At 44.2% G+C, this 144,179-nt stretch overlaps 1 protein-coding gene across 1 annotated transcript; it reads left to right on the plus strand.

Annotated features, from left to right (window-relative positions):
- The first annotated feature begins 2,140 nt into the window (after nt 1-2,140).
- On the plus strand, nt 2,141-89,819 carry LOC144772004 (uncharacterized). The gene is made up of 3 exons (XM_078656223.1): nt 2,141-2,292; nt 28,329-28,474; nt 87,459-89,819. The coding sequence occupies exons 1-3, from the start codon at nt 2,247-2,249 to the stop codon at nt 88,995-88,997; spliced, it is 1,731 nt and encodes a 576-aa protein (XP_078512349.1). The 5' UTR covers nt 2,141-2,246; the 3' UTR covers nt 88,998-89,819.
- The last annotated feature ends 54,360 nt before the right edge of the window (nt 89,820-144,179 follow it).

Consider the following 144,179-nt stretch of genomic DNA (forward strand, 5'->3'; position numbering starts at 1 on the left):
AAAAAGTGCATGCTTCTCTAATTGCTCTTTCCTTATTCAAGATGGCTGCCTCTCGCAAGAGATGCAAATAGTGCTCCATGTACTAGGTGATTGTTTACAACACCACCTGTCTCACTGGGAATTTATTTCAAATCAACCTGCTCATTCTATTTTTGTTGTTAAGATAACATTTTCTCTCTGTAAATACAGCAACTTTTACCTCTACATCTTTTTTAAATGCCACTGCTACCATCTTGTCAGTTCCCACTCCTTTCCTCTGACTCCAGACAGAGCCACTGGAAACCTAGTTTTCAGATACATCCTTCATCGTTGCATATGTTACCAGTGGCAGACCTTCTATTCAATAGATCTTATATTTGTAACATAATTTCTTGTGTGAGATCTTTTCCCTAGTTACCACAATATGTAATAACACACTATACCTGGTTTGAACTTTCTGATGTTGAGCTATCTATGGTCATGGGAAAATGATTTGATTGGCACCTCTGCAGGATTGAGTGAGTTTATTTAGGTTTTCACTAATCACAATTGTCTTCAAAGAGGAAACTAAACAAAAGTGTTGTACCTTTTCTTCAGCCTAATGTGGGTTGGATGATAATGATGTCTAATGATACATCACAGAGCATCTTCTTTCTTGCTTTGCTCTGGTTATTAGGGATACAACTAGGTACTTAGTTCTTTTCATCTGCTTACACTGTCGCTCCACTTATTATCACCAAGTGTAGTGCCGATATTCTTTCTTGTTAGAGCCTTTCAAGCTGGAAGCAGGCCATGATAGTGCCCTTATTAACCATTCCCACTGCACATCCACATAGCCTCTGCAATTTTAGACCTATTTCTCTGGGACCAGTGCCTACCCTTAAAAAATATATTTAGGGCCAGTCAGAAAGGGGTTTAACAACCTTCTTTGAAGGGTGGTAAACTGTGACTGTTTTGCGACTGCAAATGCGGTTGCAAAACAGTCATACATGACATTTGGGGTCGCTATTAGGAAGGGGCGTTCCCTTCCTAATAGTGAGTCGCAAAACACCTATTTGCGAGTCGCAAAATAGGGTTTGTACATGGCCAAAGGGCTTTTTGCATGCGCAAACGGGTCTAAGACCCATTTGCGCATGCAAATATCTGTCGTACATATGGCCCGTAGTGCACCATTTGTTTTGTTCTCCGGTATGCCTGAGTTACCCATATCAGCTTTCCACACCATTGGAACCGAGAGGAGACTGACAAACTTGTGTTTAGCATTAACTGACGTTTAATAGTTTATACACCATTTCACGGTATGCCCTGATGCCCTTTGGGTATAAGCTTTATATGTTCATATACATCTGTCCTACACATGTATCCTTTCTGTGGTTTCTGTGGTTTTCTACTTGTTTATGGACACTTCATCCCACGAGTACAGACATATCTGCACTCCATGCAGGGCCTAAACCCCTGGCCTATTATTCATGCAACAGCCGCCTTATGCCTAGGACTAAGCATACAGGCCCTCTGCTAATCTCTCATATCTTTTGGGGGGAAAGTGTCGACTTTTAATAATAATATTACTTACCCAAGAAATAGATACACCAGATTATCTTTTGCAACTGACTGAACAAATCACGGTTCGAAAGAAAGGGTTGGGGTGTCTTTCTACAGCCCCTTCGATCTTCCTGTGGTGCATTCATTTTTGGCCCATGACTTTTAACATGTGGAAATAACCCATCCATGCCCATTGCATCACTGACATGGTCAGTACATGACTGGAACGGACTGGAAATTAAATTGTCTACGAGTTCTCCTCGCTGTACTGCTGCCATGCCTAGACTCTGCTTCTGTCCCATGAACCCCTTATGTGTGCTGGCCCTGTCTTTGTCCTCAGGTCTGTCACCGAGTGCCCTGTCCCCTGTCCTTGGTTCCATGTCACTGCCTAGATACATTCCAGACCTTATGACCCATGCTGGTGAACCAAGCATCTGGGCACAGGCCTGTGTTTACATCCTACAGGCGATAGATGGCAGCAACGTGTCCGTTCAATCTCTTGCAGAAACATGTACCATTGGAGGTTCGTGCTTGGCGCTTATCACCTTTCAACACTGGGCACGGAGGTTTCGGTGCGCATGCCAGCGCAAATCATCATACACGAGGATTATGACAAGAACGCCGACACAAACGACATCGCACTCGTCAGGTTGAAGTTACCTGTGAAAGTCAGCCGCTTCGTCCAGCCCGCCTGCATTCCAAAGGGCGACGTGGACGTGTACGCCATGACGCACTGCATTGTCAGCGGATGGGGCGTCATGAAGTCATCTGGTGAGACCACACACCTCTTTTGTAAACTTTATTACACTGGTATTTATTTACTAATGAACTGTAAACGTCTCAAAAGAGTTGCATTTCAAACCTTTGTGTATGTATAGATCAGAAGGCCTGTCTAATCCAGATTCCCCCCACAAGAACCTGCGAGGAAGTATTTGACAAGAGGTGGCAGATATGTCAATCCCAAAATATCCTGCTTTTGCTTGTTGCAAACATGTGATATGCTTATCCTTCCTTTCTTTCCCTTCCTCCCCTTAGACTCAATGTTCAGAATGTTTATTTTCGTATTTGCAGGGAAGTCGTTTAAATATGTTTACAGCCTGTCTTGTGGTCTGCTATGACACGCTTGCTCGAGATTTTCTGTTTTACATAGGCCTGTGAAGTTTTTGCACATTGTTCTATTTTGCTTCACTTGTAGTTGTACTTGTAGTTCTAAGATATCCTGAAACGCAGCACAGGGCTAGATACTCTTAAATTGTACGAGTCTTTGGGGTAACAAATGTGTTTAATTGTACAAATGAGTTGTAGTCACAATAGTTGCAAACAGAATAAGTGCATGATAACAAATTGACTCAAAATAATAGGTATATCGAAGGTCTACGTTAGTGGTAGAAAGCTAGAGCATGCAATTTCAAATATTACATTTATAGATACAATGAATGCCTGGGTGGAAGGAACCCCTTCGTTGCCCTCATTTGGCATGTGTCCTTGAGAACAGGGTTCTTGATTGGTGCATAAAAATATGCAAAGGTTGTTTTTCTACCTCCATTAGAGAGGAGCTTATTAAGGAAAATGCACCAAAACCTCTTTTGTTGCGTGACTGTGAGGGTGCATGACTGAAAGGCCAACTTGGACAGCCCCCCTTCATACTATGAGTTAGTATCCCACCCTGTTTAGAGACGTACTATCCCACCCTGTTTAGAGACGTATTTTGTTGGAATGCGTAATGCATTGAATCTACACATTCGGGAATTCTAGTCTACGGGATTGACATAAACTGATTCCACTCCACTCTCTGTTTCTGTCAAGCTGGATTTGCCCCATCAGAATGGCACTGGATGTCGAAGGAGCTCTCTAGCTCTCCTAAACGAGGGTGCTAGTGCAGAAGAGGGATCAGGCAGTCTGATGGCCGCCCCTCTACCAGTCCAGCAGAGGGGCCAAGCAGTCTGATGGCCGCCCTTCTACCTGTCCAGCAGAGGGTACAGGCAGTCTGATGGCTTCCATTCTACCGGTCCCGCATAGTGGTCAGGCAGTATGATGGCCACACTTCCACCAGTCCAGCAGAAGGGTCAGTAATCTGAAGGCCGCCTTTCTACCTGTCCAGCAGAGGGGTCAGGCAGTCTGATGGCCGCTAATTCTACCAGTCCAGTAGAGGTGTCAGGCAGTCTGATGGCTGCCCTTCTACCAGTCCAGCAGAGGGGTCAGCAATCTGATGGCCGCCCTTCTACCTGTCCAGCAGATTGGGTAGGCAGTCTGATGCCCACCCTGCTACCAGTCCCGCAGAGGAGTCAGGCAGTTTGATGGTTGCCATTCTACCAGTCCAGCAGAGGGGTCAGGCAGACTGATGGCCGCTAATTCTACCAGTACAGTAGAGGGGTCAGGCAGTCTGATTCCACCCTTTTACCAGTCCAGCAGAGGGATCAGCAATCTGATGGCCGCCCTTCTACCTGTCCAGCAGATTGGTCAGGCAGTCTGACAGCCGCCCTTCTACCAGTCCAGCAGAGGGGTCAGCAATCTGATGGCCGCCCTTCTACCTGTCCAGCAGATTGGGTAGGCAATCTTATGCCCACCCTGCTACCAGTCCCGCAGAGGAGTCAGGCAGTCTGATGGTTGCCATTCTACCAGTCCAGCAGAGGGGTCAGGCAGACTGATGGCCGCTAATTCTACCAGTACAGTAGAGGGGTCAGGCAGTCTGATGCCACCCTTCTACCAGTCCAGCAGAGGGATCAGCAATCTGATGGCCGCCCTTGGTCAGGCAGTCTGACAGCCGCCCTTCTACCAAACCAGCAGAGAGGTAAAGCAGTCTGATGGCCGCCCTTCTACCAATCATGGCCTAAATAAAAAATGTGCTAGCATTTGCACAAATATTTTTCTATTCTATTAAGGATATGGAAGCGAGGATTATTGCTTCTCTTTATTTTACTGGAAAAAACACAGCAGCCAATGAAACACGTTTTGACATTACACAAACTACATTGCCCATGATACTCTGCTACTCTGCTCACAACCATCAATCACGGTCAAGCAGTCCTTATAGGAGTAGCCATCGACATATTAATAGCCTCTTTCTTTGCTCCGAACAGTCCATCAAATCAAACTCGATAATAACCAATATTGCCTGTGGGGCATCTTTTCTTGCCAACCGCTCTCAAACCATCTGGTCGCCCCCTTTTACGGTGGAAATCCCCCTCTTGATTGTTGGGGTGCCTCAGGGCTCTATTTTGAGCCCTAGTAGGGCATTAGGCAGAAGGCGCCATGCAAATGGTTGTATGTAAGGCTTGGTTATCATAAGAGTCAATGAAACAGGGGAGCGGTCCGATAGGATATGGGCATGATGGGCAGCCCCCGTCACCCAGGAGTGCATATCTTGGGATGTGAGCCAGTACTCAATTCTGGACCAAGCATGGTGTTGCTGCATGATACACGTGCCTTCCCGGATGTTGGGGTGGAGTGTCTGCCATGTGTCAATTAGTCTGTAGTTGACAATTAACCCTTTTATGACTGCGGCGGCTTGCGGGTGGTGCGTCCGTGAGGTGCCAACCCTGTCTTGTGCTAGGGACAAAACGGTGTTGAAATTGCCCCCCCCCTCAGAGTAACGCAGCATCCCCCATGGACTGTATTTAATGCCATACCTGTTGAAAGAAAGTGGGATCGTCCACATAGGGCCATACACGTTTGCAAGAATAATCCATTGATTAAATAATGTCCCCAGTTGTAGTAGATATCGCCCCTCTGGGTCGCTGACCACTTTCATTGTTTGCCAGGGAACTCCCCGTCTTATTAGTGTCACCACCCCTCTGAAGTAGTTAGAATAACAGGATGTATGCACTTCACTTCATCTATTGGATTTTAATCTGGAACAGACAGTGCTCGAAGATGAGTATCCTGTAGGAGGCACACATCCGCTGTATGTCTAATGAGGTAAGACTGCACCAGTCGCGATTTATGAGGATTGTTTAAGCCACGTACATTCCAAATGACCCATCTTGAGTGTGATGGCAGAACCTGAATCCTATGTCATACCCCACATGTGGATATTAAGCAGCAAAGGACATGATATGCACTGCAATGAACAATACAAAACAAGAACGTTCCCAACCCACCCCCAACCCACACCAACCCCCCAAACAGGTTGTGTTACCAAAGTAGATCACTCCTGACTAACCAGAAGCCCACATAGTATGGGGCCAAAGGGAATCATCCCAGCGGGGGCGTGAGGTTTCTGGCAAACTGCCCTGTCGCGGTGGAAAGTGTAATTTATACCTAGACTGAGGGCATAGTAGTTAGTCATTGTCACTTAGCTGACTAAGTGATAAAGAGTCCTTCTTGCAGCCCTTGTCATACTGTTTCCTTGTGTGTTGTTTGGCGAACTTCAGAGCGGCACTTGCTTCCGTAAAAACTAGGGGTTTTCCTCCAGCCTGCACACAAAGTTTGGTGGGATAAAGCATCGCATAGGTAGTTCCGTTTTTTGCAACAATTTCTTGGCAGTGATAAACTGATGATGCGCTGCTTGAACCGCCTCGGTAAAATCTGGATAGAGAGCTATGGCGTTATTCTAATATTGCAATTCTCCGCGCTCTCGGGCCAGGCGTAAAACCGTATCTCTATCTCTGTAATTTAATTACCGAGCCAAGATCGGTCGCGGCGAGGTGCCTGGAGGGGGCTTGGGCGCAAGAGTGCGATGGGCACGCTCCACCAAGAACATGGCTGACAGGTCGGGTCCAAATACATATTGAAGGAGGCCTTCAACGTATTACTGCATATTAGGTATATTTGTTGACTTTGGAACGCCTGTGATATGAACATTGTTCCTTCTAGAACGAGCGAGATCTTTATTGCGTGCCTTTATTACATCAAGCACTTTGTCCACTCGTAGACTGTGTTCACGAGTTTCCGCCTGCCGGTCATCATTGTCCGATACCCTGGCCTCCAGCGTGTCAAGCCTGCTCTCGTGTTTCTCTACTTTGTGTGCTACTTGATCTATTTGCACAGCAAGTAAATCCAACTTAGAGTCAATCTCCTTCAGGCTAACCTTCACTTCCCTCATCATGGTCTTTATGTCGTCTTCTTGCTCTGATTCTAGCTGTGTCTCCGGTACATTCGTCTGTATCGACATTTCGCTGTCCAGTTGTCTGAGGGTGCGTTTTTCAAAAGTTGTTTTTGCCTGTTTATTGTCTGTTTTCCCCATTGCAACCACTAGCGGTGCAGCTGGAACTCTGAGTGTGCAGCAATCAAAGGAGTGATGGCTGAGGAAGGAGTAGGCGCTGCGCTCCAGATCAGTTCCCAATCGTGTAGCTCTTCAGCGTACTGCAGTAGTCATGGCAGGCAGGTGCGCAATATCGGGAGATGGGGAAAGCGCAGCTTCAATACCCCGGACAGGTCGCCTTCCGGCAGCGCTACTGATGACCCGATTCACCTCCGGCAGCACGCTCGACAGGCGCGGTCCATGCAGAGCAGAAGCACAGGTCCAACTTAGTGCCACAGGGCTGGGGAATGCGTGCTGGCTTGTTGCTAGTCCCACACTGGCTTCGATTACTAAATGCGCCAATGGGCCTCAATCTCGCAACAAAAATATCAAGGGGGGGGCCTCCGTTATATTGTTAGGGTGTTCCGCTCATTCGTTACTAATCGACGTGCACGCTGCCCCATGCTCTCGGCCTCTCTTCGCATTCCTGATCAGCCTTCTCTTTTCAAGTCCCCTATTGTAAATAGATTTCTTAAGGGCAATACTCACCTTTTTCCTCCCATTCCTTTCGTAATGCCCCAGTGGGACTGACATCTGGCCATGTGTGCTTCTTTCGAGCCACTACATAATTGTCCTCTTAAGACTTTTGACCTTAAAGACTGCTTTTTTGGTTTCCATCACATCTGCTCGCAGGGTGAGTGAGCTTCAGGCTCTTTTTTCTAAGCCTTGCTGTTCATCCGGACAAGACCTTCTTTTCTTCCCAAAGTGGCTACCTCTTTCCACATAGGACAGACCATCACTTTGCCCACCTTCTTCCCGCCCCGTATCCTTCCAAGGAGTAAGAGAGACTCCACTATCTGGATCCAAAACGTGCGTTATCATTTTATCTGGATCGTACAAAACAATTCTGGGTGGATGATCAACTCTTTGTTGGCTATGTGGGCGCCAAAAAAGGTTGGGCCGTGCAAAAACTGATCTTTTCTCAATGGCTCATCCTTAGCATTAAAATCTGTTATTTCTTGGCGAAAAAGGAGCCTCCGATAGGGCTGCATGCCCATTACACCAGGTGAACAGGAGCTACTACTGCTTTGGGACGTTGGGTTCCCCTCATGACATCTGCCAGGCAGCCACGTAGGCATCTCTGCACACGTTCACAAAACACTACTGCCTGGATAGCCATGTCCGGAGAGATGGCTTCTTTGGCTGTTCAGTTCTCCAGGACTTTCTGGTGTGAACTTGGTTCGCAGACCCACCTCCGGGGTTGGTATTGCTGGGGTATCTATTCTGAGGTAAGGAATATATAACTAATAGTCTCTTTCAGATGAACACGTTACTTACCTTCGGTAACGATATATCTGTAAGAGATATGTATTAGGTATAGATTCCTTACCGCCCCACCGATCCTCCCCGTTCTGTGAACTGATTTCAAGAGTAAGGGTTTCCCTTTCAGGTTCAGGGCCCTAGTTTTGTGCACCAGTGGTAAGTGTCTTGCATGGCTCTGCGCTTCTGGAGTGGAATGTTGTGTAAAGAACTGACATCAGTGCGCAGGCGTGGCATCTAAATAGACACTGCAATGCCATTTGGGCGAACACGACGCCAACGACTTATGCGGAGACGACTAACGCCACCTACTGATGATCAGGGGTACTGCTAAAGAAAAAATCTCCAGATACAGTCTGACGCCTGGGGGTAATTCTAAGGTAAGGAATCTATAACTAATATATGTCTCTTACAGATAGACCATTACCGAAGGTAAATAACTTGTTCGTTTTGGTAGTTATAGTTTTCTTTGTTTCTGCATATTACCAATATCCATATCTTAGTTCAAGTTTCCCTCTACCAGTGTGTACCATGAATATCGAAACCAGAATATCAAGGCATGCAAATATCGAGGATAAAATATTGAATCCAAAATTTTGAAAGGTAAGTAAATATACATTTTCTATACCTAACTCCACATATATGTACCATTGTGATATGTATATTTTCAAGGCACATCAATGCACAGTTAGGAATAGTAAATCCATACTTTCCTGTGTGCACTTACCTTTTGATATTTTGTCCCCCTGATATTCTGTCCATAATGTTCTTCTATGACGATTTTCTTGAGCTTAATATTTAGTAGTACGCCCCCCTCGACATAAACACACCTATGTTCATCAATATTTTCTGTCTATGCTTTTGGTCATCGGTAGCACCAGATCATTTTGCCCACTTTCAATCAATACCATCAAAATGTTATTTAGAGACCAATGTCTAACTTGTATAACATAAGTGCCAGCACCCATGATATTTCTCGGGAGGATACTGCAGCATGCACCATCCATATGCTCTGCCTTCAAACTGCATGAAACCAAAAAAGAAGCACACTAAAACCAGCGCTGCCAAATTCCGGAATTGAGCTACTTCCAGACCATTACACTCCTACAGATGTGACAATTTTTACTGTGCCAGGTTGCTCAAAGCTATAAGAATGCCTCAGGCACCCCTGTATGATTATTTTTAATTTTATATTCTATTGTAAAACACTCTGCTCATACCCTCCTTTAAAAATAGACTGACATCCCTAATATCTCCTAAATATGTGCAGTGTTAATACATAAGTATTGGTGAAAAGCATCGTCAACCACTGGCACACTTCAGCACTGTTAGCGACTAGCTCTGATAACTCTTTTAGGATTCCTCTCTGCACATCATCCTTGTCACGCCCTGCTATGGCTACTGATGTATTCTGGTGTCTCTTTGGGTTCCTGGTTTTCATTCAAATCTTCCCAGTTTGAATTTGATGGTTTCCCACTCTTTCATTTTGATTCTCTATTTTCAATCACCCTTCTTAACTGCTGAGCCTGAAATCTGCCTGAGTTCCCTTTGCAGATTCTCCTGTTGTCAATCCCGGGTTGTGACCCACTGCGTGGACAGACGCCTACCCTTTGTTGCCTTTGGGACCTGGTGCCTGCCCTGGTCCTCCTCCCGCCGCCGCAACTCACATCAATAGCGGCCCCCGAGCGGAGGGGGTTCCAGGACTACGTTTCCCGCCCTGCACAGCGGCGGGAGACGCAAGGAAGATCGCGCCAGGTGGCGCATAAAGGAAGCGTCACCCCGGTGGAGCGGGTGACGCCTTTGCAGATTCTCCTGTTGTCAATCCCGGGTTGTGACCAACTGCGTGGACAGACGCCTACCCTTTGTTGCCTTTGGAACCTGGTGCCTGCCCTGGTCCTCCTCCCGCCGCCGCAACTCACATCAATAGCGGCCGCCGAGCGGAGGGGGTTCCAGGACTACGTTTTCCGCCCTGCACAGCGGCGGGAGACGCAAGGAAGATCGCGCCAGGCGGCGCATAAAGGAAGCGTCACCCCGGTGGAGCGGGTGACGCCTTTGCAGATTCTCCTGTTGTCAATCCCGGGTTGTGACCCACTGCGTGGACAGACGCCTACCCTTTGTTGCCTTTGGAACCTGGTGCCTGCCCTGGTCCTCCTCCCGCCGCCGCAACTCACATCAATAGCGGCCGCCGAGCGGAGGGGTTCCAGGACTACGTTTCCCGCCCTGCACAGCGGCGGGAGACGCAAGGAAGATTGCACCAGGCGGCGCATAAAGGAAGCGTCACCCCGGTGGAGCGGGTGACGCCTTTGCAGATTCTCCTGTTGTCAATCCCGGGTTGTGACCCACTGCGTGGACAGACACCTACCCTTTGTTGCCTTTGGAACCTGGTGCCTGCCCTGGTCCTCCTCCCGCCGCCGCAACTTACATCAATAGCGGCCGCCGAGCGGAGGGGGTTCCAGGACTACGTTTCCCGCCCTGCACAGCGGTGGGAGACGCAAGGAAGATCGCGCCAGGCGGCGCATAAAGGAAGCGTCACCCCGGTGGAGCGGGTGACCCCTTTGCAGATTCTCCTGTTGTCAATCCTGGGTTGTGACCCACTGGGTGGACAGACGCCTACCCTTTGTTGCCTTTGGAACCTGGTGCCTGCCCTGGTCTTCCTCCCGCCGCCGCAACTCACATCAATAGCGGCCGCCGAGCGGAGGGGGTTCCAGGACTACGTTTCCCGCCCTGCACAGCAACGGGAGACGCAAGGAAGATCGCGCCAGGCGGCGCATAAAGGAAGCGTCACCCCGGTGGAGCGGGTGACGCCTTTGCAGATTCTCCTGTTGTCAATCCCGGGTTGTGACCCACTGCGTGGACAGACGCCTACCCTTTGTTGCCTTTGGAACCTGGTGCCTGCCCTGGTCCTCCTCCCGCCACCGCAACTCACATCAATAGCGGCCGCCGAGCGGAGGGGGTTCCAGGGCTACGTTTCCCGCCCTGCACAGCGGCGGGAGACGCAAGGAAGATCGCGCCAGGCGGCGCATAAAGGGAGCGTCACCCCTGCGTCGCTGGAGCGCGCGGGAGCGCCCAGGGCTAAGCCCGGGCAAAGGGCGGGCCCTCTGTGGCCCTCAGTGGCTGAAGTAGGCTGGGCTGGGCCCACATATTTATATTTTATATTTGATTTTTTCGTTTTTTTCTTGTTTAGCTTGATAATTTTTTTTTTTTTAAACTTTTATTGTGCAGTAGGAAATATACAAATACGGGCCTACAACCATTCAGGCCGGCCACGACACAATATGAGCAGCCGATGACTCCAGAAGGATGGTGACCGGAATCAGCCAACAATACAAAAGCAACTAAGTCAGACTAGAAAGGATAAATACGGCCATCGAGCAGGAGCAAAAAAGGTTAATTTTTTAAATAAGGAGTATCGCAGGATCAATTGCAGTGTATGAATATCCGAGTTCCCAGAGTGGGCCACGAAGCAACAGCAAAACATAAGGGCATCAATGCGGATAATTATCAGCAACAGTGTACACCATACAAGAAATAGATGCCACATAGCAAAGCAGCGCCCACCGTGGCCCATCGCGTATCCACTTATCACCCAGTTACACTTTTAAGACAGAACAGAGGAACCGGAATAGCGACAATGAGTATAATCACCCGCCATACTACCTAAAAGAAAAAAAAAGAGGGGAAAAGGGGAAGGAGAAAGGGAAGAAATAATGTAAACAAGAAAAAGAGAACGCCGCGCTGGAGCAAGCACCCCACAGTAATAAGCACGTAAAGAAGTAAGGATAGCACCAGCAAGGTGGGCATGCGAATCGTAATCGAAACGCGCGAAGCGCAAGAAAGAGAACAACGCGCCTCCAGTACCCACCCTCAAGCATACCAAGGGAGACAGGAACAGACGCGGCGCTCCGATAAAGGGATACAAAAGGGCCATAGGACTAAGGAAAAGAAAAAGAAGCCCCAACCCACCCAACCCACCCTGCACCCCTGCAGAAGGCTACGGCCTACCCCCCCTCGCAGCGTGCCTGTCGCCCTAAATCAGAACCCGCAATATAGAGAAGTCAGGAAGAAGAAAAGAATAAAAAGGCAAAAAAAGGGGGGGGGAAAGAAATCAAGAGGGAGAGGGAGGGGACCCTAAAACGAAACGTTTGGCCCCAGCCCCCCGCCCACCCACGGAATTACACAGCGTCTAAACGAGATCGACACAATCTCAGGTATCATAAACTCACAAGGGGATCGTCCATATTATCATGAGTGGGGGTCGACCACAGCACAATCCGTCCACCAGTAGGTCTCAGGGTTATGTTTGGCTCACCCCTGGCCCTTCTTAGACATCATTATCACATATGAGGTAGCAGTGGGTAGCAAACACTGCAAGATGGAGAGGTCATCCAATCGGAACAAAACAAAGCAAGGATACAGACCAGGGGGCCCCAGTGACCAGCAACAAAACAAGAATCGTTCTCTGCAGTCCGGGTCTCTCAACAATGACAACAAGAGCAACAAAAACCAGGAGTTCAGTCTAGCCGAATAGGAAAGCAGAGGTTCCCCCGCAGAACAACAGGACGACCACACCAGAGTAGATCGGAACAGCGGTCCACAACGCTCCTCGAACGTTCGGGCAGGAACAGGCCCCAACTTGGAACCCACGTCCCCACACTCCACACTCCAATCTGTCAGAAGAGTCGGGGCCGCAGACTTACAGACTGGTTGATGGACAGCGGCAGCACTCCTCGCAGCAAACGAGGGGGACGAAGCAGCGTCACCACGAAGCCGATCCGCGGCCATGAAGAACGGTCTATCAAAGATGGCGGCGGACCGCATATCCTTCACTGAGGCACTGGGGGCCAAGGCCGCATGCAGGGACTGCAGGGCATCAAGAACATCACCAATCGTGGGCTCATGCTCATGCGACCAGGCCCCCACGCAATCCAGCCACACAAGTCCGCCGTTTCGAGGAAAGCCGTATCCCAAGTCGTCGGCCGCCATCTTGAGGGTTCAGCAGCGTCACCACCCTCCGCAACTCCCGGAACGGGCCCCCAAGCGAGGACCCCCCTGGAGTTCACACAGGCCCCACTAATGGCAGTCTTGGTGCAGAAAGATGTGCCACTAAATCGGGGGGTCCGCCTGCACCACCACTTGCGGGCATCACAAGCCGATTCCGGGTGCAGGGCTTCAGGATGACCGGACGAGGCAGCAACGGGGGGACACCCCTTGCACAGTCGATCCCCGTCTGCGGCGCACCACACTCCACACGGGCCTCCCGGCCACCAGAACAGGCCCGGTCAGTATCCACCGGGACAATCGCACAACGGCTTCTCACCGTCGGCTCTCTCTCCCGTCAGGGGCCGCCGTCGACACCGCCACCCCGGCCGATCCAAGCAGGCGAGGTTCCGGTCTCCACACCTCGAAGGCCGGGCCGAGCAAGAGCACAGCCTCGGAACCACAGCACGCAGGAGCCCCCAGATCAGACGGTGAGTAAAAGCAACGCTTTACGTTTCCGTTTCTTCCCGAGTGTGTCGTCTCGGGGCAGGATATTTTACAGGATTTGCGTGTTGGGCAGGAAGGCTGACGGAGCCGAGCTACAGAGCGGCCATTGCGGTCGCGAGCTTGGCTCCTCCCCCCAGCTTGATAGATTTTTATTATCCACTCATGCTTACATAGACATTGACTTGTTGACTAATACAGGATCTTGACTCACATTCTCCAATTGCCTATTTTTATATATTTTAAGTTGCTCTTGGATACAAGTCCAAAGATGACTGCTAAAAAATTACGATCTGGGAGACTCTTGGGGGGAAGACCTTGTGTTAAGACAAGATCCAACCCCCTGCGAAATAAGGATTAAAAAAATCTCCAATTAAAGGGTCAATGTCAGCTATTCCAGCTATGGGAAAATACAACGGATAAGGACTGGTGAGGGAGGCTGACCCTGAAGAAATCACTATAAATAAGAACATAGGGGTAGCTCCCTCACTTGGCTTAGAACCTGCATTTGTAAAGAAGGGGCCTGTTTTGGTAGAAAAATCGACACTTGACTTACAATCCTGTGAGGGGCTTAATCTAAACCCCGTAGAAAGCTCCGGTAGTGTTAATTTGCTCGCTTCTAGAATAGAGAATGTGCATCAAAATAATGTCTACCCAAAGCTTGACATGTGTTTGACTAATGATTTAGTAGGAAGTACCCTGCCAAAGGAGATATGTAATGGTGACTCTCAAGGGTTAGATATTGACCTGGAGTTGTGTGGTCGTTACTTAGCAGATGGTTCACTGAAATTATTTGAAGCCACTAAGACCCCGATTGGCGCTATGCCCTCTGGCTTGCAGCTTTATAGTAGCACCCCCTCCCTCAAATCTCATGATTTATCTATGCAGTCTGACCTTTCAAAAAGCCCTGTGTTCAACATTTCAGGTATCGATCCTATTATACCACTAGGCATGGATAGACATGAAAAGCCTATTTCGGAGTCATTGATTGCTTTGGAACATTTGTTGTCTTCGATATTACTGTTATTGAGTAAATTTGTGGGGAGCTCTGACTGTGTTCTGGAATCTGTCACTCAGATATTATAGGCCTTATTACTTAGATTTCCAGAGAAGACATTGGAACTAGATCCTAGAGTGGGTTCGCAGGAACCGGTGTACCCTGGTGCCTCTCCTTCCAGAGATCAAACTATTCCGGGGGTCCCAGCCAGAAGCAAGCCTCTTCCAGTCCCTAAATCTTCTGCTTATAATTGTATAAGGGATTCTGATTTTAAAATTGTAGAAGAAGATGGGTTTTCCGCAGATTGTAAACTTGATAAAGTGCTCTTCACAATTTTCATGCCAGAATCCAAGGGGACAGAGAAAGAAGAAAAAGGAATAATAGGGAAGCACAAAAGGTGTAGAGGAAAAAAGAGAAAACCAATTCGCAGATATTGAAAAAAAGGGTGAGACAAATAATATTTGAGGATTCTGAAGATCAGCCAAATGATCAGCCTAGTACGGAAGAGACAGTTAATGGGCTCTCGAAGCAGGATTCAAATACTTGTATCCCCGATACCCAAGTACCTTTTGCAGATTGCAATAAAATTCTCCCTAATTGTTCTATTTTGCCTACAGGAGGACCTCCCCTTGAGGTGGGGAGATCTACGACTCTCTTTCCTAAAATAGAAGTGACAAAGTTAGTCACTTCTGCCTCAGCTGTCCTCAATCCTGCTGCTCCTATTTTTCATTCCCTGGTTGAAGGTACAGCCTGTTCACAAGAACCTCCTAGAAAAATTACGGAAGATTGTGTAGATACACTGATTCTTGATTTTCTTCCGTTGTTTGACCACGATGTGGCATTAAATAGAACATGGCTACTTAAATGTTTTAGAGATATAGAGAGCCTAAAATTAATTCAATCAAATGATATTGATTTGGTTTCTATGTCAAGAACTGATAATACATCACATACCAGGGTAACGTTCTATTCCAAGCTAATAGTGAACCTCATTTTGAATCAAGCTGAAAATTTTCAAAGGCGAGGAATTGATGTGATACCTTTTCTGGCGAATTGTGGAGATAGATTCTGTGAAAATAGACCTATTCAACGGGGCTTGGGTCAAGCAGGTCACCCTCCCTTCTTCGAGGAATTAAAAATATGTGTATTAAAAACTAAACGGCTAGTGTCTCATGTAATTCCTGCCTCGCAAAAAATGTACAGCATTTCAATAGAGGATAACCAACAATTGAATTGGCTTCCTGGGGCTTTGTTAAGTAAATCAAAAGATAACCCAAAGCTATTTCCCAATCTTTAGCAGTAGCTTAAAAATTCTCTCCTGGAATGCCGCAGGGATCAACAATAGTCCTGAAAAATTACAGTATCTTCTCTCGTTGAACCCTGGTGTGATCTGCATCCAAGAGACCTGGTGTATAGACAGAATAGGCGTGGGGAGGGACTATTTTGTTCTTGAGGTCGCAGCCTCCCCTTCGAAGAGAGGGCATGCAAAAGGAGGAATTGCGTGCCTTCTCTCTAATAGATTAAAGTGGATCTTCTCCCATTATGTGGCTCAGAGTAACCTCTTTCAGGCGGTCACCCTTAGTAGCTTTGGTAGTGGGGAAAATAAAAACCCACTGGTTATAATAAATGCTTATATCCCCCCTGATGAATGTTACAATAGTGTATTAAAGAAGGTTTTTATTTTTATTAAAAAGATAAAGGAGACAATACTTACTCCTCAGATGCTGTTAGTGGGGGATTTCAATTGCAGAGTTTCTAATTATAGCTTAGAGCTTTTTAGAAATAAATTCAAAGAGGAAGCATTTTTGATTCCTCAAGCCCTTTTCCCCGATAAAATCAAAACTAATAAAAGAGGGAAAATGCTGCTGGAAGAATTATTTCTTATGGAGGGGCTAATAGTGAATGGTAGGCTCCCTTCTGATGTCCCAGCAAAATATACCCATAAATCCAGCACAAGTGAGTCCATTTTGGACTATGTAATCACAGACCACCACTCCTTCTCTATATTGAGAGATCTGGTGGTCTCAGAGAATATATTTAGTGATCATATGTTGATAACTTTAATCCTTTCAATACACCCTCCTAAATCTGACCCTTGGTCACTTAATGGTGATGCGGTCAATTTTCATAAGAAGTCTGGAAGATGTTTTTGGGACTTTAAAGCTATAAAGGGTCTGGGACATATCCTTGAAAAAACGATGTTAGAATTGAATAATTGGAAAGGGTCTGAATTAATCCATTTTGAGGATCTTATGAAGAAGATCATTTTGGATGTTAAAAAATCAAATTTGGCGCCAAAAAAGATTCTCCTCCCAAGATCGATCATTCTCCTCAATAAGGAAATAAATAAGTTAGTGCGGGAGCAATACCTGTGCAGATCAACTGAAAGACTCCGCAAAATTGATTGTTTAAAAAGAAGGAGAAGTAGGATTAAGAAAAAGATAAAAAAAGAAAAAGAAGATTCCCTATGGATAAGTCTACGGGAGGCAGTGGTTCATGGCAAAGTTAGACAGTTCTGGTCTCTTATTGGGGAGGGTTGTGGTGCAAGAGTTGGTCCCCTCCCAATTCCTATCCCTGAATCGTTATGGGTCAATTATATCTCCACTTTATACGCTATGAATGGGCAGTTAGTGGAGCTCAGGGGCCTCAGTATTGAGCTTGATTCCCCAATAGAGTCCCCTTCAGAAAGTATTATTGAACAGGCGATTACGGACATGCGTACTTCAGGAGCCATGGGGCCTGATGAACTCCCGATATCTGTCTTGAAATAGGAACCAGTATTATGGAGAAAAATACTGTTTCCTGTTTTCAGATTTTGCTTCATTAAGAAAATTGTCCCCTCCTCTTGGAAAGGGAGCATACTGGTGCCACTGTTCAAAAAGGGCAGCAGGGATATACCAAAGAACTATTGTCAAATAGCCCTCCTTGACGCAATTGGAAAAGTTTTCACCAAATGTTTGTTATCCTTAATTAATGTTTGGGTCGATGCGAACCACATTTTACCCCTAGAACAGACTGGCTTTCGCAAAGGGCACGGCACCCTAGATAACCTTACTGCACTTCAGATCATCTCTGATAAATATGTAAGGGCTCGTGGGGGATATGTGTATGCGGCATTTATAGACTTCTCCACAGCATTCGATAAAGTGGATCGCCCCCTGCTGTGGAGAAAGCTATCTGCCATGGGCATGCCTCCTCACTTGCTAGATCTGGTGCAGGTTTTACATACTGATACATGGTGTCGTGTCCTGCAAGGTGGAGAAAGGGGGTTATCACGTGTCATTCCGTCAATTAATGGATTAAAACAGGGCTGTCTTCTTGCCCCACTGCTCTTTTCACTGTATATTGCGGATCTTCCTGCATCTATCTCCTCAAGTGATGGTATAGCCCCGGTTGTAGGGGGAACCACTATCTCCTGCTTGTTATATGCAGATGATATTATAATATTGGATCTAACACCTAAAGGGTTGGCTAATCGTCTTCGTGCATTACATCTTTTTGCCGAAGCCCATTACTTGAGGATAAATGCAACAAAAAGCAAAATTATGTGTATCGCAGGGAGAAAAAAGTTAAAGTATAAGAACTTTGTTTGGACAGTGGGTGGCCATAAATTGGAGGTGGTAAAGACTTATACCTTTTTAGGAAAAATCATTTCCAATAATTTGAGTGACAAGCCCCACACTGATAACAATTCCCGCAAAGCTTTGTCTCAGGGAAAAGGCTTGAGTGCATTATACTCAGCCACGGGGAGAAGACATTTCAATTGCTTACTGGAAGTCTTTAGGGCACAAATCCCTTCTTCCCTTTTGTATGGAATGGAATTGGTTGACATAAGGCAATGGGATTTTTTACATTCTGTAGAAGGGAAGTTGTTAAGATCAATAGCCTCTCTTAACACCGCTTGTTCAGCGGCTGCCTGCAGACTTGAATATGGCCTTCGCAGCAGTTGGGTGCAGGGCCTAGCAGCTGTGGTACGGTGGGTTGCCAGTCTGGCTAGAGGAGAAATGGGTTCATTAAGAAATCTTATGAAGGTCGAACTGTTGGGCAGCTTAAAGGAGTACTCGCAAATTGTTAAGAATTTCAGAAAGGCGGCCGCCCTCCTCCAATTGGAAGAGAGCACACTTTTTATTGTTTCCGCCGCACAGTTAAAATCACTTTTAAAAGAGGCATCCTGGGACCTTAGCTTTAAAATGGACAAGGAGGCTATTTATCTTAAGAAGGGAGCTAACCATCTTACTGATTCGTATGTTAGGAAAGCTATGCAACCTTATTTCGCCTGGAATCTACCACATGGCATTCGGCGATTTTGGTTTCTTCTAAGACAGGATTTGTTGCCATTAAACAATCTATTGGCAAAGTGGTATGGTGCTCCTGCAATTTGTAATTTTTGCAACTTGTCCACCCAGGATTGCTTGCACGTTCTCTTCATATGCCCTGTATTGCGCCCATTTCGGCGTAAGTGGTTAAGATCTGTATGTTTACAATTGGGTATTTTAAACGCTAACTCTTTCTTACTTGCATTGTATAATCCCCTAAATGAAATCTTCTGTTTTAACATTTTTAACTTTTTTAAATGTTTTTTAGCTATTTATTGATGGCTTTTGTAGTAAATGAATCTGATTACTCTGTATTTTTGTAAACATTGTAGATGTCTTTCTTGCATTGAATGGGTTTTGTATTGTGTATGGTTTTTATGTGGATCTCCTCGGAGTTCCAAAAACATAATAAAGAATTGAATTGAATTGCCTGAGTTCCTTAACTGCAGCGATAACTATTCCTTAATTCATTCATTGAAACGTCTAACGATTGTACTTGGTTTAGTGTGGCTGATTTCATTACGAGACCAGAGGCTACCATTATGCATAACTTCTTTTATTGCCACTCCTGCAGCACCTTTAAAGACTTCACAATATACCAAAATACTAGAACTGGAACACAAAAGTCTATAAATATTCCTTCCACCAAACATTCTTCCTCTTTTAATTGCTGCTCCTGTTCAGATTAGTCACACATTTTTAAATGTATGTTAGTGTTTTGAAAAGAGTGTAGAGATCATTTGTATGAGTTGTAGTGTGGAGCTGGCTTCTAATGTTTGGAAGCATGCTCAAGTTTGAGTGTTGCAAGGAGATTTGAGATGCAAGATAAGAAAAGGAAGTTTAATTGTAATTTAGATGTGAGGCATGTAATTTTATTTAAACGGAAGCGAGAAGAGAGATTTATCGTTGTATTCTAACCCTCTACTGGGAAATGAGCGAGTAAACATGGGCTTTTTAAAAAATGCGGTAATGTTTAATTTCCGGCTGCCCTGTGTGGGCAGAGCTCACGGATGCCGTTTTTTCAAATGCGTCATGTCATAGAGCGAGAGCGTCTTGTTGCAGACACCATGTCATGTCGTATTTCATGCACGCGGTATTTTAGGGAGAAGTTCGTAGAGCAAGAGCGTCTGTTCATCCTTGCAGTCACTCCGAGTGGTCGCGCAGGGCACGTATTAACGTGGCTTACAGCCAGATCATGAAAGCAAAATCGTCTCGCAAAGGGCCAGATTCTGAGAATCTGGCCCTTTGCGAGCGCTATTTATGCATTTGGGATTCATCATCCCAAATGCAAAAATCGCACTTTTAGAAATCGCGAAATTGCGAATAATTGCATTTAAGGAATCTCAATTTGAGATTCCTTAAATGCAATTCATGAAGCATTTTAAAATTGCGAATTCGCAATCTGGGGCCGTTATTTACCGCGAAGTCTAACTATGTGGTAAATAGCGAAAACTTAGAAAAATGCACTTTAGTGCATTTTTCTAAGTTGTATGTTACACATACACATGTCCTTTGGACTTGTGTGTGCGCAACACCAGTGTGCATTAGCATTTCAGGGGTGCTACAGGGTGTCCTTTGGACACCCTGGCACCCTTGAAATCGCTTCCTTATTTGCGATTCGCTAATTGCTAATCGCAAATAAGGAATGACTCCCCATTCATTCCTATGGGCCTTTAGGCCCATAGGAATGAATGGGAAAGCCATTCCTTATTTGCGATTAGCAATTAGCGAATCGCAAATAAGGAAGCAGTAGAAATCGCAAAAAATATTGCGATTTCTACATGAATCCCGTTTTGCGAGTCTTTAATAGCGATTCCTTAAAAATCGCTATTAAGGACTCGCAAAACATGAGCATGATGAATCTGGGGGTTTGTCTCGCTTGGGAGCAAGGTGGCCATTTTGGATTGCGCTTAGTATTTGAGCATCATTTTGCACGTGAGGAGGCTATTTGAGGAGAAGAGATATTTAATTGTGAAGATAGGTTTTTGGGGGAGAAAAGAGAAAAGTTTTAGAAGAGATTTGATGAGGATTTAGAGGAATCAATATATTTTTGTGTTTGAAAGAAAGATGGAGAGATATATGAATTCTGATTTAGAGATTACAGGTAGTAGGGTGAATAAAGAGATAGTTAAAAATGTTATTGATTATATTAAAAGTAGAAAAAGGTAAAAAGTTGAGTCAGGTGAGGAGTTCTTCTAATTGTCTGAAGGAGAAGGAATGAGTACTGATGTTGGGAAAAAGCAACAAAGAAAACCAGACATATTGAGGAAGTTGATATGACACATAATTTAAAGGTTGGAGGTAAGGCAACCTTGAAGAAAGATGTCCTTGGCGGCACAAAAAGATGATGTCATTGGCAGCACACTAGAGGATGAGGATTTTGAGAATGAAATCCACAATTCGATTTCTGGAAAAAGTATTGGAAGTATGGATGAGTATATTTTAAATTTACAGGAGAATGACGGATATGAGGAGTTTGAGGATATGGAAGTAGACGAGTCGAATGATAGCATTAAGGATATTCAATGTTTAGTCCAATGAATATTAAGCATCCTAGGGGCAGAGAATGGTGGCCTATGGATCACGAGGCAAAGTTTATAAAGACATGGATTAATAAGCCATTAGACAGAGAATGTGTAGACTGATGAGGGCAGAATGCTCAAGACCTAGGATTGTGGAGAAGGTTTGTGCACCACCTAATTTAGACCGGGATCGGATAAATTATTTGTTTAGATTGGGAAAGATCAGAGGAAGGGTCTAGAAAGATCCTTAAAAATATGCCAGGATAAACGTCTGGATGTATTGGGGCCACTGGGGCCACTATGAAGAATTATAGACATGGCTGAGGGTGCTTATGCAAATGAGGAGGGGTAGGTGTGAAATTGATAAGAGGATGGAGTTGCAGGAGAAGAGGAAGGGTATTTGAAGGAAAAGACATCCTAAGTTGGGGGATATGGCACAGAAGGAAGCAAGTGATGATACAAAGGGTTTGCTGTTTGGAGAAGGTTTTGTGAAAGGGATAGGAAAATATGTCAGTACTTTTACAGCTTTAGATAAGGCTCAGGGAAACATGAGGGAAGTTTTTGGAGTTTTTGGAAGGGCCAGTCGGAGTGGACCCTTGCTGGCCGTAGAAGGCAGAGGTCCCATTATGGAACACAATATAACTCACAGTATGGATGGCATACAGAGGTAGAGGATATCAAAGGGCTTTAGTCCTCTTAGGTAATGCAAATGCAGGGTTGTTGCAGGAGAGGAGGGAGCGTATTTTAATGAAAATACATCTAAAGTTGAGAGATAAGGCACAGAAGGAAGCAAGTGATGATACAAAGGGTTTGCTGTTTGGAGAAGGTTTTGTTAAAGGGATAGGAAAGTATGTCAGTACTTTTAGAGCTTTAGATAAGGCTCAGGGAAACATGAGTTGAGTGGAGTTTTGGAAGGGCCAGTTGGAGGGGACCCTTTACTGGCCGTAGAAGGCAGAGGTCCCATTATGCAACACATTATGGCTTACTGTATGGATGGCATTCAGAGGTAGAGGATATCAGCAAGGTACATAATTTTATCCCAGTAGAGGAAGGGCAGGAAGACAAAGCAGGAGATATTCGAGAGGACAGGAGTACTCAATAATGGAGGACAAGATGAGTATAGGGATTATTTTAGGTTGTTCCAGAAAGGAGTAGGAGGACAATTGAGATTTTTCAAGAAGGAATGGGAGAAAATAAAAGGGGACCCTTGGATCTTGGACATGGTACAGGATTATGTAATAGGAGTTTGTAAGTTGTCCATTTCAGGAATGGGAACAAAGAGAGACATGATTTCTTTAGGACAAGAGGCTATAGTAGACAAAGAAATTGTTTCTCTAATTGGACAAATGCAATAGTAGAAGTGGAGGAATCAGAAAGGTTTGTTGTAAACAATTTTTTTTTTGGTGGAAAAGAAGTACAAAGGGTGGCGAGCTGTTATTAATCTCAGAGAGCTAAACAAATTCTTAGTGTATCGTCACTTCAGAATGGAGGGAACCCATTGTCTAATGGATTTGTTGATAGAGAAAGATTGGATGGTAAAATTGGATCTAAAGGATGCAAATTTTGTACAATTACCAAGGCAGGAGAGAGTTAAAGATTTTTGCAGTTCAGATGGAAGACAAGATCATACCAATTCCTGTGTTCATCTTTCGGACTTTCCTCAGCACCTTGGTGTTTCACAAAGGTAATTAGAGTAGTTGTTGCTTTTTTTCATCAGAATGGGGTAAGGATGATGATTTACTTAGACAGTATTCTGATATTATCTCAATGCCAAGAAGAATTGAGGAGCTCAATGCAGGAAGTAGTGCAGAAGCTGGAGAAATTAGGTTTCTTTTTAAACAGGGAGAAATCTTGTATGGCGCCTACTCAGAGTTTGGAGTTATTAGGTATTCGAGTGGATACAATAGATTGCTAGTTAAGTCTGCCAGGAAGGAAGATGATGATGATGATGATAAAAAGGGAAATTCAGCATAGTTTGAAAAAAGACTTGGTTACATTAAGGGAGTTGGCAAGGATTATAGATCCGTTGTCATCTTCAGTCTAGGCAATTTTTTCAGGACTTCTTTATTATCATGCATTACAGAGATTGAAAGGAGAAGCATTAAGAAGGGGATTATGGTATGGAGACAGAGTAGCTTGGGATACTGAGGCAAGGAAGGAGCTTTGTTGGTGGTTAGACAACATGGAGTCATGGAATGGCAGAGCTTTATTTGGTGCAACACCGGATTTCGTGATGGAGTCAGGTGAAAGTTAACTGGCTGGGGAGCATGTTTGGAAACAGGTGGTGTGTGGACAAGAGAAGAGAAGCTAGATCATATAAATCGCCTGGAATTGACTACAGGTTTATATGCTTTGCAAAGTTTTAAGGAGAGAATAAAGGGACATACAGTTTTGATGCAGATGAACAATGTGTCTGCAGTAACATATAAACAAGTTGGGGAGACAGATTCCCGGAATTTAGAAGAACTAGTGAAGGATTTTTGTAATTTTTCCCTAGAGCACAAGGTGGGGGTGAAAGCGGAATATTTACCAGAAGAATTGAATTTGAGTGCAGATTGGAGTTCAAGGAATTGGAAGGACTTCAGTGACTGGAAGTTGGAAAAGAAATGTTTTGGCAAGATTAACAATGTTTGGGGTGCCTTAGAGGTGGCCCTCTTTGCAAGTTGTCTAACGTTTCAATTGTAAGAACACTTCAGTTGGAGAGCGGACCCCATGGCAACAGCAGTGGATGCTTTCCAACAGGTGTGGAAAGGGAGGAAGGGCTATGGCTTTTCTCCTTTTGTGACGATTCAGAGGGAATTGTTGAAATTGTGACAGGAGAAGAGCCATATAGTTCTGGTGACGCCATTTTGGGTGTCTCAGGTTTGGTTTCCATCGGTAATGGAACTAGCATGTGCAGATCCCTTGTTGATGCCTGCCAGAATGGGTCTCCTAAGAAATACAGAGGAGGAAGAGCATTCTTTGGTTTCAAGCGGGGTTTTGAACCTTCTTGCTTGGAGAAAGTCAGGAGATCTTTTAGAGTCAAAGGACTTTTGGAATGGGCTGCAGAATTACTGGAGGAGACATGGGCTCCTGGAACCAGCAATAGATACAAAGGAATTTGGAGAATTTGGTCTAGTTGGTGCATGGTAAGGAGTCTGAATCCAGTGGAGGCTCCTGTAGTGGATGCGGTTAACTTTTTCATGGAGAAATTTCATGAAGGCCCGGAATACTGTACACTCAATTGTTAAAGATCTGCGATATCAGCAGGGCATTCCCAGGTAGATGGCAGGTCCGTCGGAAGGAATGTAATGGTGTTTAGGGTTCTAAAGAGTATGAGGATAAGGAGACCGCCTAAGGCTCATTATAGTGTGTTATGGGATTTAAATTCTATGTTATCCCTGTTTTTGCAATGGCCTACAAATAGATACTTGGACTTTAAAAGACTATCTGAGAAATTAGCATGTTTGTTATGTCTATTTTTATGTAAAAGGGTATCGGATGTAAAGGCGTTGGAGATAAGTAAGAAAATAGTGGGACCAGATGGAGTATATTTTGAAATTTGTAAAAGGACGAAGACAAAGTCCACATCTGTTTTTTATCCTATCGTTCTGGGTAGAAGAAGTTATGTGTAGTGAATTGTATACAGGAGTATGAGAAGGGTATTGGAGAATAGGAGGGATGGAGATAGTCAGCTTCTGATTTCATATGTAAACCCTTTCGTGCTGTAAGCACTGCTCCAATTTCTAGATGGGTCAAGAATGTGATGAGAGTGTGTGGGGTTGACGTGGAAAGATTCAAGTCTCATTCTCTGCGTGGTGCAATGGTGAGTAAGATGTATTTATCAGTTGTCGCTTAGAAGAAATATTAATAACAGCAGATTGGGCGAATGCAGGGTCTTTTGCAATACTCATAAACAAAAAGGAATCCACTAGGTGGAGTATGGTTGTTACCACAATGGTGGGGAGCAACCAGTGTTGTTTAAATACCCCTCACACACCAACAGGCCCCTTGGTGTCATGCTTCATCATCGGGGTCTTCGCAAACCTCTGCGGGATGCGGCGTGCTACGACTCACGGTTACGTAGGAGCACTATCTGTGAACTATGTGTAGGTGTGTGTGGGTAAATAATGTGAGTGGTGAGGTGAAAGTGAAAAAAATTAAAAGATACCTGGCACGTAAGTACTGAAAAAAAATTTAATTAGTCTCCGGCTGGTATCGTTAAAAGAGTGCTAAAGTGGCTGTTATCTACTGATTAGGGTAAAACAGCCATGTTAGTGCGTCGACATGTTTCGGAGTTAAAAAACTCCTTCTTCAGGACGAGGATGTGCACTACTTATCCCCACCTTACTCACATGTATGTAGATATAAAAGTGTGCTCTACAAAAATAAGATTAGGTGAAAATGTACCTATCTGTGTTAAATGTTATAAGGTCCGTTGCGCCCAATTGGCGGTTAAAAGACACCTGTAAATAGAAAGGGTCTGGTAAACCATAGTGTAATACATTTATTAAACTAGTGCTGTGTAAATACACAGAAGGGTAACAAGGAACAAAAATGAAGGTCCCGGAACCCTAAAAAGAAAAGAAAAAACGAACAACACAAAGACTGGGACACACATTCATAGTCTCTGGTAAGGCCCTTAGAGGAGAAGATATGACACTGATATATTGCTTACTTATAGTAAAGGGTCATATGGCCTCATGAGCCACAACGTTGTGAGGGGGTCCGTTCTACCCGGTATGTCAACCTGTGAGGTGTTCAAGGAAATGAGTCAAAGCATTATAAGTCCTCGATCATAATAAAGGTTTTCACGCCATTCATTATTCCCATACATTCAAACACACTCACGGTTACTTGTAGGGCTGTCTGGCTTCCTACCCCTCCACGCGACTCCGACGAGTGGTTTGTATGGTCAGAGGTGAGCCTTTTTATAGTCTTCCTTACTCCCTAATTAGGAAGTAAGGACTTATAATGCTTTGACTCATTTCCTTGAACACCTCACAGGTTGCCATACCGGGTAGAACGGACCCCCTCACAACGTTGTGGCTCATGAGGCCATATGACCCTTTACTATAAGTAAGCAATATATCAGTGTCATATCTTCTCCTCTAAGGGCCTTACCAGAGACTATGAATGTGTGTCCCAGTCTTTGTGTTGTTCGTTTTTTCGTTTTTTCTTTTCTTTTTAGGGTTCCGGGACCTTCACCCTTCTGTGTATTTACACAGCACTAGTTTAATAAATGTATTACACTATGGTTTACCAGACCCTTTCTATTTACAGGTGTCTTTTAACCGCCAATTGGGCGCAACGGACCTTATAACATTTAACACAGATAGGTACATTTTCACCTAATCTTATTTTTGTAGAGCACACTTTTATATCTACATACATGTGAGTAAGGTGGGGATAAGTAGTGCACATCCTCGTCCTGAAGAAGGAGTTTTTTAACTCCGAAACATGTCGACGCACTAACATGGCTGTTTTACCCTAATCAGTAGATAACAGCCACTTTAGCACTCTTTTAACGATACCAGCCGGAGACTAATTAATTTTTTTTTCAGTACTTACGTGCCAGGTATCTTTTAATTTTTTTCACTTTCACCTCACCACTCACATTATTTACCCACACACACCTACACATAGTTCACAGATAGTGCTCCTACGTAACCGTGAGTCGTAGCACGCCGCATCCCGCAGAGGTTTGCGAAGACCCCGATGATGAAGCATGACACCAAGGGGCCTGTTGGTGTGTGAGGGGTATTTAAACAACACTGGTTGCTCCCCACCATTGTGGTAACAACCATACTCCACCTAGTGGATTCCTTTTTGTTTATGAGTATTGCCAGGGGAGACAGAATCCACTATTCCCTCTCCCTCCCCCTTTTGTTAATTATTATTAGGGTCTTTTGCAAGACATTATTTTAGACCCATGAGGCATGTTTCAAATGTTGTGTTAAGAGGCTTTGAACATGCATTGTGGTAACCTCTGGTCTTGTAATTAAATTGTGATTCTCCAAGTTTAGTGTAATGAGAATCAAGATTTCATTAAAGACACGGAGGCTAACATTATCACACCATCCACAGCCCAATTTGGGTAGGAGTGGGGAGATTAGTTTGTGCTTTAGTTACATATGATGATATTTTGTTTTAATGATGGTTGTTATTTGAATATTAAAAAATAGAAAAAGTTTTGATGAGCATAAAGGATCAGATTGATGTTCATTGGTTTTGTTTCTATGCAGAACGAAGGAAGGCGTTTTGTTTTGAGGATGTTTAGTAAAAGAGTATTCAAAAGAAGATCCAGTTCACTGCATTAAAAGAGGAAGAATGTTTGGTGGAAGAAATATTTATTGGAATATTTATGGACTTGTGGGTTCCAGTTCTAGTGTTTTGGTGTATTGTGAAGTCTTTAAAGGTGCTGCAGGAGTGGCAATAAAATATGTTATGCATAATGTTAGCCTCTGTTTCTTTAATGAAATCTTGATTCTCATTACTCTAAGCTTGGAGAATCACCATTTTCCACACATTTTCACCCTGGGCCTTACATTCGTTACACGCCAACCCAGTACTCCCAGGTTCGCATGGGATCTTGCTTCACCACACACCCCCAGCGCCACGAATGTAGGTGCTACATGCACCCCTTCACGAAGTCAGCTTTGCACATAATTAACACTTTTATTCGTTTCCTGATTAAACGAGGATGCCTATTATGCAGTGATAGACAGATTATAATGTTACATTAGCGCAGCACAAATTGTAATTGCTACATAAGTAAGGATTGGATCACCCTTTGCCCAGATCAATCAAACAGACAGAATCCCTTCCAATATGATCTGATGGCACCCTGCCCAGGCCAAGCCCAGAGGACGTAGTTACTTGCAATACTTATTAGCTGCCTTGCATGGTGACAAGTAGTTTACAGCCTGTCTTACTTGGGAAGTAATTTCCAGTTTGGGTTCCTTCATTTTTGGACATTAATCTTTCTTCTATGTTGATCCTTATTTCAGTGCACAATAAACCTGACGCTTTGGAGGAAGCGCTCGTAGACCTCATCCCATATGATACCTGCAACAGTGCCACCTGGTACAATGGCGCCCTTAGGAGTCATCAGCTGTGTGCTGGCAATGAAAAAGGTCACATTCCTATCTGCCAAGTAAGGTGTCTTCACTAACCTGATTAATTCATTATTTTAAAGCTTCGGGGTCCTTTGTTAAAATGAGTCGGATGTCATTGTAAGCCCTACAGGAATGAGCATAGCCAGCCATTGAATAAAACGAGGACTGCTGACAACAGAGGGTAGATAGGAGAGTAATGGAATTTTGGCTTGGCTCACAGGGGTATATTTTGCTTGCTTGCCGGTGATGCTAATTTTAATGTGTTTTCTCACTTATTGGAGGTCTAATCAGAGATCAAAATGTTGCATGCATCCAGTTTTTTCAAGGCAAACACTGATGTGACGGTTCCTGGAAAAAAATCTGAACATAATAATTTTTATTTTATTTTTTCTGATATTGTATGTGTGCGACGCTGCTCACTTGAATCAGCTCAATAAACACATTGACTTGATATCTCCTAAATAATTGGTTGCATGTCAAACTATCGATAATAATACAATGTATTTTTCTTTATTCATAAATTACTATAAAAGATATAAAACATGCTAAAAACACAGTAAAAAAAAAACAAGACTCATAATACAGAATATATAATAAGGAAGTCAAACTATCAGCAAAAATCATTTTAAAATAGAAAATGGATAAGAAATGAGTCAACCTGTTTACAAGTACCAGATAATGCTTCAATTACTTTCTGGTAATTGCATTGCTCTGAGTGCTCTACCCTCGCTTCTATTCATTACATACATGAGGCATTCCTGCCTCACCAGACACCCATACCACATGATTCACTGAATACAAATCCTTCTCCCCTCCATCCACATCTAATATCATGTAACCAGACACCACACCAATTAATGTTTGGCCTGGACTACCAGTGAGGGAGGGATGTAATGAATAGAAGCAAGGGAAGAAGACTCGGAGTAATGCAATTACCGGTAAGTAATTGAAGCATTACCTCATCGTCTCTCCTTTGCTTCCCTTCATTACATACATGAGATGTACAAAGCCAAACAGGACAACAAAATTGGTAATGCACAAAAACATGTTTATTAAATAATACAGACAAAAAGTAAAGGACCGCCATTCAGCCACCATAGCGGATAATACTTTAGGCCCAAAGACCTCAGACCGGTCCACTTCCTGCACAGTCCGGTAATGAGAGGCAAAAGTCAAAGGGGAAGCCAGGGTGGCCGCCTGGCAGATCTCAGAAATGGAAACCCCCTGGTCCTCAGCACAAGGGGTAGCCATAGACCTTGTGGACCGACCCTGAACCCCCCCCCCCCAAGGGAGAAACCTGACCAGAATCCTTGTAGGCCAGAGAAATCAGAGTCCGAACCCACCGATTCAAGGAAGAAGTGGAAGTACGCAACCCCTTATTCACTGAGCCAAAATTCACAAACAGGAAAGCGGAAAGCCGAAGGGAAGCCTCCCTATCCAAATTAATCAGGAGAGCCCTACTGACATCCAAACAATGCAGCCTTATTTCCTCCTCAGAAGGAGACTCAAAAAAGGAGAGCAAAATCAACTCCTGGTCCAGATGGAATTGGGAATCAACCTTAGGATGAAAGTAAAGGGCAGGCCTCAAAATGATTCTGTCTTCAAATACCCTACAATAAGGATGCTTAAAAGACAAAGTGCCCAGTTCACACAAAAGTCGAGCAGAGGAGATCGAGCCAATAAAAAGAAAGTCTTAAGGGACAATAAACGCAAATCCACAGAGTCCAGGGGCTTAAGTGGAGGAGCCATCAATGCCCCAAAACCAAAGAAAGATCCCACGAAGGGAAGTGCTTCAGAGGGGAAGGAAGAACATTACACAACCCCTTGAAAAGACACCCCATCAAACCGCTGGATCAGACAGATTGTTCCAAGAACTCCAAAAAGCCTTAATGGCAGTTGACTGAATTTTAAGGGAGGCAACCTTCAACCCCAAAGAAGCCCCCTCCTGCAGAAACAGCATCACATCAAACAAGATAGAAGTAGTAGGGTCCAAACCCTTACCCTGATCCACCTACTGAAAGGACGGCAGTGACGCAAGGAAGACTTATTGGTAGAGGAGCACCTAGCAGCCTGCAGAGTCGAGGCCAAACTAGCCGGATCTCTTATGCAATAGACCTAGCTATTCAACCTCCAGGCCACCAAGCACATCCTGGACAGAACATCCTGCTGGAAGACAGGGAACACCAAGGAAGAGGGAGTCAGGGGCAACAACCAATCCACCTCCCTCCTCCTCGCCACAAGAAGAGGAAACTAAGAGACCTGGGGCCAAGCCGGGACAACAAGAATTACCGGCGCTCCCAACCTCCGGACCCTGAAAAGGAACCTGAGAAGCAGCGGAAAGGGAGAAAAAGCGTAAAGAAGCCCCTGTGGCGACTGACAGGAAAGAGCGTCCACAGCCCAAGCTCGCCCCTCCAGGTTCTGAGAGCCAATCAGAGGCACCTTGGCATTGAGAAGACTCTTAAAAAGGTCTATCACCGGGACACCCACTGCTCTATAAGCTCCACAAACAGCTCCTGACGGAGGCAAAACTTCACTGACTACGGAATGGCCCTGCTGAGAGCATCCAGCAGAGTATCGGAGACCCCTTGACTATGGATCGCAGACACTGCCAACTGATGAGATTCCACCCAACTAAACAATCTCTCTGCCACCAGAGCCAGAGAAGGAGACCTGCCCCCACCTGATCACATAAGCCACCATCCTCAGGTTGTCTCTCCTGACCAGAATCACTGCACCTTTCAGAAACGAGAGCAGGCCCTCAGAACTAAGCGGACTGTCTCCAATTCCCTCCAATTCTAAGGCCTCCTGCTCTGAGACTGGAACCAAGAGCCCTTGACCTGGCACACCCCCATCCAGGCCTCCGACCTAACAGACTGGCATCCATCGTGACAATGAAGGAGGCAGGAGGGAAGAGAGACACCCCAGTCAAAACATGATCCCTGCCAGCCACCAACCCTGGTCCACCCAGATCTGAGGGAAGACAGGAATCAGAAAAGAAGGGAGAAGACAATGGGGAGACCAATGCTCGAGGATGTGAGCCATCAGTTTGTGCGAACGAAAGTGAGCCCAGGGAACCAGACACACGGCTGCAGACAGATCCCCCTGAACCAGGAGCCAACGAGCCACCACCTAGATGGGCCAGGACAAAACTGTCAGGTCCCAGATTCTTCGCAGAGGCAGAATCGATGCTAGCTCCCAGCGCCCCCTCCCCAGTGACGTTGCTTAAATAAGCAACGGCACCAGAGACGGGGAAAGGGGAATTGGACAGAAAAAGAGAGACACTCCAACGACAGCTGGCACCCACTTGTCCTGCTATGTTCGATTGGATCTTGGGACTGCACTGGGGTTCCTAATGCACAGAGGAAAGGAAGAATACATGCAACAACTCCTTGCTACTATTTCAGAATAACAATTCTAATACCAATCTATCCTACCAGCTGTCTTCAGAGTCTTGCTTCTCTCTGTATGTGATTGTGAGTAGTTACCATGAAGAGATTGGTTTTCCTGGAAGAGAGAGTATCATATTAAATAACTCTTATTTATGGAACATTCCTTATGCTACACTCTGAGAAACTTACGCTACCTTCTTCATTGGTGAGTTCTCTTGTAAGGAGTTATCACTTTTAATATTCTGTAGATACAGTCTTAGTACTCTTGATGATGCGCGCAAAAAGGAACCAGGAAGGGAAAAGAGGAAGGAAAGATAAGGAAAGCGCAAAGGGAAATTTCGGGTGCAAAGAGTACTTCGAAGCTCACACATGAGATGAATAGAAATGTCTTACTTCAGCTTCAGATGCTTCAATGTTCGTTGTTGACGTTTCCAACTACCTCACCTCAACCACTGGACTGAAGGGAGATGAGTAGCTGCGCTTCTCCTTCACAGAACCAGAATTTCCTCGACCTTTTCGTAGGGAAACTGTTCAACAAGAATTTCCTTCAGGATAAACTTTGACTGAAGAATGCGACTTCCAACTGCCTAGAAAATACCTGGAACGTTCTACTCACAACTGTTAAGTCGGTAGACTCGAACGAGTAGTTCTTTGGAATTAAGGTGTCCTTGCACTCGCTCATTAGTGCTTGATAATTCTTTGGGAACGGTGTCTTAAACTACACCCTTGAAACTCTTACTGGAATTTTACCTCAGAACGTGAGCGCACTTGGATAAACGGCCACTCACGACAAAATCTATTTTGAAGTGCGCAGAGAACTGCGCGCCCGCTCCTTAACTTCACAGAAGACTAGAGACACCCACTTCTTCAATTGCGGCAATAGCGGCGGCCATCTTGGAATTTCCGTCTAACAGAGATTGAACCAGAGATTAACCATGCGTGGCTTAACAATCACTCTGGATCTCTTCAGGACCGGTAAGGGCAGTGTTCCTTGCAAGGCACTAACAGTGTGACTCCTGACAGTACCCCCTCTCAAAGACCGAGTTATCGGTGTTGGCTTGGATGGGAATTGTGAATGAAAACGTTTAACCAACTGAGGGGCATGCACATTGTCCGCTAATTCCCAAGATCGTTCCTCAGGACCATATCCCTTCCAGTCAATCAGATAAAACAATCTGTTGGAACGAATCTTGGAGTCCAAAATTCCTTTAACCTCATACTCTGCATGTCCTTGAAGGAGGAGGTGTGGAGGAGGTTTTACGAATCTAACATGAGGGGAGGTTTTCTTCAATAGGGAGACATGAAAGACTGGGTGAATACTCATGTTAGGAGGAAGCCTTAATCTCACCGTAACAGGACCCAGGACCTTATCAATTACATATGGGCCTACAAAACGAGGCTGGAACTTCCTATTCCCTTTGAGACGCAAATGCTTTGTTGACAACCACACCGTATCTCCTGCCTGATAAGCTGGGGCTGGTTTTCGATGTCTATCTGCTCCCTGCTTGTACTTTTCTTTGGCCTTAATCAAGTTTTCTTCTGCAGACTTGTGAAGATGGGACATGTCCTTCAACAACTCCCCTACAGCTGGCACCCCCAGATCATCTTGAACTAGAAAAGGATTCGGATGCCTACCATAATTGAGATAGAAAGGGGAGTAACCGGTAGAGGCACTTTTGGCGTTATTACATGCAAATTCAGCCATCCACAACTGATCAGCCCACTCTCCTCCCTGATCCATAAGAAACATCCTCAAATATTGTTCTAATTCCTGATTTTGGCGCTCAGTTTGACCATCCGTCTCCGGATGGTAGCTAGTAGAATACCTAGCCTCCACTCCTAACCCATGGAGAAATGCCTTCCAAAAATGGGAAATAAACTGAGCCCCCGTCTCCGATATGACAATCTTGGGAACTCCATGTAACCTCACAATATATTCTCCAAACAGTCGGGCCAAATCTTTTGCAGAGGGAAGTCCAGACAGAGGGATAAAATGACACATCTTAGAGAAAGTGTCCACAAAGACTAGAATGGTGTTAAATCCTTTACTATTAGGCAACTCTACAAGATCCATGGTTACTGTATGCCAGGGACAGGTAGGAGTTGGCAAGGGTTGCAACATACCCTGTGGGGCTTGTCGTGTAGACTTACTTCGGGCACATAAATCACAAGACAAGACGTACTGTTTGACAGAGGAAGACAACCCAGGCCACCAAAAATAACGCTGAACTAAATCCAAGGTTTTCATAACTCCCTTATGACCAGCTAATGGTTGATCATGGCACATCTTAAGAGCCTTCTCCTGTAAAGACAAAGTCAGAAGATACAAAGCTTCTTGATGGTATGGTAATTGCTGATGGCATTTGCGTCCAGAGTCTTGAGCTACCCAAGCCTGAATTTCTTCTGTAGTCAAACTTTTCCTGACTTCCTCTTGGATACTATCCAAAGTGATGGTACAGATAACTTGAGTCTCCGGGATAATGGGTTGAATCTCCACAGCATGCTGCGTCTCCACTGTATCAATGCGTGACAACGCATCTGCCTTTCCATTATTGCTGCCAGGTCGATAAGTAATAACAAAATCAAAATCAGAAAAATAAAGAGACCAACGTAACTGCCGAGGAGTCAAGGTCTTTGCTGTTTTCAAAAATTGCAAGTTCTTATGATCAGTGAACACTGTGACTTTATGACGAGCCCCCAAAAGATAATGTCTCCAATCTTCAAAGGCATCTTTGACTGCCAAGAGTTCTTTTTCAGCAATTGTATAATTGATTTCAGCAGAATTCAATTTCCGTGAACGGAAGGCAACGGGATGCAATTGCCCTGTCTCTGGATGTCTCTGTGACAGAACCCCTCCAATGGCTTGGTCTGAAGCGTCTGCCTCTACAAAGAAAGGTTCAGCAGGATCCGCATGACGTAAGAGAGGTGCAGACGTGAAACTCTTTTTCAAGATAGAGAAGGCATTCTCAGCCTCAGAAGACCACTGAGATTTCACTCCTTTCTTGAGTAACCTTGTAATGGGCACAATCAACTGTGAAAAACCAGATATAAAGCGGCGGTAAAAGTTGGCGAATCCCAGAAACCTCTGAATTTCTTTCACATCCTTTGGCGATGGCCAACTCTCAACTGCTCGTACCTTTCCAGGATCCATCATTACTCCTTGTGGAGACAACACAAAGCCCAGAAATTCCACTCGATTGGTGCTGAATACACATTTCTCTAATTTCACAAATAAATGATAAGTCTGCAAACGCCCCAACACTGTCTTCACATGTTCCGGATGCTCTTGAGGATTCTTAGAAAAGATCAAAATGTCATCTAAATAGATGACAGCAATCTTGTCAATCAAGTCTCCCATGATGTCGTTGATAAAATGCTGGAACACGGCAGGTGCATTACAAAGCCCAAAAGGCATCACGCAGTATTCAAACAGACCGAACTTAGTTCGAAAGGCTGTCTTCCACTCGTGGCCCTCCTTCATCCTGACCAGATGATATGCTCCACGCAAATCCAACTTGGTGAAAATTTGTGCATCTTTAATTTGATCAAGTAAAACCGAGATCAGAGGTAAGGGATATCGGTTCTTGATTGTGGCTCTGTTCAAGGCTCGGTAATCTATGCAGGTTCTTAAAGTTCCTTCTTCTTTCTTGGGAATGAAAAACAACGGGCATGACACTGGGGACTGGGAAGGTCGAATGCATCCATTTGCCAAAAAACGGTCTAAATATTCCTTCAAATATTGATTCTCTTTTTCTGTAAGCGCGTAAATCCTACTGCAGGGAAGGACCGCCCCAGGTTCCAAGTCGTTAGCACAGTCATACGGGCGATGGGGAGGCAATATCTCCGCTTCTTGTTCGCTAAAAACTTCCTTGAACTCTTGGTAATCCTCTGGAATTTCCATTGCTGATATCACACTGATAGATTGCCCTCCATGCGAAAGCAATTGGGACTGGGTCGGAACGGAACTTGGCAGATCCTTACAATAACAGTGTTCCTGGCAAAAAACAGATTGCATTTTAACAGTTCGGTTCTCCCAATCAATAGTTGGATTGTGCAAAGTGAACCACGGCAAGCCTAAAATCAGTTGAAACTGTGGCGCATCAATTAAATTAAATTGTACCTGTTCATGATGACCATCAGCCTGAAAAAGCTCCACTGGTTCGGTGTGACTAGTGATGGGGCCTGAGGACAGATTGGTCCCATCCACTGCTCTCACTGATTCACTCTTATCCTTCCTGATAGCTTGTATGCCCATTCGTCTTGCGTACTTAATATCGCAAAAATTGCCCGTGGCTCCCGAGTCCAACATAACCGCCACTCCGAAGATTTCTCTATCTCGAACTTTCAAGGTCAACTGCAAGATGAGATGAGCTATCAAGGTTTGCAAAGTGTTTAGGATTGAATGACTTTCTGGGATCGTCTTTTCCTCTTTCGCCATCAGAGCGACCCCCTCTACTGATGGTTCATGGCGTTTCCCTTCATCTGAATCTTGGGTCTTTTTGGACATTCTTTAACAAAATGCCCCGGCATTCCACAGTACAAGCACAATCTTTTGACTCTTCTCTGCTCTTTATCTTCTTTACTCAATGGACCACGAACTGCTCCAATCTGCATAGGTTCCACGTCGGAGTGTGTACTAACACTCTTGGTTACTTCAGTCTTGATTCTATCAAAGCGGGGGAAGCTTACCCGAAAATCTTTTTTCTTTTCGCCTTTCCTCTCCACACTCCGAAAATCCAATCCCAGTACCAAATCCACCAACGCAGAGAGGTCCGTGGGTCGATTGGGAATCTGTGCTAAAGAATCCTTTAACTCATCACGAAGTCCTCGATAAAACAAGGCTGCCCTCTTCTCCTCAGGCCATTGAGTCTCAACAATCAGTTTGTTAAATTGAGCCAAATAAGTAATTAAATCTCCAGACCCCTGTCGCAGCTCTAGCAATTCATTATCAGTGGCCTGAGGTATCCTCCTTCTATCAAAAATACTGAGAAACTCTGCCTTGAAATTATCAAAATCATGTAAGAAGGGGTCATCTCGTGTAACCAAAGGCATTGCCCAATTGGCAGCATCCCCTCCCAAGTATGACAAAACAAACGCCACTCTAGACTGAGCATCGGGAAACAGGGTAGGACGACACATAAAATGTAGGGAACATTGGGTTAAAAATAACTGGGCCTTTTGAGGGTCTCCATGAAAACGCTCTGGGGCTGCTAAGGGAATTAAAGGAGACACAGAATGAATAACTTGTGCTACTGTTCTAGGATCTGACTCTGATGTCGCCTTACTAGTACTTGGGGAAGGACCCACAGGATCACTCATAGCCAACCCATCTACCTTCCGGGATAACAACATGGTTTCCTGACGAGAAACTAACAACTCCTGTTTCAAAGTCTTATTTTCTTCCCTAACGGCCCCATAATCTCTCTGAATCCCTACTAACATTTCTCCTAGAGATTTTAAATTAAATTCTTCGACCATTCTGCCTGGGCGATTGAACCACTTGGGCACTTCAAACTGTCAGGTCCCAGATTCTTCGCAGAGGCAGAATCGATGCTAGCTCCCAGCGCCCCCTCCCCAGTGACGTCGCTTAAATAAGCAACGGCACCAGAGACGGGGAAAGGGGAATTGGACAGAAAAAGAGAGACACTCCAACGGCAGCTGGCACCCACTTGTCCTGCTATGTTCGATTGGGTCTTGGGACTGCACTGGGGTTCCTAATGCACAGAGGAAAGGAAGAATACATGCAACAACTCCTTGCTACTATTTCAGAATAACAATTCTAATACCAATCTATCTTACCAGCTGTCTTCAGAGTCTTGCTTCTCTCTGTATGTGATTGTGAGTAGTTACCATGAAGAGATTGGTTTTCCTGGAAGAGAGAGTATCATATTAAGTAACTCTTATTTATGGAACATTCCTTATACTACACTCTGAGGAATTTACGCTACCTTCTTCATTGGTGAGTTCTCTTGTAAGGAGTTATCACTTTTAATATTCTGTAGATACAGTCTTAGTACTCTTGATGATGCGCGCAAAAAGGAACCAGGAAGGGAAAAGAGGAAGGAAAGATAAGGAAAGCGCAAAGGGAAATTTCGGGTGCAAAGAGTACTTCGAAGCTCACACATGAGATGAATAGAAATGTCTTACTTCAGCTTCAGATGCTTCAATGTTCGTTGTTGACGTTTCCAACTACCTCACCTCAACCACTGGACTGAAGGGAGATGAGTAGCTGCGCTTCTCCTTCACAGAACCAGAATTTCCTCGACCTTTTCGTAGGGAAACTGTTCAACAAGAATTTCCTTCAGGATAAACTTTGACTGAAGAATGCGACTTCCAACTGCCTAGAAAATACCTGGAACGTTCTACTCACAACTGTTAAGTCGGTAGACTCGAACGAGTAGTTCTTTGGAATTAAGGTGTCCTTGCACTCGCTCATTACTGCTTGATAATTCTTTGGGAACGGTGTCTTGCACTACACCCTTGAAACTCTTACTGGAATTTTACCTCAGAACGTGAGCGCACTTGGATAAACGGCCACTCACGACAAAATCTATTTTGAAGTGCGCAGAGAACTGCGCGCCCGCTCCTTAACTACACAGAAGACTAGAGCCACCCACTTCTTCAATTGCGGCAATAGCGGCGGCCATCTTGGAATTTCCGTCTAACAGAGATTGAACCAGAGATTAACCATGCGTGGCTTAACAATCACTCTGGATCTCTTCAGGACCGGTAAGGGCAGTGTTCCTTGCAAGGCACTAACAGTGTGACTCCTGACAAAAACACCTAAAATGTGGGACCGGATCTTCGCCATCCGCACCTCGGGTGATGTGACTACTCCAAAATCGGTACGAAACCATGCCTCATTAAAGAGACGGTCCTGGGCCAGAACAAAGCAGGATTTTCTGGTTTGATAAGATAACTGTGCTACTGCAAAATGTCCAGTACCACCTGTGTGTCTGCGAGCCAACAGGCTTGAGGGAGCATGAACCAACCAATCGTCGAGGTAAGGATGAAGATAGATCCCTGATGGTGGACCACTGCCACCAACGGAGCCAGCAGTTTCATGTAAACCAAATGGCAATACATCGAATTGAAAGTGGCAGTCCCCTATCGCAAACCTCAGAAACCTCTGATGATCTAGAGCCATGGGAACATAGAGATAAGAGTGGATTTCATAAAGTCCCGGACACTGACCAAAGGAGTTATGTACTGCAAGGTCACCATCTTGAAATGAATGGTCCTGACCCACCCATTCACTCTCTATAGGTCCAGCAAAACCTGCTTGAAATGACTGGATGCCTTCAGAACCAGAAAAAGAATCAAATAGCAACCCAGTCCCTGTTCCTACACAGGACTCTGAATAATTGCCCTCTTCTCTAGAAAAGGCAGACCCCCTTCCAGAAGAGCCCACCTCTTCCCTTGGGATAGGAGTACGAATAGTGCCCCAGCCGGGAGGCAAAGTGACAAAGATGATACGATAGCCGTTCCTGACAATGTGAAAAGCCCATCGATCTCTCACATCCCGACTCAAGGTGTCCAGAAAAAACAAAAGCCTTACACCCACATGAATCAACGCATCCCTGCAATAGTTGTCAGGACTTCCTCTTGAAGGAATCAAGCTGATCCTTGGCGCCCACCAAGGCCAACAACTTTTTCGGCGGTAACTTCCTCCTATGCTCTGAAAAAGGCTTGGAGGGCGTCTGGGAGGAATTAAATGAAGGAGGCAGATCCCAAAAGTGATGAGAAGAAGAAAACACCTTCCCTTTGTAAGGTAGAGCATGCTTACGATCCTTGAAAGCCTTGTTAATAATGCTGTCAAATTGATTCACAAACAGGAATTTACCCTCAAGCGGGATCTTCAGGAGAGAGAAGACTTCTCAGAAAAGTCCACCTTCCAATCACACAGCCACAAATTCCACTGAGCTAACACCATGGAACCAGTCGCCATGGCAGAGGACTTCAAGACATTCGAAGACATGTCTGCCAGCAACTTGGCCTGCTGCTCCATTTGAACCAGCAAATCAGAACAATCAGTCTCCTCCAGAATTGCCTTTACCAACTTCTCAAAGTCTGAAACAAGAGACTGAGCTGCATATGCTGAATAAATACCAGCCTTTAAAGTCAGATTCTCCATGGAGAGAGCCTTCTTAAGCGGCCCCTCAATTTTCTTGTCTGTAGCATCAGAAGGAGAACAATTCTCAGGATTAATCGCTTTATGACAAATCAGAGTGACCAAAATGGCGTCCACTTTAACTGAGTGTGGTAGAGAGTCTTCCCACTCCTCCAGTGAAAACAGCTTTTGTAAACATTGTGGAACCGAAGAGCATTCCAGGTCACGCCATTCACCAGTTATCAAGTCCTTGCTTTGGCCATGAAATGGCACAGCAAAAACTGGAGGCTTAACATACTCTGGGAGTATGCCTTCTGCTGCCTCATAGGATGAGAAAGACGCAAACCCCACATTCTCCCGGATATGCTGCAGAATGTCCTGAGTCTCCTTTCTACGCACAAACGTCCCAGTAGAGGTGGAAGGGAGGTCAGTCTCCGAAACTGAGTAGTCCCCAGAGGGGGAGTCCACTGGACCCCCAGCCGAACGTGAGCCCCTGCACCTGGGCTTAGAACTGTCATTCAGAGCTTTTGACACAGTAGTTTCAATCTTCGCCTGATCCTCAGAGGCAGAGAGCAAAGCAGAAGGATCCGCAGGGCCCCTGGACCTTCTCCGGCAAGCAGTAATCGGCTGATCCTCCCCAGTGGAGGACAAAACATGCTTGCGCTTGGATGCACTCTTCCCCACCATCATAACAATAAAGTACACAGAGCAGGGAGCCCCCTTCAAATAGGCAAAAAAGAAATCAAGGGACCAATCAGTATTAGAGGCACAAATGAAATACGTCACAGTCCCAATAAGGAAGGAGGTAAAAAAAAATAAAAAAATCCTGCAGGCACACAAGCGAATGAAATAAGGACAAAAAACGGCCCTCACTGTAATTAGCGAGGAACTGACAGCAAAGGAGCCACACCATCCCCTATTGCCGCAGCCTCCCTGCTGGCCACTGACCCGGAAGCACAGCCGCAGCCTACGTGAGCTTGTAACTCCGTCAACCAAGCAGGCGTGCCGGCAAGGAGCAGACTGCGACTCCCAGGCACGTCGCCGCAAGGCCATCATGCCGATCGGGCCAGCACTGCCGTGTCCGACCAGCATACCAAAATTGTCCAAAATCCCACAAAGAAATATATATAACGTCCACAGCACCGCACACGGGTGACGCATGGTACACCTGTCGTACTATAAGGTAAGACAGTGAAAAAACAGGAGGATGGAGGATGGAGGGGGAGGGGTATTTGTATTCGGTGATTGAGAATCAAGTGGTATGGTTGTCTGGTGAGGATGGAATGCCTCATGTATATAATGAATAGAAATGAGGGAGGGATGATGAGGTAATCCTTAAAAAAAAAACATTCTTTAGGAACACCAGAAGCATTATGGTTAGCCACCTCAAATTTTTACCACACTGCTCAAAATGACACCCATATATTTCACATATGTGAACATTCCCCATCATGGAAAAGAAGAGCAAGGCCGGTCTCACATGATTAAATTTAGCCTCCTTCAGAACTGGAATCAAATACTTTTTCCATGGCAAAGTGTAATAACTGCAAAACATAATGACATGCACCAACAACTGCCCTGAGAAACCATCACACCCTTAGGGGCCTAAACGACCACCTGCCACTCATCCAGGAAAGGCCCGTGCAGGTAAGAGTGGTGGGTCGGGGTGGGCGGGAGTTGGCAGACAACTATGGGGGTAAAGAAAAGAAAAGAAAAAGAAAACCACTTACCTTGCGCTCGCCGTTGGGGATGCGGTGAGCGCAAGGTAAGTGTTTTTCTTTTTTTAAATTTTATTTGCCCTCGTCGTCTGTCGACTCCCTTGCCCCACCCCTCTCACCTGCATGGGCCTCTCCTGCACCCATCCTTTAGGAAAACTAACCAGTGGGAGAAACGCATTCATCCTAAATCTGGATAAAAGATGTCGGTGATAAATGTTGTTCACCCATGTTCGGTAAGGCTCCCGAGAGCTAGCTCTCTGGATCAGGCAATATGCCCAAACCAACAGTTTTCGAGACTCTATATCCTCACAGTTAGCCGATAGCTGCATTCGAAAATTTTGTTCAACCCCCTTGTAGTCCTCTCAAGTGATCTCTTCTGGGTGCGTAAAAGGGTTGGGACGACCCAAGGCTAAGAATGCAGACTTTATATAATTCAACCATGGGATAACCTTATGGTTGTCTATCCCAACAAAATGTTGCATGTATCCAGTTTATTCAAGGCACATACTGATGTGAAGTTTCCCCCTAAAAAATTTGAGCATAATAATTCAGATTTTTATTTTGATCAAACTATCTATAACAAAAACATTGTCAGACAACACATACAAATATAAATCCATTGGGTGTAGATTTACTGTTATTAACTCCAGGGGGGTAATATTTTTGTAAAAAATATTTAGGCCACAATATGACAATATTCAGGCCATGATGAGATCTGACACTATACCAAATAGGTATCTCCTTGTACTGAGTTATGCCCTGCTGTTTTTCTCCATAGTGCAGGCACATTTAAAGCAGCCAATCGCCAATGTCAGCACCCATGCATCACGTACAAAGGTATCTCCAAGGATTGTTGTTTGTGCAGGAAGGTATCTCGTCCGGCACACAAACAATCCTCAGAAGCATATTACTCTTTCTTCAGCACACATGAAAAGAGGAAATAACAAGGAGAAAATAAGATATTTCTTATCACTATGCCAGCCTCGGCTAGACTCACCATTTTGGCGCAAGCCCAGGTTTACTGCCTTTAGTAAATCTGGTTTTGCATCAGAATACATGGGTGTATGCATGCGAACACCCATGCTCCAACCATGTAATGCCTAATAGACTCAGTGTAACACAACTCCGCTCACAGCGCTGCGTTGCTTTATTATTATTATTTATTTATACAAAGCCACTCAAGGTTCACAATTCAGCCCTTGCATGGGTTTGTATATTTGGGCTAGCAGTTTGCGTAATGACTTTGCCAAAAAGGTGGTGCAACTACAAAATAAACGTAGTAAATCTGGGCTAAAGTTGTTTGCTGTTGATGTTTTATCTCAACACTGCAACAATTTCACTTAAAAAATTTAATAATTCAAAAGTGACATTACTGAAGATAATAATTGCTTCCTTGAAGTTGTTTTTTGAAAAGGTTATAAAAGTGAAAATAAAAGAGTGACAAAAAAAGGATCACTTTGCAGCTCTGAACACAATGCCCAGAAGAGGACCCACTAAGGAAAGATATGGAAAGAAAAAGAGGTGGCACCAGGGATATCACCCATAATGAAAAGCAAACAAAATAATTAAAGAAACAACAAGTATAACATAAGAAAAAGAAGCATAGTAAACCATTTAATCAAACACCGATACATCAGAAAATAGTGATAGAAAAACTAAATGAAAAAACAAACAAAAAAAAGACAGACAGTACAGGGAATATCAGAAAATAACATTGGGAAAGCAAACATATTCAAAGTAATGGGAAAAAGAATTAACTGAGAAGTAACACCATTTTAAAACAAAACAAGAAATAGCAGAGCCACTTGATCTTACGTTAATGAGCTACCACATGCAAATAAACGCATGCTCAGATGCACACTGGTGATATGTGCTGCGTCTCTGTTTAACTTTTACTTAAGTTCAAAATGAGTAAGTTTATTGAGGATAAGAAAATAGTAATACAAAGATATTATAGCAAATAAAAACAAAATAACATGCAATAACGTAATCTAAAATTGAAAAAGAAAGAAAATGAATATGTAAGTCGGTTTAACAAAGCATACCAAGGAGAATAACAATGATATACAGCTTGTCGGTAAACATAAGAGAGTTACATTCTATCTTAAAATCGTAGTATGAAATTAAATAAAACCTTTTAATGTAATATAAATACAAGGGGAGTCATGGGTGATTAGACACTTCTTGCTGCAAAGGGTCCAGAGACAGAGAGCGTTGGGCGCTAACATCAATTTACAATGGAACAGGTAGCCATAAATCTGAACGTTTCGATACCATATGTATGGGATATACAAACGTTGTGTCCAGTCTATGGTTATAAATTAAATTAAATTAGCAGGCAGCACACCACCACGCCTGATAAGACAGTTTGGTGCAATCTTTCCAGTTTTTGGTTATCTGTTGAAAGGCAACTGCTAGCAACAAGTCTTATTATCATAACATTATATTTGCAATTCGCCCAAATAGGAGATAAACTTCCTAAGAAGACATGTGAAGTGGAAAAGGGGCATTTGGAATCAAAGATCAAGTTCATTTGAGACCATACACTTTTCCAAATGCTATGAACAGGTGCACATGTAAAAAGTAAGCGATATAGAGCCGCATGTGGCAAGGAGCAGGTCCAGCAAACATCTGAGAGGTCAGCATGTCTTGTATTTAGAATGAGTGGGGAAAGTAGTAGTCTGTTATATATAAAAAAAGAGTGTCTGTATACTGTTCGCTGCTCTAGAAGACTTCCTGATTTTAATCCAAATCTTGGTCCATATTTCTACGGACCAGCAGACTTCCAAATCATTTTCCCAAGAGAGTTCTACTTTTCTCTTGGGGTAAGTGAACTGTGTAAATGGTTATATATGACAGAGGCCCTAGGATTAGTAATTAGAAGAGCATGTAGTTTATTAGCAGAGGGGACCACAGAGTTCATGGGAGGACACAAAGTTGTGTAATGTATGCAGGCGTTCCAAATGGCTTGTGTTAAGAGGGTATATTTAGATTGGAAAGATGCAGGCAGAACAAAAGTATTGCTAGCCTGCGAGAAAGACATAATCTCATTTTGAACATATAATCGGTATATCCAAATTAAACCTCGTTGCCGCCAGGATTTCCAATATACAGGTTTAATGCATATTAATATGTGCTGCTCTTCTTTCCTGGCACGCATTTGTTTCATCCTGCCTACCTGCTTCTGTTACTGGCGCTGGTCGCTCCCATTGTAGAACGCTGTTCCTGGCCATGAGAGTCCCCCCGCCGCCGCTTTCTGCCATCTGCGGCCGCCGAGTGGGGACTCCACTTCCCAGGACCCATCGGCCGACGCCGCCTGACGACGTCATACCTGAGACCGGAGGACTTTAAATCACCGTGCAGCCCCGACTTTAAATCACCGTGCAGCCCCGGGGGAGCGGGTGCTGCTCTTCTGTCCTGGCACTCATTTGTTTCATCCTGCCTACCTGCTTCTGTTACTGGCGCTGGTCACTCCTATTGTAGAACGCTGTTCCTGGCCTTGAGGGTCCCCCCGCCTCCGCTTCCTGCCATCTGCGGCCGCCGAGCGGGGGACTCTACTTCCCAGGACCCATCGGCCAACGCAGCCTGACGACGTCATACCTGCGCCCGGAGGACTTTAAATCACCGTGCAGCCTCAGGGGAGCGGGTGCTGCTCTTCTGTCCTGGCACACATTTGTTTCATCCTGCCTACCTGCTTCTGTTACTGGCGCTGGTCGCTCCCATTGTAGAACGCTGTTCCTGGTCTTGAGAGTCCCCCCGCCGCCGCTTCCTGCCATCTGCGGCCGCTGAGCGGGGGACTCCACTTCCCAGGACCCATCAGCCGACGCCGCCTGACGACGTCATACCTGCGCCCGGAGGACTTTAAATCACTGTGCATCCCGGGGGAGCGGGTGCTGCTCTTCTGTCCTGGCACACATTTGTTTCATCCTGCCTACCTGCTTCTGTTACTGGCGCTGGTTGCTCCCATTGTAGAACACTGTTCCTGGCCTTGAGAGTCCCCCCGCCGCCGCTTCCTGCCATCTGCGGCCGCCGAGCGGGGGACTCCACTTCCCAGGACCCATCGGCCGACGACGCCTGACGACGTCATACCTGCGCCCGGAGGACTTTAAATCACCGTGCAGCCCCGGGGGAGCGTGTGCTACTCTTCTGTCCTGGCACACATTTGTTTCATCCTGCCCTACCTGCTTCTGTTACTGGCGCTGGTCGCTCCCATTGTAGAAATCTTTTCCTGGACTTGAGAGTCCCCCCGCCGCCACTTCCTGCCATCTGCGGCCGCCGAGCGGGGGACTCCACTTCCCAGGACCCATCGGCCGACGCCGCCTGACGACGTCATACCTGCGCCCGGAGGACTTTAAATCACCGTGCAGCCCCCGCGTCGTGGTACCGCGCGCCGGGCTAAGCCCGGGCAAAGGGCGGGCCATCCACGGCCATCAGAGGCCAGAGGAGGTCGGGTTGGTTGGGGCAGGTCCCTGACCCGTTGGACTCGAGGTACATCTTGGACTTATATTGATTTTACCAGCTGTTTCTGCATGTCGTCTCCTGGTATTTCCAGATATCTGTGTAGAACTAAGGACCCGTTTATTATACATCCACATAGATAAAATTGGATTAAGTTGCATTATATACAGGGGTGAGGTGGGCACGCTCGGGATAGTCCCAGGACCGTACCTATTTTTGTTATTTGTTCCCTATTAGGTTCCTTCTACCGATTTTATCGTTGCACTAACCTTGCACCCTGAAATAGTGTATACTATTGTACCACCTTTTTAATTATAGCTGCTAACTCTCTAGGTAAGCATGGGTAAGAGAAAACAAACAAGTCCTAAAACCTCTAAGACTAGTGAGGTCCCTTCCCACTCACAACAGTCCCTACTAAACTATCTAAGAGGGGCGGTGGGGATACTAGATAAAAAGATTGCCTCAGTAGAGGAATCATTAGAGAGCACAACATCTAGATTGAGCCATAATTCCTCCGCCTCCTCGTGTAGGGCTGTAAAAGCCCAAGGAACTCCCCCTGTTCAACATGTAAATGGCTGCATTCAAACAAGTTCTGATGAGATAATTACCCTTGTTAATGATTCCCCTTCCCAACCTCCCTCAAAAAGACCCAAGAACCCGGTTGAAGCAGAAGCCATCCCTAAAGAGTTAGGGAATAACACATCTCGATCCCGTGCACAAAATCATCCCCCCCAAAGAAATTGTCTAATCCAACAATGTCAGGAAAGAAATACCAAGGTTACAGGAAGCATCAAGCAGCCAAAAAGAACTCAACTTCCAGTAGTTACGACTCGCAAATGGATTTACAGAAATTGGGTTCCCTTGTCGAGCGACTAGACCTCTTTGTAAGAGCTAGGTTCGATCAATTGACAGCCAGATTGGTGAAAATTGAGGAATTTATCACTGCAAAGTTAACAAATTCACTAGAGCCATTGGACAAACCACAGACTAACCCCATAAACACAAACCTAAGGGTCGTACAGAGCCAGCTCCCACCCCCCAAGAAGAACTCTTTTACTCAAACCGTTCATCCTAGCGCTAAGTGCAATTTCCTTGTAGGAACAAATGACAGACTACCCCTAACAACCAGGCCATCTAATGTGATAGTATCACAAGGTAAAGCAAATTCAATCAGCCCACTAGCTCTCTACGATGGTATGCTTAACCCACCCCCTACAAGCATTACTAGACAACAGCAATACCCATTACACCAAACTAATCATCAGAGACAATACAATGTAGATTATCGGCATCTAGATTTGCCCCCAGAAGCGACCCCGTACGTCCTGGTTATGGCTAATGTGCCTCATTTAAGTGGCACAGAAAAGGAATCCCCTGACGCCTTAAAAAATAAATCCCTGCACTGGCTAAGTACTCGGGTAGGCCTAAGTAGATGCCTGTTTGATGAATTTAAGATGATTCAGAGGGTGAAGTGGGTAGGTACTAAGGAAAAGGAGCTTAGAGGGGACTGCATAGTAATAACTTTTGCCTCCCCTCTCTTGGTAAAAGAGATACTGGAAACAGGTGCTAATCATATTTTAGACCTGTTAGGGATTAACATTTTACCATTAGGCTACTTCTAACCCCCTCTAAGGAACAACCTGAAGCCTGCTACATGGAGAAATCCGTATGGCCAATCTATCTGGCCCCAAGTTGTTGCTACTCAGAACAGATTCAGTCCACTTTCGGGCTTAGACGATAACGAATGACTGGTATCACCAGTCTGCCACCCAGGAAGTGTGTCTGACTTACTTCCCGTTGATAGTACCACCCAAGATGAAATCATATGTAAGCCCATAATTAACAACAACATATCTGGGGCTCCTAAACTCACAATGTCGGATACTGTTTTAGTTCCTGTAGACTTGCCTCCTAGTAAAGCGGATTACTCCGCGTTTTCCCAGTGTGGATCTCCGGGAACTACTGTAGGCGTACCACTCAAAAACTCAAACTTGGGAGACCCAATATACAGCAACATATACCTTAATATGATATTTTGGAACGTGGTGGGGTTGCGCTCAAAGATAGATTCACCTTCCTGGTTAACTGTTATAAGGCAATACAACATCATATGTCTTCAAGAAACCTGGTTGACCTCTCCTATTCACCTGCAAGGCTACAAGACATTTAACTCATTTGCCCAACCCTCTGCTTCAGGCAGAGCAAAAGGTGGGTTGTTAATATACATTTCAAATGAATTTCCAAGCGCAGGCATAGAAGAGCTATTGCAGGCTCCTAATTTCCAAATCCTTAAAATACTACCTAATAAAACGTCAGTCTACTATATAATTAATTTTTATAACAACCTAACGCACCAAGATGTACTCTCTGTATTGGATATAATGCACCTTTTCCTTATGGAAGAATGGAACAAAGAATACGGGTACACCTTTTAATGTGGTCTGGGGAGGGGATTTTAATATAACTTTATGTAAGGAAAGTGACACTAAGAAATGCGGAATAATGGACGAGAGTGGGATTAATCTAACTCACTTTCCACACACCAGCATAGGGAAGCGCTTAACTGGGATTCTTTTTATTTTGGAGCTAGGATTTGCAAATGAGCTTGTAGCCCCTCCAGTTGGATTTTCTCCCACTTTTAATGGTAGGGGCCTGTCCAGCCTAATTGACTTCGTACTAGTCTCCCAAAACATGAAAGAACAAATGCGTAGTTTCAGAACAGGAAACAATGCTAGCAGTGATCACTTCCCTAACACTACGAGTATAATAGTACCTTATTCGCGTAAAAAACATAATCTGCCCACGCTATTATCTCAACACGCACTGAGGGTAGATAAATTGAATGGGTACTCAATAAAATGGGAAAAAATTTACCCTGCTGAAACTACAGCCAGAGTGCTGAGACGTACACTGCCGCAAGTGGAAGTATGCCTCAACTTGGACTCTCAACCAGACCAGATACTAATCAGTTTCCTGGATATTACTAACACAATTAAGGATGAACTGTTATGCAAAATGAAAAGTAACAAGAACCCTAAAAAGGGCTGGTTTAATACCGACACCAGGCGAGCTTACTCTCTTTAAAAAAAAGCTCTACGCAGGACTGTCAGGGACAAGGAGGAAATTATTAAATTAAGAAGGGATTATAATCAGGCCCTAAAAAAGTGTAAACTAGACATTAAAAAAGGGCTATGGAATAAATTGCATCAGAGCTGTGCACTGAAGGATACCACTACCTTCTGGCGTACTGTAAAAGCCACTCTTTTAACAGACCCAAACTCAACGCCCCGAATAGAAGTGGCAGTGGACGAAACTGCTTGGATCAGCCACTTTTCTAAGATCTTCGGGCACACAGAGTGTACTAAACATCAGTCCACTGACCCAGCAGGGAGGGGTGATTCTTGTGACTGCTTAACTCCCAAGCCAAACTAATGCTTTGACCACGAGGAAGTAATTACCGCTTTGATGGCTTCTAAATGCGGAAAAGCTCCAGGACCTATGGTCCCCAATCCTTACCAGGGTTTTCGAAGCTGTAACCAAAATAGGCTCAATTAAATCATGGACAACCTCAATTTTGCTCCCCATATTTAAAAAAGGTGATCGCAGTAATCCAGCCTGTTACAGACCTATTTCCCTCCTTGACGCAGCTGGTAAAGTGGCGGGGCGTCTAGTCCTCCAAAGACTACAAGACTGGGCATCCAATAACCACATAATATCAGACTTACAGTATGGATTCCGCGAAGGGTTGGGGACGGTGGAACAGGCACTCAATCTCTCACTAATAATGGGTAAATATGTAGGGGCAAAGAAAGGTAAATTGCATTTGGCCTATGTCGATTTGTCCACAGCGTTTGACTGCGTCTCGCATGGCAAGCTGTGGAAAATTCTCTTGAACATGGGTGTAGATCCCCCTCTTGTCTACTTTATGCAAGAATTATACTCAGACGCCACGGCAAAAGTAAGATATGGCCTAGATGGGGAGTTCACCAAATCATTTTCTGTGGTAAAGGGAGTCAGACAGGGATGTGTTCTGGCTCCCTTTCTTTTTAACTCTACACAAATGGTTTGGAAGCGGCCATGTTAGAAGGGAGCCAAGATCTGCCCTTGATAGTCCACCGTCCAATCCCTGCGTTACTCTACGCGTATGACGCAGTCATCATGGCCAGGACTCCCCTCCAGCTACAATTTCTTCTTAATAGATACTGCCACTTCATGGCGAGCGTAGACCCTAACGTTAATATTAAAAAAACATATGTAATGCATGTAGGGAAAAGAGCAAAGCACTCTAACAGTATTTAGGTTAATAACATTAAGTTGGAATGCACAAACTCTTATCCCTACCTGGGCATTCTGATTGATAATAAGTCTAGCGGGCAGCAAGCCATACAGGCAAGGAAACTGTCATTCCTTAGAGCTACTACGGCGTTGGTATCGTTTGCACAGAACTTGGGGAAACGTCCTTCCCGAGAGATGCCCCAAATATATCAGGCAAAGTGTTGCTCAGTGGCAACATATGGAGCAGGGGTGTGGGGCTACGTTGCAACTGATACTTTGCAAAAAGTGCAAACTGGTTTCATAAGATACCTCCTGGCTGTCCCTAAAAGTTCTCCGACTTACAGTTGCCACCTGGAACTAGGCTTGGATTATTTATCTGACACCATTGCTATCCAGCCAATACTCCTATGGCACCGTATATGGCGAACAAAGGAATGCAAACTGACCCGCTCCCTAATTACAGACTGCCTAGCTTTAGACAATTGGAAATCCATCCCATGATTGGTCTATGTGTGCAACTTTTTAGCAGATGTACATCTAGAAACCTATTTTTTACACCCTGAAACCACAGCAGAAATAACACGGGCAAGCCTGAAAACCCTATGCCAATCCCATCTGCGTGAGCTCCGACTAACCAAGGAGATTACTAAGCCTTCAAACGCCCATCTTTTAGCGGCTCAGACCTTTCGTGGGATTCAGCCTTATTTATTACATACTAATACAGACTATGAGAAATATTTACTAACCCGGTTTCGTTTCAACATTTTTCATCGATTGTTAACTTTCCTGAAGCGCAATGACTGGTCTAGTAATCTTTCTCCTTGTCCTTGCGATGAACGGTCAGAGCAATCACTCTTACATATTGTTTTTTTCTGTAGCTATTATGAATATCCGCGGAGACAGTGGGTTAATCCACTAATAAAACACATGGGTTTGCGCCGCTGTCGTCCGGCGCTTCTCGCTCTCCAATGCCTAGACACCGAATTTAGTGTGAACCCCATAGCTTGTTTTCTAAAGGCCTGCATTAACTATCGCAGAGTTTACAATTGAACCAGAGTAACTGTTGCTCTGCTTCTTTAAATGGCTTTAAAACTCTTGAACTTGTGGCTGGTTAGCACTAGCTCCTTATGTTGCTAGTAGATTGCATCTAAGTGAACTATATTATGTAAACACTGCTATTTAAAAAAACAAAAAACTTAATGCACTTTCCTAAAATATGCTGCTATTTGTGAACCCTGTCGCTAGTCCTAAAGAACCTTGTTGAAAAAGTATATAAACTGGCTCCCCTGTACACTTTATACTCTGAAATGTCTGTCCATTTGTTGTATCTATTATATGCTATGGGCATCAGTGTATATGTTGAGTAATGTTTTTAGAATGTTTTTAACTGTATATTTTATTTGCTATCTTTGTGCTTTTATGGATATCTTATATCCGAATAAAGTTTTATCAAAGTCAAAGCAAATGTTATGCAATATGGTGGAGTTGAGAAAAAAGCTCCAGTCCATGGGGTCTGAATGTGAGACAGGTGGTAAGATTTTGGAAGTATGTTTAATTATAGTAGTGGATATGGCCTGCGATTTACTTGTGAAGGATAAATATTCTTGAAATGAGAAAGGAGAAATGAAAGATTGTTCAAGTCTAACCATCTCGATGCTTGACAAAGTAAAAAAGACTTATGATAAGTAGGGAAGTCAGGGAAATTAACACCACCCTTCGATTTTGGATGAATCAATTTTGATATTGGCATACGTCATTTATTTATTACTCCATAAAAAAAGGGGACAATATAGAGTTAAACTTCATAAAAAGTTTTAAGGGAATAGAGAGTGGAATGTTGGAAATTAAATAAAGAATAATGGAGGTTAACATCATCTTTATGGTGTCCAAACGACCCCCCCCAGGACAGGTATAGAGGGTGCCACTGCGTGGTTAGAGAAGACAATCTTTGTATACAGTTTTCCATACAATGTGTTCTTGTTGCTGAAATAGAGGGAGTAAACTGTAAGCCTAAATACTTACTATGTTTGGGACTCCATGCGAAACCTGAGATGGCAAAGTCAGAATCAACCTCTTGCAGAAAGGCGGGGAGAGAGGATTGAAGTTGTGAGAGAAATATTAGGGCATCGTGAGCATAAGCTGCCATTTTGATTTGAGTTTCCTTGAAATCAAAATCATGGATGTTCTAATTTTGACGTATTCTTAACAAAAAAGGTTCCAACGCTAGGTTAAAAAGAAACGGAGATAATGGACAACCTTGTCGGACACCCCCACCTAAATTGAAATAAGAAGATATACCACCATTTGCACACACTGCTGCATGTCGATTAGAGTACAGAATGGATATTAAATAAATCATTTTTGGACCAAAACCAAACTATTTAAGTGTGTGAAAAAGGTAAGGACATTCCACTGTATCAAATGCTTTTTCTGCGTCCAGACCTATTGCTGCTAGGGAGTGTTGGACGTGTGAGGCTTTGGATGGAATATCAAAAAACAACCAAGTGTTATCTGTGATCTGGTGTCCCTTGACAAAACCAGATTGTTTCTTGCCTAATAAATCAGGCAAGTGGGATTCCAAACGTAAAGCTAGGGCCTTTGAAAATATTCTTTAGTCAATATTGACTAGAGAAATAGGTCTATAAGTTTTAAAATTTTTTGGATCTTTACCATCTTTGGGAATAAGACAAATTCGGGCATCCAAAAAGGAATCAAAAGGTTCACCTGATTGTAAAAAAGTGTTTATGAGAATATGTAATTTAGGAAGTAGTAAATGTGCAAAATGAGTGAAAAATTCAACCGTAAAACCGTCTATAGTAATAATCTACTCGTGATTGGGTGTGATGCGTCGGAGAGTAATAAGTATATTCCCTTAATGTGAGATTACAGAGTCTCCAAGCATCTATGAGTTTGTGTTGCTTAATGGTTTGTGTAAAAAGTTTATGAGTTTGATGGGGGACAAAGGAGATTGTTGAGTTGCGATCTAAGAAAGGGTCTAAGATTTGATTGCAATCGCCTGTGAGGATAAAGTGCTCATCAAAACACTGTGTAATTTGTTGAGCTAAGGATGTCCAAAAGGAGGAGTCCCCAGCGGTGGGTGCATAGATATTAAGTAAAGAGACTGGAGCATTCCCCAACATCAATTTAACAAACAACCATCTACCATCATCAGCACATTGAGATAACAATTTAACAGGAAGTGATTTACAACAGAGAGTGACAACGCCATTCCATTTACCGCCACCGGGGGGAAAAAAGACCTCCCCCACCCAATCTCTTTTTAATTTTAGAGACTCCTCAGCCATCAAATGAGATTCCTGTAAACATGCTATATTTGCCCCAATTTACCCAAATGTGTCAGAACTCTCTGTCTTTTCATGGGCGAATGTAAACTCCTGACATTCCACGAAACGAGTTGGGACAAGGATGTAGATGAATAACGTATTCAAATCAAAGCAATTTGTTGAACATCATAAAGTATACCAAATAACAAACCGACTGTATGTAAGTTGAAACAAATGAACTGAGAGGAAAAATAAAAATAAATAAGAATCTAAATGAATAAGCAACATTTGAAATACAGAAAAGTTACAGAAAAGAAGAGTGAGTATTTGGAAGAGAAAATAGTAGAAAAAAGCTGTAAGAAAAAGATAGATGAGAGAAAAAAAGAACAACGCAAACGTGAAGAAAAAGAAACAAATTCAGAGACTAATAAGAAATCCTAGACATATGTAAGGTGGGGGGAGGTTAGGCCACACACAACAATGATGTGTCGAGACCCCATGCGGGAAGGCGGGAAGGAGAACAGAACCAACGGGTATTGAAACACAAGGGAGGTGTAACACGGAGACATAACCTGTAGGGAAGAATGAAGGAGATTAACACTAGAATCAAAAATACTAATGAAAACAAACAATGTTATCAACTATTTCTAAGCAAATAAAGTTCTTAACGACTTAAAGCATTTAACAAAGAGGATTGCATGTCAGACTTTAAGACATCTATCTGGTGTGTGATGAAGAAGTATCCATAGAGTCAGCATGATGAGAATTAAGGAAACTTTTCAGCCTCACAGGGTCCTCATATGTAGTAGTCTTGATGTTGATGGTCACCTTAAACAAGCAAGGGTGAAAGAGGCCATAATGTGCACCTATTAAACGAAGTTGCGGTCTCATCGCTAAGAACTCTTTACGTCTGTCCGCAGTTGGTTTGGAGTAATTCTGAGAGAAGAATAAGGAGTTGCCTCACCAAGTAATGCGATTGATTGCCCTAGCAGCTGATAAAATCTTGATCATGTCTGTGTATTCCAAAAAATATAGGATCACTCCTCTCGGTTTTCTCCCTGCAAGAGAAAACATTGTAGAAGCCGGACCCAATCGGTGAGCCCTCTGGCTGTTGAGAAGAGTATCATCTGGTAATTTGGGGGTTTTTGGAATGAAGGATTTGAAGAAGGTAATTGGGTCTGCTCCCTCCACTCCCTCAGGTAGTCCATAAATGCAGAGGTTGTTTCTTCTATTCCTATTTTCCTAATTTTCAACTTGCTTGTGTATTGTGTAATGCTTATACTTGAGATTGTAAAGATTCCATTTTGGTTGTAGAGGAGTTCAGAGAATCAATATTCTGTTCCATTATGGGGACTCTATCTTCCAGGCTAGACCATCTATCTGTGAGGAGTTGTAGCTTAGAATTAGTTTCTTCAACAAAGGGATGCAAAGCCCTAATTTTCTCTAGCAATAAGTCCATCGAGACTGAGGAAGGTTGTTTAGGGGGAGATAGGGGGGCCTTCTTCAAACATTTGCTCGCCGCCTTATTAACACCAGAGGATATAGTGGTTACAGATGTTGTGGCGCCCTTGGGCGAAGCATTCGTTGAGTCATCCATGGAGAGACAATTAAAATGAGAGTTGGAGCGGATTAAGAACTTGCACGTCGATGACTTTGAATGAGAGGAATCTTTAGTTAATTTGCCCATGCACCTGAAGAGAATTGTGTTAGAAGGTTAGTAGCACCAGTATAACTAAAATGTGTGTATATGTCTTGATTTTCCTCAATACTCAAAAATATCCCCTCAACACTGAAAAATATGAAAATATACTTAGAGAAAATGCAGTGCTTCAAATGTGTCTGGGGAGGTTGAGAAAAGTTTACACCATGACAAGTAGATTTCAATTGGTGTAATTTCTTATTAGTCTTAAAACGTCACCAAAATAGCAGTGAAGTGAGACATGAAATGCCAACTTTGTTGAGGCATGTGAGGAGAGCTGGTGCAAGCTATTCAAGGCAAGCTTTGTTGTTTAAAGGAAAGCTGGTAAAAATATGCCATGCATAATGAATTGCCCTTCTTATAACTCAACAAGCCAAGAAGAATTTCAGTTTCAAAATAAAATGCACAGCAATGCAGAACAATGCTCATTTGGAGAAAGATGGCGCCAGCAATGCAATATAACCTCAGATAATAAAATAGCTGATATGCCCGTTTCTTTTCACTCGACGTTCAAAGATGTTTCTCCTCAGATGGGAAAACAAAATGGCGGCTGTTCCATTTACGAAGCTGCTCCTCAACGCTAAGAAAGAAAAACATAGCTTACCGGTCACCGCAGGCAGAATGTAGCGTTTCCTGCGATGCCTCAATATTTCCGAAGATTAGCCCTTCATTTCCGTGTCTGCGTACAAGCTAATTAACGTTCCAGGGCCGTCACCGCAGTCCCGGGAGAGTCAAGGGCGAGCCGCCATCTTCTTTGGGCACTAAACACGCCCCTGTCTCTGTTAAACTTGACCCCTTCTGTGCTGGCCATATCTGTGCACTGTTTCTAATTCCCCAAGCTACTGAGGCAGTATGGCACCAGTATTGAAAACTCAGAAAATTAACAAACAGCAGCACTGTAAGCTTGATAAACAGTGCATAAATTACCTGTGCGCATCTGTACCTACCTTTGGCACAGAAAGAGACATAATCAACTGGTCAATGCACATTTTGTGTGCCTGTTTTTCCATCCATTAGCACATTAAAGTCAGACTTTGCTGATGTTTGTTGTCTATGTGTGTGAGACCTGCCTCGTGAGATCCAAAATTGTTACTGTCACACCCTTTGCTAAAAAGTCTAGTGATACAAGCCTCTTATGCAAAATGTAACCCACATGCCTTTCCCTTGGACCTTCCAAACTGAGAGTTTCTGGACTCTATGAGCTGTAAAGTCTTTGCCTCTAGCAGGATTGCCCTCCTCATAGCTAACCCTACAGCCTTCCTCTGCTGCAGTGTCAAAGCACTTTGGGAATTGATAAAACAAGCATCAATCTGCCTGATCACATGAAAATCTCTTTTTAGATCGGGTCAATAATTGTTTGTATCGTTCTTAATATGCCTGACTGATCACATGAAAAACTCTCCTCAAATCTTCTCAGTAATGGTTTGGATCCTTTAAAACAAATCCTGAAGTGTGGTCTAGATTTTGCAGCACTGTGGCTTGATCCATGGGCATAGTTGTCACATTTTATGCTACCAGGCATGAATAGGTTACACAGGCTTCTTTGGAGATGTCCAAGTCACACTTATGGACAAGCCCATTGATGGCAAGCAACTATTCATCGAGAATGTCAATTCCTCCTAGAAACACTTCAAAAACATCACTTTGTGGAGCATGGCCTCCCCAGCACAGCCGTCCAATGAACAGTACAAGAAATGTTGAGGCTACTCCAGAGCACAACAGTCCCAGCAGTGACAACCTTCGCGACCCATACCTATCCAGATGCGCAAACAGTTGCACTTCTCCTTTCTTAGGAGGGATGAATCTAAGGGACGGCATCACCAACAAATGCACCAGATCCAGTCATCACAATTCTCTGCTGGCTATGCTACCTCAAAACTTCAACTCCTCCTCTCTACCATCAATGCCCAATGGGGTCTCCCATTTTTCCACCAATTAGTAAATAATCAGCATGGATCACTGAGTCATCCAGCTCTATGGAGCATGCCTCCCTTTAGGAGTCAGACGCTGGTGCATTTCTAAACAAAGGGGCCATTGAAGTGGTAACTCTTTAAAAAAGGGCAGATAATTAAATTCCCTTTGCTTCTTGGTCCCCAATAAGGGGATCTGATATTGATCTCTGACCTCCACTTCATGAATCTTTTTATTCTGAGGGACTAGCCCAAGATGCTATCTCTGAGCCCAGTGCTGCTGAGCCTTAATTCAGGGTATTGGCTGGAAAATCCTGGACCTCCAGAACACCAATTTCCATCTAGCAAACATTCCAAAACATCACCTGAAGATATAATTGGGGTATTAGCACTTTTTGTCCAAAGTCCTGCTGTTTGGGCTGAGAACTGCACCACATGCTTACACATACAAAATGGCACCCGCAGCGCAGCCGCTGAAGTACTGCCTGATGGTCTGGACCTGCGGGTCTGTACACAAACGTACCCCCTTTTATTTCCTTGTAGTCTAAGCCTTCCGTTAATTACTTATGCCAGCATATTTTCTTTGACCTGTCCTCGTGCCTGACTTTCACCTGACCTTAAGTGAGGAAAAGGAAGTCTAGGATTGCTCCCGCCTGAGGCTCCTCCTCTCTAGCCACGATACACCTACAATATGGTGCCCACAGTGCAGACATGCAGTGGATGCATGCAGGTGTGTGCCTGCCCATGACACACACGCATCTTGCACCAGACCCCTGCCTTCATACTTCTTACTCATATCGGCGCATCAAGGCTAGCTCACTTCTGGGACCAGCTACTACCATTAGCTATTACACAGCTTTTTGCAACCTTCCCAGCATGACTCTCACTGCCAGCAATACCATGGATTCACACCTCTCTCTTCTTCTTATTGGATCCCCTGCCCAAACACAATCTTGACTTATGGGATTTCAATTATAATCACAAATCTGATGCCATATTTCTACCTTAAACATGGCTCTCAGAAGCGTCTAGTTATGATATTTTCAGAGACATCCCAGGGGGATAATCTGTGACTTGCTGGGGCAGCACATCTAAACATTGTAAAGATATAGCCATTGTTCATTGATCTCACGACTCCTGCCACACTGCAGATTGCCCCTCCCTGGCTCCCTTTGAAAATCTTCTCTTCTGCTTACAAATCTCCAAAACTTTCTCTGTGTCAGGACTTCTTCTCTGTTGTCCCTCAGAACCTAGGATTCATTTTTGCACTTTGCTATCTGGCACCATCATGCTACATCTTCTTAACTATGCTAATCTTACTATTACTCTTGGCAATTTAAGTTACCACCTTGATGACTCATCCTGAAATGATTCCACCAGGCTCTTGGATATGCTCTCCTTGCTCCCTGCGACCCTCTCCTTTGCACATGGGACTCTTAGCACAAAGGTCATCTACATGTGGTCCATCCATAAACAGATTAAGTGCGTCTGTAAAAAAGCACATGACAATCTAGAAGCCAGCCTGGAGGGCATGAAACAGGTATGACCAGAACACCACTCTGTTCGAATTTCAGCCTGGCCAAAAGGTGTGGGTTTTGGAGCCTGCAGCGAGTTCCTGGCCCCTAAGTTGTGCCTCTCAGTTCCTGGACCTTTGGTGTGGCTCACAGATGCTTGAAATTAGGCTTTTGTTCTCTTCAAGACCGCAAACAGGCCCGTCGCACTGAAACTTTAAAATTAGCGCAAGCTGCAGCCAGCCTGTCTCTTCGCACACCAAACATCAATTTCCAGTGGAAACCGCTACTGCAAAGCACCAGCCTGCCTGTCCACAATGCCCAGTCTGCTCTTCACACCTCACTGACCACCGCCCACAATACTCTCCTTGCTCCCTGCGACCCTCGCCAACGCGAATGGGACTCTTAACACAAAACTTGAGAAGGTAAAACTTCAACTGGACTAATCTGGGACTGTATTGGGCTTGTGCTCCATCATGGTAGGTCTGAACTTTTATCTTGACTAGGTCCAAACCAACCAGATAGCCGCAGTTGGCGCTTTATGCTTTCAAGCTCAATTCTTTAGTTCTACTGATTGGATTCTCGTCATTTTGGTTTTGCTTTATTTATTAATTTAAGCTCTATTTTTCTGACTTGGTGTGGAATCTTTTTATGTGGTGTTTTCCCTGTTTTACCATTCAAAGTGTTGCACCAATACTTTACATATCGCCTCTAAGTTAAGCCTGACTGTTCTGTACCAAGCTACAAGAGGGTTGAGCACAGGTTAATTTGGGGTTGCTTGTGCCTTATCCTGACAAGGATTGCAGTTTCTTCTTGACCAGAGCTCACACAAACAGTGCAGTTGGCTGTTCTTTTCTTTGCCATGTGAAGCTGTAGACATCATCTTCGCGGCTAGGAAAGTAGCCATGAAATCTATATTTGGGAGTCATTGGAGCATGTTTGTCCAGTGGTGTGTATAAGAAGGTCTGAAGACATTTCAGTCACTCCTTTCTAAGCAGTGCCTGGGAGTGGCTACTTTGAAAGGATATTTGGCTCCCCTGTCCTAGCCAATGTAATGCATTTCCATGACCAGTCTTCTCTCTTTAAGTCACCATTATTGGCGTATTTTATAAAAGGTTTATTGGATGTGTTTCCTCTCACTCTGTTTCTTGCTCCTTAGTGGAATTTGAATCTTGTTTCGACTTCTCTCATGGAATTTCCATTCGATCTTAAGCACAGATGTCTGGTTCAACTTCTCACTCTAAAGACTGTATTCTTGTTGTCGGTGACTTCAGCCTATGAAGTCAGAGAACATTCAGGTCCTCTCAGTTTCGATTTCCTTTCATGGTATTGTATCTGGATACGTTTGTTCTTCGCACTAGCCTATCTTTTCTTTCAGAAGTGGCATCTGTTTTCACATGGGTCAGTCTGGTAGTCTTACATCTTTCTTCCTTCCTCATCCAAGCAAGGAGGAGGAGCTGTGGCGTTTACTGGACCCCAGGCATGCAGAAACCTACTACATCAATATCACTGGACAAGACAGTGGCTGATTAGCTCTTTGTCGGGTGTGCTGGAGCCATGAAGGGCGTAGCAGGGACCAAGCTAATCATTTTGTATTGAATTATACTCTGTATTAAGATCTGCTATGCGTTGGCCAAGAAAGATCCTCTGGGTGGCATTCTAACTCACTCCATTAGGGCCAATGTGTCTTTGGCCCTCACCAAAAGGGTCACTGTAGTTGACATCTGCTGGTTAGCCATACCGTTTTTCCAGTACACTTTTGCAAAACATTACTGCATCACAGCCCAAGGGTGCAGTCACCAGTCCTTTGACAAGACTGTATTGCATTACTGACATTTTTGATCTGCACCAGTTAATTTGACTCCTGGAGGATATTGAATTGGGACTCGGTCATAAGATGAGGAATCTGAGCGAAGATGAATCCATCAAAATGAAAAGATGCTTACCTTAGTACCTTTGGTAACAACACTTCTGGTAGAAACATTATCTTTCCATGAATTTCTCGCTACTCCTCCTTGTGTTAGTGCTGTGATTACTAAGATCCCAAGGTAATCAAACATATGAAGTGCTGTATTTTTCGCTGTCATGCGCTTTTTTGGTTCTGCTCTAGGCTCCTCAATGGAGTGTGAAACAGTTACCTAGAACTGATGCCAGTGCACCTGTTAGCACCTTATATGCTCAAATGCTATGGAAACAAAGGCAACCAGTGACCCACAGGGAATTGAGTTTAACTACAAAGAAGAAATATAGTTCCGTTTATGGAATTCTTATGATGTCTGATAGTCTGAAACATCTCTGGCAGCAGTTGATCTGTGCAGCCTGTATTGTTAATTCATTCAATGTATTTGCTTTTTTCTAATAAGGGCATTTCAGAGTTTAAATATTCGACGTTCTAAGCAGGGAGTAAGTGGTGCTGGTGCCTCTCAGTCAATGATGGCAGTATATTTTTAGGTTTCGCCTGTACAGTACAAAATCTGTTGTTTTTAATATAAATTTAAAAAGGGACTTACATCCCTCCTCCTCTCTTTCCTGGTTTATCATTAGTTCCTGTGTATGCCACTTACCTTTCCTTAAATTCTATTGGCTGTAGCATATGTTCCTTTATTTACCAATGCTTGTTCCTCGTCTGCTTCTCTTATCAGTTTTCCGCCACCAAAATACTGTTAACATCCACCTTGGTGGAACTATATTTTCATAAAGTTTTACCTCTTACTATTGCAGCATATTTCTATAACAATTTATCATCCAGAGAGATTAAGTGATTTGCATAGAATAACAGGATGTTGCGCAGGGTCTTGTGGTGCTGTCAAGACTCGATCCGGGATCCCCAGGTCATGAGTCAGTAGCTCTGACCGCTGCGCCACATCCCCTTCCCTCCCATGCTATTTGCCAGGGAACTCTTTCCTTCTTCAGACAATGACTGATGAAAACAGCTTTTCATTACATAGGCAAAACCAATGCATTACCAATGCTTGTTGACAAATCCGCGTCAGCACAAGTGATCATTATGGGGAATTCTTATGATTTGCTGCTATCTAACAGCCTTTGTACAGCAGTCAATACATTTGTTGTATGACAGCACCATGCCTCTCATCTCATTATGAAGCAATGGTGGCAACCTTTTGAACATTTTTAGCAATCGCCCCGATAACGACTTCATCCAGTTTCAAACATGTGATGTTAAAATGTCGACAACCATAAAAACAGACTGATTCTTTTAATTTTGGTATCTTTTTGTTTTGGACGCTTTTCTAGTTTTCTGGTGCCTGGTGGAGTCTGTGCCTGAGAAGGGACTTGGTGTACCACAACACCGTGGAGCAAGGAGAAAGGAGGAGGAGCTCGCAGATGGCACTCCAGCGCCTCCTGTGGGACGCACCCAGGCAAAGCCCGGGCCAAGGGCAGGCCCTTCCGTGCCAGTCAGAGCCCAGAGGAGGCTGGGCTGGGCCACCGCTCTTTGTCTACTGAGTCCGGATCCTGGGGCCCCAGGTTTGGAGATCCACAACAGAGGCGGCTTTTAAGGAATTTTTCCAGTAAAGATCTTCATCGCAGCATCTTGATCTTACAGTAGGAGCAGGTTGGAGGCTACTCTCTTATTTCTTTGTATTGGATTTGGCCGGTCCCACTAACTTATCGTCACAGGTGCAGTCTGTTGTTTTCCCTATCTGTTTCGGCTCTAATTCCTGGTTTTTCGTTACGATTATCGATTTGGCTTACCGTGTTCTTCTCGATAACTGCAGTGGGATACTGTTGGACTGACATGGGGAAACACAAGGCAGTCGGAGCAGCAGCCTTATGACCAGTAGTAACCACCATGGAGTCTTTAGTACAAAGGAGAGTAGAGATCCTTGATAAAGAGATAGAACTGGTGGCCCGTCGGCTTTCTTACTCCCCTGTAAATCATACTCTTCCTAGTCCCTCAAGAGCTTCCTCATCTCAGTTCCCTGAGCTGGGTTTAGGATCATTACTCTCATCTTCTAGACAGGAACCTGGTGGAGGGCCTGGTTCCTCCAACACATTGGTTAACAATATCCTGATTGAGTTACCCTGCTCTACTGTGCGGAGTGAGGGCATTACTATGTCCCCGGCTATTTATCTATCAACCCCAGCAGGGAGCACTAGAGAGGGATTAGGACCTGGAGTTAAAAGAAAATGTCCTTTGACCGGGGTAAGAGCTAAACTTTTAAGGTCAGAGGAGACGAGGCACAGTGACCACAAGTTGCAAGCCTTGACCAAGGATGATAAGGCAGCCATGATGGAAGGTTTTATGGGCTCTCGCCTGGCGAGCATAGACCCTAAATTGGACCCAATCAAGCAACGCCTAACTACTATAGAGCTAGAACATTTCAGGCTCAACCAGCATAACCCAATTGGCGAGATAGTACCTCACAACGGACCAGTGGGGTTATCTGACAGATCTCATACAGAGGGCTATAGGTGGCCTGACTAGGGTATAAGGGGACAGGTGCAGTCATCATCAACTTCCTCCGTGTTGGGTAGTGCAAACCAACCATCTCAGTTCCCGGTGAATTCTGGCTCATCAGCAGCAGGGACAAAGTGGTTGGGGGACCGCATCAAAAATCCTATCTCAAGAGTTTCTTTAGGGCCTTCCAAGCCCACACCGAGCGATACATGGAGAGGTGGGGAGGGCAGCTCAGGGGCCCGGGCATCAGGTCCCTCAGGCACAAGTCAATCACCCTACATCTCCCACTGGAATCTACACCGTATGTAGTGGTGTTGGGGAACGTACAGGTGCTTCCTTTGGGTGCGTCAAAAGACTTTTATCAACTAAAGAATAATGTCCTACATTAGTTTAACTCCAACACAGCATTGGGAGTAAGGGCAGAGAGATTCATCAACATGGTGCGCAGCGTCACGTGGGTTGAGAGGTCCAAAAACAATTTTGACGGAGACTATGTTACATCTATTTTAACAGACCTCATGTGGCAGAGAGAATCCTGCTTGCGGCTTAGCCAAGTAATCCTAGAGATCCTGTCTCGACCATTGTGGCCTTCCCCTTGGGGCACTTTTACAGACTCTCGAGCATTTTGTGACACTGCCTAGCAAGATTAATTTGTGAATGTTTCCTGTTCATGCCCAGCCTGATCGGTAGATGGCAACTTATGACATACTCCTTTTTAATAGTTTTGCACCATTGGAATCGTTGGGCACTTGTGATTGACTCCCTGTGGGTGATTTATTGGAGCCATCAATCCCTAGACCTCAGACTGCTCGTGGCTCTCCAGATGGACTGTTGAATGGCAAAGCCTGTAGATTTGTATCATGGAACATAGCAAGCAAGCAAGTTCTCTGACCCAGGCTGGAGCCTATTTATACAAAGATTTGACCTAATATGCCTACTAGAAACGTGGGCTATCAAGGACAGCTTTTTTTATTTTTAGAGGGATACAAGTCTTATTTTGTAGCTGCTACCCCCTCAGGGCGGAAAGACCCAAGGGGGCGTTTGGTAGTCTACATTTCGTTAGCAGTTCAATGTAGATTGGTGATGTTGCCTACTGGTAACCCTTGCTTGCAGGCCCTGTCATTCTCCTGCCGGTCAGGTAATTTGTTGCTTCTGAACTTCTATAACGCTACTTCTGCCTTTCCTGGTGTGTGTAATATTTCTGTGTTGGGCTCCTTTTTTTTAAGAAACCTAAATACTAATATCCCTTACTATAGTAACCTTATGCTCGCAGGAGACTTTAACATTCAACTCTGCGGGGAACCAAGTGGTTCAGATCCCAACTATATGGGCTGCCCTCACTTGAAGGGTATGCACTTAGAACATACTTAACAGGGAGATATCCTTAGCAGCTTAGTAAATTGGTTTGACCTAACCACGGCCATGTGAATGATGGACCAAGGCAGGAAGCCAATCAACCCCAACTTTACAGGGAGGGGATGTGATTTGTTTATTGATTTTAGCTTTGTTTCAACCCCCCTTCTCTTGCTCACTTTGGATTTTTCCATAGAAGATAGTATCTTCAATACCATAACCCCTTGTGTATTAAGATTAGCTGGCCTCCATTAGCTAAAATCAGGAGGAGAGAAGGAAGGGGTATAATGAAAGCTATGGTTGGGGGCAGAAGACTACGGTAGGCACAGATAATCCCAGATCTTTTTTTAGTCCTTTTTAGCTAGGTGCCACAAGGAGTTAGCAATACAACCCTACAGGCAGAGCTGAGGGACGTTTGGAGGCTTTCTCTGTCATTTATTGTACTATAGTAGATCTTCCAAAGGCTCAGACTCGGCGACCCCGGAACAGGCCCCAAAATGTTTTGATCACAAATGCTCTCACCCAGCTGGGAAACAGAGGGAAGCATTGGGCACTGAACCAAGGGGCCCTGTTTTGGTAAAGGCCTGTAGAAGGCTGTAGAACGCTGAATTATTAAGGTGCAAGGCCGAATTGAGGGAGGAGACCTGGAGTAAGCTCTCCGAGGCGAGGACCCTAAAGAACAGCTCCAAGTTTTGGAGCATTGTAAATACTCATTTTTTGGCAGGAGATGCCAGGCTCCTAATACGCACATCACAGAAGCCGAATAGGTTAGTTACTTCAAGGAATCCAATACCCACCAGACGTGAATGCATCCTGTGGAATAGAAGAAGGGAAATCTTCTTTAAGAATTACAGTTGAGGAAGTAAGGATGGGCATTGTGGGGTTATCCAGAAATAAGGCACAGGACCCGATGGGATTCCCCTGGCCCTTTATATTTCCAATCTGTAGTTGTGAGCGCCAGCCATAACCTCATTTATTAACGCAGCTATTAGAGCAAACCCTCCTGTTACCTGGGCTACATCCACCATTGTCCCAGTCTTTAAAAAGGTAACAGAGAGAGCACCCACTGTTACAGGCCAATCTCAATTCTGGATTCAGTGGTTAAGGTGGTTGGACGCATTTTACTGGACAGATGAAAATAACATCCTTGCAGATATCCAATATGGTTCCCACCCAGGGAGGTCATCAGTGGATCAATGCTTGAATCTGTTCATGATCCTTAACAAGTACACAGTACACGGTTCTGGTACCATTTATCTGGCCTTTATGGACCTGTCCTCTGCATTTGATCGAGTGAACAGAAGTAAGCTTTAGGAGAATTTGTCAACTTTGGGGGTGGACAAAGATATTGTCTTCTTTGTACGAGATCTTCACAGGGACACTAAAGTGGAGGTACGTTATACCAAAGATCTTAAGGTCACTGTAGTTATCAATCCAGAGAGGGGTTTGTCAGGGCTGTATATTGGCCACTTTTTTTAATTCAACTTATAAATTAACAACTTGGAGAAGGTACTAGTGAACACAAGGGTGGATTTCCCCCAGGTGGGATGGCGCTGTCTGCCGGATTTACTGTAAGTTGATGACGCTGTCCTCATGGCCCGGACTGCGCAGGGGCTGCAAATGTACAATTTGTGGAAGATCGAGACCTGTTGGTTAAGAACTCTAAATCATGTGTGATGCAGGTGGAACATAGCCCTAGGAATCCTTTACCTTTAAGGTTGGGACCATTCCAGTCCCAAAGATTGGTGTTTTTTCACTAACTGGGGGTTAGCTTGGATGCTAATTTGAACTGGGGGCCATTAAAGAGCAGAAAGCAAGGGAATTTTTATGGGCAAATGCTGCTATTTTTAACTTTGCCTCCCGTTTGGGCCGCAGACCGATAGGGACACTCTTGCAAATTTATAGGGCCAAGTGCATTTCATTGGTGGCGTCTGATGGTGAAATCTGGCGTTACATCACTCACAAAGAGCTGCAAATAACTGAAAACAACTTTTTGAGATGGCTCTTAAGCGTAACCCAGAGCACTTCTACCTTCATAGTACATGAAGAGCTGGGCATGGCCTATCTTTCTGACCTGTTGTCCTTCTGCCCCTTATCCTTATGGATTAAAATTTGTCTAGGTAACAGGACTTCTCTAAATAAAGAGATCTTAAAGGATTGTATGGCTCTCGACCATTCTCATTATATTCCCTGGCTCAATTACATTCATGAGGGTTTTAGGAGTCTAGGAAGAGCAGATCTGTTTTGCAACCCGGAATCAATCAGCAGGAAGGACCTGGTCTAGGTTAAGGAGGCCATATTAAAACAGCAGTTGGCAGACAGGCACAATTGTGAGCTAAGAAAGCCCAGTGTACATAGTTTTATCATATTGAAACAGCTCACTCTACGGAACCATGTTTTAGGGCTTTCTAGCTCCTAAGATCGTTTTTTATTAACCAGGTTCCGCTTTGACCTAATCCATCTCCTTTTCGCCTACCCACGTGGACAGAGTAAAGGTCAGTATCTGTTGCTCTGTGACTGTGACGACAAGTCTCCACAGAATATGCTCCACTTTTTAATATGTTGTGGTTTTTATGAACTACAAAGGAAGACCTACATTACCCCTATTTTTAAAAAGGCATATTCTAGACAAGTGCGTTCCGCTTTAATTTTTTTTATCAATGCTTTCAGGGAATACTGTATTCCATGTTCTAAGTCTTTTTAAGTCCCCAGTTAGGCTTAGATCCAGTTGTGATTCATTGTTGACGGTGGATCAGGGATGGACATGATGTGATTTTGGTATTCCCTTTTTATTTTGTTTATGTGTATTTTATTGAAGCAGTGTATCTTAAGGTAGATGTTCTACAGATATGGCGTCTTAGTAGATACTTTGTATATTTGACTTTTATTTTTTTTATAAAAGCTAAATAAAGTATTGTTGTTGTTGATTTGGATATTTGTTTGACCTGGATGTTTTTTTTTTACTTGAATACTTTTTTGACTCAGATGTTTTTGTGTATCTGTAGAAAAGTTGGTTGGACCTTTGATGCGATATCATCGGGATTATGGAAATATCTTTAAGAGTGAAAATACATTTAGACACACAATTCCTTTTAATGGAACATCCTCAGATTTATGGAAACAACTTAACAAACAAAATCACATTGAGGTGCAATTATGGAAACAACTCAAGGAGCAAAATCACATTTAGGTGGAACATTACCAATGGTCCAAAGACAGAACTAGTGTAATGAAAACTCACTCAGTACAAATCAAAAGTGCATTAGTAAGATGTCAAATCAGGTGTTAGTTGTGCATCAGTATGAAATCACATTTGATTGTCAGCTCACTGAGGTGCAAAACCACCCTGCCTACACCTTCAGCAAAAGTTTGGGAAACCTTTATGAGCACAAAACACACTTAAGAGAAAAATCACTTTAAGGTGCAAAATAGCACTTGACACAAAGTAAGCACAAAAGTCGGTTCACATTCTAAAGCAAAATTACTTTAGGGCCTGATTTAGAGTTTGGTGAATGGCTTACTTTGGCACAAACGCCTTGCGGCCGGGGCGGAAAATGTTTAATATGGTGGCGGTGTCTATTAGACACCGCCAGCCAAATTACAATGGGCAGTGTTAGATGCCTTTCCGCGGCGGCTCTGCCGCCACGGAAAGGCATGCGGTCTTCACTCTGGGGGTCCCCTGCGGGCCCACAGAGTGAAGTACAGGTGGGGGGGGGTGCACATGGGGGGTACCTGTGGTACCCTCCTTCATTGTCATTTGCAAAGCGGCAGGCACCGCGCGGTGCCTGCCGCTTTGCAAATGACAATGTGAAAATGCATTTTCAGCAATGTGGCGGGCGGTGCAGAGAGCACCGCCCGCCACAATGCTGAAAATACAGGATGTGCCCGCCACTGTGGCGGGCACATCCTAATGGCACCCCGGGACCCCCGCCCTTATGGCGGGCGGTCCCGATTTACGATAGGATGACGGGCGGGAAAAGTCCGCCCCTCATCCTAATGGACCCCATAGATTTGACATAAGCTAGCCACGGCACGCAGCTAGCTTTATCAAGAGAAACACAGACCCGTAAGATCATATGATTCAGGGTAATTTCCGGGTTAAGCCAGGTCTTTAACCAGCAAATCAACGGGGCAACTTTCAATAAATCAGTAAGATAGCCCAACCCCACTTCTGTATGAATAACAAAGGTGGGTGTAGATTGGGGCACGGACAGGAGGGTTCTTAAAAATCTATTTTCTGCCATCTGGATTCCATCCTTTTGAGGATAACCCCAAATGGAGGAACCATAGGTAGCAATGGCCAAGCATTTGGATCTATATATACTCAGCAAAGCCTCAAATGGTCCCGCACCCAGTCTTCAAGCAAACCCCATTAGAGCAGTCATTGACCTAACCATGGCGTTTCTTTTCATTTTCTGTTGGGGAGCCCAGGAGCCTCTTTCATCAAAAAGTACCCCAGATATGTGAAAGAGCGGACTCTGGTTACCTCTACCCTGTTACAATAAAAGGTTTTAGTGTTCCTACTATGTTTACCTGCTATCATAACATGGGACTTCTGAGTATTCACCACTAGGTCCAAGGACAATATAAAATCGCCAAAAGTGTTCAAAAGTCTCTGAAGGCCTATACCAGTACGAGCCAACAAAACTGCATCATCCGCGTATAGGAGAACTCGAATAGCTGTTTCTCCTACACCCGGAATATCCAGGCATGCCTCAGCTAGAGATTTCTCTAATGCATTAACATAAAGTGTAAAAAGAAGGGGAGCCAGAATACATCTTTGTCTGACTCCCTCTCAGATTTAAAATGTCTAGAACATCTACCATCCTGCGTGACCCTGACTGTTGCAGAAAGATCCTTGTGAAGGCCTGCTAGAAAGTAAACTAAACATGGGTCTTTTTGGACAATATGCAGAGACGTTTTAAGGTATGGGCAAAGTGGACTTTGGCCCAAGGCCCCAGCCTTTCAAGGGGCCCCCTGATAGAGCCAGCTCTGTTTTGCAAAGAATCTTACCCTGACGTTTTTCGAATAATTCTTAAAAGATTGTTTTAAATACTATTTTCCTTTATTTAATTTTTTGATGTGTGAGAGGCTATTACTGACATTTTGCAGAGAAAGGTTGTGTTCATGTTTCATGCAACATCCATAAAAAAGTTTCTTTAAGATAAAAAAAGGACATCATATATAAGAAATGGGAGGGTGTCACATGGATTATTTGCAGTAAAATTAGTGAGGTGCTGCTGTTACAGTATTAAAAACATACCTCACTATCCCTGAATATTAGACGTTTGCACAATTAGAATTTTGACGAGTGTGCCTGTGCACTGTCAGTGACCTGGCCAAAGAGCGCATGACACAGCTGACATTGGAACATAAATTCATAGCTGTTCCGAACAATGGCCTTCAAAATATGGTGCCGATTAGGATGGCGGACGGACCTGCGTCCGTCGGCCACCCCAAGGTGGAGGGACCGACTGCAGGGGCAGCGGCGGTCTCTCCGTTGCAATTAGGATGTGACCGCCACCCTGGCGGTCACATCCCGTATATTTTACATAGCGGCGGGTGCTGCTTTAAGCACCACCCACCGCAATGTAAAATATGCATGTTTACCATTGGCATGTACAACTTGGCAGGCACTGATAGAGCGCGCAGGTCACCCGGCCAACAATTTTACCAGATACGTATCGGGCCCATGAACTCCGATTTATCTTATACATTAATCGGGTAACCTTACGCTCTACTACCAGTATCCCAGATTCCTTCCTATTTCATTTCCCGTGTACCCGACTTACCACTCCACTGCTACGGGTACCTAATGACCACAATGGATCAGGGAGCTAGCTGTGAAGAAAAAGGCAGACACCAAAACCTCTATACTTTATATATTAAATTTTGTACTTTCATAATAATCACAAACTCAAGAAGTTTCGAAAACCTTTATCTAAAATTCATCAAGCTCAGAAAACATGAGGTTTACAACGAGCAAGCAATCGATAACCAGAATTACAAAGAGCACGTATCCATAAAGGAAGTAAATGAAACCAACCATTTGTGAATCTAAAGGGAGGTAAGAACAGGGAACATGCTAGATAGCAGTATCAGAGTTTAGACTTAATATGAAGTGACTAAGGAACGGGGAAAAATAAGGAGCATGCTAAAATAACAATCATAAAGTATGATCTTTCAAATTGTCAATGTGGAAAGCATGGAAATCCAATATGCAAGAGAATGACTTTATTAAAGCAAAAGAAAGGAAAAATATAGAAGGTGCAGAGTAGACTTTTCAGCACTATATTTACCTAAAGTAGTGTGAAGACCAACCCTGGCCACGGGTCAGTTAAGGACGGGAGATACCCCAGAAAGGACGGTCATCAGTAGGACAGCAGGTGCAGAATGGACACCCCAGGACAGGACAGGAAACCCAGATTAGGAACAGGACAGGACCACCAAGGTAAGAACAGCACCCGCAGTTTGGAAACAACGCCTGCGCTCCACCCTCTCTGCAGCTATCAGTCAGAACCCCGATTGGGTTTTTGAATTCCCCAGCAAAGTGCTCCGCCAGCACTTAAGGTTTAAAACCTCTCGAGTCTATGGAAAGTTCGGACAGAGTGCTCCGCAGCCCTCTGTATCAGTCACCTATTGAGTGCGTTGGGTCAGTGACAGGTCAGCTATTCGGACAAGTCGGACAATTTCTCTAACTAAACTTAGGCTAGTTATACTGTTTTCGGGTCAGTGTACCACCCCCCAAATGTTGCAAGTGTAAGAATTCCCAATTTGGAATGGTCCCCCAAGTAGGATAGGTCAACACACCAATCACATTTCACTTCTACAAGCTCACATTTACATGGTTTGGGACCGCCTATTGAATTTGGGGTTCCCATGACCTAACTTTCTACATTACAATAGTACATCTATGAATTGTGATACATTGAAATCAATTCAGCTTCTTCTGCTAGGCGAAGGTGCATCTTCCCAGGCACATCTTGGCTGTGACTTCGGGTTGGCACCGCTTCAATGTCACCGGCAGAAGACTGTCATGCGCAGAAAGGCTGTTCAATATGGAATCACGAGTGTTCCTCAGACCCCAAGGAATGTGATATATGAAAAGTAAGCGGAAACAAATTAAAATACAGAAATAAATGAATACACTGTATACCATGAATAGCTACTCTATACCCCTTACTTTATATGAACTATAGCATTATTGATTAGGGCAAACAAACAATAATACAAAAGTGGCGGCGCAAGCTTCACCATGTGAGGATACAAAGCGGCCATCTTAATGCTAGTGCGCAAGCGCAAAGATTCCCACCAGAACTGCAAGTACAGAAGAAAACCCGCCAAGCAGCGGCCGTTTTTAGTGACAAGCGTTATTAAGTTTTAGTAACACATAGGCAAGCATCGCTAGGACACCCCAAATGTCAAAATAAAGGGAAGTTAGTAAACAAAACATGTTGGGTTATTCTATTACAGTTATTCGAGGTTCATGAGTTCAAGCAAGTCGCGTTACGTGCGAATCCTTGCTCCATCAATCCCCTCTTTGAAGATATTTACTATAATCACAAAACCAATGGAATCAGATGCCAACTTTCACACTTTGCCCATTCAATCTCTTTCAACATTCTATTCAGCTTTTCTTTAGTTTCTTTGTTAGGGTGAGAATTTTTCACCCTTTCATAAATCTGATTATTTAGTTCCTCTAATTCAAGTTCATCCACACTTCGTTTCATGCCTCTCCTGTTCACCGTATATTTCTTTTGGTGTTTGCGACATTTGCAACAGACAAATATGAGGAATATGAAAAAGCCTATTCCAGCAATTGGCATCAGTACCTTAAACAACAATCCTTTACCTAAATTTGAAAACCAATGACCTACAGCGGAGAGACCATCAGTAAGTCTCTTCCAGGCACTATCAACCTCCAGTGGTTTGAGTTCTTTTTCCAAATTTGTGATATTTCTTACATACCTTTTGAGTTCCACACTTTTGTCTGGTATGTAAGTGCAACAATGTTGCGCTTTCAACATTCGGCAGACTCCACCCTCTTTAGCTAATAAGGTGTCAAGGGCAAGTCTATTTTGCAAAACCATAGATCTGATCGTAACCATTTCGGTATTGATCATCAGAAATCCACTAGCAGTGTCGGTAGATAACTGATCCACTATGGTTGACAATTTGCAAATTCTGTGTGTATTCAAAACCACTCCCACTTCAGGTATCAATGCACTAAATATACTACCCACTATTTCTCCTATGCTTTCTCTTCTACTACGCACTAAGCCATTAGTGTTTTCACTGCTTCCAGCAATTTCATTCACATGGTATATTTTCGGGAAGACAATTCCAAAATAGAAGCTTCAATACCAGCGCTCCGGTAATTTGAAATAAGCCTTGTTTCCACATATATAATAAATTCCGGGAAACACCGGTTCTGACCTATTTTTAAAACCCCATCCTCCAATTACCTTGTAATTGTGTTCACATTGACTGGAACCAATGAAAATGTTATTATAATAACTAGTCTTTTCTCGGTGAAGACAAAGTTTCCCTTTTCTCTCGAAATCCAGCAACAAAGCAGGACCAGCCCCACCATTTGAGGTGCTACCCATGCTCTCAGCCCACTTAGGAGTTTTCTGCCTTTTATCATTTGCCTTTCTTTGGAAACTTTCTCTTCTTTTCTCTGCCATGTTTAGAAACATTTTCTCTTGTTCATGTAATGAACAGGTCAAGTTATCTCTATGTGCTTCACCTAAATCTATGGTACCTATAGTCAAAAAGTATTCTCCCATATAACATGTTACGTCACTTTTGGTATGTACAGGGTTCAGATTTCCAGGTATAGGAAGTTCAGAAAATATCACGTCTGAGTTAGAGTAATAGTAATGTAACGGTCCTCTTTTGTAGAATAAGCTAGCTAAAATGCTACAAGAAATTCCATATGTTAGTGACAGGTGATGATACGTCACTCCCTCAGCTACAGAAGTAGGTAGCTTCATGCAAACATAACAATCTTCTATTTCCATTGCTTCTACATAATGTACTAAAAGGTTTGCGAATACGTTTAAATGAGTCCTGTTCTTGATTCTGTGATAATGTAGTCCTTCCTCATCTGTTGCTTCTAAGTCCATGTTAGTTTGTTTAACGCTAAGTGCTTTCTCATGTCCATCTACACTTTGTGGTGTCAGTTCGTCAGTGTCTTTTGTCACAGTCTTTGTAGAGTCAATATCAGTACCTTTACTCATCATATAAGGAATAGTAATTGTTAGTCCTATCCATAATATTAATACTAAGGCTACACTACATACACATACCTTGCAGCATGTTTTACAACAATTACATCTAGGTCTTCCATTCACATTTGAATCAGACATTTTTGCTCAAAAGAAGCTTTCCAACCCCTCTTTGTAACTTTACACAGGTTGCTTACACAGGGCAACTTCAGGTTGGTTCTTCTTCTTCGGTAGACTGGTCAGCAGTCAGTTCTTCGTCACTCTCGTCACTTATTTCAAGATCCTCAAACTCCTCTAACACCAGGTAAGTCCATTCAGGATCCTGATACTTTTCGTTCAGTCTTTTTATTCGGGCACTTCTTCGCTTAGTATTTTCTCCAGTCAGCTCTGTTTTATTTGAAGCTTGTTTCCTTTGCTCAAGCTTTTCTTCCACTGTTTTCAGTCTCAATCTTAGTCTTTTGATGTACCTTGGTTCTTTATTTTTCTACTTGAGTCTTTTAACTGGCACTGTTGTTGGGCTTTCGTCTAATGCTCTTTTATTTTCGTTCAGTTGTGGCACATCTGCTTCTGTTTCCTTTTCCCCTTCTATCTGACTAGTCCCAGGTCTTATTTCAGTTTCTTCTGCCTGGTTGCTAAGCTGGCTTTGTTCAGGTGTATACTGAATTTGACTTTTTGATGTTTCGTTTCCTGTATCCTGAACACATTAGTCTATTTCTATCTGATCCTGTTCAAGCACTTCGAACCTTTGATTTTCTTCCGCTTGAACTTTCGCCCTAATTCCTGTCTGTCCCTCTTCAATCTCAGGAGTTCTTGGAGGTGTGTCAATAACTTGTTCTGTCCCTATTTGACCTTCCTCTCATCAGATTTGACATGGATTTCGATAATCTGATCGTCTCCTTCTATTCCTGCCTCCTCCTCACTATTCCACTCTCTGTCTGTGTATGTCTGGCTCCTGGTTCTTATTGGATCATCAGTCAGGTCGAATCCTGGGATCCAATCATCTTGACTGGTGCTCGGTTGTTCATCATCAGCTACTTCAGGACCCATGTCTGGAGTCCCCTCAGCTGGACAACCTTCAGCGTCAGTCTTCTTTTCGTCCTCCGTCACCCTCTTGGTATGGCTGGCATGGATCCACTTTGGCACACTTCACCGCTGTCGTGGTAACCAGGATCACCTGTCTTGGTTTTCCCCACTTCGGTGCAAGACAACTTGAACGGGTGTGTTTCTTGAGTACCACCCAATCACCTGGAATCAATTTATGGACTGGAGTTGCTGGACTGGCGACGGCGTCTTCCCCAATCTGGTGAGAGATAGAACGCACTTGGTCACCCAGTTGCTTGCAGTACTCAAGTACCAAATCATCAGAAATGCTTATCAGTTTGTGTCCTGGGACCCATGCTTGTCTCATTACTCTTCCCATCAGGATCTCATGGGGACTCAGGCCTGTATTTTGGTCTGGAATACTATGGATTCCCATCAGGACAAGAGGTAAAGCCTCTATCCAGTTCATGCCAGTAGATTTACACATCTTCCCTATTCTCGACTAGTGCCATTTATTTGTTCCACCACTCCAGAAGCCTCTGGACGATATGCACAGTGCAGTTTTTGTGTGATTTTGAATGCTTCACAGATCTGACCAATTATTTCATTCTGAAAATGCCCACCTCTATCTGATTCAATTGTGACTGGGACCCCGTACCTAGGTATTAGTTCCTGCAGTAACAACTTGGCTACAGTGATGGCATCATTCTTCTTGGCCGGGTAAGCCTCTACCCATTTCGAAAATAGGCAAACAATGACAAGGACATATCTCATTCCTCTACAAAGGGGTAACTGAATGAAGTCAATTTGCAATCTGGTAAAAGGACCTCCTGCTTTCCCAATCTTTCCTATTTCAACTACGGTTTTCTTCCCAGCATTGTATTGATGACATGTCAAGCACCTCTGGCAGAGTGACTCTGCAATTTTCCGGACCCTCGAGTTGAACCATGTCTGCTTAAAAACACGAACCATGGCATCCCTACCAATGTGTGCATTTCCATGTATTAATCTGGCCATAGGAGCAAGCAAACTGTTAGGCAACACAGGCATACCATCAGGGCAAACTATTACACCATCCTCGCTTCTCGGTTGACAACCAAGCTTTCTCCATTTTCCCTTTTCCTTCGGTCCTGCTGCACCTTGCAACTCTCTCAATTCCTCCCATGTTGGCACATCCTCAAACACCATAAGTTGGCAGCTGTTTCCATGCCCCCCAATTTTATAATGACAGACATCTGATGTCTTGCACAATGTTGGGCTAGTTGGTCAGCATATTTATTACCTACTGTCACATTGTCATCGCCAGATTTGTGAGTAGCACATTTGACCACTGCCAATTCTTTTGGTAACTGGATTGCTTCCAGTAATTCCTGTACCACTTTTCCATTTCTGATAGGAGTACCTGAAGAAGTCAGGAACTCTCTTTGCAGCCACAATTGGCCAAAGTCATGCACAACTCCGTAACCATACTGACTGTCAGTGTATACGGTTACTCTTTTATTTTTCCAAATTTTACAGGCTCTTGCCAATGCAATCAATTTGGCTACTTGTGCAGACTTTATTCCAAATAGATAGGATGCTTCTATAGCGCGAGATACTGTGACTACAGCATAGGCAGCACTTAGGCCTCCATTCTCATGTCTCAAACATGAACCATCTACAAACAGCTCATAGTCTTCTATAGGCAGGGGCATTTCTTTGATATCTGGGCGTGGTTTGGTACTAAACTCAGTCAGGTCAATGCAGTCATGCTCGACCTCTCCCTTTGCTTCCGCAATCAGTGATTCAGGTAATAGGGTTGCTGGGTTCAATATGTTACACCGCGTAATGGTTACATTTGCAGCACCTACAAGAATCCTCTCATATTTAGTCAGCCGACTAGGGGTGAGATACTGGGTTTTAGTTCTGGTCAGTAAAATTACAACTGCATGTGGAACATATACAGTTACAGGATGTCCCATAACGATGGATTCGCTCTGTTCGAGACTCATGCAAGTTGCAGCTACTGCTTTTAGGCATCCTGGTAATCCAGCAGCCACTGGATCCAGGGTAGCAGAAAAGTATGCTACTGGACGTCTAGTCAAACCATGCTCTTGTGTTAGGACTGACAATGCACAATTGTCTCTTGTATCACAAAACAGTGCAAATTCTTTCGAATAATCAGGCATTCCTAAAGCGGGGGCTGTACATAGACATTCTCGTAATTTAGTAAATGCCGTCAGGCTTTCCTCGTCCCATTCCACTTGCTCCTTTGCTCCTTTCTTTGTCATTTTTATCAACGGTTTTGCTAGGACAGCAAATCCCACAACCCATTGTCTGCAGTATCCTACAACACCAAGGAACATTCTGATTTCTTTCTGAGTATTTGGTAATTGCATGTTTCGAATTATCCTAATTCTTTCTGAAGTAACCCTCCTGATACCTTTCTCTATCTGGTGCCCCAGATATCTTACTGAATTGGTACAGAACTGTAGTTTGTCAGGTGATACTTTGTGTCCTCCTTCACCTAGATGATGCAGTAAGGCAATGGTGTCATCAACACAGTCTTTCTGACTCTTAGACGCCACCAAGAGGTCGTCTATATATTGCACCAAAACTGATTTTCCCGGTAAGACTAAGGATTCAAGGCACCTTTTCAGAATCTGATTAAAGATTGAGGGGCTTTCTGTATACCCCTGAGGGACGCAATTCCAAACTAACACGTGACTGTCGAATTCAAATGAGAAAAGAAATTTGCTGTCTGGATGCAATGGGATCGAAAAGAATGCAAGACACAAGTCAATTACAGTAAACCACTCAGCATTCCAGGGAATCTGATACAGGATCACTGCTGGGTTCGGAACAATAGGACAGCAAGGAACAACAATTTTGTTTACCTTTCACAGGTCCTGCACTACCCTGTACTTACCACTAGGTTTCTTGATTCCAAGTATGGGTGAGTTACATGGACTACTCAACACTTCTTGTATAATGTTTGCCTCTAGCAATCTTTTTATTTCGATGGCAACTCCTGCTTTTACTTCTGCACTCATTTTATATGGCTTTGTATTTGGGTAAACTGCATCTTCTTTTATGGCTATTTTGATTGGGTCAACATTTGCCATTAATCCTACGTCCTTTCTAGTAAAGTCCCATACTTCTGGTTTCACTGTCTGTTGGAGTTCTTCAGGTAAGTCTTGTATTGTCAGTCGTTTAATTTCTGGTTCAGGTCTTATTAGCATTAATTTGTATATCCCATCTTCGTCTGGGGTTTGTATTTCGACGCCCTTTGGTGTGCAAAAGATAGTACAATTCATTTTGCACAACAAATCACGTCCCAGTAAGTTTACTGGACAAGAGTCACAAACTACAAATATATGCATTTCTTTGAAATTCCCTATTGTAATCTCCATGGGCTCGGTAACTGGGGTACTAATCAATTGATTAGATACACCCACCACTTGGATTGCTTCTCCCGAGAGGGGTAGGTTTGGAACATCTGCTGTTCTTACAGTAGATCGGGTAGCACCAGTGTCCAATAGAAAGGTGACATCATTTCCTTCAACCTTTCCTTCAATGTATGGCCCTGACTGGTCTACCGGCAAGGAGGCGCCAAGCACGCACTCCTCGTCCTCCCCTCTCAGGCCCCGTCAGTAAGGTTCATCACAGAGGAAAGTATTGGTTAACAGAAATTGTGAAGTTGCTGCATTTCTATCTTCTTTTCCTCCCCAAATTTCTATGTCTTCACCCTGCTGTGCCTTTCCCTTAAAGTTCGGTCTAGGTGCTCGAGGCAACTGACTCGATTTTACCTGTTGCTGGGTCTTTCTTGGTTTTTCATTCTGCGTCTGTGGATTTAAATCAGTAGTTTGGGGGTTATTATTTTCTGCATATGGACACTCGTCTCTCCAGTGCCCTATCTGTCCGCACCCGTGACAGGGGAACTTCTTTTTGGCTTCTTCTCGACTCATTTTTACTTTGGGCTTCCCTCCACCCCCAGATCCTTGGTTTTGGGTATTACTATTCGCTTTACTTAACTGCTTTTCTTGTTGCTCAGCTAATTTTACTTGTGCCCACATGACCTTTTCCTTTAAGGCCTTTCGCTTTTCAGCCATCTCGTCTTCACAGTACTTTGCGTAGCGCAAAACCTCATCAATCTTTTTTGACTGCCAACCGATTTTATTGTCTTTGATCCATTGACAAATTTCAGGTCTTAAACCGTTTACAAACCTGTAAATGAAGTGAGTCATATCCTTCATCTCAATGTTATCTATGCCGCTGTACGTTTTGAACACCTGTAATAGTCTTTCATAATAGGAATGCACAGTTTTGTCTCTATCCTGGGTAGTTCTATCTATTCGGGTCCAATCTGTCTCTTTTGCAGGCACTTTTCCCTTCAGATGCAATATTACCTGATTGTATTTTTTCATTACATCATCTGAAGGAGCCCCTGTGATAGGGTCCCTCGGGTATTCTTTACTAGGCCAATCAACGGCAATTTTACATTCTGTCCACAAATCTACAGGAACGACAATATCGAAAAACCCATCCAAGTCTTTCCACAGACATTTTTGGACTTTCATAAACCTCTCTACCTGTCGGTACCACTCTACGGGCTTTTCTCGTAATTTCGGGAAATCATTAGTAAAGGACACAGTATCCTGTTGGGACCATGGAACGTGCACATACTTTCCACCTGGCACCTCTCGCATGGGATATAAATGTTCTGGTTTGTCCACTTCTTTTTGAACATACTCAGAAGTCATCTGTTTTTACCTAACCTCCTCCTTTTTCTTTGCCCACCTGGCTTTCCACTTTTCTAAGTCTCCCCATTTTTGCAACACGTTCAATAACTCTTTGATCTGTACCTTCTTTCCTGACACATTCATATTTTCCAGATCATTGTCTGAGAACTCTGCTCTGTAGGGTTTCTGTAATGGCTTTGATTTCGAAATATCTATTCCCATATTAGCCGCAGTGTCTGTTAATTTCTCATGGAACACTCTGGTATTACGGGTAAGACTCTTGCAGATAAACAGCAGCTCTTCTTCAGAATAAGTATTTAATCTGTCTAACCCCACATTTCCAGCCATCAGTTCTTCCATGTCTATTCTCAATTTGTAAATATCTAATGGTTTCCGCAAGGAATTTGGTTTTTCTAATTCTCGACTCCATCTCTCAATTTCTTCAGGAGTCACTACAGTGGCACGTTTAGTACCAGAAGCTGACTCAATCTGCACTTCTCCTGAACTGAGAGGAGTGTGTCTTTTCTGTGAACCCCTTTCTAGCTCTCGTACTGGCAAATCCATTAAGGAAATTACAGATTCGTATTCGCTTGCTTGATCATCTACAATTAAGGGCTCTTTTCTTGGCTGTACTATAGCCGGGGTAATAATCGGTGTCTTGGGACACCCCTGTTTATCCCCATACAAAGGAACGACTGGTCCAATAGTTACTGGGATGGTCAGGGCTTCAGGACTTGTATTTAGCTGGGAGATTTTCTGAATTAATTCTGTTCTCTGTTTAATTAATGCCTCTTGCTCTCTCTCCTGTAGTATCCTTTCCAGACTTATTTCAGGTATTATTTGCGGAGTCAGGGTCGGGGCAGTTGGATGCGTCATACTTGGTCCCTCACCATAATTAGGTTTCATAAATGGATTTCCTGTGCTTAAAGGTCTCGGCATCTCCTGATAAGGAGGTACTTGACAGCCGTCTCTTACATTTGCAGGTCTAGGCCCCTCCTGGTAAGGAGGTCTCAGGCAAGCATCCCCTACGCTAGAGGATCTACGTCCTTCATTATAAGGAGGTGGATTTTTCATGAACAAGTCATCCAACAAATCGTCATCTGAGTCCCCACTGGTCACTAGATGTTTAGTTTTCTCTGTCCTTTTCTCTCCCATGGATTCTCCTAGTGCCATCATAGGAAACAATCCTTCTACTATCATATTCTGCCTCCACTGTTTCATTCTTTTCTCTCGGGTTTCGGGTTTTACTTTAGGATACCATTTGGTCAACCCTTTTTCCATTCGGGGCTTGTCTCTCTCAAAAGCCTCTGTTTCCCATTCTTCTAAGGCTTCGTACTGTGTCAGTCTGGGTCTGGGATGCAACTCATTCATTCGGGTTCTTAGATTGAATAGAATTCTGCCATTAAATGTACCGTCTAACGGAAATGCTAAAATTCCGTCATTTTTGGTATATTCCACCCAATTTTCCAACCATACACAAGAGTGTGGTAGCCTTTATCAAACATCATGAAAGATGCGGGGGTATTAGGTGGAGGGATGACAACTCCTTCTCTAGTTTTGATAGGCTTGTCTCTTTTGAAATAATTCTTTACTTTGCTTTCTAGGGTCATTTTCCTTTTTTCTCCGTACATGGCGCTTTTACGACCTTTCCACTTATCTTTTCCAAACCCAAAATACCTTGGATCTGGTCTAGTTTCTGGAGTATACGAATGCCACATATACTATTCCGCAAGCGATTCTGTTTACAAAATCACTTCCAATCCAAATGCGTCTTTTATTTTTCAACAACCAATCAACCCCGGGGTTGCAAAATTTTCTGACCAATGGGTGCGCGGCCTTTTCGCGAGACAAGTTCCCACGCTTAGGCGCTCACCCCTCCTTTACAATACTAGCTCCGCTACACACCTGCTGTCTCTACCAATCCCAGCGCGGCACAGAGTGACGTCAGAGCAGCTCCGCAACTGACTCCCTCCTTTGCAAGGTAACGGAAACTTTTATTTCTTTCTTAAAGTGCAAGTGCGTTATTTAATTTACAATGTAGAAACATTCGCCACTGTACTCGAGTGTCTAGAAAGGAAAGATTTGTTTCACTGCAAGTAAACCTCTTCTGTCTACTTTTCAAATACTACGAGTAGATCTCTTCTGCCTACCCTTCACTCAAGCATTGGAGAACCTGCTACTTCTTTGACTCATCCACTTCTTTCCGGGATATCTACTAAGTCAAAGTTTCACTAGTGAACTCCTTTGCTATCAATCAAGCTTAGACGAACCTGCTACTCCTTCCGTGTGACCCTTACTAGGTTATATCAGAATAGAAGTTTTGCCAGCGAACTCTTTGCTATCATTTATTCAAACACACATTCAGAAAACCCTAATCAGTGCTTCCAGTTCTGCCTAACCTGCACCAATTTTCCTTGAGCCAATGACCTCAAAGCAAAGTGGATTCTCCTCGCTATTCAATTCCCCGGGGATTCCAGACAAACATATAACTATCACTAACAAGTTTTGTTAAACATATATCAATATAGCAGCAAGAAAAACAGTTTAAAACATTTCATAATTTTCAAAGCAAAAACATTTCACGTGATCGATCAATTTAGCAGCAATAAAATGTTCGCAGTTTTAGCAGCAATATTTTCACCATTAGCAGCAATAACTTTTAGCAGCATCCGACCTACCTATCTTAGCTAGTCCTACCTAACTTTAACTAGTCCCTAACCATTTTCTTTAACTAGTCCCTAACCATCCTCTGCTTACCAGAAAATAATGATAGAGCGCGCAGGTCACCCGGCCAACACTTTTACCAGATACGTATCGGGCCCATGAACTCCAATTTATCTTATACATTAATCGGGTAACCTTACGCTGTACTACCAGTATCCCAGATTCCTCCCTATTTCATTTCCCGTGTACCCGACTTACCACTCCACTGCTACGGGTACCTAATGACCACAATGGATCAGGGAGCTAGCTGTGAAGAAAAAGGCAGACACCAAAACCTCTATACTTTATATATTCAATTTTGTACTTTCATAATAATCACAAACTCAAGAAGTTTCGAAAACCTTTATCTAAAATTCATCAAGCTCAGAAAACATGAGGATTACAACGAGCAAGCAATGGATAACCAGAATTACAAAGAGCACGTATCCATAAAGGAAGTAAATGAAACCAACCATTTGTGAATCTAAAGGGAGGTAAGAACAGGGAACATGCTAGATAGCAGTATCAGAGTTTAGACTTAATATGAAGTGACTAAGGAACAGGGAAAAATAAGGAGCATGCTAAAATAACAATCATAAAGTATGATCTTTCAAATTGTCAATGCGGAAAGCATGGAAATCCAATATGCAAGAGAATGACTTTATTAAAGCAAAAGAAAGGAAAAATATAGAAGGTGCAGAGTAGACTTTTCAGCACTATATTTACCTAAAGTGGTGTGAAGACCAACCCTGGCCACGGGTCAGTTAAGGACGGGAGATACCCCAGAAAGGACGGTCATCAGTAGGACAGCAGGTGCAGAATGGACACCCCAGGAAAGGACAGGAAACCCAGATTAGGAACAGGACAGGACCACCAAGGTAAGACCAGCACCCGCAGTTTGGAAGCAACGCCTGCGCTCCACCCTCTCTGCAGCTATCAGTCAGAACCCCGATTGGGTTTTTGAATTCCCCAGCAAAGTGCTCCGCCAGCACTTAACAGACCCCCCAGGATATAGCGGCATGAATTAGCAAATTTAGCGGCACAAAAATGGAGATTTAGCGGCACATATATGGAAATGTAGCGGCAATTTTGCTGCATTTTATGTGGCCATTTTTCCTACAACAAACACAGATATGTTACTTTTTTTTAGTTATTTAACAACATGAAGCACACGCACACACCCCCACACACATCTTCTACCATCTCTCGCCTTTCTACCCGCTCTCGTGCCCTCTTCTCTCTCCCCCTTCTATTTCCTCACTCCCTCATCTTCGACCGCTCTCTTCCTCTCTTTCTCCCTGTCCTCTCTCTCCATTCTCTCTCCCACATTTCTGTCTGTCTCCCTCTTTCGCTTTTCTCTATCTCTTTCTTATCACCCCCTTTCTCCCCCTCTCTCGCCCGCCTCTCTTTCCTTCATGCCCCCTTCCTATCACCCACACCTTCTCTTTGCTTCTTCGCTCTCCCCATTTTCCAACTCCTCTCTCCTCCTTATCCTCTTTCCTTCCCCTGCCTTACCTTCACCTCGGTTGTGCTTTTCTCCTGCTTCTCTCTCGCTGCTCTCCCACCTCTCTTTCCCAATTATCTCTCTCGCTTTCTCTCCCACTCCTTTTTTCTCTCTCTCCTTACCCTGTCCCTCACTGACCTCTCTCCTTCTCACTCTCACTGATCTTTCTCACTGCCCTTTCTTTCCCTTTCTCTCCCTCATTCACCTCTATCCCTCCCTCTTTCTCACATCACTCTCTCGCTCTCTGATTCTCTTTCCTCTCTCTTCCCTTCTTTCTCCTCACCCCGTTCTCCATATGTCGCACCCCATCTCTTTCTGTTACTTTTTCCTTTCTCTCTCTCCCTCTCTCTGATTCCGTTTCCTCTTTCTCTCCCTCAACTCTCCTTTTCCTCACTACCCCCTAGCTCTGTATCTCTTACCCTCTCTCTCTTTCTCCTCAATTCCCCTTGTTCCCCTCACCCATCCTCTCCCTCCCTTCTCTCATTCTCACCCCCTCTCCCGCTCTCTCTGTTTCCCTTTCCTCTCTCCCTCCACTCTTTCCCCTCACTTCGCCCTCTCCCATTTTGTATCTCATACCCTCTCTCTTTATCCTCACTTCCTTCTCTTCCCCTCTCCCCTCCCCACCCCGCTCTGTAACTCACCCCCTCTTCTTGTTTCTCTTTCCTGTGTCTCTCCCTCCATTCACTCTCCTCACCTATCCCTGTTTTGTATCTCGTAACCACCCCCTCCCCTTTCCATATGACTACTGCCTATCCCTCCCCCGGGTGCTACAAACTGCTTGCCAATGCTTAATGTTTCCAGCCTCATTTGCCACCCCTTACAAATGAGCTCCCAATATCACTCCTCCGATTGCCTCGCTTCTGAAATGGAAAAAAAAACCAAAAGCAGCTGTTCTGCCGTTCGAAGCCATCCTGGGTTTATTTAGGCGCTTCCATTACAACCTGGACGTGGACGCGCTGCTCGGAGCCGGAAGCTCGCCTTTTGGGCCAACAAAGGCTTTGTCTGCTCCCAGCAGGCGAGACGAGCAGCATTATTAAGAATCCTCCATCAGGCCCCCTAATATCCGGCTGCAGAAGAGGGTGCAGTTAAAACCCTTGCTCACAGTTAAATCACTACCATACCTCATGCCTGCCTGAGAGCCTGCCGTGGTGCACCACGCGATCATGTGATGCATCTTTGCGACCTAGTCAGACCCCCCCTCGACCTCCTCGCTCCTTCTCGCCGTGAAATCTAAGGCGGAAACGGCGGAAACGGCAAATTTCGCGGGCTTTTGCCCAAATATCGCGGCACTTCCACAGATCGGCCGATTTCGCGATTTTTTTGCAAATCGCGATAAGCTGGAGGGTCTGACTTAAGGTTTTAAACCTCTCGAGTCTATGGAAAGTTCGGACAGAGTGCTCCGCAGCCCTCTGTATCAGTCACCTATTGAGTGCGTTGGGTCAGTGACAGGTCAGCTATTCGGACAAGTCGGACAATTTCTCTAGCTAAACTTAGGCTAGTTATACTGTTTTCGGGTCAGTGCACCACCCCCCAAATGTTGCAAGTGTAAGAATTCCCAATTTCGATTGGTCCCCAAGTAGGATAGGTCAACACACCAATCACATTTCACTTCTACAAGCTCACATTTACATGGTTTGGGACCGCCTATTGAATTTGGGGTTCCCATGACCTACCTTTCTACATTACAATAGTACATCTATGAATTGTGATACATTGAAAGCAATTCAGCTTATTCTGCTAGGCGAAGGTGCATCTTCCCAGGCACATCTTGGCTGTGACTTCGGGTTGGCACCGCTTCAATGTCACCGGCAGAAGATTGTCATGCGCAGAAAGGCTGTTCAATATGGAATCACGAGTGTTCCTCAGACCCCAAGGAATGTGATATATGAGAAGTAAGCGAAAACAAAGTAAAATACAGAAATAAATGAATACACTGTATACCATGAATAGCTACTCTATACCCCTTACTATATATGAACTATAGCATTATTGATTAGGGCAAACAAACAATAATACAAAAGCGGCGGCGCAAGCTTCACCATGTGAGGATACAAAGCGGCCATCTTAATGCTAGTGCGCAAAAGCCGCCGTGGAAAAGCATGTTTCCGCCTGCATCGTGATATGGCTGGCGGTGTCTTGCAGACACCGCCACCATATCTGCGTACCACCACCGCGGATCAGCGGCGGACGGACTTGCGGTCCGCCGCTGATCCCACCGCCATCGTAATGTGGCGGGCGGTGTTTTCACATACCAAGGCGGTGACTCCGCATCCTCCAGGCCGGCGGTGGCTTCCGCCGGCCCGGAGGATGCAGATTCACCGCCATTCTAATCGGCCCCTATGTATGGGCCAGGGCCCCTAACATCCTTAAGATGTCTCTGGCAATGTGGGCAATCATCAAGACTCACGGGGATGAAAAGCTCCTGAAGTCAAAATAAATGAATTACAGAACTCAAACTGAAAAAAAGGCATTCAATGTAGCATAGATCTGGGGACTAGCAATTTTGTAAAACCATTTGAAGTAATTTCTAACGAACAATGCAACGAATTTGTACATTCTGGAAACGCTAAAGGAAAAAGTAATATTTAAAATATGAATGTAGTCAAACAGAGATTATCAAGTTGCAATTTAAACTAAAAAGTGCATCAATCTAAAACAAAACAATTTGAACAGTCTAGCACGGCATTAGTTCTATGCTTCAATGTGCTTCTTAATACATAGAGGCTGAATAGGGTATTCTATATATTTTTATAGCATGTTATGCCCTTCTAAGGTCAACTCAAAGCACTCTGGTAGTATAGGAGAGATGAAATAGAGAAACTAGGAAATAGAATATGAAGGGCCGTTATGAGGGAATTAGAACGAGCGTTGTGTATAAAATTGTCTTTTCAGAGTGATAGAATCTAATCGAACAGCAGCAGTGCACTGTGGGCAGCCAGTCTTAGCCGTATGCCCGGCTTGTAGAGAGGAAGTGAACCGTAGAGATAAGGGGGCGGGGGGAGATAAAGGCGGGGGACAGGTAGGTTGGCGCTTCAGTAGTGTTAATGAAGGTTTTGTCAGGGAGTTACACATTATTTACAGCTTGGGGATACTTGGACAGGCTACTGGGAGACCCTGGGAAGAAGGAGCCTGCAAAAGCCTCTCCACAACACCTTTCACGTCCCAAAATTGATATATTTACCTGTCGGCATACAGCAGAGGGCGCGTGTAAAAGCAGACTGGAGGAGGCTTTGTTACCCTGGGGGCCATGAGTCCTATGAAGAAAGAGGTCTCAGGGCTCCTAGAGGTCTTTGCTTCAGACATCACCTGCCCATGTGTGGCCCGGACTGGGCTCAAGGCCGCCTCCTCCTAAGTTGCCAATCTGCTGTTCCGGTGAGGCCTCTGAACTTCTACCTGACTGATCCCGCTTAGTAACTTTTCATATCCGGGGTTGTATTGGCCTCATGGCGAATTGTAAGAATGTCTGGGAGGACTTTATGTATGAAGTAATAATACTGCTAGGCTGTCTGTCATGTGCCAGGCGTGCACGTGCTTCTCTGCTGCTGGCCCAAACCCAAGCCTACCAGACTTTTAAAGGGTCCAGATTGTCGGTAAATCTCACTGTTTGCAAAGATGCTTTTGTACTCTGGAGTTGAGCCTTCTACCTTGTCTAGCACAGGAAATTTATGTTGCTAAATGTCTTCTTGTGCTTTGCAGGGCGACGGCGGAGGCCCACTCATGTGCCTAGATTCGGAAACTCGCCTCTTTTTTGTGATTGGAGTCACCAGCTGGGGAAAAGGTTGCACTAAGCCATGGAAACCGGGAGTCTACAGCTCTACCAAGTACTTTAAAGACTGGATTGTAAAAATTATCTCGAGGGAAAACAGCACCGCACCCCCCACCACAGAACCCCCCATCCCAGAACCCCCCATCCCAGAACCCCCCATCCCAGAACCCCCCATCCCAGAAGTGGATGCAGACACCTTGTCTCCAGCCAAGCGCCTTGCACCAAAGCCAAAGCCGATTCCTATCAAGATCACGCAAAAGGGCATTCTGCTAGACCCTGGCCTTACCAGACAAACAGTCCCGGAAGTAGGCACTACAGCCTCCCAAATCATTGAAATACCCCTAACCCCCGCCCACAAGCATCCCAAGTCTGTCCCAATTTATTCTATGCACCCTTCTAATTCTTCACTAGAGGGCACGGCTGCCACAAATATCCTGCCCGGTGGGAACGAGAACAAATACGATTTCCTGATGCCTGCTACAGACAACGCAACTCACCTTCCTATTAACCAGAGCCTTCTAAAAACTATGCAACCTGAAACTACTGAAAGCAATGACATATCGTATTATGCACTGGAATCCCCCCCAAAGCCCAAGTCGACTAGCAAAACGCCTCCTACTTCCTCTACCACGGAAGACTCGCATAAGGATTCTCCCCCAGTAAAGGAGGAATTCTCCTCTACATACTATGCTATTGTGGAAGTTTCTAAAACAAACCTGCCTTCCCAGGCAATGCAGCTGGTTTTTCTTGCTAATAATCCACCTACGACCATAATTTCTACCGATGAGGATGTTACACTGATCACTTCTCATAAGCAAACCGCTGTTACAGGCTTCAGTTTAATACAGTTGTTAAAACTGACCAAGCCTACCAAGTCCATTAATCTGGGGTTCACAGTGAACTATCCCCCAGTACAAACCACTCACATACCCTCTGTGTTACTGCAGCTATTCAAAACAACAAAACCTTCCAGGAAAACACAGCATGTCTTTCCCTTTCAGCCTCCCTCTCCTGCTAGACAAAATGCACCAATACAAATCTCTCCAGCCCTAAAGCTGAACTACATCATCAGTGTACCATCTCGCTCACAGAAGCCCAGTGGAGGTGGGCCTTTACTATTCATGAGCGAGCAGACCATGCTGCCCCCTTTTCTGCCACAAAACCAGGACAGCATCTATCCACCAGAGCTGTACTTTACATCAATACCACCTACCAGATCTCCTGAAACAGCACACCAGGGCTTTCTCAATGAGCCCACAAGTTCACTAAAGATGGGGTTTGTTTTTAGGCCATACCAACCTTTACAACACAGTCCACTGGGTCTCAATCTACTGCCACCTACTATGAACATTCCTTCTCCAGGTTCAATGTTGTTTGACCAACAGGTTATTTTCCCTCCGACCAGCCCTGACTTCATACCGGCCAAGCGTTTAGGGATGTCTTTTAAACGTCGATACCTCCTCATATGATGAATCCAGAGCCGCCTGCGTCGACCCTAAGCCCTCAATCTCAACACTTTGCAAAGATGATAGGCTACCCTTGGGATGTCTCTGGAGTACATCGGTGCAGACCAAGTAGCTATATGAACAATAACTACATCAGGGCTGTCCTGCAGTTTTTTATACTATAGTACGATGTCCCTTTGGGTGTAATGTGCTGATGGTGTTGGCACTGATGAAAGGATTGCTCATCTGTATTATGCTTCTTTTTATATTTTTTACATTCGATGATTTCATTAAAAAAAACTATTAAATGGAAAAATAGGCTCGCCAATAAAGTGAATCAGGAAAACGTGCCCTGTCTATATATGACCTGAACCTCGATTAATCAGAAACAAATATGTTATTAGTGGTATGCAAGAGACAGACCTGAACCCGTTTTTAACCTGGAGTTGGCAAATTGAATTCCGTTTAAGGTACCTTGGTGGGTTAAGACACAAGCTGTAGTGGCTCGGTAAGATAACTCAGAAGGTTGAGTGACTACTGCAGAGATGTTTCTATTCACTTCCAATGGAAAGAGACGTTATCATTTCATCTGAAAGTACCCATCAAATGTGCTGTGAACATTTTACTTAAAGCATAGTTCTGATTTCCGGAAGGTGTGCAAATATATTAATTGGATGCCTTGAAAAACCAACATGTATCACGAAACAGGTGTTGGACATGTAAAGGTGAATTGATTGGTTCCAGATTTGACTTTAATATAAGATGTAATATAATAAGTGCATAATACAAATAATGTCGAACAGTTGGATGTGGATACAATCAGTATTCAATAGAGGAAGTTGGAGTCTAGAGCTGAATATTGAGCAACAATAAAACAAATAATAAAAAGTAGACACTGTGCATAAAGAGTCCTTTGTTCTGGACACAAATGAGTTTATCTTGAATTATAGTAATTAATACATACTATCAGAGGCGCTCCTAAATTCATTTCTGTAATCGACACAGTAGGTTACAAGTTGTAATCCCATTAAGATGTTCAGTTGGTAACTCACTGCCAGCAGGGGTCTGTGTGTAACCTGCAGGCCACAGGTTCCCACAGGTTCAGATCTAGGGGCATTCATTCTTAAGTTAACAGAGTAAGCACTTTGATTTGTCTTCCAACAATGAGTTCATCCAGTTACTTTCTGATGACATGCAGATTTTTGCAGCTAGTTCTCATCCGACTAAGTTAACTACAGGATTCCTTTTTGCAGGTTTGTGCATATAAACTGAAAATAAAGTTTGCCATTTCTTGAATCTAACTTCATTTTATGGAACTTAGAACAGTTCCTTAACAGACCGTCAAACGGCTTGTACCTTCCCGGTAAAGCTGTGCATTTGACTGATTCCGTGAGCACCCTCAGGATATATTGGTATGTTGTCATGCTAGCTCACAGTGCACCATGTGCACCCATAAACCTAATCCGTTAAAAGACGGGTTATGCTACCTCAGAACATGATAACTCTGATCCCCCAAGAAAATCATGGTAACAGATCTAGAACCCTTTCACTCAGTCACTTATGCATAACCAAAGAAGTACACAAGAAACACTCAGCAAGGCATTTCAATATTTATTTCAACATTGTAATTCTTGTATAAAATACATGCACTGCGATAATCAATAGAAGGACACAGAATAGCATAATTAGCGTTATGAGAACAGTGATAAAGATAAACAGTTCCACCATTGTGCTAGAGCTGTGTATATACACAGGCATATAAGTACTGTGCAATAGTGTTCTCCTACCCATCCCTGCCTATCTAGTTTTGCCTAAGGTGGATGATCTGCAATATCCCTGTCGGGTAATCTATTTCCCCTTTACCTGTGGGCAAGTGTCATCATGCTGCCCGTTTTTGTGTAGAGTTCGACAGCATCTGTCCCATGAGGTAACAGGAATTTTCTGAGCTGGAATTCCAGCATGGATGACCTCGCAGTGTCATTGGAGTGCTCCTCTAACCTAAACAAGGAAGCGATAAATTATAAACGGCACATATGTGGCCATGTCAGAGTCTCAGATAGGCTACAATTGTTTTATCCTAGTTTGATATTGTCGTCGCCTAGTGGACAACAACTAACAGTAACATTTTGTCCATGAAGTGAATGTTTCAGGTGTCGTGATAGTGTGCCTACGAAGTGGAAATGTAAGCAATGCAGTTTCAAAGAATATTATCCTGCACAAACACCAAGCAAATGTATGTCAAAAGTCCCAGTGTAAGAAAGAAGGCAAATTAAGAAACATGGACATTTAGGATGGTGGTGTTTCTTCCCAGACCTTTCCTAACCATGTGACAAGGTACCATGAAAGTAACAGTATTTATTCTAAATAGCACGAGGAAGAAACTGATGTGACATTTTAACCTTTAGTTTACTGTAACTTTGATGCTTTTAATAATAACCACATAGCTTTCTCTAAAACCCACAATGGGATTTGTTAAGTTTGGCAACTCTGAATCACATTCAAGTGTGGGAGATTGTAAGACCAGAGTAGACTGGCCTTATTTCAAATTCTCTTAGTGGGCTCCTCCACCTCCTCAACTATATAAAACAACATGGCTCATATCATTATGTGCAGCCGTAGATAGGACCCCTGCATGTTTGTTTTTTCTCAAAATTGCACTATCTACAATGCGTACATTACCTCAGATAAGTTATTGCATGAGCTGTAGACCGCTAACTTCGGAAGCTCAGAGAGGCAATGTGTTTCCGAGATGTGTTCTCTGTAGCCAATATAGAGATTTTCCTAGTTGATGGCTGGGCTGTAGGCAGCACAATTTCTGCTAAAGCAAATTCAGAAACATCATCTGTATCTTTGCTTTAGTAGCACTAAAAGGCATCCTGATGTGGCACCCCACACAACCTGAAGCCAGAAACATGAAGAATGAAAGGGGGCACTCTTGAGGCTGAAAGGTATTTTGAACAAGTAATGGCAAGCCGATAGGTTGCACTTTTTTGCTTTGGCAGTTTTTTCCTGATGCAGAAAATGGTTATAGTCAATGCTTTGCATTATTGGTGGTACAAAAAAAGCCAGATCACCGTGATGTATTGTGTTCGCATGCATTAACAGTTTTGTGCATATATGCGCCACAATGCTATGGCTGCCCCAATGTGAAGATGTGTGCATGCATGTGTGTCATAACGAATGCACACGCATACATTGTGACACGGTGGCCATTTTGTTTTTGTTTTTTATTTGGGCCATTCCAAGACAGCAGATGGCAGTCATGGAATGGTAATTAATACAACAAATCAAAGGTGAGCAAAGCACATTTGGGTAAAGAAGCTGTTTGTGAAAGTGGAAAAAATACAAATGGAACTCAAATGACCGAACGAACAACATAAGAGCTGGGGCTGAGTGGGGTGAAATGTCTAACCCAATGATAAGCAATGGTAAACAGGGAGGGAGTAGAGGTGCAAGAAGTCCCTGCACGGATAAGGGTTACAAAAAAAACACAGAGGGACTGTAGGAATTGGGAACCAATGGACGACCTGGGTGTTGCAAAGTCATACTTATGCCGTGAGCCAAGCGGGACAGTAGAAATTGGGAACCAATGGACGACCTGGATGTTGCAAAGTCATCCTCGTGCCCTGAGCACCCACATTTGTTGCTGACTGGCACTGGTGGTAAATGACTCTGACTTTCCCTGGGATCTGCTTAACCAGGCTCAGGGCCAGTGCCATGCTGAAAACACACTTAGACTACAGTGAAAACACCTACACACACTAGGCTACACTAGGAGGTTTGGCATGACCTCCTACTATAAGACCCTAGTATATAATAGGGCAGAATATCTAAACTTCCTTTAAGTCCATAGAATACAATGGGGCATGGCAGCATAGAGGGCAGCAGCCCTTTATGCACTTGCATGTGTGCACTGCTGAGGGATGAGGTCAGTATAAAAGCAGCGCTGTGTTGCAGAGCTGCTTTTAACATGTAAATTGTCCCCAGACTCGACTTTGGTGTTTGGTGCACTTAAAAATGAATAAACACTGCCAGGATATACATTTTATTCGTACCTGCATAAACACCGTTCCCGTATCGACATGATCTTTATTAAGAGATCACTGCTGGAAAATGCTCGGGTGGAGGTCTGCCCTAAAATTTCATCTGACCACAATCCAGTTATGCTGACTCTGCAGAAACAATTTGGAGTTAGAAAAGCGCCCCAGGTTTTTTCATTTCCCAGACACTTATTTAGCAATCCTGAATACCAGGTATATATTAGAAGGGCACTAAAGGAATACCTGAATAACAATCTTGGCACGGCTAATATTGCAAGTGTATGGGACTGTATGAAAGCATTTCTTAGGGGGGAGACTCTGCAGTTTATTTTAGCACAAAATCGGCAGGCAGCAGAAGTGGCAGAACAGGACCGGCGTGAATACTTAGACTTAGAGTGCTAACACACTGGGGCAATCGCAGTCAGGGATTTAGGGGCTCATTCATTATATCTTCGGCTGTTAAAAGCTCAATCTAAAATCCATAGAGGGCTATTGGATAAAACGGCTACTAATTATCATAAGCATAAAACCCTGCAATATGAATATGGAGAGAGAGTGGAGCAGGTGCTGGCTGTTCAGATCGCTGACCAAAAGGCCTGGTCTCACATTAAAAGCATTAAAGCGGAGGGCAGCCTGTCTTTCAGTCAACCGTAAGATAAAGAGGAGCAGTTTAGATTGTTTTATGCCAATTTATATTCTGCTGCCTCTCCATTTAGTCAACATACCTGTCATGAGTATCTGCAGGAGAGTTGTCTGCCTCTACTTGACTCTTTGGATGCCGATGAATTACAGAAAGATATAGAGTTAATTGAGGTTGAAGATGCTATTAAATCCCTACCTTCTGGAAAAGCTGCTGGTGAGGATGCTGTCTTGCTTTAATTTTTATAAAGCTTTCAGGGATTTATTGGCACCAGTATATATGGAATTGAGTACTCATATTACTAATGGGGATGACACTCCCGCCTCATGGAGTGTAACCAATATTGTGGTATTTCCTAAAAAGGGGAAGCCGATTGAGGATAGAAGCTCTTTGCATCCTATATCTCTCGCTCCTCTCATCCGTAAACTAGTATCAGAGCAACAGCATGGCTTTGTTCCTGGCAGAGACACAACGGCCCATATTACTACTGCAATAGCTGCCTTTGACATCACTTGAAAACGTAACAAACAGATTGACTTGGTTATGCTCGACTGAGAAATGGCGTTTGATAGAGTGGCCTGGGAGGCCTTATGGCTTACCATGACAAAATTTGGTCTCTGCCCCAGGTTAATCTCTTCTGTACAGAAGCTGTATAAGAAGTTGGTCGCTACAATTAAATTGAATGGCATGACATCTGCAATTTTTGATGTTCAACGGGGGACACGGCAGGGATGCCCTTTGTCCCCTCTGCTGTTTGCCCTCTATATCAAGCCACTTATAAGGCATTTGTTGCTCAATGGAGGGATTTCCCCTGTATGTCTTAATGATATGGACCTTAAGGTTACTGGATATGCTGAAGATATCACTGTCTTTTCTGCCAACAGTGGAGAAGCTATCATACACATCACGCAAGAGGCTGAGTTATTCGTCTCCTTTTTGGGCTACAAGCTGAATCTAGCCAAAACTCAGACAATTGTCAACTTTCAATCGGAAGCCTTGACTTTAGCATTAGGGGTCACACACACAGCAACTTATCTCTGGTTATGTCTTAGTAGCCAGTTTGATGATATTGTAACTTTGAACTATGAACTCCTTCTCAAGACAATTTCGGCCAAACTGCACAGTTGGCATTGGCGCCCAAAAGTTGTCAGACCTCCTCTAAACACATAATATTGCAATACTTGACTACTGGGGCCAAAAGCTCTAGGCACCCCACTAAACCCAGATTATTGCTATATTTTACAACTAAACAAGACAATCAGAAGTGCAGTTATCTAGCAGGCAGTAGGGTTGTGATTTGAGTGGTGCAGCAGGTGTAGTAGCACCAGGACCAGGCACCCCAAAAAACACATAGGGGTCCATTATGATGTCGGGCGGATTGCCTCCGCCAGGCTGGCGGTAGCCACCGCCGGCCTGGCGGAGGCAATCCGCCCAACACCTATGTCCCGATTACCCCCCGCCGTATTAGGATGGCGGGGGGGAGCACAGCGGATGGAAAGACCGTCCGCCGCTTTACCGCCGAGGTCACCTTGCGACCGCGGCAGTAATGGAATAATATGGTGGCGGTGTTCAATGGACACTGCCAGCCATATTACAATGGCCACATATAGGTGCCTTTCCGCGGCGGCAATGCCGCCATGGAAAGGCAGGCGGTGTTTGCTGCGGCAGGCCCCTGCGGGGCCTCCAGGTGATGCCGGTTCAGGGGGAGGACAGGGGGGTACCTATGGTACCCCCCTACATTTGCATATGCAAAGCAGCAGGCACCGCACGGTGCCTGCCGCTTTGCACATGCAAATGCGTTCACGAGTGTTTTGCATTGTGGCGGGCGGTGCAGAGTGCACCGCCCACCACAATGCAAAACATGGAGGTCGTGCCCGCCACATCATAATTCCCCCTACGGGACCCCCGCCCTTATGGCGGGCGATCCCGTTCTCCAGTTCTGCAGCAGGTGCACTGACACCGGGCTCAAAAAGTTGGCAGACTTCTCTAAACACCTAACATTGCTATATTTTACTATTAAACAGGCAGACACAATTGCAGTTATCTTGCATTTAAGAGGGGTTTGATTTGAATGGTGCATCAAGTGCAGTAGCACCGAGCCCAAAAGCTTTAGAGACCTCACTAAACCCAGAATATTGCTAAATGTTACTACTAAACAGGCAGTCACAATAGCAGTTATCTAGCAGGCACTAGGGCCATTATTTCAATGGTGCTGCAGGTGCAGTTGCACCCAGGCCAAAAGTTTTCAGACCTCATATAAACACCAAAAATTGCTATATTTAACTACTAAATAAGCAGTTACAAGTGCAGTTACCTTACAGGCAATAGGGTCATGATTTGAAAGGTGGAGAAGGTGTCGTGGCACAGAGGCCAAAAGTTGTCATAAGTCCTCTAGGCACCAAATATTGCTGTATTATACTAGTAAACAGGAAGTCACAAGTGCAGGTACTATGGCAGGATTAGAATGGTGCAGCTGGTGATACTGGGCCCAAAACTTTGAGAACTCCTCTAAACACATAATATTGCGATTACATCAATTATTTCAATAAATTCCCTCTTTCATTTACATTTTTTAAATGTTGCTATTGCTTATCCGCAACTATACCACTAGTAACTGCACAATATATTGCCTTTTTTTGTTCATAAACAACTCAGAACAGTTTAACAGACTTTGTGTAACTTACAATGTACAACCACTCATCAAGCTACAACTTACAACAAAAAAGCTGCTTATTATTAGTCACATATGTGAAACCTAATGCATTTACCAATGTTTGTTGACATATTGTACCAGCATTAATATGTAGGGGAATGATTTTTCTGAATCAGGGAGTGTGAATGGTGGAATGTCAACATATGACAGGATAGTGAAATGTAACGCTAAGGATGCTGTCATTTACATTTTGCCATCGGTCCTGGGAGACCGCAACTCTCACCTCCGGTTCCCTGCTGCTCCCGCTGCCCCACCACCACCAGCGCGGCACAAAGGACTCCAAGTCCCGGCATCCCTTCTGTGGCGTCTGTCATCCACGCCATCAGCAAGCGCCAGGAGGCGCTTCATAAGCGGAGTGGGGCTTGAGCTCCTTGGGCACCGCTAACGCCAGGACGCTGTCATTTACATTTTCTTATCGGTCCTGGGAGACTGCAGTGCTCACTTCTGGTTCCCTGCTGCTCCGGCTGCCTGGCCACCAACAACGCAGGACTAAGGACTCCGAGTCCCGGCATCCCTTCTGTGGCGCCTGTCGTCCACGCCATCAGCAAGCGCCAGAAGGCGCTTGATAAACTGAGTGGGGCTTGAGCTCCTTGGGCACCGCTAACACCAGGACGCTGGTATTTACATTTTCCTATCGGTCCTGGGAGACTGCAACGCTCACCTCCAGTTCCCTGCTGCTCCCACTGCCTCGCCACCACCAGCGCGGGACGAAGTACTCCAAGTCCCGGCATCCCTTCTGTGGCATCTGTCATCCACGCCATCAGCAAGCGCCAGGAGGCACTTAATAAGCGGAGTATGGCTCTCGGACGGGGGATGCGCACAGGCACGCGCCGGGCAAAGCCCGGACCAAGGGCGGGCCCGTCTGAGACTGGATGATTCTGGACTGGGCCACCCCTCTGACAAGTTGTGCAAAGTGAGTCCTTATGTGACTGTTTGAGCATTGTTAAACTGTTGATGTCCACTTTAGTCTGTCGAGGGGTCTAGTAAGAGCAAAGACTTTGGCCATTAGAAGCATTGCAGGCAGCGTGTTCATTTTACTTGAAGCTCTTATCTTTTTTCTCTGCTTTGAGCAACTTCAGTGACCGCACAAGTATGGGGGAGAGTCGGCCACTGCTTGCAAGGCCTAATACCCGATATAAAGCTTCTGTGCGCACACCCATTACTAAACCTACAGCTATTGATAAAATGTTACGGCAGGCGATAGGAGCTGTCTCTAACGAGATAGAACGAACAGATCGTCGGCTCTCCTCGACGCCAATAATCCCATGCCCATCCATGGTTTTGGAAACAGGTGTTTCTGGCTTGCCCCAGTCTGTAAATCTGTCGAACACTCCTGATCTAATGCCAGTTTTGGAAAGGGCATCTGCTGTAACTGTTGATAAATTTGACACAAAAAGTACACAAGGGGGGGAGCAAGGGAACTCTTCCTTGAGATCAGCGCCAAAGGCCCAGATTGAGAGCAATACACCTGGTGGAAGTAGTCCACTAGTACTGGAGCTCCCGCTATGGGCTACAAATATGGCAAGAGAAATCAAACACATTTGGAAACTTATATTCATAGTGAGATAGAAGCTCTTAAGAAACATTTAGAGAAGATTACATTGTTGGTTGATTCATGGGGGAGCAAAATAGACATCCTCTCTAATACTTTGGTCAATTCTAAAATTTTTGAACAAGCTCCTACACATCAGAGCAACCGAGTGACCATATCTGCTCATACCGCCCCCAGAGAACTTAACGCTGTAATGGGGCCCCTCTCCCTAGCCAATCATTCCACAGACTTGGGCGGGTTACAACCTGGGGCATCAAAGGAGGGGGTGGATGGCCAAGGCCTTTTGACAATGCTACCAACTTTGGGCCTGCAACTGGAATGTAATCTCCCCAGTAAAAGTAGAGGAGATTATGGAAATGAAGGCCGTCTCAATAGAGTCATTCCCAAATCCAATCTGCAATGTATAGACCTACCTCCGGCCTCGACTCCCTATACTGTTATTTTAACTGGAGTCCCTGAGCTGGAAACAAATAGAGGGGAGTCATATCCTGAATTAAAAAACAGTCATTTTCTGTTTAAATAAACATAGACCACTGCCCCCTTCGATTCAGAGCGAAATCCTCTTTACTAGGCGGATTAGTTGGTTGGGACAGAGGTAGAAAGATATCCAGGGGGATTGCGTATTGATTAATTTCAGGGACACCAGGGCAGTTCAATACATTTTAAACTGGGACCATGTAAGGGAGACCAGTGGTATAAGGACGCTCCCTCTTGGTTATTTCAATCCTTCTACTCCCTTGATAGAAAGAATGGGCGGTGTACATTATAAATGGGAAAAGAGAGCCCAGACTGACCACCTGCCAAACATGGGACGGGGCCTCAAAACAATCCCGCTTTTTAACATTCCAGTTAGCAATAGATTTAGCAGCTTAGACCTAGTGGATTGACTGGATCCCTTAGCAGAATTAGTTGAAGGTATAGTCATCCAGCCACCATTGCTACAAAATTGGGAAAGATCTGAGTATGGGGTTTTTCCTCTTGGGAAAAAACTTGAGGTCATAGTAGCTCCGGGTGGACTGGGAGCCCGCTGAATACACCGGCGGACCCTTCAGGAAATACACAAAATGATGAGGGGACATTTTGCCAAACACTTCAGCAGGAGGTGGAAACTCTTAATCTCTTGACCGAAAAAATAATAGTCTCACACAACACAAGGGTTCTTTCATGGAACATAGCAGGTCTTGCTTCCAAGTTGGACCACCGGGACTGGGGAGCCTATATTGACATGCATGAGCTATGTCTCTTTCAAGAGATATGGTCTGCTGTTCCATTATATAGGCTAGGATATGCACCTTATTCAATCCTAGCCCTGCAGGGCCCTAGGGGGAGACCCTTAGGGGGTCTATGTATCTGGGTTGCTAACAATCTGTGGTGTTCAATTAAAGTCCTTGATACTGGATCCTTGAATTTACTTTGTATTCTCCTCTCGTTTAAGGACCAATCTAATTTGGCTATCATAAATGTATATTCCCGCCTAGTGAAACCGGGGCAAACCTCACAGACACTAGACTCTTTGTCTTCTTTTCTACTGACTCTACCTGACTCTGCTCACTTAGTTGTTGGGGGGAACTTTAATTGCCATTTCGAACCTCTTAATGGTATAAGTTCCAATATCACAAGCGAAGAAGACTCTGTTTGGTCAATTTCTGATTGTAATACCCAACAAGGGGGTGGCCCCCCTTTGTTCTTCATTTGACCTCACTCACATTTACTTATTCACTTAGGGCCTGTAATGGTCGATTCCCTTCAGATAGCCCTGGAAGCCCAACTTTTAACAAAATAGGACAGGCCTCCATAATTGATTGTATTTTGGTTGATGTTGAGAAGGGTCTGAAATCAGAGATTTCACTGTCCAATCACAATGTGAAAGCGATCATAACCCATTAATACTTGAGATGTGCCTCCCCCAACTCAGGAAAGATCAGGGACAGCCAATCCAACCCCCTCCAAATTTAATTGTAAGAGAAGGTGGTAGAAGAGTTCGCTGGGGTATAATAGCTGCATCAGACGAAAAAGTGGCCTCTTTGTACACTGAGATCATCCCCTTTTTATAGTTTGCTTTCTGTGCGACTGAAAACTATCAAGGCCAAGAATCTATGCTGTTGATGAAAACTAACCACCGGGAGATGTTTTTAAAGCTGGCAGCTTTTTTTTATAAACATGAAAATAATAACAAGCTCCACCCCAAATATAACATCCATGGTATAATAAGGCGTGCAGGGAAGCTAAAAGAGCACTGCTACACAGAGTTAGAATAAGGATGTCCTAGGTACCAGAGCAGCCAGGTCTCATTATAAAAATACCCTGGCTTAAGCCAAAGCAGCCTAGGAGAATGAAAAATGGGAAGCGATCAGGAAAGCATTGGACACTAGAGACATGAGATGCTTTTGGAACCTAGTGAAGACTGGCTACTCCAAAGGCAACTCAGCTATTGCTCCAAATCTAGAGGAAGAAGCCTGGAGATCGCATTTTAAAATATTATACTCTAGGTCCCTGGATGATACTGTAGCACAAGGGTTAGTGGCTGTTCTCCATATCCCCTTAAATATGGAACCACCACCCTGTACACTGCTGGAAGTCACTCTGGCACTGTGCAAGATACTTCCTAATAGGGCACCCGGTCTGGACAGAATCCCTGGTGACCTGTTCAGAACTGAACAGGCTGTCTGGGCACCTTATCTGCAGACCTTATTTAATGCTATTATCCAAGGTATGGAGTTCCCCGCGACTTGGGCTGGTGCGGAGATTTTTCCAATCTTTAAAAAAGGCTCCCCATTAGATCCGGCAAATTATCGGCCTATTAGTCCTATTGATGTCACTCAAAAGATATTTGCTCGTGTTCTTCTGGGGCGACTGCAATCATGGATGAACGAGTCAAATGTCCTAACCCCTTTACAAGCAGGATTTAGGTCCAAAATTTTGACCACAGACCAAATCTTTAGATTGCAATTAATTTACTGGAAAACAGTAACCTTGGAAGGGGTAGTCTTTATCTGACTTTTGTGGACCTTAAGTCCGCCTTTGATATGGTCTATCGTGAGCAGCTATGGGGACTCCTACACGACCTGGGGGTGCCGGTTTACCTTTGCTAGCTTCTAAAGCGCCTTCATGAAGGCTCTTATGCAAGAGTAAGATTTGGCAAGAATGGAGAATTGACTGTCCCTTTTCCTGTGGAGAAAGGGGTGAGGCAGGGATGTGTGTTAGCGCCAACCCTCTTTTCTCTCTTCCTGAACGGCTTAATTTATACTCTTTTAGCTGTGAGGAACATAGACTCACCAAGGTTAGCAAATAGGAAAATACCAGCTTTAATGTTTGCTGACGACACGGTGCTTTTGTCTAAATCATCTATGGGGATGCAGCGTGTTTTGGCTGAGTTTAGTGCATTCTGTAAGAAAAGGAATTTGGTGATAAATGTAAAAAAAAAAAATATGGGGAGACGCGCGAGCGCGCGACGCAAGATGGCCGCCTCAGAGTGAGCTCCAGAGCATCGTACCCGTTTTTTTGCATCAGTAACTTGGCGAAAATGAGGTCCCTTTTATTTTAAAAACAGTATCTGTTGGAGTTTGGTGCAGTTTGCAGCGTTTTTTCTTCACTGGGCTTCTGCTTCCTGCTCTGCTCTCCAGCTCAGCCAGGTCAGTCAGTCAGAGGGGTGGAGTATCTGTCCAGGAAAGGGCCTGGCTTGGGCCTAGCCACTACCACAGCCTATTATAGCTGATGCACCTGCTTTACTTCAGATTTCTTTTTGCTGCATTATAACTCTGCTTCTATTTATCATTTTTTCACTTAAATTACTCCATTTTATTCCATATTTGAAATGGAAAATAGAAATCCTATTCATTCAAAAAGAAGGCAGCAAGTTTCTCCTCCACCAATAAAATCAAAGGCGGTTGAACCATCAGAACCTTCATTAACTATGATTTTAGAGGAAATTCAAGCCCTTCGCATAAATACAGTCTCTATTGCGTCTGAAATTAAAAATGTCTGTAAAGAAATGGCAAGTTTATCAAGGAAAATCTCTGATAATGCCATTAAAATTCAAGACAATAAAACTAAGCTTGACTCTTTTAACCCTCTGGTTGCTGAAATATTGCCAATGTCTACACATCTTTTTGACATGGAAAATCGTAACCGGCAATACAACCTACGCATTTTTAATTTGGCAGATGAGGTTGAGGGTAATAATTGCAGGTTGTATTTAGAGAATTTGATTCCAGGTCTTCTCCAAATTAAATTCCCAGAAAAATTTGAGATTGATAAGGCTCATAGGATTCCTTCACATCGCAATCCTAAGCACTCTAAGCCTCGTCAATAGATTTTCAAAGTTCTTCGACATCACCATTTAGTCCTGATTCGAAAAGCTGCGAGGGAGATTCCTTCTTTGATGGTTAATGGAAATAACATTTTCATTCACCAGGAATTCTCTAAAGGAACTGTGGCAACACGCAAAGAGTTTTCTGAACTGCGTCCTCAATTGAGAAGTCTTGGGTACAAATATGGTCTTTTTGACCCGTCTACTATGCGTATTTGGAAAGACAATTTTTCAAAATCCTTTCAGCATCCTGATGATTTGCGTCGCTTTTTAGAACAACATTCGCACCATTCCATGGATACTCATGACTCTTTACTTGATTTCAATTCAGAAGAAAAGATTCCTATGTTCTGACATGATAATCGCTTATATGTTGTGGGCTCCAACGGTTCCGGTCATCCTTGTAGAACGCATGTGCGTTTCTTTCTTGATATTAATGTACTTTGTTTGTACTTTTCTCCCTCTTATCTTTTCTTCCTGTCCCTTTTTCACAGCTACAGTTACTGTTTTCTTCTCTTTATTATCGCTGTTCTTTTCGCCTCTTCTTGGTTCCTTACTTTTATTCCCTCTTTCATTTCTTCAATATGGCTAATGTTCATAATATCAAAGTTGTTTCTTTAAATGTTAAAGGTTTACGTCATCCTGTTCAACGTACCAAAATTTTAGATTATTTAGGTAGTTGTCACGCTGATATTTGTTTCATTCAAGAGACTCATATTGATGATAAAATATTAAGTTATATGAAAAAACTGGGTTGATACTATCATTTCATCTTCTGCTAATGGTAAGAAAAATGGTGTTGCTATTCTCTTTGCAAACAAATTACATTCCTGGTTTTAAGTAAAACCTCAGATTTGGAAGGCAGATACATTATAGTTATAATTAAACTTCATGATTCAGTTTTATTTTTACTTTATATTTATGGTCCCACAGCTGATGACCCTCTTTTTTCGTCTAATATTACCACTGAAGTCTTAAAGTTAGGCAATGTTCCGTTGATTGTTGGTGGGGATTTTAATGTTATTGCTGACCCACTTTTAGACAGATTATCTAGTACTAAATTTGATCCTCCTATGGTGTTTCATGCTTTTAAATCCTGTATCCATACCACCAAATTGCCAGATATTTGGCGTTTGCACTTTCCCACTGACAAATGCTTTAAATTTTTCTCCAATCCCCACAATTCTCATTCTAGGATTGATTATTTTCTAATTTCCAAACAATTTATTCAATCTACAACAAATCCTACGATTGGTAATATAGACATATCCGATCATGCCTTGATTTCATTGGTTTTAAATCTGACCTCCGTGTTTATAAAACAAACTAGATGGCGTATGAATACTAACATTGTAATGAACATAATAAACCAAAACTCTTACAGGCCATTCAAGATTATTTTTTATTTAACCCAGAAGACTCAACTTCTATGGTCACTAGAAGGGACGCCTTTAAGGCCTATATTAGGGGTGTTACGATTTCTATCATGGCCTACGAGAATACAACTTTCAATGCTCATATCAATCATTTGGGAAAACAAATAGCTCATTTTGAACGACTCTTCATTATATCCAATGATCCCCAATACCACGTCAAGTTGCAAAAGCATTTAATTTGATTCTCAGTAAAAGAGCTGGTATCCAAATCTCCAAATCCAATGCTAAATTTCGTTTTAATGCCAATCGATCTGGGAAACATTTAGCGAATTATCTGCGTATTAAAAAAGATAAGACGCAGATTACTTCTATTCATGGTCCTAATGGCAAAATTGCGCTATCCCACAATGATATTGTTAATTAATTTTTAGATTTTTCCTCTAATTTATACAATAAGCCAGATTTTCATGATACCTCCTTAATTGACTCTTTCTTAAATACTTATGATTTGCCCAAAATTTCGCAAACTGATAGGTCTGCATTAGATCTATCCATTACTGTTGATGAAATTTTAGCAGCCATAAAATCTCTTCAAAAAAATAAGTCACCTGGCCCTGATGGCCCTGATGGAATTCCGGCTGAATTTTATAAAGAATTCCAAACCCAACTTTTACCTTACTTATTTCAACTTTTTACTTTTTTTAGTTCTTCTGGAACTATTTCAGGTTCTTTTACTGATGCTTTAATTGTTGTTCTTCTCTAACCTGATAAAGATCCTACCCTTGTTTCAATTTATCGTCCCATATGTTTAATTAATCAAGATTATAAATTGTATGCTAACATTCTTGCTTCTAGATTAGCCCATATACTTGACTCTATTATTCACCCAGATCAATCAGGCTTTATGAAGAGTAGATATTCTGCACATAACACAAGAGCCTTATTGCATGTAATTGAACAAAGTCCTAATGTAACTGCTCCCTCAGGAATTATGGCTTTAGATGCAGAAAAAGCCTTTGATAAAATCCATTGGCAATATTTATTTCAGACCTTATTATCATTTAATTTCGGTCCTTTGTTCATTCTGATGATCTGCTTTGTATTCTGCTCCCACTGCTAGGTTATTTATCAATGGACAAATATCGACTACGTTTTCACTTTTTAGTGGCACAAGACAAGGTTGTCCTCTTTCACCACTTTTATTTGTGCTTGGAATTGAACCTTTCCTTCCTCATATTAGACACTGTGATAATATTAAAGGCATTTTGATAAAAAATGTTACTATCAAAACATTAGCCTATGCTGATGATGTGTTCTATTTATTAGTGACCCTATCTCCTCAATCTCTTCCCTCTTAGAAATCATTACACAATATTCCATAATTTCTGGCTACAAACTTAATATTAATAAAACAGAATTTTTCGCCCTAAATGTTTTTTGTACTCCTGATATGTTACCTATGAATGACATTATTTGGCGAAAAGATAAATTGAAATATCTGGGTATATTGTTTTCGTCCTCCATCAAGGCAACTTTAGCATTAAACAGTGACTTTATTCTTGCTTAAATTAGAGATAAAACGTCTAAATGGTCCTCACTTCATCTCTCCTGGTGGGGTAGAATGGATTCCATTAAAATGAATATAGCTCCTAAAAATGTTTATACCCTTGCTATGATTCCTACTCAGTTTCCGTTAAAATTTTACAAAGATGTAGATATAATTTTATCTAAATTTTTATGGAATAATAAATCACCTCAAATTGGTTATAAGAAACTATAAATACCTAAATGTAATGCTGGTTTTGGTTTACCTGACTTAGATATATCATAAAGTATTTATATTGAAACAAAGTTCTATATGGCTTCTTTCTTCCTCTATAATTAATCCCCCTATTTGGTACAATATAGAGAAATCTATTATTAACCCCTTCCCATTTCCTACCTTGCTTACTATGTCTAATAAGTCTACAGTACTACACCATTCTGTTATTATCAAATCTTCAAAACTAATTCTTAATGATTAGGTGCTAATTTTTCATCTCCTATAGGTAATACTGTAAATTTGTCATTATGGCATGGTAATGTTATTAAATTGAATAGAAAGATACGTTTTTGGAATTCGTGGATTAACGCTGGTATTTATTATCTTAAAGACTTTTACTGCAATAATGCCTTTGTTCCCTTTGATACTTTGCGATTGAAATGTAAGCTCTCTAATTCTGATTTTGTTAAGTATGAGTCTTTATGTAATTCAATTTTAGGTTCCTTTCCTCATGGTATTCCATCTACTGTTTCTACGGATTTAATAATTTATATTCAAGCTGTGTTTTCATCCTCTCATACAGCTTCTATTTTGTATAAGAAAATGGCTGCTTCAATAGGCAATAATCTAAGTATAATTTCGACAATTTGGAATAATGAACTTTCTCTTTCTTTATCTAATGACACTTGGAAAATTATTTGGCTTAATAGTATTACATCTTATTTAATTGTTTATGGACTCCACTACATTTATTTCATGCTAAATTGTTACAATCTGATACATGTTGGCATTGTAAATTGCATACAGTATCCTTACAACATATGTTATTTGATTGCCCTTTAATTTCTACATTTTGGTCTGATGTTTGGGATATTATGTTAAAGATTCTGCCTATTCATGATGTTCTTTCTTATAAATTAATTTGTAAATCGTTTGGTCTTGTGCACAACCTCACTGATTTAGAAGGAAAATTATTTAATTCCTTAATGTCAGCCGCTTTAAAGTCCATTACTTTTTGTTGCAAAGATGTTTCAACTCTTTCAGTTCATGCTTGGTGGTCATGGGTCATTTTTACAAGAAGACGTGCACAATTATCTCTTACTGGGATTAATCATAATTCTCATTTTTATAAATTTTTTTGGTCACCTATAGATAAATATTTGTTATTATAAATGTATTTCTTCACCTATTATATATTAATAATGTTACAATATTGCATTATTTGTATGTTAACAGTAACTCTTCTTCATATAAGATGATATATGTTCTCAACTTCCCTCTTCCCCTTCCCTCCTTTCCTCTTTGTTTTTCTCCTTCCTCCGATTATTGAACATAGAAATCTTTGTTACCTTTGTATACTATGCTGATAATTTTTATACTTATTTCTCTTCTCTTCATAAGGTATTTTCGATTTTGTTAAACATGTTTTCTGTATTATCTGTTTCTGTCATTTATTTTGAAAACTTAATAAAATTATTTGGAACTAAAAAAAAATATATATATATGGTTTTCCATGCCAAAACTACCAACTGCCCACATCCCCAAATGGATGGTAGGCCCCTAGAGAGAGTGCCCATCTTCGATTATTTGGGCATCACATTGAATTATAAAATGGACTGGAGGACAAAAATAATGAAGGCTAATTTGAACTTAACACAGTCAATGGGAGGTATCCTTAAAGTCCATAAAAACTGTTCCCAAAAAGTGATTGGTCCCCTGGCTGAAATCTACAAAATCCAAGAAAGGGGAGCATCCCTTTATGGTGCCGAACTTTGGGGCTACTGCCCATCCCACTCCTTATTGGTGACTGAGAACACATTTATTAGGCAACTGTTGGGTCTCCCAAAAAGTACGCCCTTAACTCCGCTTAGGATGGATTTGGTTATTGGCCCCATTTCAGATTTATTTGCCTCTCGACCTTTCCTTTTCTGGCGCCGCATCTGTAGTACGCATGAGTTAATTAATTATAGGGAGGAATTGAGGGATGTTACGTGTAAACTGAGGGCTATTAACCTACCATGGCTGTCCTATGTTAGGAGTGTCTGGTTTTCATTGGGGTGTGGTAACTTGTGGCTAAATCAGGAGGAGACCTGTTCCAGTACTTCCACAAAAACCCTAGTTCTAGCCCTGAAGGAATTTAAACTTGCCCAATTATTTCAAGGTACGATCTCATGCTCCTTGACATCAAGGTTTCTGGATGTCAAGCAGCAGTATAAACTGGAAATGACCTTGGACAGTATTCAACCATTCATTCCCAAAAAATTGTTCTTACAATTTAGGCATGGCACACTCCCATTACGTGCATTTACGAACAAATGGAAGGGTGCAACCAAACTAGAGTGTCCTGGCTGCTCTGTTTCGGAAGAAACAGAACTCCATGTAATGCTTTTCTGTCCTGCATACCATAGGTCTAGATCGAAGTGGGTTCTCCAATTATGTAGAAACCTAGGGCTCAGAAACCATACCGAGGTTGTCAGGCTACTTAAATACGAAACATTACCATTATTTGTAGTCGCTACCTTGAAATTCCTCTTTGCAATGTGGTGCACACGTAGAGGAATTCTAAAGGGGAAAGAGATGGGCAACAGTTGATGCTGCCCTCTACATGATATTTCTGCTTCCCTTTGCTTCTATATAGTATCGTCCAGAGAATGTGATGCTAATAATTGTGTTTACTTTGTTTGTGTAGGAATGTAACTTTTAATGTTTTCTTTTTAACTTATTTTTTTAATAAGAAGTCTAATCAACTCTGAAATTGTATAGATATTGCTTTGTAATAGTTTTACAACTTTTAAGTCAGAGACCTGGGTTTTACTGACAACTTGCATGCCATTATCTCGGGGGTCGGGTAGTCATCTAATGGCTGTTAAAGTTGCGATAAAGATGTAACCTATCTCCGTCTATCAAGGAATGGCTGTTTTTAATATTTAGCCCTAACCGCCCTCTTAAGTATAACATTCTATTTTATTTTATTGATTGTAAAATGTATTGTGCTTTTATGGCTGTACAGCTGAAATAAACTATTTTTGACTGACTGTCTCGCGAGAAATGCGCATGCGCGGGTGGCCGCGCATGCGCATTGGTTAGCAAACGGCGGCGTGTACAAGCAGAGGGAGCCCCGGGACGCCGCGGACAAGGTAAGTGCTGTTTATTTATTTTTATGTGCCCATTTACCAAAAGTAGGTATCATGGGGAGGGGGGCATGCGGCGCGTAGTGGGGCTACGCGAAGTGCACAGGTGGGCGTAGTTTCTCGCCCACTTTGCGTAGCTTCGCGTAGCCCCACTACGCACACTACGCCCAGGGTTAGATAGTGCCTCATGTATTGAAAGGTGTCATCACTTCTTAAATATTGGCTGATCATCAATAACCAGCTTTGGCATATTTATTTATTCTATAGAAAACTAACATAAATCATTAAATTATCAAGTGTGAATGCAGATTTATATGTTGAAGCCACATCCGTCCAGCTGCGTGAAGGTCATTTAGAGCTCCTTCTTCTGACTCAAAAAGGCCACCAATTACCTACTTAGAGTTATGTTAAAGAATGTTCACACTTTTGCTTAAGACTCCCGAGGAGTAACAACTTGAGGTACTACTGGTTTCTGAATGTCTTGCCAGCATCAAGAGCAATCTATTGTAAAGTGTGTGCGTACGTAAAAATATATAGAGTGTCTGTATATGTGTGTGTGTGTTTAAATATATATGTATATATATTCTTTTCTAAAACAGCGCTACAAACTCCAGAAATGAACTGGCACTCCAAGATTAAATTCAGAAGTGATCTTTATTTAAGCAGTTGCGGTGTTTTGGCGAATTTCCCATGTCAAAACCTAAAATACCTTATCTACATCAGACAAATATAAACATGATTAAGCATAAGAAACATACTACACAATTACAGGGCAGGTTATTTCACACTGACAAATGATTATACCTATCCATAGTCTGGAATTAAGTTTACACTGTTCTCAATATAAAAGAAATCTATGAGGCAAAATGTCACAAGAATATCAGGAAATGCATTTAATATTGGCGATACCTAGTGGAAAGACATTGTAAGCACTACATTTTCCACACTTCATAGTAGGGAGGTTCCGGTACCAAAGTCAAAGAGCAATTGGGGTTCAAAAAGGCACGGAAGAGCAAATTGTGTAAGCACATATCGCAATCCCCAATCGCATATGCTAAGTGTAAACATTAATGAAGGAAAGTATCACTAAAAGTGCTTATAGACAAATTATGACTAATGATAAACAACTGCATGGCAGATTGTGATGATCTCTACAACTAAACAATGCTACAGAGCAGCGATACAGTCAGCCTCCCTCATATGGGTTCTTTGTGAGGAGGTAATGGAGGGCTGCAGCATGCACAAGGAGCCCCAAGCATGGAATGAAATAAAATTGATAAGTGAATGGTCAGAAGGACTATCTGTGACTATGGTAATCCATAAACAGACATGTCATTAATATGCAGCTCCAGTGGGCTAAAGCCATCTCTGTAATAATGCATCTAAATACATGTAATTTGATAGTGCATCATGCCAGCAAATAAATACTCAAGCACCAGGCAAATCAAGATGTAGTAGTCCTCCTAACCAAGGAACAATCATGCCGGAAATTCCTAAATATGAACATCACACAACTGTAATGCCAGATCACAGTGCTGGCTACTACTGGTATTAATTATTATAGGAATGCAGATAACTTCTCATCTAAATTGTGTCCATTAGGATGTTTTGTTTTGAGTTTGATGCTGTACAGACTCTCCACACACCTCAAAGTCTTCTATCGATTCCCACCTCCTGCCTTGCATCAACTGAATTATCAAGTTTTCAGGTAAAGGTGTTAACATAGTGTTGTGGGATATCAGCAAACATAGAATTGAGGTTAATAATCAGCTAACATTGTCAAGCTGTTACAAACTGGTTCCTTTGAACACACACACAGACACCAAATAGATTTCTTTTGAGCTGTTGTTGGGCTTGGGCTGTGTGGGGAATGGGGTTTAGCACAGGGGTTGGCCCCATACGTGAGGCCTAATTGCAGCAGTGTTCCTGTGACTCTATCCCCTGTAACACTGCAGTTACCTGACTAATATCACAATGGCCCTGGAGGATGGGGCTCCTGGAGCATAAAAATGGCTCAGGGGAGGGGGGAGTGGGGAGGAGTGAGGCCTTTTGATTCCCAAAAAATAGCGCCAACCCCCGGGTACTGGCACACCCTGAAGGGCTTCCTTTTCAAATGGATGGAAGGCCACATTTTGTTTATCAGTGCAGCGGACCCATGGATTCTTAAAAATCTTGTCTTGTTGGGAGGTGGGAGGGGGGCTACCCTACCTCTTTATATATTTTCAGAACGGGTGAATCAGTCCTAAAATGGCTCGTGCCACATCTTGAAGTAGTGGCAGCCAATAAGACCTTATCTTTAGATCTGCCAACTCCGTGGGTCCTTCACAGGATGAGATATATATATATACATTTTTAAACTTTAATTACTCAAAAGCTACTGAACAGATTACACCAAATCACAAAAAGCATGTTTATGATGTGGAACATAGCATGTTGAAAACATATTTTGGGCCCCCCTATTTTGTCGTTCCCCACTTGATAGATCACCCTGAAATTGTTTGGGAAGGAGCTAAGATAGGGGAGACTTTTTTTTAAAAGTGCCGTGAAGATTTGTCAGATGGCCCCAGAGTTATAAGTAGGCTTCCCTGTTTTCAGTTTCTATTTTTGGTAAATTCTGGTGGTGTTTTTTCAGTGATTTCAATACCTAAAAAAACAGTGTTTTTCAGTGGTTACTCATTTTTGCGCTATAAAAAACAACTGAAACAGTGTTTTACCAGTGTTTATGGAACTCTTTGTTTTTATTTTTGCTTGCTTTCTTCATTGATGCATGGTATATAGACAGTGTACGTACAGTGTATATAAGGTCCAAATACAATCTTAAAAGTCAAACTTATTGTAGTACACCATACAATATTTCTTCAGTGGTCATTCTGCACTCTCTTTCCCTCCCATGTAAACTTTTATTTGTGAAAAGGTCCTCTTGACATTGGCACTTGAGACTGGCAATACCAAAGCAGCCAGTACACAATTTGCCAACTCTGGCAACTGACATAGCTTTCCATGCCCATACTGGTGCACCTAAAGGTTGACATTCTCTGGAACAGGTTCTCCAACATATGCGTCAAACTGGGTACATAGGCCCTCAGAGGTATTAAAGCTGTCAATAATGAAGCTGTACTTTGCAAAGTCTGGAGAAAATTCCCCTTTACGGTAGGGATCTAACACTTGTGCAGAGTACCACAGTGAGACTTCATTGACTTCAAAAGCCATGGTTGGTGAAGGGACATTTCTATTCTAAAGGAGGAGCAAGAACCACATAGTGAACACTCTCAAATTGTCTCTACACCCACACAGCAGGAGCCACAGAAAAGGCCCTAGTTGCTGTGGAGGCTCTCAGCCTAGGTCCACAATTAACTCAACTGAAATATGTGTCTCTACAGGTCAAGATAACTTTGCCAGTTAAGTTATAAGCTCCGAAGGAGGTGACCTGCCAAAAGTTACCCCACAAAAATCAGAAATGATGTCCTGATCCCAGGCTGAGCAACAGAACAGACAAATGTAGGCTCTGAAAACAGAAGGCTTGCTGTTCAAGGAATGAAATGAGTGGGCTAACCAATGCATATTGCACAGGGAATGCAATTAATTATTCTAACTACCTTTTGAAGGAAACCAACCACGTAATCAATGACAAATATGCACAAACCAACGGGTGGAAAAGAAACTCCCAGTTAAAAAAAATCAAAGAATACTTCACAAAACACACCGTAGTCAAACAAATCTATAGAACGGTTGTGAAATAAAATGTATACAGGTGGAAACTAAAGGCTGCCTATGGCTGTTTTAATCGTTACACATTTCCTTCCACAAACAAAGTATATAGATTGCCAGACTTGAGACGCTTGTTGCACGTTAAATACAACACGATTTACACTGCAGGGCACATAGCGCTTTAAACAAGGATTTTATTAATTAGAACGGATCTGTGATTATACAGCAAACAATGTATGGAGCAGTCTTGCGTTTGCCACTGTATTCCCAACAAAAAAGCACGCACACGTGAATTAGAAAAAAAAACTGAATTACCTTTGTTTTTTAGAGGAGAGTGCTGGAGCTCTAGCTGTTTTCCATGTAAGAGTGTAGCTGCAGGGGCTCTAAGAATGGGTGAAGTACAACAAAGCCTCGTTAAGTAAATGGTCTTTTTAAAGACCTGTGAAGTACTCGGTTGCAGCCTCATTAAGACAGAGGGCAGACCACAACAGCTCCTCCCCCCAAAGCAGGGGGCCTGGTTGGTCAGTTCTCAAAGCTTCCAGGTGCTAGCCTTCATGTCACCATGTGTACACCCTAATACATCAAGACCAGTAAGGTCCGGGCCAGGGGTAACACAGAGCACGTTAGGGTTGAGTTGCAGCTGCCTTCTGTGGCAAAATGAATGGTGCATCAATGCGCGTGCGTGCATAAAGAAGCACAGAGCATGGGAAATAAATTGCTGCCATTCGTCATGGATTTCTGGCATGAAGAATGCCATGGATTTGTGGCATGAAGAATGAGTTGGTCTAACTTTTAACGTTCTCCCTCCTCAATCATTTTTGAGCAGGCTCGCCTATGAGTCAGGTTAAAGGGAAGGGCTAGAAGTCCAACTCTCCCCCGGACTTGGCAAACATTTCTTTATCAGTGTAATTGTAGCAGTCCCATCCCTCGGCTGCCCTCAGTGACTCTCATTGAAAACATGTGTTCCATCAATCCTGCTGTCAGACTGTGAGGGTGCGTGGAAGCCAAGCTTCCGATTACAATCAGTTCACACGTCTCCAGTCAGCAATAGCAGCATCCCAGGCATCCGACGTCCTGCACACTCCACTTAGCCCTGCACCATTCCCACCTGGCAGCAGAGGCGCAACTAGCGCCAAATTCCGGGAGGGGGAATCCTTAATTCTTCCAGACTGGAGATAAGGTTGAAAACAAAGCAAAGCCTTGTTAATACGTAAATGGTCTTTTTAAAGACCTGTGAAGTACTCAGGAGTGGCTCTGTGTGTGCCTGGGAAGCTTTCTAAGCTGGGGAGGGGGGCTTTAGACTGCAGCCCTTTGAGCTCCATGGGCGTTGCGCATCTGCCTGGCAGCATCTTAGCCTTCCCATACTGCCTCCTTTCTGCTCCTTGATTAATTACGTAAATTTTATTATTGATAATAATCACGCAAAGGCAGGTCAATTGATGCACCACTGAACAAGGCCCCGCCACCTTTCCTGTAAAACAGCTCCCTCGCAGAACTTATCTGCTGAGTCTTGGAGCACCAGCAGTCGTCGTCTCCTCTTGATATTCAATGTGGGCAGAGATGTTTGGGGACAAACAGTCGTGACAGCAATTAAAATAGGATCTCTATTGTAATACAGGATTTCAGTGCACAGTATAAGATGATGTGTCCTGGTGTATAGTGGGTCCCTGTCCCTCCCCTTGCGTGCCTACTGCAAAAGTCAGAGGTTGTACTACAGCTCCTGTCTGTTAGCAGCAATGAACACTGCAGGGGTGTATCAAAAGACAGTACAATACTGGTGCATATCACTGCACCAAAAGAGAATTACACTAGGGCACCTGGGATACAATACACACAATTCCTTCTCTATAGTATTTGTTGTCATCCGCACAATGACATTAAATGCCTCTATATGTTAAATGCAGCCGCGGCCGGTAGTGGGAGTACCGGCCGGGCAGTGAAGTGGGGAGGGGGAGGGGCAAGGTGGGGAGTAGTAATGTATTGAATTCGGACCTTAACAGGTAAGTAAACATAAAAATAAATAAAACGAATTTCGTTGCGTGCACTCCATCGCATTTGGTGATGCAGTGTGCGCAACGAAATTCGTTTTATTTATCTACTAAATCTACCAGATTGCACAATTCCCCCATGTAATTGGCTGCATAGATGGAACCCATGTGGTCCTCACACCCCCATCAAACAATGAATATGTATATGTATTCAGAAACTGAAAATCTTATAATTCACTAAACATACAGGCAACCGCCACGACGACCACCACCGCTACGATGCCAGCACACTCCATGCTCTCAACCCCCGGATGGACCCACACCTGCTTCAAGGCTGCCACAAAACGCACACACAGTCCCTTCACTTCCCTCAGAGCCGCCGAACAACTGCCAAGAAAGACCCCAACCATCTCCGATGCATCCTACTGAACACCAGCTCCGCACGCAAACACGCTGTCGAGCTCTGGGACCTGCTCGACAGAGACGTGGATGAATTACTCCTCTGCACCCAACATCGCCATAGCCATCCCAGACGACTACAAGGTCACCTGCAGAGACCGCACCAACTGAGTCAAAGGAGGAATCGCCATCATCCACAAGAACAGCATCAGGGTCTCGACAGCACCAACAACACTCTCAGCACCGCAGAACACATGCATTTCCAGATCCACACAGACCCCAACTCCACCCTCAGAGACACCCTTGTCTACAGATCCCCAGACCCCGACCCCAGTTCAGCGACTCCATCACTGACTTCATCCGCACGCACGCCCTGACCTTCAACGACTACATTCTCCTCGGAGATCTGAAGTTTCACCTTGAGAACAACAGCAACTCGACAACCCTGATCAATAACCTCGCCAACCTCGGACTGAGGCAACTCATCACAACACATACCCACTCCGCCGGCCACACGCTTGACCCCATCTTCTCCGCTAGCCCCCACGTCTCCTTTAGCCACACCACCGAACTCCTCTGGACAGACCACCTCTGCATACACTTCTCCTTCCCGAAACCACCACACACCACTAAACCCAACAGATCCCTCACCGCTGCTGGAGAAAAGCACAGAAGATTAATTACACACTCTCAGCCCACCCACCAAACCCTCCAACACCGACGACGCTGCCCACAGCCTTAGATGCTGGATCGACGACTGCGCCAACACCCTTGCCCCGCTGAAGAAACCCCCCCCCACAAAGACACCAGCAAGAGGGATAGCAGGTTCACCCCAGAACTCGAATCCTCCAAGTGAGCCTGCCGGAAACTAGAGAAGAAATGGAACAGCGAACAGACTCTGGACAGCCACGCAGCCCACAGGGACACCACCCGCAACCACCATCACCTCATCAGGACCGCCAAGAGGTCCTCCTTCAAAGACCCCCTCAACAACAACGCACACAACAGCAAGAAGCTCTTCAACATCGTGAAAGAACTCTTTAACCCCAGCTCCAACATCAACGACATCCCGCCGTCGCAAGCCCTGTGCCACTCCCTCTGCACTTTTTTCCACCGCAAGATAGCAGACATCCACGACAGCTTCATCACCCAGGCAGCCCCAACAGACAGCAACACAACAGACTCTCCGCACACCATCGACCACGACCCCCTGCTAGCCTGGGCCAGCGTGAGCATCGACGATACCATCAAGACCATGATCACAGTCCACTCCGGCTCCCCGTCAGACCCATTACCGCACCACATCTTCAACAAAGCCAGTAGCTCCATCGCACCCCACCTGCACAACGTCATCAATCTCTCCCTCAAGACCACGACCTTCCCAGGGAGCTGGAAAAACACCAAGATCAACCCCCTAGTTATAAATCCCAAGGCAGACCCTAGAGACTTCAAGAACTTCCGGCCCATCTCTCTGCTCTCGTTCCTAGCCAAGGTCATCGAGAAGATTGTCAACAGACAGCTAACTCGATACCTCGAAGAAAACAGAATCCTGGACCCTTCCCAGTCAGGGTTCCGCAGCAACCACATCACCTAGACCGCCCTCATCACCGCCACCGATGACATCAGGATCCTGCCGGACAACGGTGAGTCCACAGCCCTCATCCTCCTGGACCTCTCTGCCGCCTTCGACACCGTCTGCCACCGCACAGTACGTGCATGCCTCCACCCCGTAGGGATCCAAGACAAAGCCCTGGAATGGATCACCTCTTTCCTCTCCGGTAGAACCCAGAGCGTCCGCCTCACCCTTTCCGATCCGAAGCCTGCGAGATCATCTGCGATGTACCCCAGGGACCCTCCATCAGCCCGACACTGTTAAGCATTTATATGGCCTGCTCGCACATGTCGCTCGACAGCACAACCTCAACATAATCTCTTACGCCGACGACACTCAACTGATCCTCTCCCTCACCAAGGACCCCATCACCGCCAAAGCCAACCTCCACGAACGAATGAAGTCCGTCGCCGACTGGATGAAGATTACCCGACTGAAGCTGAACACGGACAAAATAGAGGTCCTCATCCTCGGCTCCAACCCTTCAGCCTGGGACGACTCCTGGTGCCCTACACCCACCGACCACGCAAGCAACCTGGGAATCATCCTCGACTCAACGCTCTCCATGACCAAGCAAGTCAACGCCGTCTCCTCCTCCTGCTTCAACACCCTCCGCATGCTCCGCAAGATCTACAGGTGGATCCTGACAGATACAAGAAGAACAGTCACCCAGGCTCTCGTCAGCAGCAGACTCGACTACGGAAACGCCCTCTAAGCTGGAGCCCCGACCAAGCTCATCAAATGACTGCAATGCATCCAAAACGCCTCGGCACGACTGATCCTCGATGTTCCACGCCATGGCCACATCACCCCCACCTGAGAAACCTGCACTGGCTGCCCGTCAACAAGAGGATATCCTTCAAGCTCCTCATCCACACACACAAGGCACTCCAGAAGAATGACCCAGCCTACCTCAACAGACGACTTTCCTTCTACATCCCAACCGCCAGCTTCGCTCCGCCGACCTCGCACTCGCCACCGTCCCGCGCATCCGAAGAACAACCACCGGCGGGAGATCCTTCTCCCACCTCGCCGCCAAGACCTGCAACACCCTCCCACTGAGCCTACGACAGACCCAAGAACTGCTGACCTTCAGGAGGCTACTCAAGACCTGGCTGTTTGATCAGTAGCGCCACCCCCTCCCCAGCACCTTGAGACCCTCACGGGTATGTAGTGCACTCTACAAATGGTTGATTGATTGAATGCAAAATATATCTTCAATGATATTGTAGCGAAATACCCATGCAGTACTCACAACTCTTTTATCTTTAGGCATAGTGGGATATACAGACGTCAGAATGCTGGCGAGTTGATGAGGGCTACCTGCTAGATAAATGCATGTCAAACATTCTAACATACAGAAAATCTCTGGGGTGGGAGCACAGTAAATTACCTCTTGTTTTCAATCATGTAGCTGACAGTGTATATGTAATGCGGGACTTCATCATGACACCATACCTCAATCCAGCCAATGCAAGGGAGAGGAGATTCAATTGCGCAAACAAATCAACGCGTTATGTAATTCAGCAGACATTTGCGATCCTGACGAGCCAGTTCCGCTGTCTGCATAAAAGTGGAGGAGCACTCCAATACAACCCTGAGACATGCTGAAAGAAGATTGTGGCTACCTGTGCAATGCTCCACAACATAGCTATGAAAAAAGGCATCCCAGTAGAACCTACTGATACAGATACTTCTGAGGATGAGGGCCCAGGCCCACCTTGCAGACCAGCAGTTGGAGTTGGACCAGCTGCCGGACGACAGAGAGGGGATGAGATCACACAAAACTATTTTTAGGTGAGAAATAATGACATAATGAAATGTTTTTGTTCAGGTCTGTGTTTATTCAATCCTTAAACTGCAGGACAAATGTAGTCACACAGCCTGACAGACACATCATGAGTGTCACTAGATGTAGCACATGTTATGGTCACAGTGCAGATATATAGACCACTCACAAGTCCAGTTATAATGGGTTGCCTCACCCATTTGCTATCCACGGTGATGGTAGTTCACCTCTTCCTGGAACGGTCTGCTGGTGCACGCTCAGGGTGCTGACTGCCCTCCCTTGACTCCTCAGGTGTTTCACCCTGTCTCCCACTGCGCGGTCTTCTTTCGGTCCCTGGTGGGGTTATGCTGCTCCTGCTGGAAAGCTCCTTGCTCTCCCCTGAGCCCAGGAATCCTGTGCCACCTGTGGTGGCTGTCTGTAGCTGTTCCACGGTGGTGGTGACCTGCACTAGGCCTTTAGCTACATCCTGGCTGCAGTGGGCCATCTCCAATTGCATGCTCATGAAGCGCCGTGACAGCAGGCTTTTGGCAGTGCACAGGCGGATCACCGCCTTGGAGTAGCTGTCCGAACGGCTGTTGAGACGTTGTCTCCTCCTGCGCCTGGCTGCCTGCTCCTGCTTCATTGTGGCACACAGTTCACGGATTGCACCTGCCATGTCCTTGATGCCCTCCCTCATGTCGCGTAGGCTGTGGTTTACTGAGACCAGCTGCCGGTTCATTGACCACATTGATCTTTGTTGCAGGCACTGTATCTTCAGCATGCTGCCCTCCAGTCCAGTAAACACCATGTGTTCACCATCTGCGTCAGCTCTGGTGCTCGCCCTTGGTCTGCGTCTCACAGATCCTTCCCCGCTATGTTGTAGTGTGTGCTGTTCCTGGACCTGCTTTGCACGCTGCCCTGACTCAGCCTGAGCATCGTCCTCCCCTATGGACTGGCCGTCTGCCTCAAGAAGTGGCAGTGGGGGCACAATGGTGCACTTTCTCAGTGGGACAGGTGTGTCTGCGTGGTATCATCAGGAACCTCCTGCCCAGCCTGCTCCTCCCCATGTACCACCTCCTCAGCTCCTGCACTGTCATCCTGTGTTTCAGGTTGTGCTGTAAATGAAAAGGCACATTTTGCTTTTGTGACATGAACTGCATTGCTCACTCAATAAAGTTTTCTCAGTTTGTATTAGCTAACAGCTGTCTACTGCTTTTTACATTTACTGGATTTCTCGTACTGTTTCTACATTGCTGTCTTTCATTGCCCCACTGTCTGATGCATCTGACTACTGGAGGAGTGTGGCTCAATGGTTAGAGCGGCAGACCCTGATGCAGAGTTCTGGCCAGGGACCAGGGTTCGATTCCCGCCTCAGCAGGGTCTCGGGCTCAATTTCCTCGGACCTGTTAATTCTCGCCTCCGTGCCTATTCTAATCACGGGCCCCACGCTGCAACTCTGGGCAATAGCTTGCTTAGCCTCCACACCGGCCCCAACAGCGCTAAGGATGCCTGGCTTCACCCTGGGGGTGCCCAGGAGTGGACACTCCACAGGGAAAGCCAGGAGGGGTTCCACAGTGGTATGAGTATCAGCGCCAGGAAACCGAATAGGCGACCCCGCAAGGTGACCGTCTGGTGACAGTGCGCTCTATAAGTACCATGACATTTACATCTCCCATGATGCATTGCTGTGTGTGCTGGAAAACGTGTACTGGAGTAGCATATGTACTTTGAAGTTGGTGCATTCCTTAGTGTGTGCATGGGATAGTGATGTGTGAGGATAGATTTGGCATGCATCTTACCTTGGCTGGTGTTTGCAGGGTCGGAGCTGTCTATGTCAGCCACTCCACTAATGCTGTCGGGCTGAAGGGTGGACTCCAGCAACTCCTCGTGGGGTGTTGACTCTGTTGCAGTTGGTGGTCCCCCACCGGTCTTGTTAGTCTTCGCCAGCCTGGTTGCCACGTTCTCCTTTGACCTGAAGTGCATGTCATAGCATCTCTTTCTGAGGTCCTCCAGAGTGCGCTGGATCACACCAACAGCATTGACCTTATCCTGGATGTCCAGCCATATTTTCCTCTTTCTGGACTCTGGGACACGGAGTGACTTTTTCCCAAATAATAACTCATGGCTGAGTACCATCTCCTCAATCAGCACCTCCTGCTCCCGCTTGCTGAACTTCTACTTTCTCTGTCTGCCTGCCTCCTCCTTGTCCTTCTCTTTCTCCTTGGGATCCATTGTGGATGTTTGTAAATGGTGTGCTCAGTTCTCTGCTTCTCCTCATAGCCTCTGACTCAGACTCAGGCAATCAGGTGCAGCATGGGCACTCCCACTTCCTGGGTGTGATATCATCCAGCTGCACCTGAATTGCAAATTCCCTATTTTTCCGATTCTTTATTTTCAATTTTGCAATTAAGGAACCTCAAATAGCGGGTTTGCAGTGTCATTCTGCGAATTGTTGAGAATCGCAATTTATATGAGATTGTTTAAAACTCAGTTTGCTATTCTCAAAACGTGATTCGCTAAAAATCACATTTTAAGAATCGCAAATGTCTTTTTTGATACGTATATGCCCCTAACAGAGCTTGAGATGAGATACTTATTAAGTCTCAATTATAAGTCACCCAGGTGGCTTAATGGTGACAAGGAGTTACACTCTTGTCTCAATTTGTAAAATTTGGCTTGTGTGTTTGCCTATATGGGCTTAATTTTTCTTCCCATCACTAATATGAAATTCTGATTGTCAGAAAACTTTGTGGAATTTGAAGGGTACCACATGGGTCAAAGGACGTAGATAATGTCACAATTTTATTTAAAAGATTCTGCAAAGAATGGGGTCGCACTGTTACGACAATATGGCTTTTGCACTTTATATTTATAAATTTAACACAGTTGAACCTAAGATTTACTAATGGGCAAGCTTCAGCATGCAACAAAATGTGTTATGATCAAAAATAATACCCAATGGCCAAATAAAGATTATATCAAGACTGTCAATGCTGGTTAAAGTAGGCAAGCATCAAGAAGAGGGGTAAACATTCTGTTAAAGTAAGACCCACAGGGGCAACAGAGCTCCCCAAGAACTATGAGAATATTTGCAGCAATAGATAAAAGCCTGTCGTTGTAAGCATGTAACTATGATCTTTGCACCTTTGGGATGTTGTACATTTTGAAATGCCGACTTGGGAGAAAGAACAACATGTTGTAATATGTTATTTTATACCAGTATTTCTACGCTGCATTTGAACCCTATACATATCAAGTTAGTATGCAAATCAATGCAGTTGTAAATCAGTTTGTGAAGCAGTTATAAATGTATGCCAAAGAAGCACAGTTCCACAAATAACTGTATTTTGTTTTCGTTCGTATTGAGTGCCTTCACAATGTATTGAAACTTTAGTCCTGTCTCTATGTCTATGCTTTCATGATATGTGAAACAGTTGTCAATATGCATGCAATCATGTTATAAAGGCTGCAAAAGATGGTTGGAACGCGTTATGATGGACAGAATGCTGAAAGACTAAAGAACTTGAAACTGCTTTTGGCATCTGCTTCAATCCTGTTGGAGAAGAGGAGAAGAGAGGTATTGTTCATATTAATATATATAGATATTTATTTATATATATATATATATATATATATATATATATATATATATATATATATATATATATATATATATATATATATATATATATATATATATGTTTATACAAATTGCCTGTGGCATGAGAGGCAACACTGCAGGGCTCTCCACTCCGGGCTACATCGTCTCAGCGCGCTTCCCCACGTGCAATGAGTAATTTGCCCGACGCGTTTCTGGGGGACTCCACCCCCGTCATCAGGGGCTGTTACCAAGTAATCCTCGGTGTGCTTCACTTAATTTATGGGCGTTTTTATTGCAAGCAAATCCCTAGGCACGCATGTGGCCAGATAGAATTGTGGGATTTGTAGTCCATAGTGAGGAATACACCTCGTTTGTCTTGGATCAATAAAATGTCAATTGAAAACCTTGAGTAGGCTTGCTTTTCGTGCTTTGGCGCGCTGATATACCATGACGAGTCCTGCGCTTCTTTACTTCCAAGTAGTTTGGTTGTGAAGCTTCATCCTGCCGCTCCTCGTTTCACAGCGGCAAGCGATGGTGCCCTCTCCGCGGCCAGGCAGCCGCGAGAAAATGTTTATACAAATTGCCTGTGGCATGAGAGGCAGCACTGCAGGGCTCTCCACTCCGGGCTACATCGTCTCAGCGCGCTTCCCCACGTGCAATGAGTAATTTTAGTGTTGCCTCTCATGTCACAGGCATCTTGTATTAACATATATATATATATATATATATATATATATATATATATATATATATATATATATATATATATATAATCCACTGTCCTGGTTCTCCCGGGTTCCCCCAAGACGCAGGTACAGACCACAACGAGTTTCTTAATTTCAAAGTGCCGTCTTTATATATATATATATATATATATATATATATATATATATATATATCACACTCCACACTTTCGCCGAAGAAAAAGTGAAGAGACCAACAGCAGGGGAGTATTTGAGAAAACGGCTTTATTCCATCACACGGGTAAATGGCAGTTCTCCTTCACCCACTACAGGCGAATGCATTTCGGCGTCTTCTGCCTTCCTCAGCGCCATGGGTGTAAGTAAATCAGGAAGGTTCGTGTCTCTCGGATATAATAACCCGCCCTTCCTGATTAATTGCACACAGTCCTGCTCCTTAAAGGTATATGCCTCTGGTGGTCCGTTTTTATTACTACGCCTACCAGTCCCAGGATGCATTGTCCATCGCTCGTTATTTAAAGGCTGTTGCGTGGAGCAGGTACATGAAGTTGCTAGGGGGAACCGTCCTTCGCCCCATGCTTGCGGAACACGCCGTCTCCTCATCTCCCCAACCGCTTTACCCCGCTGGCATCAGGAGCACTTTGGGCGGGGGCGAGGCTGAAATCAAGCCTCGCCCAGCGTGTGGCTGAATAACCACTACACTGCCATATCACGTCCCGAACCAGCAGGGGGGTTCTGGTGATTCCGGTAACCCGGATTATATCCTCCACAGAAGCAGAAACCAGCTGAACCAGAGCCAACTTATCAAAGCGGGGGCCTCTTTGCGCGTAACTGGAACCCGCGCTGAAATATATATATATATATATATATATATATATATATATATATATATATATACTGGCTCTGGCTTGACTTCTGTTGCAAGGTGCACTCTAATGCTGACAGCGGGCCTCAAGCATAGCTGCCTTACATGTATGAAAGCTTGTACCTTCCAATATCCTTTGGCAGAGAAACACCACTTACGCCGGCGCGTTTCGAATCTCTCATTCTTTTTCATAGGCTGGTGGTGAAGGAAGATACTCACTTCCTATCACTGTGTTGCCGCACTCTTTTATTCCACACCCCCTGTGGGGCGCTCTAGATGAGACAGCGCATGGCATGCTGGTAACTGTAGTAGGGGACTTTGTTCAATTGCGTGCAATGTTCTGTTGATTTCCTTCTAAATGCCCACGGTTGCGCCTCAGTCAGTATTAGTGGGCATGTCAGCACTTTGGGAAATGAATATATTTGTGATGAAATATGTTAACCCACTTGGGTTTAATTCAGTGTATTTTAATATGCATTTTCCGGGTACGTAACATATTTTTTAACGTACTGGTCATAAGAAGAAACTCTGTGCAGCTCGTAATTTGAGGGCTAACTGTGTTGAGTGTACACTGTTGGTCAGGGCTATGAGTTTACAAGAAATATCGCTTTTTATCATGAAAGTTGTTTTCATAGCAAGTCAATAATGCACCCTTTTTAATGAAGCTGACATGTTCTCTGTGCAATTTTCGAAGCGCAAATGAAAATGCGTTACTCGGATGTGAAAAACGACGAGTCTTTTCTCTAATGCACTGTTTGTGTAGTTCAGTCATGTGACATTAACTTTAAAATGGTTAATTGAAACGGGCAAGCCGTTGGTGAACAAGCCTGCTGGACAGGCGAAACGTGTCCTACCAGTCGACTTCAATAAAGTTTTGCTGACCAGAACACGGCGTTGTCACCCTTGTTTTACGGGGAGCTTGGTATTGTTTACGAACCTTGCTGGGGTGGTCCGCTTCGAGGACGTAACCTCTGTTCAGGAGTGCGGTGGCAGTTACCCGAGCCTGGAGGAAGGAAGAAAGAAGGACATATAATCTGGGATACACACCTGCTTCCTGACAGATACACCCACGGCGCTGAAGAAGGCGAAAGACGCCGAAATGCATTCGCCACAGCGGGTGTTACATACTTCTTTGCCATTTGTCACAAAATAAAAGTGCTTCCAAACATTTCCCCTGCTGAGGCCTTTGTCTTCCTTTTGGAGGAGAGTCGTGGATATTATTCAGCGCGAGTTCCAGTGTCGCGCCTAATAGGCCCCCGCATCACAAAGAGGCTTTGGACACGCTGGTTGCCGCTTCGGTGGATTTTTTTGAACACTTGGGTACAGGAAAAACCAAAGCCCACCGCTTAACCTTGAAGGAGATGGGGCGATGTTGATGTCATTGCCATCACGCTGGGCGAGGTGATATTGTAGCCTTGCCCCCGCTATATGGATTCCTGTGGCTTGGCGGTCGATGCGGTTGGGGACTCGAGGAGACATTTAGTTTCGTGGACTCCTGGACATTGGGGTTCTGTGCAGCACTGATCCACCCCGCGCATTACCTACCAGCATTGATTGATGCATGCTGGGACCTGTAGGCGCTGTTCATGAAGCGTCTGCAAGGAGGCAAAGGCGATTGGTACTTACCTTAAGGGACGGAGCAGGCTGTCACGAGGCAGGTTGGGGCAGGACATATAATCTGGGATATACACCTGCTTCCTGACAGACACACCCACGGCGCTGAAGAAGGCGAAAGACGCCGAAATGCATTCGCCACAGCGGGTGTTACGAACTTCTTTGCCATCTGTCACGAAATAAAAGTGCTTCCAAACGTTTCCCCTGCTGAGGCCTTTGACTTCCTTTTGGAGGAGAGTCGTGGATATATATATATATATATATATATATATATATATATATATATATATATATATATATATTATATATTTTGCACACCAAGGACGCGGCACTCTGGATTTGGGTGTATTCAGCTAGTTTTATTTAACTTCCGTGAACAAAGCCGAGGTTAGGCTGAAACGCGTCGGTTCGAGCTTGGAAGTTAAATAAAACTAGCTGAATACAGCCAAATCCAGAGTGCCGCGTCCTTGGTGTGCAAATTGTGAAAGATTGGACCATGTTCTGGCCCCTACGCTGAGCACCAGTAGCAGAGCGCACGGAGTTGGAGGATCACATTGGTGGACTGAACCAAACGATAAGTTACGGCTTTACTGAATTTCTGCTGTAACGCATTTTGGCACTTCCTGCCTTGCTCACATATATACATCCTATTGCCAGTTGCCGGTAGGTAGTTATAGTTAGGACCTAATTTCCATAGGAAGAGAGTTATTTTCATTTGCCAATAACTTTGACATTGTTGAAAAATCTTCCTGGAATTATTAAAACTAGTATGATGCTCACTTCAGCTGCTGTCTGGGGCCAAGAAAAAGAGGGGGTTCCAAAACACATTTTTCCCATTTTACTGCCCATAGGAACTTTAGACACGGCTAAGGCGCGAACAGAATGACACCAAATTTGTCAGAAAGGTAGATATTAGTCCAGGGAAGTATCTTTTTTATGATTTGGGGTAAATCCATTTAGTAGTTTTAGAGGTATTAACCGAAATCCAAATTTTTATATATAGGTACCCGAAGGATCCGTGACCCCTCCTAGTCCTGTGCTGAGATCTGATTGACTGCTAAGACCGCAAACCAGGAAGTGTTGGTAGCCATCTTGGGAGTGATCCCCACAAAGAAACTTTTTTAAAAAAGAGAAAGGGGCAGTGTAGGAATACCCTAACCTCCTAGGCCTCTTTAGAGGGGGTGGGGGACCCTGCATGGCAAAAAAAAAAACATTAACATTTTTTTTGGGTGGGAGCCATACTGGATCCCTGGCTAATGCTGTTTTTGTTTTTTTTAAAGGGCAGGCTCATGTGCTTTTAAAATCCTTAGCCCCTGGGTGGGCCAGGTCCCAGGAGCATTCACACATATATGTGTGAGGGGTGCAGGCTTGGTACTCCCCATGCCTTAGGGACTGCCACCCCCCCAGGCAAACATTTTCATAAATGCAGGGAGCACATGCAACCCCTCACAGTCCTGCCACTTCCCCTGGACACTATCAAAATGTATATGTGGGCGGGCCCGATGGGCCTGTGCACCAGGGACTGCCACCTCCTCAATGCAAGTTATATTAGATTAATGTGGGGGGAGCCATACAGCCCTGGGGGCCACCACCTCCACGGGGCTGAAATAAATTAATGTAGGGGATTGTCATGGACCTCTGGCCTTGGGGACTGCTACCTCCCCTGGCCAAAGATTTAAGATGGGGTGCCGTGTGGCCCTCCTTGTGGAGCCATTTATGGCCCTGGGGTCATCCACCCTCCTGGGTGCCGGTTCCTGCTAACTCCTGAGGTGCCCACCCTCGGAAGGTAGCTGTTTGCTTTTGCTTAGTGGAAGCGGAAAACTACCACCAAGCAAAAGCAAACATAATTCTGTTTTCTGCATGCGGGAGCAGTCACACCTCTCCTGCTTGTAGAAAACAGAGTTGTCATCGGTTTCTCTGCACGCAAATTTGTGTGCAGAGAAATAGATGAAAACATTGCTCTGACAAACAGGGTGCTGCCTTTCATCAATGCCGGCCCCCACAGGAGGTGGGGAAACAACAGGAACTGCGGGGGCCTTGAGGCTTCCTCCTCGGTCCCTAACACTCGTCACTAGGTGGCCAGGGGTACCAATAATACAGAGGCAAAGCATGGGGGATGTGGCCACCAGGGCCAAAACTGGCCCTGGGGAGGCAGAAGTTGTGCCCCCCACCCTATTAAAAAAAATCCAGACCCCCGGGATAGGGTGCCTGGAGCCAAAATTTGCCCCTGGAGGGGGACTGCTTAACCCTCTCCCCTATTGAAAATGTTATTTATTAAAAAGGCTGGGCCCTGGGGAATGTGGTCCTTGGAAATTTGCCCGGGGAAGAGGACTGTGCGGCCCTGCCTCCCATAATAATTTGTTCTTTTTTAAAAGGCCAGCACAGGCGGAAGTCACCGGAGGCCCTGCCCACTTTCTCAACCACATTGCAAAGGGGGCTCCTGGCGCGCATTTTGCCGGGAGGGATGAAGTCCCCTTGGCTGGTAAGGGTCCTTGGGGGCCAACAATTCCTCCTGTTACCCCCAATAATTCTACAGAGCGCGATTACTTGAGGTCTTTGGAAGCCATGCCCCCTTTCTACACCACTCTGCAAACGCGCATCTTGGTTCAATGAGGGTTGGGGATGAAGACCCCTTGGCTCTAGAGGGTCCTTGGGGGACAATTACCCCTCCTGTTACCTCCATCGGGATTGCTGAGAGGTCTTTGAAGGCCATGCCCCATTTCTCCACCACTCTGCAAATGCACCTCCTGGTGGAGTGCTGGCTGTGGGATGAAGTCCCCTTGACTCCAGAGGGACCTTGAGGGACAACTACCCCTCCTGTTACCTCCAGTTAGTACCACACATTGGGATAGCTGAGAGGTCTTTAGAGGTCATGCACCTTTCTCTACCACTGTGAAAGCATTCCTCCTGGTGCACTACTGTGTAAGGGAAAAAGTCCACTTTAGTCCAGAGGCCCTCAGGAGGCAAGGGGACAACATCACCTCATCAGCAGTGTGCCAGGAGGATAGGCCCTGGGACCCCATCCCTGGGGCCTGGTCACAATACTGGGTACCCTGGTCCCGCCCAGGGCACCTAGTCATTTTTGTAGGGGCCCAGGGGGGAGCCTGAAGGCCCCTGCGGTCCTTGCAGGCTCCCTGTGTCTTGCGGTAGGCGGGATTGTTTTGGGGCAGAGGGAGCTGCTGAACATGTAGCTCCCTGGTAGGTGGCGGACCCAGTAGTAGCTGAGGGGGTATTTGTGCCCCCTGCCTTATTTAAAATTAAAGCCCTGTGGAGGTGGCAGACCCCGGGCCTGCAGGGTGGTCCCCATGGCATCCCTCATTAGTTAAACACAGAGCCCCAGGGAGGTGGTGCTCCATAGAGCTGGGGGCCAAGAGGCCCCCAATTTATCAAATAGTAAGCCCTGGGGAGGTGGTGGACCCAGGAGGGGGGCTTGTGCACCCCCCTTGGATAATATCAAATGCCCCTGGAACCTGGCCGACCCACTGGCTAATAATGAACGAAGCACAATAGTCCGTGATTTGCTTTTCAAACATTTTGTCCAGATCTGCGGAATTCTTTTTAAAAAAGATGCTTTTTTTTAACCTGCGGGGTCTCACTGTAACCCGCTCCAAGAGACGTAGTGGGTCAGTGTGTTTCTACCCTGCTCCTTGTCTTTTTTTAATTTTTTTACATTATTTGATGGACCTGGTTTAACCGGCTCCTAAGATGGCTGCCAACATTTCCTGGTTGAAGTGTTGGCCAATCAAATTTCAGTAGAGTTTCAATAGGATTTGGGGTTCCCGAACATCTATAGCTTTTAAACCTAAGGATCAAAGAAACTACTGAATGGATTTACACCAAATCACCAAAACTAAGCTTTCCGTACCAACATCTAGCTTTCTGACAAATTTGGTGTCATTTCACTGCAAGTGTTGCAGTGATATTATCAGTGATGTCATGGAAGATGTCATGAGTGATGTAATAATTGGGCTAATGAGCAGTGCATGGTGAGGCAGTGAGTTATAGTTACCTGGGGGAATGAAATGTAGTTATTTTTGATAACTAATACTGCTGAATTTGTATAGTTGTAGTTGTGTAAAATCGGACCCTGACTATTACGTCCATGTAACCTTTGTTTTGTGGTGAATTGCTGAAGCTTTTTATATTTTATTTCCTAACTATAACATTCCTGTAACTTTGGTTTTTTGTGTGAATGTCAATGTTTTTTTAAAATGTTATTTCCTAACTATAAAGTCCCTGTAACCTGGGTGTGTGAAGGGGTGTGTGAATGGATGTGTGAGTGGTTGTGTGGGTGTGTAAGTAGGTGTGTGAGTATGTGGTGGGTGTGTGAGTGCATGTGTAACTTGATGTCTGGTTTTGTGAGTGGGCGTGGGAGTGACTGTGTGAGTTGCGGTGTGTTTTTATGAGTGGTTGTTAGTGTGGACTGGTATTTGAGTGGCTGTATGGGTGTGTGATTGTGTGGGTGAGTAAGTGGGTGTGTGAGTGGATGTGTGAAAGCTGTGTTGGTCAGTGAGCGGGTGTGTGAGTGGCTGTATGTGTGTGTGAGTGGTTATGTGGGTATGTAAGTGGTTGTGTGGTTGTGTGAGCAGGTGTGTGGGTCTGTGAGTAATTGTATTTATTCAATTGGGGTCTGGATCCATGGATCCACCCAAATCCTCCTGAATCTGTGAGGATCCAGGAGGATCACTTGACCCTTGTGTGGAAAAGTAAATTTTGCCATGTTCTGTGTCCCTACGTGTCCTCCATCTTATGTTATGTGTGCATGATTAATATGCATATGTATTCCCCATGTTCGATTAAAGACGCAATTATAGTTGTGTCCATCTCTAGTATGCCAGTTTCCAGTTCTCGTGAATACTATGAATATCAGGCCTATGTAAAGTTACGTTGCCACGTTTCTCAGTGTACACGTTATTTCATTGAAAAGTCCCCGTTTCTAGGCCTCAAAAGGGCCTGGACACCAGATTCAGCTCCTGTCTCCTGAACCCTCGCTGAGGAGCGATACAGCCCCCACCTGTATCCTCGACCCTTCACTTACTTCCTGCCTCACAGTGCCCGGCTCAGCCTGGCTCTGCCTACGAGTCTGCCAAGAGTATGTTATGATTCTAGTTATCAGTCCAGCCCTCCTTCTCTGCATTCCTAAACTACTGAATCGCATCAATAGTTTCCGTCATTGTCTAGCCTTTACGTCTCCATGTAAGAGAAATACTGCATTTAATGGTCATTTCATATTCTTCATCACGCACTACATGTAGAATAATGCATGCTCCAGTCTTAGAGTCCGTTAGCCTCTCCCCTCCTGACTCTTAGTTTATATCAACATGTCCTCTAAACATCAGATACTAGATAGGGTTTAGGTACATGTCGCCCTGACTCTCCAGACTTCAGTCTCTACTCCTAGCACAGAGTTCATAGCCCCCAGCTTCTCCTAGTAACACGTCATTGTCAGTTTGCGCGCACCATTAGGTTAGAGGTCCCGGCTCCTTAGGTAGCCCCCTCCATGTTTCCGCCCCATTTATGACATATTCTGTTACGTTTACATCACATGTCTATGTACACGCCTCTTGTTACACCTACTTTCACCCTTATCTTTCGCGACTGCTATTGACCACACCCACTGCTCCGCCTACTGTATTCATTGTAATGCAACTATTTTAGTATATATGCTTGTGTACTGTTATTAAATGTTACGCCGATCCTGATCCAGCCCCCGGCAGCGCTGCCATCCTATTCCTGTGCAGGTTGTCCTATTCCTGTCCTTATGCTGTATTAAACCTGCAAACTCCTACTACCTCGAATCTTGACTCTTATTTATTGAGCTATCTGTTATTACTATGTCCAGTAAAACCTAGATCCGGTATTATTTATTTATATACCACACTTGTGTGGGGGTAAAAAGGTTTTTAGATAATTTCCTGCCCATGAGGAGTCCCGCATAGACCCATCCACTGGTCCCATGTGGTCAGGTTACCTCTATCCTGACCCCTTCTATCACTTTTGAATTTTATTTTCCCCACTTGGGACCGAGTCCAGATGAACAACATGGCATCCCCAACTTTTCTCTCAGGTTGCAGCCAGCCAATCACAGCATTGCTGTTAGCGCGTGGATCTGCTAATCCGCAAAGGATCCAGGGAGGATCATTGCACCAAGATATACAAATTACATTTTTGTTAAATACTTCTAAAACTTCTGAACAGATTTACAAAAAATCACAAAAGCATGTTGTCCAGACCAAGAGTTAGCTTTCTGTTTAATTTGGTATAATTCAGTTAAGCAATTTGGGCTGTAGTCGTGTTCAAAATCAGTTTGGGAATTAACATGGGATAAACACTTTTTGGAACCCCAGTTTTTCTCGTCCCTTGCTTGATGGATCACCCCAAAACTTTCAGCACTGCAGCTGAACTGAGCGTTGCATCAGTTTTGAAGACTTCGTAAAGATTTGTCTTCTATGGAAACTAGGTCCTAACTATAACTGCCTACTGGCAACGCCAGTATATATATATATATATATATATTCACAAGTTCCGTTTCCGCCTCAAGGCTTGCTCACATAAAGCGCCCTCCCAAGCAGCACAGACACGGACCATGGATTTCAGTGCTTCTTTATTTCAGAATTCGCGTGCTAGTCGCCATAACGTTTCGGCTCACCCGGAGCCTTGTTCATATATATATATATATTATAGCTCCAAAAAACTCGCAGGCGGGCGCTTTCAATGTGGGGGTGTTCCCACAAATCAGTTGCCGCTTCAATTTCCGTAGCCACGGACTTCCATCCTACCGGAAAAAAGCACTTACGGGGGGTCATTTGGGTTGTTTATTTTACCAACAAACAGACACAGCAACAAACAGATTCGTTTCGGTTCAAAAACCTTCATCTGTGTTTACCGAAGCGCCGTCTTAGACACAGGTTTAAACACCAATGTGTTATTGAAATCAACGAAGTACACATGTTATTCACTGGAATCCTTACAAATGGAGCGCCATCTTAGAACGTCAAAATAAAACAACTAAGATGTTAACCAACTAATAACGACATTTTCAATGTAATTCATAGTGCAAATAATTAAGCCCATCGATGGGCAACCTCTGGGATTGCTGGGAACATGATCTAACCCAAAATAGCTAAGCAGATCCCTGTTGCGTTGATGTACTTTGTCAAAATGACGCACAACTGGGGACGCTTCATCTCCCTTCGCAATGGCTCGCATGTGTTCTAATATTCTCATTTTCATGGGGTTGATTGTGCTCCCCACGTACCGTAGCCCACATGGGCAGATGAGACAATAGACACTATAGGGACTCCTACATTAGGAATTCCATAGCTGAGGACTCGTTTGCTGATCTTGCAGGCTTTACACTTCCCACATGGGAAGAACCCTTGCAGGGGCCCAAAGGCTGATTTCGGGGTCTCCGTCAGATAACTGTGCACAAGATCATTTTTTATTGACCTCGCCTTCCTGAAAGTGATTAAAGGGTTGGAAGGGAGATCTGTGCCCAGAACCTCATCAGTCTGTAATATATGCCAACTCCTTCTGAGAATCTTTTTTAAATGAGTGGCACTTTTCGAAAATGTCGTGATGAGGCTAAATTTCCCCCGTTTTTCTCATGTGAGTCCTTCTTCTTCCTCTCCTTTGTCTTTAACAGGCTTTCTCTTTTGAGCATATTTGCCCTGTTAAGGGCATTGCTCAAGATTTCCAGACTGTAACCCCGTACTTGAAAACGTTGCATACTGGCCTTGGCTGCACTCTGGAATTCCCTCTCATCCGAACAATTTCGTTTAATCCTAAGAAGTTCCCCATGGGGAATACTTCTTATAAGATTAAAGGGGTGACTGCTCGATGCTTCCAACACTGAATTGCCTGCTGTAGATTTACGATACAGTCTAGTTTTCAATTCCCCTGACTCTACATAGATATTGATGTCTAAGTAGTTGACAGATGTGGTGCTCACTTCACCAGAGAATTCCAGGTTCAGATCGTTCCTATTGAGGATTTTGATACACTCCCTGGCCATTTCTGGGGGTCCTTCCACACGACAAATCGTCAATGAAACGGTACCACCCCACAACTTTCTCAGTCCAGTCTTTGTTCGCCACCCCCCCAGGCCACCTGCTCCACCCACCAGCCAACGAACAAGTTCGCATAGCTGGGGGTGAAGCAGGTGCCCATCGCTGTCCCAGACAGCTGTCTATACAGCTGTGTCTGAAAGAGAAAGATGTTATGTGACAAACAAAATTCAACAAACTCCAAAACCATAACACTATGTTCCGTATACTTCAATGGACGTTTGTCCAAAAAGTATTTCATGGCAAGAAGGCCATCATCGTGCTTGATTGAGGTGTATAAGCTGGTTATATCAAGCACCAACATAGTGTACCCCTCCACCCATTTCAATGAAGCCAGTTTGTCCAACACGTTGTCACGGTTGTTCCTCCTCGGGATCAGGGTGATGCTGAAAGGGGTCCACCTCCTGATTTCCCCACGCTCTGACTAGTACAACTCACAGAGCGCAAAGGTAATCAAGCGAGAGAAAGGTAAGGGAAGGGACAGGAACAGAAGGGATAGCTGAAATGCCGAAAAGAGAGCATTAAAACATATATCCTAACTACTCTTGTTTCATTCTCGCTAATGAACCTCTACCTACCACATGAATCAGGAGGTGAGCCCTTCCTCTCTTCTTCACTTCTTCTCTATATCTATTTACATTTGCTTCCTACAAACAAACCAAGAATTACTGTTGGTTCACATACGTACAGAATGGTAATACCACAAATGAACACACAGATAACGCACCCTTAATTCCTTTCCCTTGAAATTATAACAGGACTCTCTCAAGTAACCCGGAAGCTCGCACTTCTCTGTAGGGAATTAAATGTCATTCCAGGGCTCTGAAGCTGAAGGATTCAGGTTAGTATTCAGAATCATACCAGTTCATCCAAAAGAGCACAATACAAAAATAACAAAAAAAACTGTATTCCTAGCTGGGCCCAACTAAACGGAACACATAAATAGAGTTCTGAACAGGAACAAGTCCAACCTCATCCGAGGTTACCAGCTTGAAGACTTAACTCCCATTAGCACAAACCCTTCCGCCTTTTTAAAGGGTCCAAGGAAAACAATACTCTGGAACTCCCCAATGCAAAACGTACTGCTTTCTGAAGTAGCCAAACAGACTTCAAATGGCAAGGCACTGCTTGTGCGGGATTCTAATGTTTCCCCCACTCGATATCCAAAGGACCACACTTCCTCACTGCAGCAGTAAGTGATGATAGGGGTAGGCAAGAAACCAAATTAGCCGCCGCTCCCTGCAAGCAGAATTCACTTTCCAAAACGTGTCAAGCCGGCAAACACGCAACACAAAACCCTTCCTTGCTGCAACCGCAAGCAAGAAGGGTGAAAGAGCGAAGTCGTATACTGTTAATCCTCCACTTAATCAGTCTCCAAACAACACGTGTCTCAGCCGAGAACACTCTTTTCCTTTCCCCGCTGCAGCCGCTAGCGGGAAAGAACTGTAAACGAAGTTCGTAGGTCAACAATAAATCTTCATGGCAATTCTCTCGTGTACATAGACTAGAAACCACGGACTCGTTTTCCTTTACTCCAGGATTCTGAATGAGCAGCTCCTCTCCACGGAACCATTACGAAAACAAGCCAAGTTCAGAATTCAAAATCACATACAGCGCGTCCCGGTGGTGTGCTGTGGTATATACCCTGAACTCCTCCCACTAGGATTGCATTCTGGGAGATGTAGTTAGGTAGGCGCCCTGTGCCAGATCATGACAGTATATCCTCCCCCCTTAGCGCCTCCTAGCACCAGGCTTGCCCGGGTTCCGGGCATAAAACAATCGCATCGCACTAGGGGCATGCACTCCGGTACAGGGTTCCCACGAATCATCCTCTGATGAGTAACCCTTCCAGGATACTAAGTACCACACCTGCCCATTCCGGATACGGGAATCCAAGATTCGCCTCACTTCATACTCCGGTTGGCCATCCCTCATCACAGGGGGAACCCCTTTCCGCCTTCCAGCCCTAGCAGGTTTGAGCAGGCTACAGTGAAAGACCGGATGGATTCTCAAGGAGGCAGGTAACTTCAGTTTATACGCCACCGGATTCACTACACGAACAATCTCATACGGCCCAATGAAACGCGGATGGAATATACTGCGAAGACGGAAGCGTATGTTCTTGGTAGACAACCAAACCCGATCTCCCACTTGGTACACCGGGCCCTCTTGTCTATGTCGATCTTCCCACTTCTTGTAAGAGGTTTTCGCTCTCACCAAATGCTTCTGTATGCGCTTATGGATTAGCAGCAGGGCTTTCATCTGGGCTGTCACAGTGGGGTGGTTCAGCACGTCACTAGGGATGGCAACAGGCAGTGTGTGTGCGTGATATCCAGTATTTGCTCGAAACGGTGTCTCTCCGGTAGAACAATGCCAAGCATTGTTGTAGGACAATTCGGCTAACCACAACAAAGATACCCATGATTCTTCCGCTTCTTCAGCGTTGAATCGCAGATATTTCTTAAGAGTCTGATTCAGTCTCTCTGTCTGACCATCAGACTGAGGATGGAAGCTGGTTGATAAAGCATCCTTCATGTGTAACGCCTTACACCACATATGCCAAAAACGAGCTACGAATTGTGGTCCTCGGTCAGAAATGATGGTTTTCGGGATTCATGTAACCGAACCACCAGCGTCAATAACAATTGAGCGGTTTGTGCAGCCGTAGGGAGGTTCCTACAAGGGATGAAATGTCCCATTTTTGTCATGCTGTCCACCACAACCAGGATAGCATCACAGCCCTTATCCAATGGCAACCCCAAGACAAAGTCAATACTAATCACTTGCCATGGTCTCGAAGGGGTCGGAAGTGGCATCAGAAGTCCCTTACTCCTTGTTTGTTCACCTTTTGCTCTAGCACAAGTTTCACACTGGTCAATCCAGGTCTTCACATCTCTTATCATACCTTCCCACCAAAACTGTCTCTGTAGAGCATGAATCATTTTTTGATGACCCGGATGACCTGCCACCATAGCGTTGTGACACCAATTAAAGGCCATCAAACGGAGAGCATGAGTGGGAAGAAACAGTTTGTTCTCACGCATTGGTAAACCATGTTTAAGGGACCTTTGTTTCTCCTTTGCGGCCCACTGCTGCCATTGTATCAACAAACGATAGTTACGGACAGTATCCAAGAACTGTTCTACTTTTGAGGAACACAACACCATCACTGGAGATAAGATCGGCAGTGGCACTCCTTTTACCGATGTTTCAGAGTCAGATTGTCTAGACAGGGAGTCCGCCTTTCTGTTTTCCGCTCCAGGGTGAAAAGTGATGGTAAAGTCGTACTCAGAAAAAAACAACATCCAGCGCATTTGCCGTTGTGAAAGGTGCCTGGCTGTCTTCAGATACTGTAAGTTGCGATGGTCTGAATACACCGTAACAGGGTGTTGACCCCCCAAAGATATTGCCGCCATTCTTGAAACGCTTTCTTCAGAGCAAGCAGTTCTTTCTCAGCCACCGTGTAATTTACCTCTGCAGGATTAAGATTCTTTGACAGGAAAGCCACGGGGTGTAATTGGCCAGTGCCCTTGTCTCTTTGCGATAGAACAGCCCGTATCGCCACATCAGAGGCATCTGCCTCCACCACAAAGGGAACATCTGCTTGAGGGTGTCTGAGAATGGGGGGTGAGCAGAAAGCCTCTTTCAACTGGTCAAATGACACCATGGCTTCAGGGGTCCAACAAAAAGATACACCTTTTCTTAACAACCGGGTTACTGGAGAGGCCAGCTGCGAGAAATGTGAGATAAACCTCCTGTAATAATTGGAGAATCCTAGGAAACATTGGACATCTCTCACACTCCTAGGAATATGCCAGTCTCTCACAGCTGCCACCTTTCTATCTGCCATCCGGAAACCCTGGGGACTCAATATGACACCCAAGAATTCAACTTCAGTGACCCCAAACTCACACTTACTGAGTTTACAGTACAAGCTATGTTCCTGTAGTCTTTTCAGAATTAGAATAACCTGACTGACATGTTGCGCTGGGATGTTCGAGTAGATCAGGATGTCATCAATATAGATAACTACAAATTGGTCAATGTAGTCTTTCATAATGTCATTAAGAAAGTACTGAAATGCCGAAGGGGCATTACAAAGCCCAAACGGCATTACAAGGTACTTGAACAGGCCAAAACGTGTTTTAAACGCGGTTTTCCACTCATCCCCGGCCCGAACGCGCACCAAATGGTACGCGCCACGCAAATCCAAACAGGTGTAAATGCTGGCTTCTTTTACCTGATCTAGCAGGACTGGGATGAGTGGAAGGGGATAGCGATTTTTGATTGTGATCTTATTCAACTGTCTAAAATCGATACATGCCCTTAATTCACCATTTGCTTTCAAAATAAAGAAAAGAGGCGAAGCCGCCGGGGAGCGTGATGGACGAATAAACCCCAGTGAACAGAGATGGTCCAAACAGGCCTTCAAGTGTTTTGTTTCGGAATCCGACAACGCATACACTCGGCATGATGGTATCTTAGCCCTTCTATCAAATCTATACGACAATCATAGTCGCGGTGGGGCGGGAGCCTCTCTGCCTCCACTTCACTGAACACCTTCTGATACTCCATGGTTGGGTTGTGTTGCCACAACCATGGCATTCCTAATATGATTTCGTATTGTGGAGCCGCTATCATATTTAACCTGATGTTCTCTACATGATCCCAAGGTTGGCCCAAAAGAGACAATTCCAACAATTCAGTATGCTCAACAATAGGACCAGATTTCAAAGGGGTGCCATCCACTGCCAGAACTGTTTCGGGTCTAGGGGTGGGCACTCTAACAAGACCCAACCGCTTCACTAAGCCATAGTCAATAAAGTTCCCGGTGGCACCAGAGTCTACCATGGAACGTACAGGGTGTTGTTGCTGACCAATAGTCAGAAACATGGACAGCACAACATGTGACTCTGAACCCACCCTATCTGGCACCTCTAATGAAGGTATCCTCCACTCTGTAACAGACTTTTCATCTCTTGTCACCCTTTCACTGTTTTCCTGTTCCTCAGAAATACCTCTAGCGGACGTGACAGCCACTTTTTTTACAGGAAAGGGATAACTCCTGTTCTTCGGTTTCATAGGGCAATCACGCACATAGTGCCCCTTTTTTCCGCAGTACATACATAAACCCTGCGCGCGTCTGCTTTCTCTTTCCGCCTTCGTTAGGGGGGGGCGAACAGCCCCCACCTCCATAGCTTCTGGACCTGTGTCTTTCCTAACCGGCGGACTAACAACCTCAAACCCACCCCGATGTAACCACCCCTCCTACGCTCACCACTCCTCTCCAAAAGACGATGATCCAACTGCAAGGTGAGGTTGATGAGATCACTACAGCTTGTGGGCTGAGGGTCAATTTGGGCTAACACATCCTTGATATCCTCATTCAATCCCTGGTAGTACAACGCCATCCTCTTCTCTTCGGGCCATGCCGTTTCCACTACCAGACGATTGAAGGTGGTCATATAAGTCACAAGGTCCTTTCTTCCCTGACGCAAGCCCAACAGATCGCGATCTGCACTGAGAGTGGTCGCCCGCCTATCGAACACCCTGGTGCAATGAGCTAAAAAACAGGTGATGGATTAAAACCATGATCTCTTGACTTGGTAAGAGTATTCTGCATCATTCAGAAACTCAGTCCATCACCACCCCCTTTTTCCAAAATCGATTTTATCCACACTATGTGTGGGAGGGTATACTCAGACGTGAGTCCCTTGCTCATTGCACCCTCAGGATTCAAGCAAGCCGGGCCGACGAAGGCTGTGATGCCAGAAACCGGTCCCCGGAAGCTTGTCTCCTTCCCAGTATAAGAATTGGCTTGGTAGTTTGGTTTGCCCTGTTCCCATCATGCACTGGGACAGGAACAGACTAATTTGCATATAGCCAGGTTCTGAGCTGGGATGGTGCAATGAGCTAAAAAACAGGTGATGGATTAAAACCATGATCTCTTGACTTGGTAAGAGTATTCTGCATCATTCAGAAACTCTGTCCATCACCACCCCCTTTTTCCAAAATCGATTTTATCCACACTATGTGTGGGAGGGTATACTCAGACGTGAGTCCCTTGCTCATTGCACCATCAGGATTCAAGCAAGCTGGGCCGACGAAGGCTGTGATGCCAGAAACCGGTCCCCGGAAGCTTGTCTCCTTCCCAGTATAAGAATTGGCTTGGTAGTTTGTTTTGCCCTGTTCCCATCATGCACTGGGACAGGAACAGACTAATTTGCATATAGCCAGGTTCTGAGCTGGGATGGTGCAATGAGCTAAAAAACAGGTGATGGATTAAAACCATGATCTCTTGACTTGGTAAGAGTATTCTGCATCATTCAGAAACTCTGTCCATCACCACCCCCTTTTTCCAAAATCGATTTTATCCACACTATGTGTGGGAGGGTATACTCAGACGTGAGTCCCTTGCTCATTGCACCATCAGGATTCAAGCAAGCCGGGCCGACGAAGGCTGTGATGCCAGAAACCGGTCCCCGGATGCTTGTCTCCTTCCCAGTATAAGAATTGGCTTGGTAGTTTGGTTTGCCCTGTTCCCATCATGCACTGGGACAGGAACAGACTAATTTGCATATAGCCAGGTTCTGAGCTGGGATGGTGCAATGAGCTAAAAAAACAGGTGATGGATTAAAACCATGATCTCTTGACTTGGTAAGAGTATTCTGCATCATTCAGAAACTCTGTCCATCACCACCCCCTTTTTCCAAAATCAGTATTCAGAATCATACCAGTTCGTCCAAAAGAGCACAATACAAAAATAACAAAAAAAGCAGTATTCCTAGCTGGGCCCAACTAAACGGAACACATAAATAGAGTTCTGAACAGGAACAAGTCCAACCTCATCCGAGGCTTACCATCTTGAAGACTTAACTCCCATTAGCGCTGTAGTGTGTTTATCTAGGTACCTATATTGATACTCCTATTTCTGACCCTTGTCCGGTTATTAATTTACTAATGTCCATACACCGGCACAGAAACCCGTCTTCAGATTAGGTCATAGCGCATGCTGTCTTATTAAGCAAGCACTATCCCTTCAGCCCCCTAGAAAGCACACCGAGTTCTCAAAACAAATCAAACCTCCAACAGACCTGGGAAATCCCCCGCAGCTATTGTTTTGATTTCGCTCTAGAACTCCTGCAAAGAATGTAAGAACGACCAGTCCTTATGACATTCTTGCTGACGTCTTATGTCCATCCTTACGTCAAACACGGCACCTTTCAGGTATAAATATACCGACGCTGCCCTAAGCTAAGACACGGTGGTGACGAGCTTGGAGCAGCGCTACTTGCCGGAGAGCCCAGCTGATGCAGAAAAGCCCACGGACGCTGCCCCTCCCTTTTGACGCGCTGAGAGAGACGCTGCCTTTTCTCCTGCCGAGAAATCCAGCCTCCGGCGTTTCCAGCCGCCCTCGCGGGTAACTGGGATATCGAGTCCTGAGACAGAGATACCAACCCTCCAGCCTTCTAAATCCCAGGTACTGAACTGACTAACCCCTTACAGAGAATTCTTGAGTCAGATTCTTGGCAAAAAAAACTTAACTTAAACTGCTACTTACTTACTCCCTCCCAAGTATTAGGCTTAGGTCAGGTACACCGGGGTAGGCGTAGTTAGAAGCACCAGTTGAGAGCGATTAGTCAATGTATATATGCATGTATATCTTTTATCCATTTTAAGTATCATATGGCTAAGAAACCATATAAATGCTTTTACAGTATTATTTTATAATTCTGTTTTTACTGTATGCACTTTACTTAACTATAAGTATTGCAATAATCGCGATTCATTTCTCTTGTATGAGAAAAGAGACTGATCAATAAATAACATCTTTTTATTGAAACACGCCCATCTCTTATTTCTCTACAAACTGGTGAAACTAAGTACGCACCTTTGACTGAGTGAAATAGTTGTCTTTTGTTTTCACACGACTCTAGAGATATACTCTTGATTAGGGGAGAGCAAAGTTGTCATGTTCTATGGTTGTCAGAAACTAAATCCCTTCTTGTCTATCCAGGGAGGTTAAACTCCTCCTTGCCTATTCGAGAAACTTTCTAGTGAACTCTGAGCTAGCTGGCACACATAACTTTAAGTCTAATATCGTCCGTAGAAGACCTAGTTAACCACAGTCCTACGTCTATACTATTGAAGATATTATTCCAATGCGCAGAGCCTATTGGGATAATAGGAACTACACTACATGGCGCCCAACCGTTTGGATAGGCGATAAATCTAACGCAAGACATTAGAGTAACTCAGTCGTGCTTTTTCACACAGACCCTTTTTCCCATAAAACTCCAAAGACGTCTGGAGTGGGTGAAAGGTTAAATCCGCCAAACTTAGTAGGAGGAGACTCCTATGTATGGTTTTGGTTTATTCAACGTTGAAGGATACAGTGTTCCAAAATATTGTGCACCTAATCTTTGTTTCCGTGGAAACCTGATCTGCAACAAAAACCCTTCTTGACAGTAAAATGTCAGAAACTGAAGAAGAAAGGGAGACAGCTAGAATAGCAGCTCAACTCCTAGCGGAAGACACCAGTCTCGTACAGCAAGACCCGGGTGCAATACTCATCCCGGTCAGCGTAAGAAAAACTATAACCTTAAAACTTATAGAAAATGGACTGACACCAAGAGGTGGTACAGTCATATTCGTAATTGAGGCACACGAATATCGGCAGACAGAGGTATTCTATTCATGGATAAATTTTCCAGCAGCAAACGCTGTAACAAAGGAGTTCCATTATTACAAGATAGAGGAACCTCCAGATGAGTACACCCCTTTCGAGGAGGTGGAAATACCACTCAAATACCAAGAGCACCTGCTCTGGTTTAGAGGCGCCCTAAAACATAATGATCACATCACCAGGCTCGGTCCACTAGGTAGACCAGGAGCAACGTGGCCAGTTCTAGCCAGCTACACACCACATCCAGACATTGAAAAAATGTCAATACCAGAACTTTTAACACAGTTAAAACAACTGATTAAAATACACAGACAACTAGTCCAATATGTAATGCGGACTTCAACAGTCCAACCAGCTATTAAAATTCCACAGCTGACCCCTCATCAGGGGAACACAAATAAAATCACACCACAGAACATACAGTCCTGTCTAGGTAAAGTACCCATTATAAGGGAACAAATTCCATTCTGGTTAGCACAGAAAATAACTCAAATAGAGGCGGTATTTCCAGATACCACCCTTGTGGAGAAACACAGATTTCTGACTATCTGTCTCCCAATGGGGATCGCACCACATGTGGAGGACTGTGACACTTGGGGTACAGTCTTTGCTTCCATTTACACAAAAACACATGGTGTTCCGTCCATGGCGGTAATACCAGAGGTGCTAAAACAGATTCAAAATGAATACGGTCCAGAACCTGCTTTAACTCTGGGTATGAAATTACTGAAAGACTTCAAGCAGGTCTCGGCAATATTACTAGCAAACATAAAAGGGGAAGCAGCAAATGTGGCGATCCGCCAAAGATTGAAGGAAACAGATATAGCAGACCAACCATTTGAACTTGCCAGAATCATAGAAAAATCCTATGAAGAACTAGGAAGAGATAGTTTGGGTGGGAAACCAGTGAAACCCCAACTAATAGAAAATCCTGAAAAGGTATTTATTAAAAATAATCTAAACACTTCAAAAAAGAACTGGGATGGAAATAAACAATCCACTCCCAAAGAAAAAAGATTCCAGTCCAGAGGAAGGTCTCCTCGGCGAAGAGAAAGATCTCCGGACCAAGGACACAAGTCTCCCCAGAGGGAGCCCTCTGAGAAAAAATACAACCTTAGAAATAGGGATAATTTGAAGAAACCTGATAGATATCAAGATATTGATACACGTACCTCTCGATCTTTTCAGACTTCCTCGCAGAAATCGGAAAGAAGGGACGGTCAGAACACAGGGAAGAGCACGTCAAGTCCAAAGACAAAGAACCTGCTCATCAAAGTAAAAAGTTACAATTTCCAAAGAAGAAGGTAGCCAGCATTAAAATAATCAAACATGCCGAGGATCCTGAGGGCTCAGCTGAAAAACGGAGAGTGGGCTCAGACAATGCTAGACAGCGCAGCAGAAGTGAGCATAGCTCGCAAGATCCTGATGAATCATCTGGAGACAGTGGACACGAATGATTAAATTCAGGTGGAAACTGCAGATACCAGAGTTAGCAAACCTCATAAAATATATGAAATAACCTTACGTATAGAGGGAGATAAGACTAGGAAAATAAGGGGTCTATTTTGGGATAATCTCTCCAAGGGCTATGACATCCTCCTAGCTGAAAAAGACTGGCCACCGGAGTTTGTAAGGGAGTGCCCTCATGGCGAAGAAATGATTATGCCTGCCTTCTCAAATCATATTCCAATTCATAAAAAATATACACTTGCAAGAAAGTGGGCAGTAGCCCAGGCTCCTGCACTATATAAAAATCATGTGGGATGGGATGAGGACTCTCCTCCTCACAAAATCCACTTAAAACCTCAACCAACTGCACAAAGGCAGTACCCAATTAAGCAAGAAGCTAAAAAACAGGTCAGGGAGATCTTAGATCAACTTGAATACCAGGGGGTGATTGAAACATGCACCTCACAAATGAACAATCCTTTGTTTCCTGTCTCCAAACCAGATGATTCATATCGTCTAGTTTTGGACTACAGACACCTTAACTCATGCTGCAAAACGTTTGCAGTACAAAACTCACACAGTGCCGCACTAATGAATAGCATAGTGCGCAAAAAATACAAAACAACATTAGACATCTCTAATGGATTCTTTTGTCAAAATATAGCACCAGAAAGCAGATATTTGACCGCTTTCTCAATAAATGGCTCACAGAAAATTTCTGTCGTTTGCCCCAAGGGTTCAAGAACAGCCCAGGATTATTCTCAGCGAGAGTAACAGAGTTACTACAAATATATGATGATGAGGCATTATCTTATGTCGATGACATCTATCTAACAGATGATGACTTGGATACTCACTTGAAAAGAGTGAACACCATAATACTTGGGTTCGCAGCAGAGGGTTACAATTTCAACTTCAAGAAGTCAAGAATTGCCCATCTGACTGTCCTATTCTTAGGATATGAATTATCAAGTGAAGGCAAAAGCCTGGCTGACAATTTCCTAGAGAAATATGCTGTAATCCAAGCACCTAGAACACTGAGAAACTTGCAATCAATTCTAGGTTTCCTGAATTTTGGAAGAACTTACATTATAAACTATGCAGAGAGGGTTAAACCTCTCTATGATCTAATAAAACCAGATTTTAAAAGAATCAATTGGACTCAAAAACACACAGAAATTTTGAGATCTTTACAAACAGACATGTTAGTTAAAACAAAACTGCAA

The sequence above is a fragment of the Lissotriton helveticus genome, chromosome 1_1 (assembly GCF_964261635.1).
Source record: "Lissotriton helveticus chromosome 1_1, aLisHel1.1, whole genome shotgun sequence".
NCBI lineage: Eukaryota > Metazoa > Chordata > Amphibia > Caudata > Salamandridae > Lissotriton > Lissotriton helveticus.

What these genes read in the sequence shown, in the direction of transcription:
- LOC144772004 (XM_078656223.1), top strand. Translation starts at nt 2,247, where the DNA reads ATGACGCACTGCATTGTCAGCGGATGGGGCGTCATGAAGTCATCTG. An exon ending in GGGCGTCATGAAGTCATCTG is followed by an intron (nt 2,293 to 28,328) that starts GTGAGACCACAC and finishes TCCTTATTTCAG; the next exon opens with TGCACAATAAACCTGACGCT. An exon ending in GTCACATTCCTATCTGCCAA is followed by an intron (nt 28,475 to 87,458) that starts GTAAGGTGTCTT and finishes TGTGCTTTGCAG; the next exon opens with GGCGACGGCGGAGGCCCACT.